Source organism: Strix aluco, chromosome 19, assembly GCF_031877795.1.
Source record: "Strix aluco isolate bStrAlu1 chromosome 19, bStrAlu1.hap1, whole genome shotgun sequence".
Taxonomy (NCBI): Eukaryota; Metazoa; Chordata; class Aves; order Strigiformes; family Strigidae; genus Strix; species Strix aluco.
Window position 1 is genome coordinate 536,770 of NC_133949.1, and position 139,667 is coordinate 676,436.

The window sequence follows — 139,667 nt, forward strand, 5'->3', positions numbered from 1 at the left end:
CTTGCAGAGCACTGGGGAAAGGCAGGCAGAGAATTCCCTGCTAGCACCTTCTCTGTGCCTGGGAAGCAGAAGTGTTCACATTGCTTCGCAAGAATCGCTTTTGTGCAGAAAACAGTAACAGTTGTTCAGAAGGAAAGAAAGCACAGAGCCCCAGATTTGCTGTTGACCTGGAGAGCTTGCAGAGCACTGGGGAAAGGCAGGCAGAGAATTCCCTGATAGCACCTTCTCTGTGCCTGTTCACATTGCTTCGCAGAATCGCTTTTGTGCAGAAAACAGTAACACTTGTTCAGAACGAAAGAAAGCACAGAGCCCCAGATTCTATGTTGTCCTGGAGAGCTTGCAGAGCACTGGGGAAAGGTAGGCAGAGAATTCCCTGCTAGCACCTTCTCTGTGCCTGGGAAGCAGAAGTGTTCACATTGCTTCGCAGAATCGCTTTTGTGCAGAAAACAGTAACACTTGTTCAGAAGGAAAGAAAGCACAGAGCCCCAGATTTTATGTTGTCCTGGAGAGCTTGCACAGCACTGGGGAAAGGCAGGCAGAGAATTCCCTGCTAGCACCTTCTCTGTGCCTGGGAAGCAGAAGTGTTCACATTGCTTCGCAGAATCGCTTTTGTGCAGAAAACAGTAACACTTGTTCAGAAGGAAAGAAAGCACAGAGCCCCAGATTTTATGTTGTCCTGGAGAGCTTGCAGAGCACTGGGGAAAGGCAGGCAGAGAATTCCCTGCTAGCACCTTCTCTGTGCCTGGGAAGCAGAAGTGTTCACATTGCTTCGCAAGAATCGCTTTTGTGCAGAAAACAGTAACACTTGTTCAGAAGGAAAGAAAGCACAGAGCCCCAGATTCTATGTTGTCCTGGAGAGCTTGCAGAGCACTGGGGAAAGGCAGGCAGAGAATTCCCTGCTAGCACCTTCTCTGTGCCTGGGAAGCAGAAGTGTTCACATTGCTTCGCAAGAATCGCTTTTGTGCAGAAAACAGTAACAGTTGTTCAGAACGAAAGAAAGCACAGAGCCCCAGATTTTATGTTGTCCTGGAGAGCTTGCAGAGCACTGGGGAAAGGCAGGCAGAGAATTCCCTGCTAGCACCTTCTCTGTGCCTGGGAAGCAGAAGTGTTCACATTGCTTCGCAAGAATCGCTTTTGTGCAGAAAACAGTAACACTTGTTCAGAACGAAAGAAAGCACAGAGCCCCAGATTTGCTGTTGTCCTGGAGAGCTTGCAGAGCACTGGGGAAAGGCAGGCAGAGAATTCCTTGCTAACACCTTCTCTGTGCCTGGGAAGCAGAAGTGTTCACATTGCTTCGCAAGAATCGCTTTTGTGCAGAAAACACTAACACTTGTTCAGAAGGAAAGAAAGCACAGAGCCCCAGATTTGCTGTTGACCTGGAGAGCTTGCAGAGCACTGGGGAAAGGCAGGCAGAGAATTCCCTGATAGCACCTTCTCTGTGCCTGGGAAGCAGAAGTGTTCACATTGCTTCGCAAGAATCGCTTTTGTGCAGAAAACACTAACACTTGTTCAGAAGGAAAGAAAGCACAGAGCCCCAGATTTTATGTTGTCCTGGAGAGCTTGCAGAGCACTGGGGAAAGGCAGGCAGAGAATTCCCTGATAGCACCTTCTCTGTGCCTGTTCACATTGCTTCGCAGAATCGCTTTTGTGCAGAAAACAGTAACACTTGTTCAGAACGAAAGAAAGCACAGAGCCCCAGATTCTATGTTGTCCTGGAGAGCTTGCAGAGCACTGGGGAAAGGCAGGCAGAGAATTCCCTGATAGCACCTTCTCTGTGCCTGGGAAGCAGAAGTGTTCACATTGCTTCGCAGAATCGCTTTTGTGCAGAAAACAGTAACACTTGTTCAGAAGGAAAGAAAGCACAGAGCCCCAGATTTTATGTTGTCCTGGAGAGCTTGCAGAGCACTGGGGAAAGGCAGGCAGAGAATTCCCTGATAGCACCTTCTCTGTGCCTGGGAAGCAGAAGTGTTCACATTGCTTCGCAGAATCGCTTTTGTGCAGAAAACAGTAACACTTGTTCAGAAGGAAAGAAAGCACAGCGCCCCAGATTCTATGTTGTCCTGGAGAGCTTGCAGAGCACTGGGGAAAGGCAGGCAGAGAATTCCCTGCTAGCACCTTCTCTGTGCCTGGGAAGCAGAAGTGTTCACATTGCTTCGCAAGAATCGCTTTTGTGCAGAAAACAGTAACAGTTGTTCAGAAGGAAAGAAAGCACAGAGCCCCAGATTCTATGTTGTCCTGGAGAGCTTGCAGAGCACTGGGGAAAGGCAGGCAGAGAATTCCCTGCTAGCACCTTCTCTGTGCCTGGGAAGCAAAAGTGTTCACATTGCTTCACAGAATCGCTTTTGTGCAGAAAACAGTAACACTTGTTCAGAAGGAAAGAAAGCACAGAGCCCCAGATTCTATGTTGTCCTGGAGAGCTTGCAGAGCACTGGGGAAAGGCAGGCAGAGAATTCCCTGCTAGCACCTTCTCTGTGCCTGGGAAGCAGAAGTGTTCACATTGCTTCGCAGAATCGCTTTTGTGCAGAAAACAGTAACACTTGTTCAGAAGGAAAGAAAGCACAGAGCCCCAGATTTTATGTTGTCCTGGAGAGCTTGCAGAGCACTGGGGAAAGGCAGGCAGAGAATTCCCTGCTAGCACCTTCTCTGTGCCTGGGAAGCAGAAGTGTTCACATTGCTTCGCAGAATCGCTTTTGTGCAGAAAACAGTAACACTTGTTCAGAAGGAAAGAAAGCACAGCGCCCCAGATTCTATGTTGTCCTGGAGAGCTTGCAGAGCACTGGGGAAAGGCAGGCAGAGAATTCCCTGCTAGCACCTTCTCTGTGCCTGGGAAGCAGAAGTGTTCACATTGCTTCGCAAGAATCGCTTTTGTGCAGAAAACAGTAACAGTTGTTCAGAACGAAAGAAAGCACAGAGCCCCAGATTTTATGTTGTCCTGGAGAGCTTGCAGAGCACTGGGGAAAGGCAGGCAGAGAATTCCCTGCTAGCACCTTCTCTGTGCCTGGGAAGCAGAAGTGTTCACATTGCTTCGCAAGAATCGCTTTTGTGCAGAAAACAGTAACACTTGTTCAGAACGAAAGAAAGCACAGAGCCCCAGATTTGCTGTTGTCCTGGAGAGCTTGCAGAGCACTGGGGAAAGGCAGGCAGAGAATTCCTTGCTAGCACCTTCTCTGTGCCTGGGAAGCAGAAGTGTTCACATTGCTTCGCAAGAATCGCTTTTGTGCAGAAAACACTAACACTTGTTCAGAAGGAAAGAAAGCACAGAGCCCCAGATTTGCTGTTGACCTGGAGAGCTTGCAGAGCACTGGGGAAAGGCAGGCAGAGAATTCCCTGATAGCACCTTCTCTGTGCCTGGGAAGCAGAAGTGTTCACATTGCTTCGCAAGAATCGCTTTTGTGCAGAAAACACTAACACTTGTTCAGAAGGAAAGAAAGCACAGAGCCCCAGATTCTATGTTGTCCTGGAGAGCTTGCAGAGCACTGGGGAAAGGCAGGCAGAGAATTCCCTGATAGCACCTTCTCTGTGCCTGTTCACATTGCTTCGCAGAATCGCTTTTGTGCAGAAAACAGTAACACTTGTTCAGAAGGAAAGAAAGCACAGAGCCCCAGATTCTATGTTGTCCTGGAGAGCTTGCAGAGCACTGGGGAAAGGCAGGCAGAGAATTCCCTGATAGCACCTTCTCTGTGCCTGGGAAGCAGAAGTGTTCACATTGCTTCGCAAGAATCGCTTTTGTGCAGAAAACAGTAACACTTGTTCAGAAGGAAAGAAAGCACAGAGCCCCAGATTTTATGTTGTCCTGGAGAGCTTGCAGAGCACTGGGGAAAGGCAGGCAGAGAATTCCCTGCTAGCACCTTCTCTGTGCCTGGGAAGCAGAAGTGTTCACATTGCTTCGCAAGAATCGCTTTTGTGCAGAAAACAGTAACACTTGTTCAGAAGGAAAGAAAGCACAGAGCCCCAGATTCTATGTTGTCCTGGAGAGCTTGCAGAGCACTGGGGAAAGGCAGGCAGAGAATTCCCTGATAGCACCTTCTCTGTGCCTGTTCACATTGCTTCGCAGAATCGCTTTTGTGCAGAAAACAGTAACACTTGTTCAGAACGAAAGAAAGCACAGAGCCCCAGATTCTATGTTGTCCTGGAGAGCTTGCAGAGCACTGGGGAAAGGCAGGCAGAGAATTCCCTGATAGCACCTTCTCTGTGCCTGTTCACATTGTTTCGCAGAATCGCTTTTGTGCAGAAAACAGTAACACTTGTTCAGAACGAAAGAAAGCACAGAGCCCCAGATTTTATGTTGTCCTGGAGAGCTTGCAGAGCACTGGGGAAAGGCAGGCAGAGAATTCCCTGATAGCACCTTCTCTGTGCCTGTTCACATTGCTTCGCAGAATCGCTTTTGTGCAGAAAACAGTAACACTTGTTCAGAACGAAAGAAAGCACAGAGCCCCAGATTCTATGTTGTCCTGGAGAGCTTGCAGAGCACTGGGGAAAGGCAGGCAGAGAATTCCCTGATAGCACCTTCTCTGTGCCTGGGAAGCAGAAGTGTTCACATTGCTTCGCAGAATCGCTTTTGTGCAGAAAACAGTAACACTTGTTCAGAAGGAAAGAAAGCACAGAGCCCCAGATTTTATGTTGTCCTGGAGAGCTTGCAGAGCACTGGGGAAAGGCAGGCAGAGAATTCCCTGATAGCACCTTCTCTGTGCCTGTTCACATTGTTTCGCAGAATCGCTTTTGTGCAGAAAACAGTAACACTTGTTCAGAACGAAAGAAAGCACAGAGCCCCAGATTTTATGTTGTCCTGGAGAGCTTGCAGAGCACTGGGGAAAGGCAGGCAGAGAATTCCCTGATAGCACCTTCTCTGTGCCTGTTCACATTGCTTCGCAGAATCGCTTTTGTGCAGAAAACAGTAACACTTGTTCAGAAGGAAAGAAAGCACAGAGCCCCAGATTCTATGTTGTCCTGGAGAGCTTGCAGAGCACTGGGGAAAGGCAGGCAGAGAATTCCCTGATAGCACCTTCTCTGTGCCTGGGAAGCAGAAGTGTTCACATTGCTTCGCAAGAATCGCTTTTGTGCAGAAAACAGTAACAGTTGTTCAGAACGAAAGAAAGCACAGAGCCCCAGATTCTATGTTGTCCTGGAGAGCTTGCAGAGCACTGGGGAAAGGCAGGCAGAGAATTCCCTGCTAGCACCTTCTCTGTGCCTGGGAAGCAGAAGTGTTCACATTGCTTCGCAGAATCGCTTTTGTGCAGAAAACAGTAACACTTGTTCAGAAGGAAAGAAAGCACAGAGCCCCAGATTCTATGTTGTCCTGGAGAGCTTGCAGAGCACTGGGGAAAGGCAGGCAGAGAATTCCCTGATAGCACCTTCTCTGTGCCTGGGAAGCAGAAGTGTTCACATTGCTTCGCAAGAATCGCTTTTGTGCAGAAAACAGTAACACTTGTTCAGAAGGAAAGAAAGCACAGAGCCCCAGATTTTATGTTGTCCTGGAGAGCTTGCAGAGCACTGGGGAAAGGCAGGCAGAGAATTCCCTGCTAGCACCTTCTCTGTGCCTGGGAAGCAGAAGTGTTCACATTGCTTCGCAAGAATCGCTTTTGTGCAGAAAACAGTAACACTTGTTCAGAAGGAAAGAAAGCACAGAGCCCCAGATTCTATGTTGTCCTGGAGAGCTTGCAGAGCACTGGGGAAAGGCAGGCAGAGAATTCCCTGATAGCACCTTCTCTGTGCCTGTTCACATTGCTTCGCAGAATCGCTTTTGTGCAGAAAACAGTAACACTTGTTCAGAACGAAAGAAAGCACAGAGCCCCAGATTCTATGTTGTCCTGGAGAGCTTGCAGAGCACTGGGGAAAGGCAGGCAGAGAATTCCCTGATAGCACCTTCTCTGTGCCTGTTCACATTGTTTCGCAGAATCGCTTTTGTGCAGAAAACAGTAACACTTGTTCAGAACGAAAGAAAGCACAGAGCCCCAGATTTTATGTTGTCCTGGAGAGCTTGCAGAGCACTGGGGAAAGGCAGGCAGAGAATTCCCTGATAGCACCTTCTCTGTGCCTGTTCACATTGCTTCGCAGAATCGCTTTTGTGCAGAAAACAGTAACACTTGTTCAGAACGAAAGAAAGCACAGAGCCCCAGATTCTATGTTGTCCTGGAGAGCTTGCAGAGCACTGGGGAAAGGCAGGCAGAGAATTCCCTGATAGCACCTTCTCTGTGCCTGGGAAGCAGAAGTGTTCACATTGCTTCGCAGAATCGCTTTTGTGCAGAAAACAGTAACACTTGTTCAGAAGGAAAGAAAGCACAGAGCCCCAGATTTTATGTTGTCCTGGAGAGCTTGCAGAGCACTGGGGAAAGGCAGGCAGAGAATTCCCTGATAGCACCTTCTCTGTGCCTGTTCACATTGTTTCGCAGAATCGCTTTTGTGCAGAAAACAGTAACACTTGTTCAGAACGAAAGAAAGCACAGAGCCCCAGATTTTATGTTGTCCTGGAGAGCTTGCAGAGCACTGGGGAAAGGCAGGCAGAGAATTCCCTGATAGCACCTTCTCTGTGCCTGTTCACATTGCTTCGCAGAATCGCTTTTGTGCAGAAAACAGTAACACTTGTTCAGAACGAAAGAAAGCACAGAGCCCCAGATTCTATGTTGTCCTGGAGAGCTTGCAGAGCACTGGGGAAAGGCAGGCAGAGAATTCCCTGATAGCACCTTCTCTGTGCCTGGGAAGCAGAAGTGTTCACATTGCTTCGCAGAATCGCTTTTGTGCAGAAAACAGTAACACTTGTTCAGAAGGAAAGAAAGCACAGAGCCCCAGATTTTATGTTGTCCTGGAGAGCTTGCAGAGCACTGGGGAAAGGCAGGCAGAGAATTCCCTGATAGCACCTTCTCTGTGCCTGTTCACATTGCTTCGCAGAATCGCTTTTGTGCAGAAAACAGTAACACTTGTTCAGAACGAAAGAAAGCACAGAGCCCCAGATTCTATGTTGTCCTGGAGAGCTTGCAGAGCACTGGGGAAAGGCAGGCAGAGAATTCCCTGATAGCACCTTCTCTGTGCCTGGGAAGCAGAAGTGTTCACATTGCTTCGCAGAATCGCTTTTGTGCAGAAAACAGTAACACTTGTTCAGAAGGAAAGAAAGCACAGAGCCCCAGATTTTATGTTGTCCTGGAGAGCTTGCAGAGCACTGGGGAAAGGCAGGCAGAGAATTCCCTGATAGCACCTTCTCTGTGCCTGGGAAGCAGAAGTGTTCACATTGCTTCGCAGAATCGCTTTTGTGCAGAAAACACTAACACTTGTTCAGAAGGAAAGAAAGCACAGCGCCCCAGATTCTATGTTGTCCTGGAGAGCTTGCAGAGCACTGGGGAAAGGCAGGCAGAGAATTCCCTGCTAGCACCTTCTCTGTGCCTGGGAAGCAGAAGTGTTCACATTGCTTCGCAAGAATCGCTTTTGTGCAGAAAACAGTAACAGTTGTTCAGAACGAAAGAAAGCACAGAGCCCCAGATTCTATGTTGTCCTGGAGAGCTTGCAGAGCACTGGGGAAAGGCAGGCAGAGAATTCCCTGCTAGCACCTTCTCTGTGCCTGGGAAGCAAAAGTGTTCACATTGCTTCACAGAATCGCTTTTGTGCAGAAAACAGTAACACTTGTTCAGAAGGAAAGAAAGCACAGAGCCCCAGATTCTATGTTGTCCTGGAGAGCTTGCAGAGCACTGGGGAAAGGCAGGCAGAGAATTCCCTGCTAGCACCTTCTCTGTGCCTGGGAAGCAGAAGTGTTCACATTGCTTCGCAGAATCGCTTTTGTGCAGAAAACAGTAACACTTGTTCAGAAGGAAAGAAAGCACAGAGCCCCAGATTTTATGTTGTCCTGGAGAGCTTGCAGAGCACTGGGGAAAGGCAGGCAGAGAATTCCCTGCTAGCACCTTCTCTGTGCCTGGGAAGCAGAAGTGTTCACATTGCTTCGCAGAATCGCTTTTGTGCAGAAAACAGTAACAGTTGTTCAGAACGAAAGAAAGCACAGAGCCCCAGATTTTATGTTGTCCTGGAGAGCTTGCAGAGCACTGGGGAAAGGCAGGCAGAGAATTCCCTGCTAGCACCTTCTCTGTGCCTGGGAAGCAGAAGTGTTCACATTGCTTCGCAAGAATCGCTTTTGTGCAGAAAACAGTAACACTTGTTCAGAAGGAAAGAAAGCACAGAGCCCCAGATTCTATGTTGTCCTGGAGAGCTTGCAGAGCACTGGGGAAAGGCAGGCAGAGAATTCCCTGATAGCACCTTCTCTGTGCCTGTTCACATTGCTTCGCAGAATGGCTTTTGTGCAGAAAACAGTAACACTTGTTCAGAACGAAAGAAAGCACAGAGCCCCAGATTCTATGTTGTCCTGGAGAGCTTGCAGAGCACTGGGGAAAGGCAGGCAGAGAATTCCCTGATAGCACCTTCTCTGTGCCTGGGAAGCAAAAGTGTTCACATTGCTTCGCAGAATCGCTTTTGTGCAGAAAACAGTAACACTTGTTCAGAAGGAAAGAAAGCACAGAGCCCCAGATTTTATGTTGTCCTGGAGAGCTTGCAGAGCACTGGGGAAAGGCAGGCAGAGAATTCCCTGATAGCACCTTCTCTGTGCCTGGGAAGCAGAAGTGTTCACATTGCTTCGCAAGAATCGCTTTTGTGCAGAAAACACTAACACTTGTTCAGAAGGAAAGAAAGCACAGAGCCCCAGATTTGCTGTTGACCTGGAGAGCTTGCAGAGCACTGGGGAAAGGCAGGCAGAGAATTCCCTGATAGCACCTTCTCTGTGCCTGTTCACATTGCTTCGCAGAATCGCTTTTGTGCAGAAAACAGTAACACTTGTTCAGAACGAAAGAAAGCACAGAGCCCCAGATTCTATGTTGTCCTGGAGAGCTTGCAGAGCACTGGGGAAAGGTAGGCAGAGAATTCCCTGCTAGCACCTTCTCTGTGCCTGGGAAGCAGAAGTGTTCACATTGCTTCGCAAGAATCGCTTTTGTGCAGAAAACAGTAACACTTGTTCAGAAGGAAAGAAAGCACAGAGCCCCAGATTTTATGTTGTCCTGGAGAGCTTGCAGAGCACTGGGGAAAGGCAGGCAGAGAATTCCCTGCTAGCACCTTCTCTGTGCCTGGGAAGCAGAAGTGTTCACATTGCTTCGCAGAATCGCTTTTGTGCAGAAAACAGTAACACTTGTTCAGAAGGAAAGAAAGCACAGAGCCCCAGATTCTATGTTGTCCTGGAGAGCTTGCAGAGCACTGGGGAAAGGCAGGCAGAGAATTCCCTGATAGCACCTTCTCTGTGCCTGGGAAGCAGAAGTGTTCACATTGCTTCGCAGAATCGCTTTTGTGCAGAAAACAGTAACACTTGTTCAGAAGGAAAGAAAGCACAGAGCCCCAGATTTTATGTTGTCCTGGAGAGCTTGCAGAGCACTGGGGAAAGGCAGGCAGAGAATTCCCTGCTAGCACCTTCTCTGTGCCTGGGAAGCAGAAGTGTTCACATTGCTTCGCAAGAATCGCTTTTGTGCAGAAAACAGTAACAGTTGTTCAGAAGGAAAGAAAGCACAGAGCCCCAGATTCTATGTTGTCCTGGAGAGCTTGCAGAGCACTGGGGAAAGGCAGGCAGAGAATTCCCTGATAGCACCTTCTCTGTGCCTGTTCACATTGCTTCGCAGAATCGCTTTTGTGCAGAAAACAGTAACACTTGTTCAGAAGGAAAGAAAGCACAGAGCCCCAGATTCTATGTTGTCCTGGAGAGCTTGCAGAGCACTGGGGAAAGGCAGGCAGAGAATTCCCTGATAGCACCTTCTCTGTGCCTGTTCACATTGTTTCGCAGAATCGCTTTTGAGCAGAAAACAGTAACACTTGTTCAGAACGAAAGAAAGCACAGAGCCCCAGATTTTATGTTGTCCTGGAGAGCTTGCAGAGCACTGGGGAAAGGCAGGCAGAGAATTCCCTGATAGCACCTTCTCTGTGCCTGTTCACATTGCTTCGCAGAATCGCTTTTGTGCAGAAAACAGTAACACTTGTTCAGAACGAAAGAAAGCACAGAGCCCCAGATTCTATGTTGTCCTGGAGAGCTTGCAGAGCACTGGGGAAAGGCAGGCAGAGAATTCCCTGATAGCACCTTCTCTGTGCCTGGGAAGCAGAAGTGTTCACATTGCTTCGCAGAATCGCTTTTGTGCAGAAAACAGTAACACTTGTTCAGAAGGAAAGAAAGCACAGAGCCCCAGATTTTATGTTGTCCTGGAGAGCTTGCAGAGCACTGGGGAAAGGCAGGCAGAGAATTCCCTGATAGCACCTTCTCTGTGCCTGGGAAGCAGAAGTGTTCACATTGCTTCGCAGAATCGCTTTTGTGCAGAAAACAGTAACACTTGTTCAGAAGGAAAGAAAGCACAGCGCCCCAGATTCTATGTTGTCCTGGAGAGCTTGCAGAGCACTGGGGAAAGGCAGGCAGAGAATTCCCTGCTAGCACCTTCTCTGTGCCTGGGAAGCAGAAGTGTTCACATTGCTTCGCAAGAATCGCTTTTGTGCAGAAAACAGTAACAGTTGTTCAGAACGAAAGAAAGCACAGAGCCCCAGATTCTATGTTGTCCTGGAGAGCTTGCAGAGCACTGGGGAAAGGCAGGCAGAGAATTCCCTGCTAGCACCTTCTCTGTGCCTGGGAAGCAAAAGTGTTCACATTGCTTCACAGAATCGCTTTTGTGCAGAAAACAGTAACACTTGTTCAGAAGGAAAGAAAGCACAGAGCCCCAGATTCTATGTTGTCCTGGAGAGCTTGCAGAGCACTGGGGAAAGGCAGGCAGAGAATTCCCTGATAGCACCTTCTCTGTGCCTGTTCACATTGCTTCGCAGAATCGCTTTTGTGCAGAAAACAGTAACACTTGTTCAGAACGAAAGAAAGCACAGAGCCCCAGATTCTATGTTGTCCTGGAGAGCTTGCAGAGCACTGGGGAAAGGCAGGCAGAGAATTCCCTGATAGCACCTTCTCTGTGCCTGTTCACATTGTTTCGCAGAATCGCTTTTGTGCAGAAAACAGTAACACTTGTTCAGAACGAAAGAAAGCACAGAGCCCCAGATTTTATGTTGTCCTGGAGAGCTTGCAGAGCACTGGGGAAAGGCAGGCAGAGAATTCCCTGCTAGCACCTTCTCTGTGCCTGTTCACATTGCTTCGCAGAATCGCTTTTGTGCAGAAAACAGTAACACTTGTTCAGAACGAAAGAAAGCACAGAGCCCCAGATTCTATGTTGTCCTGGAGAGCTTGCAGAGCACTGGGGAAAGGCAGGCAGAGAATTCCCTGATAGCACCTTCTCTGTGCCTGGGAAGCAGAAGTGTTCACATTGCTTCGCAGAATCGCTTTTGTGCAGAAAACAGTAACACTTGTTCAGAAGGAAAGAAAGCACAGAGCCCCAGATTTTATGTTGTCCTGGAGAGCTTGCAGAGCACTGGGGAAAGGCAGGCAGAGAATTCCCTGATAGCACCTTCTCTGTGCCTGGGAAGCAGAAGTGTTCACATTGCTTCGCAGAATCGCTTTTGTGCAGAAAACAGTAACACTTGTTCAGAAGGAAAGAAAGCACAGCGCCCCAGATTCTATGTTGTCCTGGAGAGCTTGCAGAGCACTGGGGAAAGGCAGGCAGAGAATTCCCTGCTAGCACCTTCTCTGTGCCTGGGAAGCAGAAGTGTTCACATTGCTTCGCAAGAATCGCTTTTGTGCAGAAAACAGTAACAGTTGTTCAGAACGAAAGAAAGCACAGAGCCCCAGATTCTATGTTGTCCTGGAGAGCTTGCAGAGCACTGGGGAAAGGCAGGCAGAGAATTCCCTGCTAGCACCTTCTCTGTGCCTGGGAAGCAAAAGTGTTCACATTGCTTCACAGAATCGCTTTTGTGCAGAAAACAGTAACACTTGTTCAGAAGGAAAGAAAGCACAGAGCCCCAGATTCTATGTTGTCCTGGAGAGCTTGCAGAGCACTGGGGAAAGGCAGGCAGAGAATTCCCTGCTAGCACCTTCTCTGTGCCTGGGAAGCAGAAGTGTTCACATTGCTTCGCAGAATCGCTTTTGTGCAGAAAACAGTAACACTTGTTCAGAAGGAAAGAAAGCACAGAGCCCCAGATTTTATGTTGTCCTGGAGAGCTTGCAGAGCACTGGGGAAAGGCAGGCAGAGAATTCCCTGCTAGCACCTTCTCTGTGCCTGGGAAGCAGAAGTGTTCACATTGCTTCGCAGAATCGCTTTTGTGCAGAAAACAGTAACACTTGTTCAGAAGGAAAGAAAGCACAGCGCCCCAGATTCTATGTTGTCCTGGAGAGCTTGCAGAGCACTGGGGAAAGGCAGGCAGAGAATTCCCTGCTAGCACCTTCTCTGTGCCTGGGAAGCAGAAGTGTTCACATTGCTTCGCAAGAATCGCTTTTGTGCAGAAAACAGTAACAGTTGTTCAGAACGAAAGAAAGCACAGAGCCCCAGATTTTATGTTGTCCTGGAGAGCTTGCAGAGCACTGGGGAAAGGCAGGCAGAGAATTCCCTGCTAGCACCTTCTCTGTGCCTGGGAAGCAGAAGTGTTCACATTGCTTCGCAAGAATCGCTTTTGTGCAGAAAACAGTAACACTTGTTCAGAAGGAAAGAAAGCACAGAGCCCCAGATTCTATGTTGTCCTGGAGAGCTTGCAGAGCACTGGGGAAAGGCAGGCAGAGAATTCCCTGATAGCACCTTCTCTGTGCCTGTTCACATTGCTTCGCAGAATCGCTTTTGTGCAGAAAACAGTAACACTTGTTCAGAACGAAAGAAAGCACAGAGCCCCAGATTCTATGTTGTCCTGGAGAGCTTGCAGAGCACTGGGGAAAGGCAGGCAGAGAATTCCCTGATAGCACCTTCTCTGTGCCTGGGAAGCAGAAGTGTTCACATTGCTTCACAGAATCGCTTTTGTGCAGAAAACAGTAACACTTGTTCAGAAGGAAAGAAAGCACAGAGCCCCAGATTTTATGTTGTCCTGGAGAGCTTGCAGAGCACTGGGGAAAGGCAGGCAGAGAATTCCCTGATAGCACCTTCTCTGTGCCTGGGAAGCAGAAGTGTTCACATTGCTTCGCAAGAATCGCTTTTGTGCAGAAAACACTAACACTTGTTCAGAAGGAAAGAAAGCACAGAGCCCCAGATTTGCTGTTGACCTGGAGAGCTTGCAGAGCACTGGGGAAAGGCAGGCAGAGAATTCCCTGATAGCACCTTCTCTGTGCCTGTTCACATTGCTTCGCAGAATCGCTTTTGTGCAGAAAACAGTAACACTTGTTCAGAACGAAAGAAAGCACAGAGCCCCAGATTCTATGTTGTCCTGGAGAGCTTGCAGAGCACTGGGGAAAGGTAGGCAGAGAATTCCCTGCTAGCACCTTCTCTGTGCCTGGGAAGCAGAAGTGTTCACATTGCTTCGCAGAATCGCTTTTGTGCAGAAAACAGTAACACTTGTTCAGAAGGAAAGAAAGCACAGAGCCCCAGATTTTATGTTGTCCTGGAGAGCTTGCAGAGCACTGGGGAAAGGCAGGCAGAGAATTCCCTGCTAGCACCTTCTCTGTGCCTGGGAAGCAGAAGTGTTCACATTGCTTCGCAGAATCGCTTTTGTGCAGAAAACAGTAACACTTGTTCAGAAGGAAAGAAAGCACAGAGCCCCAGATTCTATGTTGTCCTGGAGAGCTTGCAGAGCACTGGGGAAAGGCAGGCAGAGAATTCCCTGATAGCACCTTCTCTGTGCCTGGGAAGCAGAAGTGTTCACATTGCTTCGCAGAATCGCTTTTGTGCAGAAAACAGTAACACTTGTTCAGAAGGAAAGAAAGCACAGAGCCCCAGATTTTATGTTGTCCTGGAGAGCTTGCAGAGCACTGGGGAAAGGCAGGCAGAGAATTCCCTGCTAGCACCTTCTCTGTGCCTGGGAAGCAGAAGTGTTCACATTGCTTCGCAAGAATCGCTTTTGTGCAGAAAACAGTAACACTTGTTCAGAAGGAAAGAAAGCACAGAGCCCCAGATTCTATGTTGTCCTGGAGAGCTTGCAGAGCACTGGGGAAAGGCAGGCAGAGAATTCCCTGCTAGCACCTTCTCTGTGCCTGGGAAGCAGAAGTGTTCACATTGCTTCGCAGAATCGCTTTTGTGCAGAAAACAGTAACACTTGTTCAGAAGGAAAGAAAGCACAGAGCCCCAGATTTTATGTTGTCCTGGAGAGCTTGCAGAGCACTGGGGAAAGGCAGGCAGAGAATTCCCTGATAGCACCTTCTCTGTGCCTGGGAAGCAGAAGTGTTCACATTGCTTCGCAGAATCGCTTTTGTGCAGAAAACAGTAACACTTGTTCAGAAGGAAAGAAAGCACAGCGCCCCAGATTCTATGTTGTCCTGGAGAGCTTGCAGAGCACTGGGGAAAGGCAGGCAGAGAATTCCCTGCTAGCACCTTCTCTGTGCCTGGGAAGCAGAAGTGTTCACATTGCTTCGCAAGAATCGCTTTTGTGCAGAAAACAGTAACAGTTGTTCAGAACGAAAGAAAGCACAGAGCCCCAGATTCTATGTTGTCCTGGAGAGCTTGCAGAGCACTGGAGAAAGGCAGGCAGAGAATTCCCTGCTAGCACCTTCTCTGTGCCTGGGAAGCAAAAGTGTTCACATTGCTTCACAGAATCGCTTTTGTGCAGAAAACAGTAACACTTGTTCAGAAGGAAAGAAAGCACAGAGCCCCAGATTCTATGTTGTCCTGGAGAGCTTGCAGAGCACTGGGGAAAGGCAGGCAGAGAATTCCCTGCTAGCACCTTCTCTGTGCCTGGGAAGCAGAAGTGTTCACATTGCTTCGCAGAATCGCTTTTGTGCAGAAAACAGTAACACTTGTTCAGAAGGAAAGAAAGCACAGAGCCCCAGATTTTATGTTGTCCTGGAGAGCTTGCAGAGCACTGGGGAAAGGCAGGCAGAGAATTCCCTGCTAGCACCTTCTCTGTGCCTGGGAAGCAGAAGTGTTCACATTGCTTCGCAGAATCGCTTTTGTGCAGAAAACAGTAACACTTGTTCAGAAGGAAAGAAAGCACAGCGCCCCAGATTCTATGTTGTCCTGGAGAGCTTGCAGAGCACTGGGGAAAGGCAGGCAGAGAATTCCCTGATAGCACCTTCTCTGTGCCTGGGAAGCAGAAGTGTTCACATTGCTTCGCAAGAATCGCTTTTGTGCAGAAAACAGTAACAGTTGTTCAGAACGAAAGAAAGCACAGAGCCCCAGATTTTATGTTGTCCTGGAGAGCTTGCAGAGCACTGGGGAAAGGCAGGCAGAGAATTCCCTGCTAGCACCTTCTCTGTGCCTGGGAAGCAGAAGTGTTCACATTGCTTCGCAAGAATCGCTTTTGTGCAGAAAACAGTAACACTTGTTCAGAAGGAAAGAAAGCACAGAGCCCCAGATTCTATGTTGTCCTGGAGAGCTTGCAGAGCACTGGGGAAAGGCAGGCAGAGAATTCCCTGATAGCACCTTCTCTGTGCCTGTTCACATTGCTTCGCAGAATCGCTTTTGTGCAGAAAACAGTAACACTTGTTCAGAACGAAAGAAAGCACAGAGCCCCAGATTCTATGTTGTCCTGGAGAGCTTGCAGAGCACTGGGGAAAGGCAGGCAGAGAATTCCCTGCTAGCACCTTCTCTGTGCCTGGGAAGCAGAAGTGTTCACATTGCTTCGCAGAATCGCTTTTGTGCAGAAAACAGTAACACTTGTTCAGAAGGAAAGAAAGCACAGAGCCCCAGATTTTATGTTGTCCTGGAGAGCTTGCAGAGCACTGGGGAAAGGCAGGCAGAGAATTCCCTGATAGCACCTTCTCTGTGCCTGGGAAGCAGAAGTGTTCACATTGCTTCGCAAGAATCGCTTTTGTGCAGAAAACACTAACACTTGTTCAGAAGGAAAGAAAGCACAGAGCCCCAGATTTGCTGTTGACCTGGAGAGCTTGCAGAGCACTGGGGAAAGGCAGGCAGAGAATTCCCTGATAGCACCTTCTCTGTGCCTGTTCACATTGCTTCGCAGAATCGCTTTTGTGCAGAAAACAGTAACACTTGTTCAGAACGAAAGAAAGCACAGAGCCCCAGATTCTATGTTGTCCTGGAGAGCTTGCAGAGCACTGGGGAAAGGTAGGCAGAGAATTCCCTGCTAGCACCTTCTCTGTGCCTGGGAAGCAGAAGTGTTCACATTGCTTCGCAGAATCGCTTTTGTGCAGAAAACAGTAACACTTGTTCAGAAGGAAAGAAAGCACAGAGCCCCAGATTTTATGTTGTCCTGGAGAGCTTGCAGAGCACTGGGGAAAGGCAGGCAGAGAATTCCCTGCTAGCACCTTCTCTGTGCCTGGGAAGCAGAAGTGTTCACATTGCTTCGCAGAATCGCTTTTGTGCAGAAAACAGTAACACTTGTTCAGAAGGAAAGAAAGCACAGAGCCCCAGATTCTATGTTGTCCTGGAGAGCTTGCAGAGCACTGGGGAAAGGCAGGCAGAGAATTCCCTGATAGCACCTTCTCTGTGCCTGGGAAGCAGAAGTGTTCACATTGCTTCGCAGAATCGCTTTTGTGCAGAAAACAGTAACACTTGTTCAGAAGGAAAGAAAGCACAGAGCCCCAGATTTTATGTTGTCCTGGAGAGCTTGCAGAGCACTGGGGAAAGGCAGGCAGAGAATTCCCTGCTAGCACCTTCTCTGTGCCTGGGAAGCAGAAGTGTTCACATTGCTTCGCAAGAATCGCTTTTGTGCAGAAAACAGTAACACTTGTTCAGAAGGAAAGAAAGCACAGAGCCCCAGATTCTATGTTGTCCTGGAGAGCTTGCAGAGCACTGGGGAAAGGCAGGCAGAGAATTCCCTGATAGCACCTTCTCTGTGCCTGTTCACATTGCTTCGCAGAATCGCTTTTGTGCAGAAAACAGTAACACTTGTTCAGAACGAAAGAAAGCACAGAGCCCCAGATTCTATGTTGTCCTGGAGAGCTTGCAGAGCACTGGGGAAAGGCAGGCAGAGAATTCCCTGATAGCACCTTCTCTGTGCCTGTTCACATTGCTTCGCAGAATCGCTTTTGTGCAGAAAACAGTAACACTTGTTCAGAACGAAAGAAAGCACAGAGCCCCAGATTTTATGTTGTCCTGGAGAGCTTGCAGAGCACTGGGGAAAGGCAGGCAGAGAATTCCCTGATAGCACCTTCTCTGTGCCTGTTCACATTGCTTCGCAGAATCGCTTTTGTGCAGAAAACAGTAACACTTGTTCAGAACGAAAGAAAGCACAGAGCCCCAGATTCTATGTTGTCCTGGAGAGCTTGCAGAGCACTGGGGAAAGGCAGGCAGAGAATTCCCTGATAGCACCTTCTCTGTGCCTGGGAAGCAGAAGTGTTCACATTGCTTCGCAGAATCGCTTTTGTGCAGAAAACAGTAACACTTGTTCAGAAGGAAAGAAAGCACAGAGCCCCAGATTTTATGTTGTCCTGGAGAGCTTGCAGAGCACTGGGGAAAGGCAGGCAGAGAATTCCCTGATAGCACCTTCTCTGTGCCTGGGAAGCAGAAGTGTTCACATTGCTTCGCAGAATCGCTTTTGTGCAGAAAACAGTAACACTTGTTCAGAAGGAAAGAAAGCACAGCGCCCCAGATTCTATGTTGTCCTGGAGAGCTTGCAGAGCACTGGGGAAAGGCAGGCAGAGAATTCCCTGCTAGCACCTTCTCTGTGCCTGGGAAGCAGAAGTGTTCACATTGCTTCGCAAGAATCGCTTTTGTGCAGAAAACAGTAACAGTTGTTCAGAACGAAAGAAAGCACAGAGCCCCAGATTCTATGTTGTCCTGGAGAGCTTGCAGAGCACTGGGGAAAGGCAGGCAGAGAATTCCCTGCTAGCACCTTCTCTGTGCCTGGGAAGCAAAAGTGTTCACATTGCTTCACAGAATCGCTTTTGTGCAGAAAACAGTAACACTTGTTCAGAAGGAAAGAAAGCACAGCGCCCCAGATTCTATGTTGTCCTGGAGAGCTTGCAGAGCACTGGGGAAAGGCAGGCAGAGAATTCCCTGATAGCACCTTCTCTGTGCCTGTTCACATTGCTTCGCAGAATCGCTTTTGTGCAGAAAACAGTAACACTTGTTCAGAACGAAAGAAAGCACAGAGCCCCAGATTCTATGTTGTCCTGGAGAGCTTGCAGAGCACTGGGGAAAGGCAGGCAGAGAATTCCCTGATAGCACCTTCTCTGTGCCTGTTCACATTGTTTCGCAGAATCGCTTTTGTGCAGAAAACAGTAACACTTGTTCAGAACGAAAGAAAGCACAGAGCCCCAGATTTGCTGTTGTCCTGGAGAGCTTGCAGAGCACTGGGGAAAGGCAGGCAGAGAATTCCCTGATAGCACCTTCTCTGTGCCTGTTCACATTGCTTCGCAGAATCGCTTTTGTGCAGAAAACAGTAACACTTGTTCAGAACGAAAGAAAGCACAGAGCCCCAGATTCTATGTTGTCCTGGAGAGCTTGCAGAGCACTGGGGAAAGGCAGGCAGAGAATTCCCTGATAGCACCTTCTCTGTGCCTGGGAAGCAGAAGTGTTCACATTGCTTCGCAAGAATCGCTTTTGTGCAGAAAACAGTAACAGTTGTTCAGAACGAAGGAAAGCACAGAGCCCCAGATTCTATGTTGTCCTGGAGAGCTTGCAGAGCACTGGGGAAAGGCAGGCAGAGAATTCCCTGCTAGCACCTTCTCTGTGCCTGGGAAGCAAAAGTGTTCACATTGCTTCACAGAATCGCTTTTGTGCAGAAAACAGTAACACTTGTTCAGAAGGAAAGAAAGCACAGAGCCCCAGATTCTATGTTGTCCTGGAGAGCTTGCAGAGCACTGGGGAAAGGCAGGCAGAGAATTCCCTGCTAGCACCTTCTCTGTGCCTGGGAAGCAGAAGTGTTCACATTGCTTCGCAGAATCGCTTTTGTGCAGAAAACAGTAACAGTTGTTCAGAAGGAAAGAAAGCACAGCGCCCCAGATTCTATGTTGTCCTGGAGAGCTTGCAGAGCACTGGGGAAAGGCAGGCAGAGAATTCCCTGCTAGCACCTTCTCTGTGCCTGGGAAGCAGAAGTGTTCACATTGCTTCGCAGAATCGCTTTTGTGCAGAAAACAGTAACACTTGTTCAGAAGGAAAGAAAGCACAGCGCCCCAGATTCTATGTTGTCCTGGAGAGCTTGCAGAGCACTGGGGAAAGGCAGGCAGAGAATTCCCTGCTAGCACCTTCTCTGTGCCTGGGAAGCAGAAGTGTTCACATTGCTTCGCAAGAATCGCTTTTGTGCAGAAAACAGTAACAGTTGTTCAGAACGAAAGAAAGCACAGAGCCCCAGATTTGCTGTTGTCCTGGAGAGCTTGCAGAGCACTGGGGAAAGGCAGGCAGAGAATTCCTTGCTAGCACCTTCTCTGTGCCTGGGAAGCAGAAGTGTTCACATTGCTTCGCAAGAATCGCTTTTGTGCAGAAAACAGTAACACTTGTTCAGAAGGAAAGAAAGCACAGAGCCCCAGATTCTATGTTGTCCTGGAGAGCTTGCAGAGCACTGGGGAAAGGCAGGCAGAGAATTCCCTGATAGCACCTTCTCTGTGCCTGGGAAGCAGAAGTGTTCACATTGCTTCGCAAGAATCGCTTTTGTGCAGAAAACAGTAACACTTGTTCAGAAGGAAAGAAAGCACAGAGCCCCAGATTCTATGTTGTCCTGGAGAGCTTGCAGAGCACTGGGGAAAGGCAGGCAGAGAATTCCTTGCTAGCACCTTCTCTGTGCCTGGGAAGCAGAAGTGTTCACATTGCTTCGCAGAATCGCTTTTGTGCAGAAAACAGTAACACTTGTTCAGAAGGAAAGAAAGCACAGAGCCCCAGATTCTATGTTGTCCTGGAGAGCTTGCAGAGCACTGGGGAAAGGCAGGCAGAGAATTCCCTGATAGCACCTTCTCTGTGCCTGTTCACATTGCTTCGCAGAATCGCTTTTGTGCAGAAAACAGTAACACTTGTTCAGAAGGAAAGAAAGCACAGCGCCCCAGATTCTATGTTGTCCTGGAGAGCTTGCAGAGCACTGGGGAAAGGCAGGCAGAGAATTCCCTGATAGCACCTTCTCTGTGCCTGTTCACATTGCTTCGCAGAATCGCTTTTGTGCAGAAAACAGTAACACTTGTTCAGAAGGAAAGAAAGCACAGAGCCCCAGATTTTATGTTGTCCTGGAGAGCTTGCAGAGCACTGGGGAAAGGCAGGCAGAGAATTCCCTGCTAGCACCTTCTCTGTGCCTGGGAAGCAGAAGTGTTCACATTGCTTCACAGAATCGCTTTTGTGCAGAAAACAGTAACACTTGTTCAGAAGGAAAGAAAGCACAGAGCCCCAGATTCTATGTTGTCCTGGAGAGCTTGCAGAGCACTGGGGAAAGGCAGGCAGAGAATTCCCTGCTAGCACCTTCTCTGTGCCTGGGAAGCAGAAGTGTTCACATTGCTTCGCAAGAATCGCTTTTGTGCAGAAAACAGTAACAGTTGTTCAGAACGAAAGAAAGCACAGAGCCCCAGATTTTATGTTGTCCTGGAGAGCTTGCAGAGCACTGGGGAAAGGCAGGCAGAGAATTCCCTGATAGCACCTTCTCTGTGCCTGTTCACATTGCTTCGCAGAATCGCTTTTGTGCAGAAAACAGTAACACTTGTTCAGAAGGAAAGAAAGCACAGCGCCCCAGATTCTATGTTGTCCTGGAGAGCTTGCAGAGCACTGGGGAAAGGCAGGCAGAGAATTCCCTGCTAGCACCTTCTCTGTGCCTGGGAAGCAGAAGTGTTCACATTGCTTCGCAAGAATCGCTTTTGTGCAGAAAACAGTAACACTTGTTCAGAACGAAAGAAAGCACAGAGCCCCAGATTCTATGTTGTCCTGGAGAGCTTGCAGAGCACTGGGGAAAGGCAGGCAGAGAATTCCCTGCTAGCACCTTCTCTGTGCCTGGGAAGCAGAAGTGTTCACATTGCTTCGCAGAATCGCTTTTGTGCAGAAAACAGTAACACTTGTTCAGAAGGAAAGAAAGCACAGAGCCCCAGATTTTATGTTGTCCTGGAGAGCTTGCAGAGCACTGGGGAAAGGCAGGCAGAGAATTCCCTGCTAGCACCTTCTCTGTGCCTGGGAAGCAGAAGTGTTCACATTGCTTCGCAGAATCGCTTTTGTGCAGAAAACAGTAACACTTGTTCAGAAGGAAAGAAAGCACAGAGCCCCAGATTCTATGTTGTCCTGGAGAGCTTGCAGAGCACTGGGGAAAGGCAGGCAGAGAATTCCCTGCTAGCACCTTCTCTGTGCCTGGGAAGCAGAAGTGTTCACATTGCTTCGCAGAATCGCTTTTGTGCAGAAAACAGTAACAGTTGTTCAGAAGGAAAGAAAGCACAGCGCCCCAGATTCTATGTTGTCCTGGAGAGCTTGCAGAGCACTGGGGAAAGGCAGGCAGAGAATTCCCTGCTAGCACCTTCTCTGTGCCTGGGAAGCAGAAGTGTTCACATTGCTTCGCAGAATCGCTTTTGTGCAGAAAACAGTAACACTTGTTCAGAACGAAAGAAAGCACAGAGCCCCAGATTTTATGTTGTCCTGGAGAGCTTGCAGAGCACTGGGGAAAGGCAGGCAGAGAATTCCCTGATAGCACCTTCTCTGTGCCTGTTCACATTGCTTCGCAGAATCGCTTTTGTGCAGAAAACAGTAACACTTGTTCAGAAGTAAAGAAAGCACAGAGCCCCAGATTCTATGTTGTCCTGGAGAGCTTGCAGAGCACTGGGGAAAGGCAGGCAGAGAATTCCCTGATAGCACCTTCTCTGTGCCTGGGAAGCAGAAGTGTTCACATTGCTTCGCAGAATCGCTTTTGTGCAGAAAACAGTAACACTTGTTCAGAAGGAAAGAAAGCACAGCGCCCCAGATTCTATGTTGTCCTGGAGAGCTTGCAGAGCACTGGGGAAAGGCAGGCAGAGAATTCCCTGCTAGCACCTTCTCTGTGCCTGGGAAGCAGAAGTGTTCACATTGCCTCGCAAGAATCGCTTTTGTGCAGAAAACAGTAACACTTGTTCAGAACGAAAGAAAGCACAGAGCCCCAGATTCTATGTTGTCCTGGAGAGCTTGCAGAGCACTGGGGAAAGGCAGGCAGAGAATTCCCTGCTAGCACCTTCTCTGTGCCTGGGAAGCAGAAGTGTTCACATTGCTTCGCAGAATCGCTTTTGTGCAGAAAACAGTAACACTTGTTCAGAAGGAAAGAAAGCACAGAGCCCCAGATTTTATGTTGTCCTGGAGAGCTTGCAGAGCACTGGGGAAAGGCAGGCAGAGAATTCCCTGATAGCACCTTCTCTGTGCCTGGGAAGCAGAAGTGTTCACATTGCTTCGCAGAATCGCTTTTGTGCAGAAAACACTAACACTTGTTCAGAAGGAAAGAAAGCACAGAGCCCCAGATTTGCTGTTGACCTGGAGAGCTTGCAGAGCACTGGGGAAAGGCAGGCAGAGAATTCCCTGATAGCACCTTCTCTGTGCCTGTTCACATTGCTTCGCAGAATCGCTTTTGTGCAGAAAACAGTAACACTTGTTCAGAACGAAAGAAAGCACAGAGCCCCAGATTCTATGTTGTCCTGGAGAGCTTGCAGAGCACTGGGGAAAGGTAGGCAGAGAATTCCCTGCTAGCACCTTCTCTGTGCCTGGGAAGCAGAAGTGTTCACATTGCTTCGCAGAATCGCTTTTGTGCAGAAAACAGTAACACTTGTTCAGAAGGAAAGAAAGCACAGAGCCCCAGATTTTATGTTGTCCTGGAGAGCTTGCAGAGCACTGGGGAAAGGCAGGCAGAGAATTCCCTGCTAGCACCTTCTCTGTGCCTGGGAAGCAGAAGTGTTCACATTGCTTCGCAGAATCGCTTTTGTGCAGAAAACAGTAACACTTGTTCAGAAGGAAAGAAAGCACAGAGCCCCAGATTCTATGTTGTCCTGGAGAGCTTGCAGAGCACTGGGGAAAGGCAGGCAGAGAATTCCCTGATAGCACCTTCTCTGTGCCTGGGAAGCAGAAGTGTTCACATTGCTTCGCAGAATCGCTTTTGTGCAGAAAACAGTAACACTTGTTCAGAAGGAAAGAAAGCACAGAGCCCCAGATTTTATGTTGTCCTGGAGAGCTTGCAGAGCACTGGGGAAAGGCAGGCAGAGAATTCCCTGATAGCACCTTCTCTGTGCCTGGGAAGCAGAAGTGTTCACATTGCTTCGCAAGAATCGCTTTTGTGCAGAAAACAGTAACACTTGTTCAGAACGAAAGAAAGCACAGAGCCCCAGATTTTATGTTGTCCTGGAGAGCTTGCAGAGCACTGGGGAAAGGCAGGCAGAGAATTCCCTGATAGCACCTTCTCTGTGCCTGTTCACATTGCTTCGCAGAATCGCTTTTGTGCAGAAAACAGTAACACTTGTTCAGAACGAAAGAAAGCACAGAGCCCCAGATTCTATGTTGTCCTGGAGAGCTTGCAGAGCACTGGGGAAAGGCAGGCAGAGAATTCCCTGATAGCACCTTCTCTGTGCCTGGGAAGCAGAAGTGTTCACATTGCTTCGCAGAATCGCTTTTGTGCAGAAAACAGTAACACTTGTTCAGAAGGAAAGAAAGCACAGAGCCCCAGATTTTATGTTGTCCTGGAGAGCTTGCAGAGCACTGGGGAAAGGCAGGCAGAGAATTCCCTGATAGCACCTTCTCTGTGCCTGGGAAGCAGAAGTGTTCACATTGCTTCGCAGAATCGCTTTTGTGCAGAAAACAGTAACACTTGTTCAGAAGGAAAGAAAGCACAGCGCCCCAGATTCTATGTTGTCCTGGAGAGCTTGCAGAGCACTGGGGAAAGGCAGGCAGAGAATTCCCTGCTAGCACCTTCTCTGTGCCTGTTCACATTGCTTCGCAGAATCGCTTTTGTGCAGAAAACAGTAACACTTGTTCAGAACGAAAGAAAGCACAGAGCCCCAGATTCTATGTTGTCCTGGAGAGCTTGCAGAGCACTGGGGAAAGGCAGGCAGAGAATTCCCTGCTAGCACCTTCTCTGTGCCTGGGAAGCAGAAGTGTTCACATTGCTTCGCAAGAATCGCTTTTGTGCAGAAAACAGTAACAGTTGTTCAGAACGAAAGAAAGCACAGAGCCCCAGATTCTATGTTGTCCTGGAGAGCTTGCAGAGCACTGGGGAAAGGCAGGCAGAGAATTCCCTGCTAGCACCTTCTCTGTGCCTGGGAAGCAAAAGTGTTCACATTGCTTCACAGAATCGCTTTTGTGCAGAAAACAGTAACACTTGTTCAGAAGGAAAGAAAGCACAGAGCCCCAGATTCTATGTTGTCCTGGAGAGCTTGCAGAGCACTGGGGAAAGGCAGGCAGAGAATTCCCTGCTAGCACCTTCTCTGTGCCTGGGAAGCAGAAGTGTTCACATTGCTTCGCAGAATCGCTTTTGTGCAGAAAACAGTAACAGTTGTTCAGAAGGAAAGAAAGCACAGCGCCCCAGATTCTATGTTGTCCTGGAGAGCTTGCAGAGCACTGGGGAAAGGCAGGCAGAGAATTCCCTGCTAGCACCTTCTCTGTGCCTGGGAAGCAGAAGTGTTCACATTGCTTCGCAGAATCGCTTTTGTGCAGAAAACAGTAACACTTGTTCAGAAGGAAAGAAAGCACAGCGCCCCAGATTCTATGTTGTCCTGGAGAGCTTGCAGAGCACTGGGGAAAGGCAGGCAGAGAATTCCCTGCTAGCACCTTCTCTGTGCCTGGGAAGCAGAAGTGTTCACATTGCTTCGCAAGAATCGCTTTTGTGCAGAAAACAGTAACAGTTGTTCAGAACGAAAGAAAGCACAGAGCCCCAGATTTGCTGTTGTCCTGGAGAGCTTGCAGAGCACTGGGGAAAGGCAGGCAGAGAATTCCTTGCTAGCACCTTCTCTGTGCCTGGGAAGCAGAAGTGTTCACATTGCTTCGCAAGAATCGCTTTTGTGCAGAAAACAGTAACACTTGTTCAGAAGGAAAGAAAGCACAGAGCCCCAGATTCTATGTTGTCCTGGAGAGCTTGCAGAGCACTGGGGAAAGGCAGGCAGAGAATTCCCTGATAGCACCTTCTCTGTGCCTGGGAAGCAGAAGTGTTCACATTGCTTCGCAAGAATCGCTTTTGTGCAGAAAACACTAACACTTGTTCAGAAGGAAAGAAAGCACAGAGCCCCAGATTTGCTGTTGACCTGGAGAGCTTGCAGAGCACTGGGGAAAGGCAGGCAGAGAATTCCCTGATAGCACCTTCTCTGTGCCTGTTCACATTGCTTCGCAGAATCGCTTTTGTGCAGAAAACAGTAACACTTGTTCAGAACGAAAGAAAGCACAGAGCCCCAGATTCTATGTTGTCCTGGAGAGCTTGCAGAGCACTGGGGAAAGGTAGGCAGAGAATTCCCTGCTAGCACCTTCTCTGTGCCTGGGAAGCAGAAGTGTTCACATTGCTTCGCAGAATCGCTTTTGTGCAGAAAACAGTAACACTTGTTCAGAAGGAAAGAAAGCACAGAGCCCCAGATTTTATGTTGTCCTGGAGAGCTTGCAGAGCACTGGGGAAAGGCAGGCAGAGAATTCCCTGCTAGCACCTTCTCTGTGCCTGGGAAGCAGAAGTGTTCACATTGCTTCGCAGAATGGCTTTTGTGCAGAAAACAGTAACACTTGTTCAGAAGGAAAGAAAGCACAGAGCCCCAGATTCTATGTTGTCCTGGAGAGCTTGCAGAGCACTGGGGAAAGGCAGGCAGAGAATTCCCTGATAGCACCTTCTCTGTGCCTGGGAAGCAGAAGTGTTCACATTGCTTCGCAGAATCGCTTTTGTGCAGAAAACAGTAACACTTGTTCAGAAGGAAAGAAAGCACAGAGCCCCAGATTTTATGTTGTCCTGGAGAGCTTGCAGAGCACTGGGGAAAGGCAGGCAGAGAATTCCCTGCTAGCACCTTCTCTGTGCCTGGGAAGCAGAAGTGTTCACATTGCTTCGCAAGAATCGCTTTTGTGCAGAAAACAGTAACACTTGTTCAGAAGGAAAGAAAGCACAGAGCCCCAGATTCTATGTTGTCCTGGAGAGCTTGCAGAGCACTGGGGAAAGGCAGGCAGAGAATTCCCTGATAGCACCTTCTCTGTGCCTGTTCACATTGCTTCGCAGAATCGCTTTTGTGCAGAAAACAGTAACACTTGTTCAGAACGAAAGAAAGCACAGAGCCCCAGATTCTATGTTGTCCTGGAGAGCTTGCAGAGCACTGGGGAAAGGCAGGCAGAGAATTCCCTGATAGCACCTTCTCTGTGCCTGGGAAGCAGAAGTGTTCACATTGCTTCGCAGAATCGCTTTTGTGCAGAAAACAGTAACACTTGTTCAGAAGGAAAGAAAGCACAGAGCCCCAGATTTTATGTTGTCCTGGAGAGCTTGCAGAGCACTGGGGAAAGGCAGGCAGAGAATTCCCTGATAGCACCTTCTCTGTGCCTGGGAAGCAGAAGTGTTCACATTGCTTCGCAGAATCGCTTTTGTGCAGAAAACAGTAACACTTGTTCAGAAGGAAAGAAAGCACAGCGCCCCAGATTCTATGTTGTCCTGGAGAGCTTGCAGAGCACTGGGGAAAGGCAGGCAGAGAATTCCCTGCTAGCACCTTCTCTGTGCCTGGGAAGCAGAAGTGTTCACATTGCTTCGCAAGAATCGCTTTTGTGCAGAAAACAGTAACAGTTGTTCAGAACGAAAGAAAGCACAGAGCCCCAGATTCTATGTTGTCCTGGAGAGCTTGCAGAGCACTGGGGAAAGGCAGGCAGAGAATTCCCTGCTAGCACCTTCTCTGTGCCTGGGAAGCAGAAGTGTTCACATTGCTTCGCAGAATCGCTTTTGTGCAGAAAACAGTAACACTTGTTCAGAAGGAAAGAAAGCACAGAGCCCCAGATTTTATGTTGTCCTGGAGAGCTTGCAGAGCACTGGGGAAAGGCAGGCAGAGAATTCCTTGCTAGCACCTTCTCTGTGCCTGGGAAGCAGAAGTGTTCACATTGCTTCGCAGAATCGCTTTTGTGCAGAAAACAGTAACACTTGTTCAGAAGGAAAGAAAGCACAGAGCCCCAGATTCTATGTTGTCCTGGAGAGCTTGCAGAGCACTGGGGAAAGGCAGGCAGAGAATTCCCTGATAGCACCTTCTCTGTGCCTGTTCACATTGCTTCGCAGAATCGCTTTTGTGCAGAAAACAGTAACACTTGTTCAGAAGGAAAGAAAGCACAGCGCCCCAGATTCTATGTTGTCCTGGAGAGCTTGCAGAGCACTGGGGAAAGGCAGGCAGAGAATTCCCTGATAGCACCTTCTCTGTGCCTGTTCACATTGCTTCGCAGAATCGCTTTTGTGCAGAAAACAGTAACACTTGTTCAGAAGGAAAGAAAGCACAGAGCCCCAGATTCTATGTTGTCCTGGAGAGCTTGCAGAGCACTGGGGAAAGGTAGGCAGAGAATTCCCTGCTAGCACCTTCTCTGTGCCTGGGAAGCAGAAGTGTTCACATTGCTTCGCAGAATCGCTTTTGTGCAGAAAACAGTAACACTTGTTCAGAAGGAAAGAAAGCACAGAGCCCCAGATTTTATGTTGTCCTGGAGAGCTTGCAGAGCACTGGGGAAAGGCAGGCAGAGAATTCCCTGCTAGCACCTTCTCTGTGCCTGGGAAGCAGAAGTGTTCACATTGCTTCGCAGAATCGCTTTTGTGCAGAAAACAGTAACACTTGTTCAGAAGGAAAGAAAGCACAGAGCCCCAGATTCTATGTTGTCCTGGAGAGCTTGCAGAGCACTGGGGAAAGGCAGGCAGAGAATTCCCTGATAGCACCTTCTCTGTGCCTGGGAAGCAGAAGTGTTCACATTGCTTCGCAGAATCGCTTTTGTGCAGAAAACAGTAACACTTGTTCAGAAGGAAAGAAAGCACAGAGCCCCAGATTTTATGTTGTCCTGGAGAGCTTGCAGAGCACTGGGGAAAGGCAGGCAGAGAATTCCCTGCTAGCACCTTCTCTGTGCCTGGGAAGCAGAAGTGTTCACATTGCTTCGCAAGAATCGCTTTTGTGCAGAAAACAGTAACACTTGTTCAGAAGGAAAGAAAGCACAGAGCCCCAGATTCTATGTTGTCCTGGAGAGCTTGCAGAGCACTGGGGAAAGGCAGGCAGAGAATTCCCTGATAGCACCTTCTCTGTGCCTGTTCACATTGCTTCGCAGAATCGCTTTTGTGCAGAAAACAGTAACACTTGTTCAGAACGAAAGAAAGCACAGAGCCCCAGATTCTATGTTGTCCTGGAGAGCTTGCAGAGCACTGGGGAAAGGCAGGCAGAGAATTCCCTGATAGCACCTTCTCTGTGCCTGGGAAGCAGAAGTGTTCACATTGCTTCGCAGAATCGCTTTTGTGCAGAAAACAGTAACACTTGTTCAGAAGGAAAGAAAGCACAGAGCCCCAGATTTTATGTTGTCCTGGAGAGCTTGCAGAGCACTGGGGAAAGGCAGGCAGAGAATTCCCTGATAGCACCTTCTCTGTGCCTGGGAAGCAGAAGTGTTCACATTGCTTCGCAGAATCGCTTTTGTGCAGAAAACAGTAACACTTGTTCAGAAGGAAAGAAAGCACAGCGCCCCAGATTCTATGTTGTCCTGGAGAGCTTGCAGAGCACTGGGGAAAGGCAGGCAGAGAATTCCCTGCTAGCACCTTCTCTGTGCCTGGGAAGCAGAAGTGTTCACATTGCTTCGCAAGAATCGCTTTTGTGCAGAAAACAGTAACAGTTGTTCAGAACGAAAGAAAGCACAGAGCCCCAGATTCTATGTTGTCCTGGAGAGCTTGCAGAGCACTGGGGAAAGGCAGGCAGAGAATTCCCTGCTAGCACCTTCTCTGTGCCTGGGAAGCAGAAGTGTTCACATTGCTTCGCAGAATCGCTTTTGTGCAGAAAACAGTAACACTTGTTCAGAAGGAAAGAAAGCACAGAGCCCCAGATTTTATGTTGTCCTGGAGAGCTTGCAGAGCACTGGGGAAAGGCAGGCAGAGAATTCCTTGCTAGCACCTTCTCTGTGCCTGGGAAGCAGAAGTGTTCACATTGCTTCGCAGAATCGCTTTTGTGCAGAAAACAGTAACACTTGTTCAGAAGGAAAGAAAGCACAGAGCCCCAGATTCTATGTTGTCCTGGAGAGCTTGCAGAGCACTGGGGAAAGGCAGGCAGAGAATTCCCTGATAGCACCTTCTCTGTGCCTGTTCACATTGCTTCGCAGAATCGCTTTTGTGCAGAAAACAGTAACACTTGTTCAGAAGGAAAGAAAGCACAGCGCCCCAGATTCTATGTTGTCCTGGAGAGCTTGCAGAGCACTGGGGAAAGGCAGGCAGAGAATTCCCTGATAGCACCTTCTCTGTGCCTGTTCACATTGCTTCGCAGAATCGCTTTTGTGCAGAAAACAGTAACACTTGTTCAGAAGGAAAGAAAGCACAGAGCCCCAGATTTTATGTTGTCCTGGAGAGCTTGCAGAGCACTGGGGAAAGGCAGGCAGAGAATTCCCTGCTAGCACCTTCTCTGTGCCTGGGAAGCAGAAGTGTTCACATTGCTTCACAGAATCGCTTTTGTGCAGAAAACAGTAACACTTGTTCAGAAGGAAAGAAAGCACAGAGCCCCAGATTCTATGTTGTCCTGGAGAGCTTGCAGAGCACTGGGGAAAGGCAGGCAGAGAATTCCCTGCTAGCACCTTCTCTGTGCCTGGGAAGCAGAAGTGTTCACATTGCTTCGCAAGAATCGCTTTTGTGCAGAAAACAGTAACAGTTGTTCAGAACGAAAGAAAGCACAGAGCCCCAGATTTTATGTTGTCCTGGAGAGCTTGCAGAGCACTGGGGAAAGGCAGGCAGAGAATTCCCTGATAGCACCTTCTCTGTGCCTGTTCACATTGTTTCGCAGAATCGCTTTTGTGCAGAAAACAGTAACACTTGTTCAGAAGGAAAGAAAGCACAGAGCCCCAGATTTTATGTTGTCCTGGAGAGCTTGCAGAGCACTGGGGAAAGGCAGGCAGAGAATTCCCTGATAGCACCTTCTCTGTGCCTGTTCACATTGCTTCGCAGAATCGCTTTTGTGCAGAAAACAGTAACACTTGTTCAGAAGGAAAGAAAGCACAGCGCCCCAGATTCTATGTTGTCCTGGAGAGCTTGCAGAGCACTGGGGAAAGGCAGGCAGAGAATTCCCTGCTAGCACCTTCTCTGTGCCTGGGAAGCAGAAGTGTTCACATTGCTTCGCAAGAATCGCTTTTGTGCAGAAAACAGTAACACTTGTTCAGAACGAAAGAAAGCACAGAGCCCCAGATTCTATGTTGTCCTGGAGAGCTTGCAGAGCACTGGGGAAAGGCAGGCAGAGAATTCCCTGATAGCACCTTCTCTGTGCCTGGGAAGCAGAAGTGTTCACATTGCTTCGCAGAATCGCTTTTGTGCAGAAAACAGTAACACTTGTTCAGAAGGAAAGAAAGCACAGAGCCCCAGATTTTATGTTGTCCTGGAGAGCTTGCAGAGCACTGGGGAAAGGCAGGCAGAGAATTCCCTGCTAGCACCTTCTCTGTGCCTGGGAAGCAGAAGTGTTCACATTGCTTCGCAGAATCGCTTTTGTGCAGAAAACAGTAACACTTGTTCAGAAGGAAAGAAAGCACAGAGCCCCAGATTCTATGTTGTCCTGGAGAGCTTGCAGAGCACTGGGGAAAGGCAGGCAGAGAATTCCCTGCTAGCACCTTCTCTGTGCCTGGGAAGCAGAAGTGTTCACATTGCTTCGCAGAATCGCTTTTGTGCAGAAAACAGTAACAGTTGTTCAGAAGGAAAGAAAGCACAGCGCCCCAGATTCTATGTTGTCCTGGAGAGCTTGCAGAGCACTGGGGAAAGGCAGGCAGAGAATTCCCTGCTAGCACCTTCTCTGTGCCTGGGAAGCAGAAGTGTTCACATTGCTTCGCAGAATCGCTTTTGTGCAGAAAACAGTAACACTTGTTCAGAACGAAAGAAAGCACAGAGCCCCAGATTTTATGTTGTCCTGGAGAGCTTGCAGAGCACTGGGGAAAGGCAGGCAGAGAATTCCCTGATAGCACCTTCTCTGTGCCTGTTCACATTGCTTCGCAGAATCGCTTTTGTGCAGAAAACAGTAACACTTGTTCAGAACGAAAGAAAGCACAGAGCCCCAGATTCTATGTTGTCCTGGAGAGCTTGCAGAGCACTGGGGAAAGGCAGGCAGAGAATTCCCTGCTAGCACCTTCTCTGTGCCTGGGAAGCAGAAGTGTTCACATTGCTTCGCAGAATCGCTTTTGTGCAGAAAACAGTAACAGTTGTTCAGAACGAAAGAAAGCACAGAGCCCCAGATTCTATGTTGTCCTGGAGAGCTTGCAGAGCACTGGGGAAAGGCAGGCAGAGAATTCCCTGCTAGCACCTTCTCTGTGCCTGGGAAGCAGAAGTGTTCACATTGCTTCGCAGAATCGCTTTTGTGCAGAAAACAGTAACACTTGTTCAGAAGGAAAGAAAGCACAGAGCCCCAGATTTTATGTTGTCCTGGAGAGCTTGCAGAGCACTGGGGAAAGGCAGGCAGAGAATTCCCTGCTAGCACCTTCTCTGTGCCTGGGAAGCAGAAGTGTTCACATTGCTTCGCAGAATCGCTTTTGTGCAGAAAACAGTAACACTTGTTCAGAACGAAAGAAAGCACAGAGCCCCAGATTCTATGTTGTCCTGGAGAGCTTGCAGAGCACTGGGGAAAGGCAGGCAGAGAATTCCCTGATAGCACCTTCTCTGTGCCTGTTCACATTGCTTCGCAGAATCGCTTTTGTGCAGAAAACAGTAACACTTGTTCAGAAGGAAAGAAAGCACAGAGCCCCAGATTCTATGTTGTCCTGGAGAGCTTGCAGAGCACTGGGGAAAGGTAGGCAGAGAATTCCCTGCTAGCACCTTCTCTGTGCCTGGGAAGCAGAAGTGTTCACATTGCTTCGCAGAATCACTTTTGTGCAGAAAACAGTAACACTTGTTCAGAAGGAAAGAAAGCACAGCGCCCCAGATTCTATGTTGTCCTGGAGAGCTTGCAGAGCACTGGGGAAAGGCAGGCAGAGAATTCCCTGCTAGCACCTTCTCTGTGCCTGGGAAGCAGAAGTGTTCACATTGCTTCGCAAGAATCGCTTTTGTGCAGAAAACAGTAACAGTTGTTCAGAACGAAAGAAAGCACAGAGCCCCAGATTCTATGTTGTCCTGGAGAGCTTGCAGAGCACTGGGGAAAGGCAGGCAGAGAATTCCCTGCTAGCACCTTCTCTGTGCCTGGGAAGCAGAAGTGTTCACATTGCTTCGCAGAATTGTTTTTGTGCAGAAAACAGTAACACTTGTTCAGAAGGAAAGAAAGCACAGAGCCCCAGATTTTATGTTGTCCTGGAGAGCTTGCAGAGCACTGGGGAAAGGCAGGCAGAGAATTCCCTGCTAGCACCTTCTCTGTGCCTGGGAAGCAAAAGTGTTCACATTGCTTCACAGAATCGCTTTTGTGCAGAAAACAGTAACACTTGTTCAGAAGGAAAGAAAGCACAGAGCCCCAGATTTGCTGTTGTCCTGGAGAGCTTGCAGAGCACTGGGGAAAGGCAGGCAGAGAATTCCCTGATAGCACCTTCTCTGTGCCTGGGAAGCAGAAGTGTTCACATTGCTTCGCAAGAATCGGTTTTGTGCAGAAAACAGTAACAGTTGTTCAGAACGAAAGAAAGCACAGAGCCCCAGATTTTATGTTGTCCTGGAGAGCTTGCAGAGCACTGGGGAAAGGCAGGCAGAGAATTCCCTGATAGCACCTTCTCTGTGCCTGTTCACATTGCTTCGCAGAATCGCTTTTGTGCAGAAAACAGTAACACTTGTTCAGAAGGAAAGAAAGCACAGCGCCCCAGATTCTATGTTGTCCTGGAGAGCTTGCAGAGCACTGGGGAAAGGCAGGCAGAGAATTCCCTGCTAGCACCTTCTCTGTGCCTGGGAAGCAGAAGTGTTCACATTGCCTCGCAAGAATCGCTTTTGTGCAGAAAACAGTAACAGTTGTTCAGAACGAAAGAAAGCACAGAGCCCCAGATTTTATGTTGTCCTGGAGAGCTTGCAGAGCACTGGGGAAAGGCAGGCAGAGAATTCCCTGATAGCACCTTCTCTGTGCCTGTTCACATTGCTTCGCAGAATCGCTTTTGTGCAGAAAACAGTAACACTTGTTCAGAAGGAAAGAAAGCACAGCGCCCCAGATTCTATGTTGTCCTGGAGAGCTTGCAGAGCACTGGGGAAAGGCAGGCAGAGAATTCCCTGCTAGCACCTTCTCTGTGCCTGGGAAGCAGAAGTGTTCACATTGCTTCGCAAGAATCGCTTTTGTGCAGAAAACAGTAACACTTGTTCAGAACGAAAGAAAGCACAGAGCCCCAGATTCTATGTTGTCCTGGAGAGCTTGCAGAGCACTGGGGAAAGGCAGGCAGAGAATTCCCTGCTAGCACCTTCTCTGTGCCTGGGAAGCAGAAGTGTTCACATTGCTTCGCAGAATCGCTTTTGTGCAGAAAACACTAACACTTGTTCAGAACGAAAGAAAGCACAGAGCCCCAGATTTTATGTTGTCCTGGAGAGCTTGCAGAGCACTGGGGAAAGGCAGGCAGAGAATTCCCTGCTAGCACCTTCTCTGTGCCTGGGAAGCAGAAGTGTTCACATTGCTTCGCAGAATCGCTTTTGTGCAGAAAACAGTAACACTTGTTCAGAAGGAAAGAAAGCACAGAGCCCCAGATTCTATGTTGTCCTGGAGAGCTTGCAGAGCACTGGGGAAAGGCAGGCAGAGAATTCCCTGCTAGCACCTTCTCTGTGCCTGGGAAGCAGAAGTGTTCACATTGCTTCGCAGAATCGCTTTTGTGCAGAAAACAGTAACAGTTGTTCAGAAGGAAAGAAAGCACAGCGCCCCAGATTCTATGTTGTCCTGGAGAGCTTGCAGAGCACTGGGGAAAGGCAGGCAGAGAATTCCCTGCTAGCACCTTCTCTGTGCCTGGGAAGCAGAAGTGTTCACATTGCTTCGCAGAATCGCTTTTGTGCAGAAAACAGTAACACTTGTTCAGAACGAAAGAAAGCACAGAGCCCCAGATTTTATGTTGTCCTGGAGAGCTTGCAGAGCACTGGGGAAAGGCAGGCAGAGAATTCCCTGATAGCACCTTCTCTGTGCCTGTTCACATTGCTTCGCAGAATCGCTTTTGTGCAGAAAACAGTAACACTTGTTCAGAACGAAAGAAAGCACAGAGCCCCAGATTCTATGTTGTCCTGGAGAGCTTGCAGAGCACTGGGGAAAGGCAGGCAGAGAATTCCCTGCTAGCACCTTCTCTGTGCCTGGGAAGCAGAAGTGTTCACATTGCTTCGCAGAATCGCTTTTGTGCAGAAAACAGTAACACTTGTTCAGAAGGAAAGAAAGCACAGCGCCCCAGATTCTATGTTGTCCTGGAGAGCTTGCAGAGCACTGGGGAAAGGCAGGCAGAGAATTCCCTGCTAGCACCTTCTCTGTGCCTGGGAAGCAGAAGTGTTCACATTGCCTCGCAAGAATCGCTTTTGTGCAGAAAACAGTAACAGTTGTTCAGAACGAAAGAAAGCACAGAGCCCCAGATTCTATGTTGTCCTGGAGAGCTTGCAGAGCACTGGGGAAAGGCAGGCAGAGAATTCCCTGCTAGCACCTTCTCTGTGCCTGGGAAGCAGAAGTGTTCACATTGCTTCGCAGAATCGCTTTTGTGCAGAAAACAGTAACAGTTGTTCAGAAGGAAAGAAAGCACAGCGCCCCAGATTCTATGTTGTCCTGGAGAGCTTGCAGAGCACTGGGGAAAGGCAGGCAGAGAATTCCCTGCTAGCACCTTCTCTGTGCCTGGGAAGCAGAAGTGTTCACATTGCTTCGCAGAATCGCTTTTGTGCAGAAAACAGTAACACTTGTTCAGAACGAAAGAAAGCACAGAGCCCCAGATTTTATGTTGTCCTGGAGAGCTTGCAGAGCACTGGGGAAAGGCAGGCAGAGAATTCCCTGATAGCACCTTCTCTGTGCCTGTTCACATTGCTTCGCAGAATCGCTTTTGTGCAGAAAACAGTAACACTTGTTCAGAACGAAAGAAAGCACAGAGCCCCAGATTCTATGTTGTCCTGGAGAGCTTGCAGAGCACTGGGGAAAGGCAGGCAGAGAATTCCCTGCTAGCACCTTCTCTGTGCCTGGGAAGCAGAAGTGTTCACATTGCTTCGCAGAATCGCTTTTGTGCAGAAAACAGTAACAGTTGTTCAGAACGAAAGAAAGCACAGAGCCCCAGATTCTATGTTGTCCTGGAGAGCTTGCAGAGCACTGGGGAAAGGCAGGCAGAGAATTCCCTGCTAGCACCTTCTCTGTGCCTGGGAAGCAGAAGTGTTCACATTGCTTCGCAGAATCGCTTTTGTGCAGAAAACAGTAACACTTGTTCAGAAGGAAAGAAAGCACAGAGCCCCAGATTTTATGTTGTCCTGGAGAGCTTGCAGAGCACTGGGGAAAGGCAGGCAGAGAATTCCCTGCTAGCACCTTCTCTGTGCCTGGGAAGCAGAAGTGTTCACATTGCTTCGCAGAATCGCTTTTGTGCAGAAAACAGTAACACTTGTTCAGAACGAAAGAAAGCACAGAGCCCCAGATTCTATGTTGTCCTGGAGAGCTTGCAGAGCACTGGGGAAAGGCAGGCAGAGAATTCCCTGATAGCACCTTCTCTGTGCCTGTTCACATTGCTTCGCAGAATCGCTTTTGTGCAGAAAACAGTAACACTTGTTCAGAAGGAAAGAAAGCACAGAGCCCCAGATTCTATGTTGTCCTGGAGAGCTTGCAGAGCACTGGGGAAAGGTAGGCAGAGAATTCCCTGCTAGCACCTTCTCTGTGCCTGGGAAGCAGAAGTGTTCACATTGCTTCGCAGAATCACTTTTGTGCAGAAAACAGTAACACTTGTTCAGAAGGAAAGAAAGCACAGCGCCCCAGATTCTATGTTGTCCTGGAGAGCTTGCAGAGCACTGGGGAAAGGCAGGCAGAGAATTCCCTGCTAGCACCTTCTCTGTGCCTGGGAAGCAGAAGTGTTCACATTGCTTCGCAAGAATCGCTTTTGTGCAGAAAACAGTAACAGTTGTTCAGAACGAAAGAAAGCACAGAGCCCCAGATTCTATGTTGTCCTGGAGAGCTTGCAGAGCACTGGGGAAAGGCAGGCAGAGAATTCCCTGCTAGCACCTTCTCTGTGCCTGGGAAGCAGAAGTGTTCACATTGCTTCGCAGAATTGTTTTTGTGCAGAAAACAGTAACACTTGTTCAGAAGGAAAGAAAGCACAGAGCCCCAGATTTTATGTTGTCCTGGAGAGCTTGCAGAGCACTGGGGAAAGGCAGGCAGAGAATTCCCTGCTAGCACCTTCTCTGTGCCTGGGAAGCAAAAGTGTTCACATTGCTTCACAGAATCGCTTTTGTGCAGAAAACAGTAACACTTGTTCAGAAGGAAAGAAAGCACAGAGCCCCAGATTTGCTGTTGTCCTGGAGAGCTTGCAGAGCACTGGGGAAAGGCAGGCAGAGAATTCCCTGATAGCACCTTCTCTGTGCCTGGGAAGCAGAAGTGTTCACATTGCTTCGCAAGAATCGGTTTTGTGCAGAAAACAGTAACAGTTGTTCAGAACGAAAGAAAGCACAGAGCCCCAGATTTTATGTTGTCCTGGAGAGCTTGCAGAGCACTGGGGAAAGGCAGGCAGAGAATTCCCTGATAGCACCTTCTCTGTGCCTGTTCACATTGCTTCGCAGAATCGCTTTTGTGCAGAAAACAGTAACACTTGTTCAGAAGGAAAGAAAGCACAGCGCCCCAGATTCTATGTTGTCCTGGAGAGCTTGCAGAGCACTGGGGAAAGGCAGGCAGAGAATTCCCTGCTAGCACCTTCTCTGTGCCTGGGAAGCAGAAGTGTTCACATTGCCTCGCAAGAATCGCTTTTGTGCAGAAAACAGTAACAGTTGTTCAGAACGAAAGAAAGCACAGAGCCCCAGATTCTATGTTGTCCTGGAGAGCTTGCAGAGCACTGGGGAAAGGCAGGCAGAGAATTCCCTGATAGCACCTTCTCTGTGCCTGTTCACATTGCTTCGCAGAATCGCTTTTGTGCAGAAAACAGTAACACTTGTTCAGAAGGAAAGAAAGCACAGCGCCCCAGATTCTATGTTGTCCTGGAGAGCTTGCAGAGCACTGGGGAAAGGCAGGCAGAGAATTCCCTGCTAGCACCTTCTCTGTGCCTGGGAAGCAGAAGTGTTCACATTGCTTCGCAAGAATCGCTTTTGTGCAGAAAACAGTAACACTTGTTCAGAACGAAAGAAAGCACAGAGCCCCAGATTCTATGTTGTCCTGGAGAGCTTGCAGAGCACTGGGGAAAGGCAGGCAGAGAATTCCCTGCTAGCACCTTCTCTGTGCCTGGGAAGCAGAAGTGTTCACATTGCTTCGCAGAATCGCTTTTGTGCAGAAAACAGTAACACTTGTTCAGAAGGAAAGAAAGCACAGAGCCCCAGATTTTATGTTGTCCTGGAGAGCTTGCAGAGCACTGGGGAAAGGCAGGCAGAGAATTCCCTGCTAGCACCTTCTCTGTGCCTGGGAAGCAGAAGTGTTCACATTGCTTCGCAGAATCGCTTTTGTGCAGAAAACAGTAACACTTGTTCAGAAGGAAAGAAAGCACAGAGCCCCAGATTCTATGTTGTCCTGGAGAGCTTGCAGAGCACTGGGGAAAGGCAGGCAGAGAATTCCCTGCTAGCACCTTCTCTGTGCCTGGGAAGCAGAAGTGTTCACATTGCTTCGCAGAATCGCTTTTGTGCAGAAAACAGTAACAGTTGTTCAGAAGGAAAGAAAGCACAGCGCCCCAGATTCTATGTTGTCCTGGAGAGCTTGCAGAGCACTGGGGAAAGGCAGGCAGAGAATTCCCTGCTAGCACCTTCTCTGTGCCTGGGAAGCAGAAGTGTTCACATTGCTTCGCAGAATCGCTTTTGTGCAGAAAACAGTAACACTTGTTCAGAACGAAAGAAAGCACAGAGCCCCAGATTTTATGTTGTCCTGGAGAGCTTGCAGAGCACTGGGGAAAGGCAGGCAGAGAATTCCCTGATAGCACCTTCTCTGTGCCTGTTCACATTGCTTCGCAGAATCGCTTTTGTGCAGAAAACAGTAACACTTGTTCAGAACGAAAGAAAGCACAGAGCCCCAGATTCTATGTTGTCCTGGAGAGCTTGCAGAGCACTGGGGAAAGGCAGGCAGAGAATTCCCTGCTAGCACCTTCTCTGTGCCTGGGAAGCAGAAGTGTTCACATTGCTTCGCAGAATCGCTTTTGTGCAGAAAACAGTAACACTTGTTCAGAAGGAAAGAAAGCACAGCGCCCCAGATTCTATGTTGTCCTGGAGAGCTTGCAGAGCACTGGGGAAAGGCAGGCAGAGAATTCCCTGCTAGCACCTTCTCTGTGCCTGGGAAGCAGAAGTGTTCACATTGCCTCGCAAGAATCGCTTTTGTGCAGAAAACAGTAACAGTTGTTCAGAACGAAAGAAAGCACAGAGCCCCAGATTCTATGTTGTCCTGGAGAGCTTGCAGAGCACTGGGGAAAGGCAGGCAGAGAATTCCCTGCTAGCACCTTCTCTGTGCCTGGGAAGCAGAAGTGTTCACATTGCTTCGCAGAATCGCTTTTGTGCAGAAAACAGTAACACTTGTTCAGAAGGAAAGAAAGCACAGAGCCCCAGATTTTATGTTGTCCTGGAGAGCTTGCAGAGCACTGGGGAAAGGCAGGCAGAGAATTCCCTGCTAGCACCTTCTCTGTGCCTGGGAAGCAGAAGTGTTCACATTGCTTCGCAGAATCGCTTTTGTGCAGAAAACAGTAACACTTGTTCAGAACGAAAGAAAGCACAGAGCCCCAGATTCTATGTTGTCCTGGAGAGCTTGCAGAGCACTGGGGAAAGGCAGGCAGAGAATTCCCTGCTAGCACCTTCTCTGTGCCTGTTCACATTGCTTCGCAGAATCGCTTTTGTGCAGAAAACAGTAACACTTGTTCAGAAGGAAAGAAAGCACAGAGCCCCAGATTCTATGTTGTCCTGGAGAGCTTGCAGAGCACTGGGGAAAGGTAGGCAGAGAATTCCCTGCTAGCACCTTCTCTGTGCCTGGGAAGCAGAAGTGTTCACATTGCTTCGCAGAATCGTTTTTGTGCAGAAAACAGTAACACTTGTTCAGAAGGAAAGAAAGCACAGAGCCCCAGATTCTATGTTGTCCTGGAGAGCTTGCAGAGCACTGGGGAAAGGCAGGCAGAGAATTCCCTGCTAGCACCTTCTCTGTGCCTGGGAAGCAGAAGTGTTCACATTGCTTCGCAAGAATCGCTTTTGTGCAGAAAACAGTAACAGTTGTTCAGAACGAAAGAAAGCACAGAGCCCCAGATTTTATGTTGTCCTGGAGAGCTTGCAGAGCACTGGGGAAAGGCAGGCAGAGAATTCCCTGATAGCACCTTCTCTGTGCCTGTTCACATTGCTTCGCAGAATCGCTTTTGTGCAGAAAACAGTAACACTTGTTCAGAAGGAAAGAAAGCACAGCGCCCCAGATTCTATGTTGTCCTGGAGAGCTTGCAGAGCACTGGGGAAAGGCAGGCAGAGAATTCCCTGCTAGCACCTTCTCTGTGCCTGGGAAGCAGAAGTGTTCACATTGCTTCGCAGAATCACTTTTGTGCAGAAAACAGTAACACTTGTTCAGAAGGAAAGAAAGCACAGCGCCCCAGATTCTATGTTGTCCTGGAGAGCTTGCAGAGCACTGGGGAAAGGCAGGCAGAGAATTCCCTGCTAGCACCTTCTCTGTGCCTGGGAAGCAGAAGTGTTCACATTGCTTCGCAAGAATCGCTTTTGTGCAGAAAACAGTAACAGTTGTTCAGAACGAAAGAAAGCACAGAGCCCCAGATTCTATGTTGTCCTGGAGAGCTTGCAGAGCACTGGGGAAAGGCAGGCAGAGAATTCCCTGCTAGCACCTTCTCTGTGCCTGGGAAGCAGAAGTGTTCACATTGCTTCGCAGAATCGTTTTTGTGCAGAAAACAGTAACACTTGTTCAGAAGGAAAGAAAGCACAGAGCCCCAGATTTTATGTTGTCCTGGAGAGCTTGCAGAGCACTGGGGAAAGGCAGGCAGAGAATTCCCTGCTAGCACCTTCTCTGTGCCTGGGAAGCAAAAGTGTTCACATTGCTTCACAGAATCGCTTTTGTGCAGAAAACAGTAACACTTGTTCAGAAGGAAAGAAAGCACAGAGCCCCAGATTTGCTGTTGTCCTGGAGAGCTTGCAGAGCACTGGGGAAAGGCAGGCAGAGAATTCCCTGATAGCACCTTCTCTGTGCCTGGGAAGCAGAAGTGTTCACATTGCTTCGCAAGAATCGGTTTTGTGCAGAAAACAGTAACAGTTGTTCAGAACGAAAGAAAGCACAGAGCCCCAGATTTTATGTTGTCCTGGAGAGCTTGCAGAGCACTGGGGAAAGGCAGGCAGAGAATTCCCTGATAGCACCTTCTCTGTGCCTGTTCACATTGCTTCGCAGAATCGCTTTTGTGCAGAAAACAGTAACACTTGTTCAGAAGGAAAGAAAGCACAGCGCCCCAGATTCTATGTTGTCCTGGAGAGCTTGCAGAGCACTGGGGAAAGGCAGGCAGAGAATTCCCTGCTAGCACCTTCTCTGTGCCTGGGAAGCAGAAGTGTTCACATTGCCTCGCAAGAATCGCTTTTGTGCAGAAAACAGTAACAGTTGTTCAGAACGAAAGAAAGCACAGAGCCCCAGATTCTATGTTGTCCTGGAGAGCTTGCAGAGCACTGGGGAAAGGCAGGCAGAGAATTCCCTGCTAGCACCTTCTCTGTGCCTGGGAAGCAGAAGTGTTCACATTGCTTCGCAGAATCGCTTTTGTGCAGAAAACAGTAACACTTGTTCAGAAGGAAAGAAAGCACAGAGCCCCAGATTTTATGTTGTCCTGGAGAGCTTGCAGAGCACTGGGGAAAGGCAGGCAGAGAATTCCTTGCTAGCACCTTCTCTGTGCCTGGGAAGCAGAAGTGTTCACATTGCTTCGCAGAATCGCTTTTGTGCAGAAAACAGTAACACTTGTTCAGAACGAAAGAAAGCACAGAGCCCCAGATTCTATGTTGTCCTGGAGAGCTTGCAGAGCACTGGGGAAAGGCAGGCAGAGAATTCCCTGCTAGCACCTTCTCTGTGCCTGTTCACATTGCTTCGCAGAATCGCTTTTGTGCAGAAAACAGTAACACTTGTTCAGAAGGAAAGAAAGCACAGAGCCCCAGATTCTATGTTGTCCTGGAGAGCTTGCAGAGCACTGGGGAAAGGTAGGCAGAGAATTCCCTGCTAGCACCTTCTCTGTGCCTGGGAAGCAGAAGTGTTCACATTGCTTCGCAGAATCGTTTTTGTGCAGAAAACAGTAACACTTGTTCAGAAGGAAAGAAAGCACAGAGCCCCAGATTTTATGTTGTCCTGGAGAGCTTGCAGAGCACTGGGGAAAGGCAGGCAGAGAATTCCCTGCTAGCACCTTCTCTGTGCCTGGGAAGCAAAAGTGTTCACATTGCTTCACAGAATCGCTTTTGTGCAGAAAACAGTAACACTTGTTCAGAAGGAAAGAAAGCACAGAGCCCCAGATTTGCTGTTGTCCTGGAGAGCTTGCAGAGCACTGGGGAAAGGCAGGCAGAGAATTCCCTGCTAGCACCTTCTCTGTGCCTGGGAAGCAGAAGTGTTCACATTGCTTCGCAGAATCGCTTTTGTGCAGAAAACAGTCACACTTGTTCAGAACGAAAGAAAGCACAGAGCCCCAGATTTGCTGTTGTGCTGGAGAGCTTGCAGAGCACTGGGGAAAGGCAGGCAGAGAATTCCCTGCTAGCACCTTCTCTGTGCCTGGGAAGCAGAAGTGTTCACATTGCTTGGCAGAATCGCTTTTGTGCAGAAAACAGTCACACTTGTTCAGAACGAAAGAAAGCACAGAGCCCCAGATTTGCTGTTGTCCTGGAGAGCTTGCAGAGCACTGGGGAAAGGCAGGCAGAGAATTCCCTGATAGCACCTTCTCTGTGCCTGTTCACATTGCTTCGCAGAATCGCTTTTGTGCAGAAAACAGTAACACTTGTTCAGAAGGAAAGAAAGCACAGCGCCCCAGATTCTATGTTGTCCTGGAGAGCTTGCAGAGCACTGGGGAAAGGCAGGCAGAGAATTCCCTGCTAGCACCTTCTCTGTGCCTGGGAAGCAGAAGTGTTCACATTGCTTCACAGAATCGCTTTTGTGCAGAAAACAGTAACACTTGTTCAGAAGGAAAGAAAGCACAGCGCCCCAGATTCTATGTTGTCCTGGAGAGCTTGCAGAGCACTGGGGAAAGGCAGGCAGAGAATTCCCTGATAGCACCTTCTCTGTGCCTGGGAAGCAGAAGTGTTCACATTGCTTCGCAGAATCGCTTTTGTGCAGAAAACAGTAACACTTGTTCAGAAGGAAAGAAAGCACAGAGCCCCAGATTTTATGTTGTCCTGGAGAGCTTGCAGAGCACTGGGGAAAGGCAGGCAGAGAATTCCCTGCTAGCACCTTCTCTGTGCCTGGGAAGCAGAAGTGTTCACATTGCTTCGCAGAATCACTTTTGTGCAGAAAACAGTAACACTTGTTCAGAAGGAAAGAAAGCACAGCGCCCCAGATTCTATGTTGTCCTGGAGAGCTTGCAGAGCACTGGGGAAAGGCAGGCAGAGAATTCCCTGCTAGCACCTTCTCTGTGCCTGGGAAGCAGAAGTGTTCACATTGCTTCGCAAGAATCGCTTTTGTGCAGAAAACAGTAACACTTGTTCAGAAGGAAAGAAAGCACAGAGCCCCAGATTCTATGTTGTCCTGGAGAGCTTGCAGAGCACTGGGGAAAGGCAGGCAGAGAATTCCCTGATAGCACCTTCTCTGTGCCTGGGAAGCAGAAGTGTTCACATTGCTTCGCAGAATCGTTTTTGTGCAGAAAACAGTAACACTTGTTCAGAAGGAAAGAAAGCACAGAGCCCCAGATTTTATGTTGTCCTGGAGAGCTTGCAGAGCACTGGGGAAAGGCAGGCAGAGAATTCCCTGCTAGCACCTTCTCTGTGCCTGGGAAGCAGAAGTGTTCACATTGCTTCGCAAGAATCGGTTTTGTGCAGAAAACAGTAACAGTTGTTCAGAACGAAAGAAAGCACAGAGCCCCAGATTTTATGTTGTCCTGGAGAGCTTGCAGAGCACTGGGGAAAGGCAGGCAGAGAATTCCCTGATAGCACCTTCTCTGTGCCTGTTCACATTGCTTCGCAGAATCGCTTTTGTGCAGAAAACAGTAACACTTGTTCAGAAGGAAAGAAAGCACAGCGCCCCAGATTCTATGTTGTCCTGGAGAGCTTGCAGAGCACTGGGGAAAGGCAGGCAGAGAATTCCCTGCTAGCACCTTCTCTGTGCCTGGGAAGCAGAAGTGTTCACATTGCTTCGCAAGAATCGCTTTTGTGCAGAAAACAGTAACAGTTGTTCAGAACAAAAGAAAGCACAGAGCCCCAGATTTTATGTTGTCCTGGAGAGCTTGCAGAGCACTGGGGAAAGGCAGGCAGAGAATTCCTTGCTAGCACCTTCTCTGTGCCTGGGAAGCAGAAGTGTTCACATTGCTTCGCAGAATCGCTTTTGTGCAGAAAACAGTAACACTTGTTCAGAACGAAAGAAAGCACAGAGCCCCAGATTCTATGTTGTCCTGGAGAGCTTGCAGAGCACTGGGGAAAGGCAGGCAGAGAATTCCCTGCTAGCACCTTCTCTGTGCCTGTTCACATTGCTTCGCAGAATCGCTTTTGTGCAGAAAACAGTAACACTTGTTCAGAAGGAAAGAAAGCACAGAGCCCCAGATTCTATGTTGTCCTGGAGAGCTTGCAGAGCACTGGGGAAAGGTAGGCAGAGAATTCCCTGCTAGCACCTTCTCTGTGCCTGGGAAGCAGAAGTGTTCACATTGCTTCGCAGAATCGTTTTTGTGCAGAAAACAGTAACACTTGTTCAGAAGGAAAGAAAGCACAGAGCCCCAGATTTTATGTTGTCCTGGAGAGCTTGCAGAGCACTGGGGAAAGGCAGGCAGAGAATTCCCTGCTAGCACCTTCTCTGTGCCTGGGAAGCAAAAGTGTTCACATTGCTTCACAGAATCGCTTTTGTGCAGAAAACAGTAACACTTGTTCAGAAGGAAAGAAAGCACAGAGCCCCAGATTTGCTGTTGTCCTGGAGAGCTTGCAGAGCACTGGGGAAAGGCAGGCAGAGAATTCCCTGCTAGCACCTTCTCTGTGCCTGGGAAGCAGAAGTGTTCACATTGCTTCGCAGAATCGCTTTTGTGCAGAAAACAGTCACACTTGTTCAGAACGAAAGAAAGCACAGAGCCCCAGATTTGCTGTTGTGCTGGAGAGCTTGCAGAGCACTGGGGAAAGGCAGGCAGAGAATTCCCTGCTAGCACCTTCTCTGTGCCTGGGAAGCAGAAGTGTTCACATTGCTTGGCAGAATCGCTTTTGTGCAGAAAACAGTCACACTTGTTCAGAACGAAAGAAAGCACAGAGCCCCAGATTTGCTGTTGTCCTGGAGAGCTTGCAGAGCACTGGGGAAAGGCAGGCAGAGAATTCCCTGATAGCACCTTCTCTGTGCCTGTTCACATTGCTTCGCAGAATCGCTTTTGTGCAGAAAACAGTAACACTTGTTCAGAAGGAAAGAAAGCACAGCGCCCCAGATTCTATGTTGTCCTGGAGAGCTTGCAGAGCACTGGGGAAAGGCAGGCAGAGAATTCCCTGCTAGCACCTTCTCTGTGCCTGGGAAGCAGAAGTGTTCACATTGCTTCACAGAATCGCTTTTGTGCAGAAAACAGTAACACTTGTTCAGAAGGAAAGAAAGCACAGAGCCCCAGATTCTATGTTGTCCTGGAGAGCTTGCAGAGCACTGGGGAAAGGCAGGCAGAGAATTCCCTGCTAGCACCTTCTCTGTGCCTGGGAAGCAGAAGTGTTCACATTGCTTCGCAGAATCGCTTTTGTGCAGAAAACAGTAACACTTGTTCAGAAGGAAAGAAAGCACAGAGCCCCAGATTTTATGTTGTCCTGGAGAGCTTGCAGAGCACTGGGGAAAGGCAGGCAGAGAATTCCCTGCTAGCACCTTCTCTGTGCCTGGGAAGCAGAAGTGTTCACATTGCTTCGCAGAATCACTTTTGTGCAGAAAACAGTAACACTTGTTCAGAAGGAAAGAAAGCACAGCGCCCCAGATTCTATGTTGTCCTGGAGAGCTTGCAGAGCACTGGGGAAAGGCAGGCAGAGAATTCCCTGCTAGCACCTTCTCTGTGCCTGGGAAGCAGAAGTGTTCACATTGCTTCGCAAGAATCGCTTTTGTGCAGAAAACAGTAACACTTGTTCAGAAGGAAAGAAAGCACAGAGCCCCAGATTCTATGTTGTCCTGGAGAGCTTGCAGAGCACTGGGGAAAGGCAGGCAGAGAATTCCCTGATAGCACCTTCTCTGTGCCTGGGAAGCAGAAGTGTTCACATTGCTTCGCAGAATCGTTTTTGTGCAGAAAACAGTAACACTTGTTCAGAAGGAAAGAAAGCACAGAGCCCCAGATTTTATGTTGTCCTGGAGAGCTTGCAGAGCACTGGGGAAAGGCAGGCAGAGAATTCCCTGCTAGCACCTTCTCTGTGCCTGGGAAGCAGAAGTGTTCACATTGCTTCGCAAGAATCGCTTTTGTGCAGAAAACAGTAACAGTTGTTCAGAACGAAAGAAAGCACAGAGCCCCAGATTTTATGTTGTCCTGGAGAGCTTGCAGAGCACTGGGGAAAGGCAGGCAGAGAATTCCCTGATAGCACCTTCTCTGTGCCTGTTCACATTGCTTCGCAGAATCGCTTTTGTGCAGAAAACAGTAACACTTGTTCAGAAGGAAAGAAAGCACAGCGCCCCAGATTCTATGTTGTCCTGGAGAGCTTGCAGAGCACTGGGGAAAGGCAGGCAGAGAATTCCCTGCTAGCACCTTCTCTGTGCCTGGGAAGCAGAAGTGTTCACATTGCTTCGCAAGAATCGCTTTTGTGCAGAAAACAGTAACAGTTGTTCAGAACAAAAGAAAGCACAGAGCCCCAGATTCTATGTTGTCCTGGAGAGCTTGCAGAGCACTGGGGAAAGGCAGGCAGAGAATTCCCTGCTAGCACCTTCTCTGTGCCTGGGAAGCAAAAGTGTTCACATTGCTTCACAGAATCGCTTTTGTGCAGAAAACAGTAACACTTGTTCAGAAGGAAAGAAAGCACAGAGCCCCAGATTCTATGTTGTCCTGGAGAGCTTGCAGAGCACTGGGGAAAGGCAGGCAGAGAATTCCCTGCTAGCACCTTCTCTGTGCCTGGGAAGCAGAAGTGTTCACATTGCTTCGCAGAATCGCTTTTGTGCAGAAAACAGTAACACTTGTTCAGAAGGAAAGAAAGCACAGCGCCCCAGATTCTATGTTGTCCTGGAGAGCTTGCAGAGCACTGGGGAAAGGCAGGCAGAGAATTCCCTGCTAGCACCTTCTCTGTGCCTGGGAAGCAGAAGTGTTCACATTGCTTCGCAAGAATCGCTTTTGTGCAGAAAACAGTAACAGTTGTTCAGAACGAAAGAAAGCACAGAGCCCCAGATTCTATGTTGTCCTGGAGAGCTTGCAGAGCACTGGGGAAAGGCAGGCAGAGAATTCCCTGCTAGCACCTTCTCTGTGCCTGGGAAGCAGAAGTGTTCACATTGCTTCGCAGAATCGCTTTTGTGCAGAAAACAGTAACACTTGTTCAGAAGGAAAGAAAGCACAGAGCCCCAGATTTTATGTTGTCCTGGAGAGCTTGCAGAGCACTGGGGAAAGGCAGGCAGAGAATTCCCTGCTAGCACCTTCTCTGTGCCTGGGAAGCAGAAGTGTTCACATTGCTTCGCAGAATCGCTTTTGTGCAGAAAACAGTAACACTTGTTCAGAAGGAAAGAAAGCACAGAGCCCCAGATTCTATGTTGTCCTGGAGAGCTTGCAGAGCACTGGGGAAAGGCAGGCAGAGAATTCCCTGATAGCACCTTCTCTGTGCCTGGGAAGCAGAAGTGTTCACATTGCTTCGCAGAATCGCTTTTGTGCAGAAAACAGTAACACTTGTTCAGAACGAAAGAAAGCACAGAGCCCCAGATTTTATGTTGTCCTGGAGAGCTTGCAGAGCACTGGGGAAAGGCAGGCAGAGAATTCCCTGCTAGCACCTTCTCTGTGCCTGGGAAGCAGAAGTGTTCACATTGCTTCGCAAGAATCGCTTTTGTGCAGAAAACAGTAACACTTGTTCAGAACGAAAGAAAGCACAGAGCCCCAGATTTTATGTTGTCCTGGAGAGCTTGCAGAGCACTGGGGAAAGGCAGGCAGAGAATTCCCTGCTAGCACCTTCTCTGTGCCTGGGAAGCAGAAGTGTTCACATTGCTTCGCAAGAATCGCTTTTGTGCAGAAAACAGTAACACTTGTTCAGAACGAAAGAAAGCACAGAGCCCCAGATTTTATGTTGTCCTGGAGATCTTGCAGAGCACTGGGGAAAGGCAGGCAGAGAATTCCTTGCTAGCACCTTCTCTGTGCCTGGGAAGCAGAAGTGTTCACATTGCTTCGCAGAATCGCTTTTGTGCAGAAAACAGTAACACTTGTTCAGAAGGAAAGAAAGCACAGAGCCCCAGATTCTATGTTGTCCTGGAGAGCTTGCAGAGCACTGGGGAAAGGCAGGCAGAGAATTCCCTGCTAGCACCTTCTCTGTGCCTGTTCACATTGCTTCGCAGAATCGCTTTTGTGCAGAAAACAGTAACACTTGTTCAGAAGGAAAGAAAGCACAGAGCCCCAGATTCTATGTTGGCCTGGAGAGCTTGCAGAGCACTGGGGAAAGGCAGGCAGAGAATTCCCTGCTAGCACCTTCTCTGTGCCTGGGAAGCAGAAGTGTTCACATTGCTTCGCAAGAATCGCTTTTGTGCAGAAAACAGTAACACTTGTTCAGAAGGAAAGAAAGCACAGAGCCCCAGATTTTATGTTGTCCTGGAGAGCTTGCAGAGCACTGGGGAAAGGCAGGCAGAGAATTCCCTGATAGCACCTTCTCTGTGCCTGTTCACATTGTTTCGCAGAATCGCTTTTGTGCAGAAAACACTAACACTTGTTCAGAAGGAAAGAAAGCACAGAGCCCCAGATTTGCTGTTGACCTGGAGAGCTTGCAGAGCACTGGGGAAAGGCAGGCAGAGAATTCCCTGATAGCACCTTCTCTGTGCCTGTTCACATTGCTTCGCAGAATCGCTTTTGTGCAGAAAACAGTAACACTTGTTCAGAACGAAAGAAAGCACAGAGCCCCAGATTCTATGTTGTCCTGGAGAGCTTGCAGAGCACTGGGGAAAGGTAGGCAGAGAATTCCCTGCTAGCACCTTCTCTGTGCCTGGGAAGCAGAAGTGTTCACATTGCTTCGCAAGAATCGCTTTTGTGCAGAAAACAGTAACACTTGTTCAGAAGGAAAGAAAGCACAGAGCCCCAGATTTTATGTTGTCCTGGAGAGCTTGCAGAGCACTGGGGAAAGGCAGGCAGAGAATTCCCTGCTAGCACCTTCTCTGTGCCTGTTCACATTGCTTCGCAGAAACGCTTTTGTGCAGAAAACAGTAACACTTGTTCAGAACGAAAGAAAGCACAGAGCCCCAGATTCTATGTTGTCCTGGAGAGCTTGCAGAGCACTGGGGAAAGGTAGGCAGAGAATTCCCTGCTAGCACCTTCTCTGTGCCTGGGAAGCAGAAGTGTTCACATTGCTTCGCAGAATCGTTTTTGTGCAGAAAACAGTAACACTTGTTCAGAACGAAAGAAAGCACAGAGCCCCAGATTTTATGTTGTCCTGGAGAGCTTGCAGAGCACTGGGGAAAGGCAGGCAGAGAATTCCCTGCTAGCACCTTCTCTGTGCCTGGGAAGCAGAAGTGTTCACATTGCTTCGCAGAATCGCTTTTGTGCAGAAAACAGTAACACTTGTTCAGAAGGAAAGAAAGCACAGAGCCCCAGATTTTATGTTGTCCTGGAGAGCTTGCAGAGCACTGGGGAAAGGCAGGCAGAGAATTCCTTGCTAGCACCTTCTCTGTGCCTGGGAAGCAGAAGTGTTCACATTGCTTCGCAGAATCGCTTTTGTGCAGAAAACAGTAACACTTGTTCAGAAGGAAAGAAAGCACAGAGCCCCAGATTCTATGTTGTCCTGGAGAGCTTGCAGAGCACTGGGGAAAGGCAGGCAGAGAATTCCCTGATAGCACCTTCTCTGTGCCTGTTCACATTGCTTCGCAGAATCGCTTTTGTGCAGAAAACAGTAACACTTGTTCAGAAGGAAAGAAAGCACAGAGCCCCAGATTCTATGTTGGCCTGGAGAGCTTGCAGAGCACTGGGGAAAGGCAGGCAGAGAATTCCCTGCTAGCACCTTCTCTGTGCCTGTTCACATTGCTTCGCAGAATCGCTTTTGTGCAGAAAACAGTAACACTTGTTCAGAAGGAAAGAAAGCACAGAGCCCCAGATTTTATGTTGTCCTGGAGAGCTTGCAGAGCACTGGGGAAAGGCAGGCAGAGAATTCCTTGCTAGCACCTTCTCTGTGCCTGGGAAGCAGAAGTGTTCACATTGCTTCGCAGAATCGCTTTTGTGCAGAAAACAGTAACACTTGTTCAGAAGGAAAGAAAGCACAGAGCCCCAGATTCTATGTTGTCCTGGAGAGCTTGCAGAGCACTGGGGAAAGGCAGGCAGAGAATTCCCTGATAGCACCTTCTCTGTGCCTGTTCACATTGCTTCGCAGAATCGCTTTTGTGCAGAAAACAGTAACACTTGTTCAGAAGGAAAGAAAGCACAGAGCCCCAGATTCTATGTTGGCCTGGAGAGCTTGCAGAGCACTGGGGAAAGGCAGGCAGAGAATTCCTTGCTAGCACCTTCTCTGTGCCTGGGAAGCAGAAGTGTTCACATTGCTTCGCAGAATCGCTTTTGTGCAGAAAACAGTAACACTTGTTCAGAAGGAAAGAAAGCACAGAGCCCCAGATTCTATGTTGTCCTGGAGAGCTTGCAGAGCACTGGGGAAAGGCAGGCAGAGAATTCCCTGATAGCACCTTCTCTGTGCCTGTTCACATTGCTTCGCAGAATCGCTTTTGTGCAGAAAACAGTAACACTTGTTCAGAACGAAAGAAAGCACAGAGCCCCAGATTCTATGTTGGCCTGGAGAGCTTGCAGAGCACTGGGGAAAGGCAGGCAGAGAATTCCCTGCTAGCACCTTCTCTGTGCCTGGGAAGCAGAAGTGTTCACATTGCTTCGCAAGAATCGCTTTTGTGCAGAAAACAGTAACACTTGTTCAGAAGGAAAGAAAGCACAGAGCCCCAGATTTTATGTTGTCCTGGAGAGCTTGCAGAGCACTGGGGAAAGGCAGGCAGAGAATTCCCTGCTAGCACCTTCTCTGTGCCTGTTCACATTGTTTCGCAGAATCGCTTTTGTGCAGAAAACAGTAACACTTGTTCAGAAGGAAAGAAAGCACAGAGCCCCAGATTTTATGTTGTCCTGGAGAGCTTGCAGAGCACTGGGGAAAGGCAGGCAGAGAATTCCCTGCTAGCACCTTCTCTGTGCCTGTTCACATTGCTTCGCAGAATCTCTTTTGTGCAGAAAACAGTAACACTTGTTCAGAACGAAAGAAAGCACAGAGCCCCAGATTCTATGTTGTCCTGGAGAGCTTGCAGAGCACTGGGGAAAGGTAGGCAGAGAATTCCCTGCTAGCACCTTCTCTGTGCCTGGGAAGCAGAAGTGTTCACATTGCTTCGCAGAATCGTTTTTGTGCAGAAAACAGTAACACTTGTTCAGAAGGAAAGAAAGCACAGAGCCCCAGATTTTATGTTGTCCTGGAGAGCTTGCAGAGCACTGGGGAAAGGCAGGCAGAGAATTCCCTGCTAGCACCTTCTCTGTGCCTGGGAAGCAGAAGTGTTCACATTGCTTCGCAGAATCGCTTTTGTGCAGAAAACAGTAACACTTGTTCAGAAGGAAAGAAAGCACAGAGCCCCAGATTTTATGTTGTCCTGGAGAGCTTGCAGAGCACTGGGGAAAGGCAGGCAGAGAATTCCCTGCTAGCACCTTCTCTGTGCCTGGGAAGCAGAAGTGTTCACATTGCTTCGCAGAATCGCTTTTGTGCAGAAAACAGTAACACTTGTTCAGAAGGAAAGAAAGCACAGCGCCCCAGATTCTATGTTGTCCTGGAGAGCTTGCAGAGCACTGGGGAAAGGCAGGCAGAGAATTCCCTGATAGCATCTTCTCTGTGCCTGTTCACATTGTTTCGCAGAATCGCTTTTGTGCAGAAAACAGTAACACTTGTTCAGAAGGAAAGAAAGCACAGAGCCCCAGATTTTATGTTGTCCTGGAGAGCTTGCAGAGCACTGGGGAAAGGCAGGCAGAGAATTCCCTGATAGCACCTTCTCTGTGCCTGTTCACATTGCTTCGCAGAATCGCTTTTGTGCAGAAAACAGTAACACTTGTTCAGAAGGAAAGAAAGCAAAGCGCCCCAGATTCTATGTTGTCCTGGAGAGCTTGCAGAGCACTGGGGAAAGGCAGGCAGAGAATTCCCTGCTAGCACCTTCTCTGTGCCTGGGAAGCAGAAGTGTTCACATTGCTTCGCAAGAATCGCTTTTGTGCAGAAAACAGTAACAGTTGTTCAGAACGAAAGAAAGCACAGAGCCCCAGATTCTATGTTGTCCTGGAGAGCTTGCAGAGCACTGGGGAAAGGCAGGCAGAGAATTCCCTGATAGCACCTTCTCTGTGCGTGGGAAGCAGAAGTGTTCACATTGCTTCGCAGAATCGCTTTTGTGCAGAAAACAGTAACACTTGTTCAGAAGGAAAGAAAGCACAGAGCCCCAGATTTTATGTTGTCCTGGAGAGCTTGCAGAGCACTGGGGAAAGGCAGGCAGAGAATTCCTTGCTAGCACCTTCTCTGTGCCTGGGAAGCAGAAGTGTTCACATTGCTTCGCAGAATCGCTTTTGTGCAGAAAACAGTAACACTTGTTCAGAACGAAAGAAAGCACAGAGCCCCAGATTCTATGTTGTCCTGGAGAGCTTGCAGAGCACTGGGGAAAGGCAGGCAGAGAATTCCCTGATAGCACCTTCTCTGTGCCTGTTCACATTGCTTCGCAGAATCGCTTTTGTGCAGAAAACAGTAACACTTGTTCAGAAGGAAAGAAAGCACAGCGCCCCAGATTCTATGTTGTCCTGGAGAGCTTGCAGAGCACTGGGGAAAGGCAGGCAGAGAATTCCCTGATAGCACCTTCTCTGTGCCTGTTCACATTGCTTCGCAGAATCGCTTTTGTGCAGAAAACAGTCACACTTGTTCAGAAGGAAAGAAAGCACAGAGCCCCAGATTTTATGTTGTCCTGGAGAGCTTGCAGAGCACTGGGGAAAGGCAGGCAGAGAATTCCCTGCTAGCACCTTCTCTGTGCCTGGGAAGCAAAAGTGTTCACATTGCTTCACAGAATCGCTTTTGTGCAGAAAACAGTAACACTTGTTCAGAAGGAAAGAAAGCACAGAGCCCCAGATTCTATGTTGTCCTGGAGAGCTTGCAGAGCACTGGGGAAAGGCAGGCAGAGAATTCCCTGCTAGCACCTTCTCTGTGCCTGGGAAGCAGAAGTGTTCACATTGCTTCGCAAGAATCGCTTTTGTGCAGAAAACAGTAACAGTTGTTCAGAACGAAAGAAAGCACAGAGCCCCAGATTTTATGTTGTCCTGGAGAGCTTGCAGAGCACTGGGGAAAGGCAGGCAGAGAATTCCCTGATAGCACCTTCTCTGTGCCTGTTCACATTGTTTCGCAGAATCGCTTTTGTGCAGAAAACAGTAACACTTGTTCAGAAGGAAAGAAAGCACAGAGCCCCAGATTTTATGTTGTCCTGGAGAGCTTGCAGAGCACTGGGGAAAGGCAGGCAGAGAATTCCCTGATAGCACCTTCTCTGTGCCTGTTCACATTGCTTCGCAGAATCGCTTTTGTGCAGAAAACAGTAACACTTGTTCAGAAGGAAAGAAAGCACAGAGCCCCAGATTCTATGTTGTCCTGGAGAGCTTGCAGAGCACTGGGGAAAGGCAGGCAGAGAATTCCCTGCTAGCACCTTCTCTGTGCCTGGGAAGCAGAAGTGTTCACATTGCTTCGCAAGAATCGCTTTTGTGCAGAAAACAGTAACAGTTGTTCAGAACAAAAGAAAGCACAGAGCCCCAGATTCTATGTTGTCCTGGAGAGCTTGCAGAGCACTGGGGAAAGGCAGGCAGAGAATTCCCTGCTAGCACCTTCTCTGTGCCTGGGAAGCAAAAGTGTTCACATTGCTTCGCAGAATCGCTTTTGTGCAGAAAACAGTAACACTTGTTCAGAACGAAAGAAAGCACAGAGCCCCAGATTCTATGTTGTCCTGGAGAGCTTGCAGAGCACTGGGGAAAGGCAGGCAGAGAATTCCCTGCTAGCACCTTCTCTGTGCCTGGGAAGCAGAAGTGTTCACATTGCTTCGCAGAATCGCTTTTGTGCAGAAAACAGTAACACTTGTTCAGAAGGAAAGAAAGCACAGAGCCCCAGATTTTATGTTGTCCTGGAGAGCTTGCAGAGCACTGGGGAAAGGCAGGCAGAGAATTCCCTGCTAGCACCTTCTCTGTGCCTGGGAAGCAGAAGTGTTCACATTGCTTCGCAGAATCGCTTTTGTGCAGAAAACAGTAACACTTGTTCAGAAGGAAAGAAAGCACAGAGCCCCAGATTCTATGTTGTCCTGGAGAGCTTGCAGAGCACTGGGGAAAGGCAGGCAGAGAATTCCCTGCTAGCACCTTCTCTGTGCCTGGGAAGCAGAAGTGTTCACATTGCTTCGCAGAATCGCTTTTGTGCAGAAAACAGTAACAGTTGTTCAGAAGGAAAGAAAGCACAGAGCCCCAGATTTTATGTTGTCCTGGAGAGCTTGCAGAGCACTGGGGAAAGGCAGGCAGAGAATTCCCTGATAGCACCTTCTCTGTGCCTGTTCACATTGCTTCGCAGAATCGCTTTTGTGCAGAAAACAGTAACACTTGTTCAGAAGGAAAGAAAGCACAGAGCCCCAGATTCTATGTTGTCCTGGAGAGCTTGCAGAGCACTGGGGAAAGGTAGGCAGAGAATTCCCTGCTAGCACCTTCTCTGTGCCTGGGAAGCAGAAGTGTTCACATTGCTTCGCAGAATCGCTTTTGTGCAGAAAACAGTAACACTTGTTCAGAAGGAAAGAAAGCACAGCGCCCCAGATTCTATGTTGTCCTGGAGAGCTTGCAGAGCACTGGGGAAAGGCAGGCAGAGAATTCCCTGATAGCACCTTCTCTGTGCCTGGGAAGCAGAAGTGTTCACATTGCCTCGCAAGAATCGCTTTTGTGCAGAAAACAGTAACAGTTGTTCAGAACGAAAGAAAGCACAGAGCCCCAGATTCTATGTTGTCCTGGAGAGCTTGCAGAGCACTGGGGAAAGGCAGGCAGAGAATTCCCTGCTAGCACCTTCTCTGTGCCTGGGAAGCAGAAGTGTTCACATTGCTTCGCAGAATCGCTTTTGTGCAGAAAACAGTAACACTTGTTCAGAAGGAAAGAAAGCACAGAGCCCCAGATTTTATGTTGTCCTGGAGAGCTTGCAGAGCACTGGGGAAAGGCAGGCAGAGAATTCCTTGCTAGCACCTTCTCTGTGCCTGGGAAGCAGAAGTGTTCACATTGCTTCGCAGAATCGCTTTTGTGCAGAAAACAGTAACACTTGTTCAGAAGGAAAGAAAGCACAGAGCCCCAGATTCTATGTTGTCCTGGAGAGCTTGCAGAGCACTGGGGAAAGGCAGGCAGAGAATTCCCTGCTAGCACCTTCTCTGTGCCTGTTCACATTGCTTCGCAGAATCGCTTTTGTGCAGAAAACAGTAACACTTGTTCAGAAGGAAAGAAAGCACAGAGCCCCAGATTCTATGTTGTCCTGGAGAGCTTGCAGAGCACTGGGGAAAGGTAGGCAGAGAATTCCCTGCTAGCACCTTCTCTGTGCCTGGGAAGCAGAAGTGTTCACATTGCTTCGCAGAATCGCTTTTGTGCAGAAAACAGTAACACTTGTTCAGAAGGAAAGAAAGCACAGAGCCCCAGATTTGCTGTTGTCCTGGAGAGCTTGCAGAGCACTGGGGAAAGGCAGGCAGAGAATTCCCTGATAGCACCTTCTCTGTGCCTGTTCACATTGCTTCGCAGAATCGCTTTTGTGCAGAAAACATTAACAGTTGTTCAGAAGGAAAGAAAGCACAGCGCCCCAGATTCTATGTTGTCCTGGAGAGCTTGCAGAGCACTGGGGAAAGGCAGGCAGAGAATTCCCTGCTAGCACCTTCTCTGTGCCTGGGAAGCAGAAGTGTTCACATTGCTTCGCAGAATCGCTTTTGTGCAGAAAACAGTAACACTTGTTCAGAAGGAAAGAAAGCACAGAGCCCCAGATTCTATGTTGTCCTGGAGAGCTTGCAGAGCACTGGGGAAAGGCAGGCAGAGAATTCCCTGCTAGCACCTTCTCTGTGCCTGTTCACATTGCTTCGCAGAATCGCTTTTGTGCAGAAAACAGTAACACTTGTTCAGAAGGAAAGAAAGCACAGAGCCCCAGATTCTATGTTGTCCTGGAGAGCTTGCAGAGCACTGGGGAAAGGCAGGCAGAGAATTCCCTGCTAGCACCTTCTCTGTGCCTGGGAAGCAGAAGTGTTCACATTGCTTCGCAGAATCGCTTTTGTGCAGAAAACAGTAACACTTGTTCAGAAGGAAAGAAAGCACAGCGCCCCAGATTCTATGTTGTCCTGGAGAGCTTGCAGAGCACTGGGGAAAGGCAGGCAGAGAATTCCCTGCTAGCACCTTCTCTGTGCCTGGGAAGCAGAAGTGTTCACATTGCCTCGCAAGAATCGCTTTTGTGCAGAAAACAGTAACAGTTGTTCAGAACGAAAGAAAGCACAGAGCCCCAGATTCTATGTTGTCCTGGAGAGCTTGCAGAGCACTGGGGAAAGGCAGGCAGAGAATTCCCTGCTAGCACCTTCTCTGTGCCTGGGAAGCAGAAGTGTTCACATTGCTTCGCAGAATCGCTTTTGTGCAGAAAACAGTAACACTTGTTCAGAAGGAAAGAAAGCACAGAGCCCCAGATTTTATGTTGTCCTGGAGAGCTTGCAGAGCACTGGGGAAAGGCAGGCAGAGAATTCCCTGCTAGCACCTTCTCTGTGCCTGTTCACATTGCTTCGCAGAATCGCTTTTGTGCAGAAAACAGTAACACTTGTTCAGAAGGAAAGAAAGCACAGAGCCCCAGATTCTATGTTGTCCTGGAGAGCTTGCAGAGCACTGGGGAAAGGTAGGCAGAGAATTCCCTGCTAGCACCTTCTCTGTGCCTGGGAAGCAGAAGTGTTCACATTGCTTCGCAGAATCGTTTTTGTGCAGAAAACAGTAACACTTGTTCAGAAGGAAAGAAAGCACAGAGCCCCAGATTTTATGTTGTCCTGGAGAGCTTGCAGAGCACTGGGGAAAGGCAGGCAGAGAATTCCCTGCTAGCACCTTCTCTGTGCCTGGGAAGCAAAAGTGTTCACATTGCTTCACAGAATCGCTTTTGTGCAGAAAACAGTAACACTTGTTCAGAAGGAAAGAAAGCACAGAGCCCCAGATTTGCTGTTGTCCTGGAGAGCTTGCAGAGCACTGGGGAAAGGCAGGCAGAGAATTCCCTGATAGCACCTTCTCTGTGCCTGGGAAGCAGAAGTGTTCACATTGCTTCGCAAGAATCGCTTTTGTGCAGAAAACAGTAACAGTTGTTCAGAACGAAAGAAAGCACAGAGCCCCAGATTTTATGTTGTCCTGGAGAGCTTGCAGAGCACTGGGGAAAGGCAGGCAGAGAATTCCCTGATAGCACCTTCTCTGTGCCTGTTCACATTGCTTCGCAGAATCGCTTTTGTGCAGAAAACAGTAACACTTGTTCAGAAGGAAAGAAAGCACAGCGCCCCAGATTCTATGTTGTCCTGGAGAGCTTGCAGAGCACTGGGGAAAGGCAGGCAGAGAATTCCCTGATAGCACCTTCTCTGTGCCTGGGAAGCAGAAGTGTTCACATTGCTTCGCAAGAATCGCTTTTGTGCAGAAAACAGTAACAGTTGTTCAGAACAAAAGAAAGCACAGAGCCCCAGATTCTATGTTGTCCTGGAGAGCTTGCAGAGCACTGGGGAAAGGCAGGCAGAGAATTCCCTGCTAGCACCTTCTCTGTGCCTGGGAAGCAAAAGTGTTCACATTGCTTCACAGAATCGCTTTTGTGCAGAAAACAGTAACACTTGTTCAGAAGGAAAGAAAGCACAGAGCCCCAGATTCTATGTTGCCCTGGAGAGCTTGCAGAGCACTGGGGAAAGGCAGGCAGAGAATTCCCTGCTAGCACCTTCTCTGTGCCTGGGAAGCAGAAGTGTTCACATTGCTTCGCAGAATCGCTTTTGTGCAGAAAACAGTAACACTTGTTCAGAAGGAAAGAAAGCACAGAGCCCCAGATTTTATGTTGTCCTGGAGAGCTTGCAGAGCACTGGGGAAAGGCAGGCAGAGAATTCCCTGCTAGCACCTTCTCTGTGCCTGGGAAGCAGAAGTGTTCACATTGCTTCGCAGAATCACTTTTGTGCAGAAAACAGTAACACTTGTTCAGAAGGAAAGAAAGCACAGCGCCCCAGATTCTATGTTGTCCTGGAGAGCTTGCAGAGCACTGGGGAAAGGCAGGCAGAGAATTCCCTGCTAGCACCTTCTCTGTGCCTGGGAAGCAGAAGTGTTCACATTGCCTCGCAAGAATCGCTTTTGTGCAGAAAACAGTAACAGTTGTTCAGAACGAAAGAAAGCACAGAGCCCCAGATTCTATGTTGTCCTGGAGAGCTTGCAGAGCACTGGGGAAAGGCAGGCAGAGAATTCCCTGCTAGCACCTTCTCTGTGCCTGTTCACATTGCTTCGCAGAATCGCTTTTGTGCAGAAAACAGTAACAGTTGTTCAGAACGAAAGAAAGCACAGAGCCCCAGATTCTATGTTGTCCTGGAGAGCTTGCAGAGCACTGGGGAAAGGTAGGCAGAGAATTCCCTGCTAGCACCTTCTCTGTGCCTGGGAAGCAGAAGTGTTCACATTGCTTCGCAGAATCGTTTTTGTGCAGAAAACAGTAACACTTGTTCAGAAGGAAAGAAAGCACAGAGCCCCAGATTTTATGTTGTCCTGGAGAGCTTGCAGAGCACTGGGGAAAGGCAGGCAGAGAATTCCCTGCTAGCACCTTCTCTGTGCCTGGGAAGCAAAAGTGTTCACATTGCTTCACAGAATCGCTTTTGTGCAGAAAACAGTAACACTTGTTCAGAAGGAAAGAAAGCACAGAGCCCCAGATTTGCTGTTGTCCTGGAGAGCTTGCAGAGCACTGGGGAAAGGCAGGCAGAGAATTCCCTGATAGCACCTTCTCTGTGCCTGGGAAGCAGAAGTGTTCACATTGCTTCGCAAGAATCGCTTTTGTGCAGAAAACAGTAACAGTTGTTCAGAACGAAAGAAAGCACAGAGCCCCAGATTTTATGTTGTCCTGGAGAGCTTGCAGAGCACTGGGGAAAGGCAGGCAGAGAATTCCCTGATAGCACCTTCTCTGTGCCTGTTCACATTGCTTCGCAGAATCGCTTTTGTGCAGAAAACAGTAACACTTGTTCAGAAGGAAAGAAAGCACAGAGCCCCAGATTCTATGTTGTCCTGGAGAGCTTGCAGAGCACTGGGGAAAGGCAGGCAGAGAATTCCCTGCTAGCACCTTCTCTGTGCCTGGGAAGCAGAAGTGTTCACATTGCTTCGCAAGAATCGCTTTTGTGCAGAAAACAGTAACAGTTGTTCAGAACAAAAGAAAGCACAGAGCCCCAGATTCTATGTTGTCCTGGAGAGCTTGCAGAGCACTGGGGAAAGGCAGGCAGAGAATTCCCTGCTAGCACCTTCTCTGTGCCTGGGAAGCAAAAGTGTTCACATTGCTTCACAGAATCGCTTTTGTGCAGAAAACAGTAACACTTGTTCAGAAGGAAAGAAAGCACAGAGCCCCAGATTCTATGTTGCCCTGGAGAGCTTGCAGAGCACTGGGGAAAGGCAGGCAGAGAATTCCCTGCTAGCACCTTCTCTGTGCCTGGGAAGCAGAAGTGTTCACATTGCTTCGCAGAATCGCTTTTGTGCAGAAAACAGTAACACTTGTTCAGAAGGAAAGAAAGCACAGAGCCCCAGATTTTATGTTGTCCTGGAGAGCTTGCAGAGCACTGGGGAAAGGCAGGCAGAGAATTCCCTGCTAGCACCTTCTCTGTGCCTGGGAAGCAGAAGTGTTCACATTGCTTCGCAGAATCACTTTTGTGCAGAAAACAGTAACACTTGTTCAGAAGGAAAGAAAGCACAGCGCCCCAGATTCTATGTTGTCCTGGAGAGCTTGCAGAGCACTGGGGAAAGGCAGGCAGAGAATTCCCTGCTAGCACCTTCTCTGTGCCTGGGAAGCAGAAGTGTTCACATTGCCTCGCAAGAATCGGTTTTGTGCAGAAAACAGTAACAGTTGTTCAGAACGAAAGAAAGCACAGAGCCCCAGATTCTATGTTGTCCTGGAGAGCTTGCAGAGCACTGGGGAAAGGCAGGCAGAGAATTCCCTGCTAGCACCTTCTCTGTGCCTGGGAAGCAGAAGTGTTCACATTGCTTCGCAGAATCGCTTTTGTGCAGAAAACAGTAACACTTGTTCAGAAGGAAAGAAAGCACAGAGCCCCAGATTTTATGTTGTCCTGGAGAGCTTGCAGAGCACTGGGGAAAGGCAGGCAGAGAATTCCTTGCTAGCACCTTCTCTGTGCCTGGGAAGCAGAAGTGTTCACATTGCTTCGCAGAATCGCTTTTGTGCAGAAAACAGTAACACTTGTTCAGAAGGAAAGAAAGCACAGAGCCCCAGATTCTATGTTGTCCTGGAGAGCTTGCAGAGCACTGGGGAAAGGCAGGCAGAGAATTCCCTGCTAGCACCTTCTCTGTGCCTGTTCACATTGCTTCGCAGAATCGCTTTTGTGCAGAAAACAGCAACACTTGTTCAGAAGGAAAGAAAGCACAGAGCCCCAGATTCTATGTTGTCCTGGAGAGCTTGCAGAGCACTGGGGAAAGGTAGGCAGAGAATTCCCTGCTAGCACCTTCTCTGTGCCTGGGAAGCAGAAGTGTTCACATTGCTTCGCAGAATCGCTTTTGTGCAGAAAACAGTAACACTTGTTCAGAAGGAAAGAAAGCACAGAGCCCCAGATTTGCTGTTGTCCTGGAGAGCTTGCAGAGCACTGGGGAAAGGCAGGCAGAGAATTCCCTGATAGCACCTTCTCTGTGCCTGGGAAGCAGAAGTGTTCACATTGCTTCGCAAGAATCGCTTTTGTGCAGAAAACAGTAACAGTTGTTCAGAACGAAAGAAAGCACAGAGCCCCAGATTTTATGTTGTCCTGGAGAGCTTGCAGAGCACTGGGGAAAGGCAGGCAGAGAATTCCCTGATAGCACCTTCTCTGTGCCTGTTCACATTGCTTCGCAGAATCGCTTTTGTGCAGAAAACAGTAACAGTTGTTCAGAAGGAAAGAAAGCACAGCGCCCCAGATTCTATGTTGTCCTGGAGAGCTTGCAGAGCACTGGGGAAAGGCAGGCAGAGAATTCCCTGCTAGCACCTTCTCTGTGCCTGGGAAGCAGAAGTGTTCACATTGCTTCGCAGAATCGCTTTTGTGCAGAAAACACTAACACTTGTTCAGAACGAAAGAAAGCACAGAGCCCCAGATTTTATGTTGTCCTGGAGAGCTTGCAGAGCACTGGGGAAAGGCAGGCAGAGAATTCCCTGATAGCACCTTCTCTGTGCCTGTTCACATTGCTTCGCAGAATCGCTTTTGTGCAGAAAACAGTAACACTTGTTCAGAAGGAAAGAAAGCACAGAGCCCCAGATTCTATGTTGTCCTGGAGAGCTTGCAGAGCACTGGGGAAAGGCAGGCAGAGAATTCCCTGCTAGCACCTTCTCTGTGCCTGGGAAGCAGAAGTGTTCACATTGCTTCGCAGAATCGCTTTTGTGCAGAAAACAGTAACACTTGTTCAGAAGGAAAGAAAGCACAGCGCCCCAGATTCTATGTTGTCCTGGAGAGCTTGCAGAGCACTGGGGAAAGGCAGGCAGAGAATTCCCTGCTAGCACCTTCTCTGTGCCTGGGAAGCAGAAGTGTTCACATTGCCTCGCAAGAATCGCTTTTGTGCAGAAAACAGTAACAGTTGTTCAGAACGAAAGAAAGCACAGAGCCCCAGATTCTATGTTGTCCTGGAGAGCTTGCAGAGCACTGGGGAAAGGCAGGCAGAGAATTCCCTGCTAGCACCTTCTCTGTGCCTGGGAAGCAGAAGTGTTCACATTGCTTCGCAGAATCGCTTTTGTGCAGAAAACAGTAACACTTGTTCAGAAGGAAAGAAAGCACAGAGCCCCAGATTTTATGTTGTCCTGGAGAGCTTGCAGAGCACTGGGGAAAGGCAGGCAGAGAATTCCCTGCTAGCACCTTCTCTGTGCCTGGGAAGCAGAAGTGTTCACATTGCTTCGCAGAATCGCTTTTGTGCAGAAAACAGTAACACTTGTTCAGAACGAAAGAAAGCACAGAGCCCCAGATTCTATGTTGTCCTGGAGAGCTTGCAGAGCACTGGGGAAAGGCAGGCAGAGAATTCCCTGCTAGCACCTTCTCTGTGCCTGTTCACATTGCTTCGCAGAATCGCTTTTGTGCAGAAAACAGTAACACTTGTTCAGAAGGAAAGAAAGCACAGAGCCCCAGATTCTATGCTGTCCTGGAGAGCTTGCAGAGCACTGGGGAAAGGTAGGCAGAGAATTCCCTGCTAGCACCTTCTCTGTGCCTGGGAAGCAGAAGTGTTCACATTGCTTCGCAGAATCGTTTTTGTGCAGAAAACAGTAACACTTGTTCAGAAGGAAAGAAAGCACAGAGCCCCAGATTTTATGTTGTCCTGGAGAGCTTGCAGAGCACTGGGGAAAGGCAGGCAGAGAATTCCCTGCTAGCACCTTCTCTGTGCCTGGGAAGCAAAAGTGTTCACATTGCTTCACAGAATCGCTTTTGTGCAGAAAACAGTAACACTTGTTCAGAAGGAAAGAAAGCACAGAGCCCCAGATTTGCTGTTGTCCTGGAGAGCTTGCAGAGCACTGGGGAAAGGCAGGCAGAGAATTCCCTGATAGCACCTTCTCTGTGCCTGGGAAGCAGAAGTGTTCACATTGCTTCGCAAGAATCGCTTTTGTGCAGAAAACAGTAACAGTTGTTCAGAACGAAAGAAAGCACAGAGCCCCAGATTTTATGTTGTCCTGGAGAGCTTGCAGAGCACTGGGGAAAGGCAGGCAGAGAATTCCCTGATAGCACCTTCTCTGTGCCTGTTCACATTGCTTCGCAGAATCGCTTTTGTGCAGAAAACAGTAACACTTGTTCAGAAGGAAAGAAAGCACAGAGCCCCAGATTTTATGTTGTCCTGGAGAGCTTGCAGAGCACTGGGGAAAGGCAGGCAGAGAATTCCCTGCTAGCACCTTCTCTGTGCCTGGGAAGCAGAAGTGTTCACATTGCTTCGCAAGAATCGCTTTTGTGCAGAAAACAGTAACAGTTGTTCAGAACAAAAGAAAGCACAGAGCCCCAGATTCTATGTTGTCCTGGAGAGCTTGCAGAGCACTGGGGAAAGGCAGGCAGAGAATTCCCTGCTAGCACCTTCTCTGTGCCTGGGAAGCAAAAGTGTTCACATTGCTTCACAGAATCGCTTTTGTGCAGAAAACAGTAACACTTGTTCAGAAGGAAAGAAAGCACAGAGCCCCAGATTTTATGTTGTCCTGGAGAGCTTGCAGAGCACTGGGGAAAGGCAGGCAGAGAATTCCCTGCAAGCACCTTCTCTGTGCCTGGGAAGCAGAAGTGTTCACATTGCTTCGCAGAATCACTTTTGTGCAGAAAACAGTAACACTTGTTCAGAAGGAAAGAAAGCACAGCGCCCCAGATTCTATGTTGTCCTGGAGAGCTTGCAGAGCACTGGGGAAAGGCAGGCAGAGAATTCCCTGCTAGCACCTTCTCTGTGCCTGGGAAGCAGAAGTGTTCACATTGCTTCGCAAGAATCGCTTTTGTGCAGAAAACAGTAACAGTTGTTCAGAACGAAAGAAAGCACAGAGCCCCAGATTCTATGTTGTCCTGGAGAGCTTGCAGAGCACTGGGGAAAGGCAGGCAGAGAATTCCCTGCTAGCACCTTCTCTGTGCCTGGGAAGCAGAAGTGTTCACATTGCTTCGCAGAATCGTTTTTGTGCAGAAAACAGTAACACTTGTTCAGAAGGAAAGAAAGCACAGAGCCCCAGATTTTATGTTGTCCTGGAGAGCTTGCAGAGCACTGGGGAAAGGCAGGCAGAGAATTCCCTGCTAGCACCTTCTCTGTGCCTGGGAAGCAAAAGTGTTCACATTGCTTCACAGAATCGCTTTTGTGCAGAAAACAGTAACACTTGTTCAGAAGGAAAGAAAGCACAGAGCCCCAGATTTGCTGTTGTCCTGGAGAGCTTGCAGAGCACTGGGGAAAGGCAGGCAGAGAATTCCCTGATAGCACCTTCTCTGTGCCTGGGAAGCAGAAGTGTTCACATTGCTTCGCAAGAATCGCTTTTGTGCAGAAAACAGTAACAGTTGTTCAGAACGAAAGAAAGCACAGAGCCCCAGATTTTATGTTGTCCTGGAGAGCTTGCAGAGCACTGGGGAAAGGCAGGCAGAGAATTCCCTGATAGCACCTTCTCTGTGCCTGTTCACATTGCTTCGCAGAATCGCTTTTGTGCAGAAAACAGTAACACTTGTTCAGAAGGAAAGAAAGCACAGCGCCCCAGATTCTATGTTGTCCTGGAGAGCTTGCAGAGCACTGGGGAAAGGCAGGCAGAGAATTCCCTGCTAGCACCTTCTCTGTGCCTGGGAAGCAGAAGTGTTCACATTGCCTCGCAAGAATCGCTTTTGTGCAGAAAACAGTAACAGTTGTTCAGAACGAAAGAAAGCACAGAGCCCCAGATTCTATGTTGTCCTGGAGAGCTTGCAGAGCACTGGGGAAAGGCAGGCAGAGAATTCCCTGCTAGCACCTTCTCTGTGCCTGGGAAGCAGAAGTGTTCACATTGCTTCGCAGAATCGCTTTTGTGCAGAAAACAGTAACACTTGTTCAGAAGGAAAGAAAGCACAGAGCCCCAGATTTTATGTTGTCCTGGAGAGCTTGCAGAGCACTGGGGAAAGGCAGGCAGAGAATTCCTTGCTAGCACCTTCTCTGTGCCTGGGAAGCAGAAGTGTTCACATTGCTTCGCAGAATCGCTTTTGTGCAGAAAACAGTAACACTTGTTCAGAACGAAAGAAAGCACAGAGCCCCAGATTCTATGTTGTCCTGGAGAGCTTGCAGAGCACTGGGGAAAGGCAGGCAGAGAATTCCCTGCTAGCACCTTCTCTGTGCCTGTTCACATTGCTTCGCAGAATCGCTTTTGTGCAGAAAACAGTAACACTTGTTCAGAAGGAAAGAAAGCACAGAGCCCCAGATTCTATGTTGTCCTGGAGAGCTTGCAGAGCACTGGGGAAAGGCAGGCAGAGAATTCCCTGATAGCACCTTCTCTGTGCCTGGGAAGCAGAAGTGTTCACATTGCTTCGCAGAATCGTTTTTGTGCAGAAAACAGTAACACTTGTTCAGAAGGAAAGAAAGCACAGAGCCCCAGATTTTATGTTGTCCTGGAGAGCTTGCAGAGCACTGGGGAAAGGCAGGCAGAGAATTCCCTGCTAGCACCTTCTCTGTGCCTGGGAAGCAAAAGTGTTCACATTGCTTCGCAGAATCGCTTTTGTGCAGAAAACAGTAACACTTGTTCAGAAGGAAAGAAAGCACAGAGCCCCAGATTTGCTGTTGTCCTGGAGAGCTTGCAGAGCACTGGGGAAAGGCAGGCAGAGAATTCCCTGCTAGCACCTTCTCTGTGCCTGGGAAGCAGAAGTGTTCACATTGCTTCGCAGAATCGCTTTTGTGCAGAAAACAGTCACACTTGTTCAGAACGAAAGAAAGCACAGAGCCCCAGATTTGCTGTTGTGCTGGAGAGCTTGCAGAGCACTGGGGAAAGGCAGGCAGAGAATTCCCTGCTAGCACCTTCTCTGTGCCTGGGAAGCAGAAGTGTTCACATTGCTTGGCAGAATCGCTTTTGTGCAGAAAACAGTCACACTTGTTCAGAACGAAAGAAAGCACAGAGCCCCAGATTTGCTGTTGTCCTGGAGAGCTTGCAGAGCACTGGGGAAAGGCAGGCAGAGAATTCCCTGCTAGCACCTTCTCTGTGCCTGGGAAGCAGAAGTGTTCACATTGCTTCGCAGAATCGCTTTTGTGCAGAAAACAGTCACACTTGTTCAGAACGAAAGAAAGCACAGAGCCCCAGATTCTATGTTGTCCTGGAGAGCTTGCAGAGCACTGGGGAAAGGCAGGCAGAGAATTCCCTGCTAGCACCTTCTCTGTGCCTGGGAAGCAGAAGTGTTCACATTGCTTGGCAGAATCGCTTTTGTGCAGAAAACAGTCACACTTGTTCAGAACGAAAGAAAGCACAGAGCCCCAGATTTTATGTTGTCCTGGAGAGCTTGCAGAGCACTGGGGAAAGGCAGGCAGAGAATTCCCTGATAGCACCTTCTCTGTGCCTGTTCACATTGCTTCGCAGAATCGCTTTTGTGCAGAAAACAGTAACACTTGTTCAGAAGGAAAGAAAGCACAGCGCCCCAGATTCTATGTTGTCCTGGAGAGCTTGCAGAGCACTGGGGAAAGGTAGGCAGAGAATTCCCTGCTAGCACCTTCTCTGTGCCTGGGAAGCAGAAGTGTTCACATTGCTTCACAGAATCGCTTTTGTGCAGAAAACAGTAACACTTGTTCAGAAGGAAAGAAAGCACAGAGCCCCAGATTCTATGTTGTCCTGGAGAGCTTGCAGAGCACTGGGGAAAGGCAGGCAGAGAATTCCCTGCTAGCACCTTCTCTGTGCCTGGGAAGCAGAAGTGTTCACATTGCTTCGCAGAATCGCTTTTGTGCAGAAAACAGTAACACTTGTTCAGAACGAAAGAAAGCACAGAGCCCCAGATTTTATGTTGTCCTGGAGAGCTTGCAGAGCACTGGGGAAAGGCAGGCAGAGAATTCCCTGCTAGCACCTTCTCTGTGCCTGGGAAGCAGAAGTGTTCACATTGCTTCGCAGAATCACTTTTGTGCAGAAAACAGTAACACTTGTTCAGAAGGAAAGAAAGCACAGCGCCCCAGATTCTATGTTGTCCTGGAGAGCTTGCAGAGCACTGGGGAAAGGCAGGCAGAGAATTCCCTGCTAGCACCTTCTCTGTGCCTGGGAAGCAGAAGTGTTCACATTGCCTCGCAAGAATCGCTTTTGTGCAGAAAACAGTAACACTTGTTCAGAAGGAAAGAAAGCACAGAGCCCCAGATTTTATGTTGTCCTGGAGAGCTTGCAGAGCACTGGGGAAAGGCAGGCAGAGAATTCCCTGATAGCACCTTCTCTGTGCCTGTTCACATTGCTTCGCAGAATCGCTTTTGTGCAGAAAACAGTAACACTTGTTCAGAAGGAAAGAAAGCACAGAGCCCCAGATTCTATGTTGTCCTGGAGAGCTTGCAGAGCACTGGGGAAAGGCAGGCAGAGAATTCCCTGCTAGCACCTTCTCTGTGCCTGGGAAGCAGAAGTGTTCACATTGCTTCGCAGAATCGTTTTTGTGCAGAAAACAGTAACACTTGTTCAGAAGGAAAGAAAGCACAGAGCCCCAGATTTTATGTTGTCCTGGAGAGCTTGCAGAGCACTGGGGAAAGGCAGGCAGAGAATTCCCTGCTAGCACCTTCTCTGTGCCTGGGAAGCAAAAGTGTTCACATTGCTTCACAGAATCGCTTTTGTGCAGAAAACAGTAACACTTGTTCAGAAGGAAAGAAAGCACAGAGCCCCAGATTTGCTGTTGTCCTGGAGAGCTTGCAGAGCACTGGGGAAAGGCAGGCAGAGAATTCCCTGCTAGCACCTTCTCTGTGCCTGGGAAGCAGAAGTGTTCACATTGCTTCGCAGAATCGCTTTTGTGCAGAAAACAGTCACACTTGTTCAGAACGAAAGAAAGCACAGAGCCCCAGATTTGCTGTTGTGCTGGAGAGCTTGCAGAGCACTGGGGAAAGGCAGGCAGAGAATTCCCTGCTAGCACCTTCTCTGTGCCTGGGAAGCAGAAGTGTTCACATTGCTTGGCAGAATCGCTTTTGTGCAGAAAACAGTCACACTTGTTCAGAACGAAAGAAAGCACAGAGCCCCAGATTTGCTGTTGTCCTGGAGAGCTTGCAGAGCACTGGGGAAAGGCAGGCAGAGAATTCCCTGCTAGCACCTTCTCTGTGCCTGGGAAGCAGAAGTGTTCACATTGCTTCGCAGAATCGCTTTTGTGCAGAAAACAGTCACACTTGTTCAGAACGAAAGAAAGCACAGAGCCCCAGATTCTATGTTGTCCTGGAGAGCTTGCAGAGCACTGGGGAAAGGCAGGCAGAGAATTCCCTGCTAGCACCTTCTCTGTGCCTGGGAAGCAGAAGTGTTCACATTGCTTGGCAGAATCGCTTTTGTGCAGAAAACAGTCACACTTGTTCAGAACGAAAGAAAGCACAGAGCCCCAGATTTTATGTTGTCCTGGAGAGCTTGCAGAGCACTGGGGAAAGGCAGGCAGAGAATTCCCTGATAGCACCTTCTCTGTGCCTGTTCACATTGCTTCGCAGAATCGCTTTTGTGCAGAAAACAGTAACACTTGTTCAGAAGGAAAGAAAGCACAGAGCCCCAGATTCTATGTTGTCCTGGAGAGCTTGCAGAGCACTGGGGAAAGGCAGGCAGAGAATTCCCTGCTAGCACCTTCTCTGTGCCTGGGAAGCAGAAGTGTTCACATTGCTTCGCAGAATCGCTTTTGTGCAGAAAACAGTAACACTTGTTCAGAAGGAAAGAAAGCACAGAGCCCCAGATTTTATGTTGTCCTGGAGAGCTTGCAGAGCACTGGGGAAAGGCAGGCAGAGAATTCCCTGCTAGCACCTTCTCTGTGCCTGGGAAGCAGAAGTGTTCACATTGCTTCGCAGAATAACTTTTGTGCAGAAAACAGTAACACTTGTTCAGAAGGAAAGAAAGCACAGCGCCCCAGATTCTATGTTGTCCTGGAGAGCTTGCAGAGCACTGGGGAAAGGCAGGCAGAGAATTCCCTGCTAGCACCTTCTCTGTGCCTGGGAAGCAGAAGTGTTCACATTGCTTCGCAAGAATCGCTTTTGTGCAGAAAACATTAACAGTTGTTCAGAACGAAAGAAAGCACAGAGCCCCAGATTCTATGTTGTCCTGGAGAGCTTGCAGAGCACTGGGGAAAGGCAGGCAGAGAATTCCCTGCTAGCACCTTCTCTGTGCCTGGGAAGCAGAAGTGTTCACATTGCTTCGCAGAATCGTTTTTGTGCAGAAAACAGTAACACTTGTTCAGAAGGAAAGAAAGCACAGAGCCCCAGATTTTATGTTGTCCTGGAGAGCTTGCAGAGCACTGGGGAAAGGCAGGCAGAGAATTCCCTGCTAGCACCTTCTCTGTGCCTGGGAAGCAAAAGTGTTCACATTGCTTCACAGAATCGCTTTTGTGCAGAAAACAGTAACACTTGTTCAGAAGGAAAGAAAGCACAGAGCCCCAGATTTGCTGTTGTCCTGGAGAGCTTGCAGAGCACTGGGGAAAGGCAGGCAGAGAATTCCCTGCTAGCACCTTCTCTGTGCCTGGGAAGCAGAAGTGTTCACATTGCTTCGCAAGAATCGCTTTTGTGCAGAAAACAGTAACAGTTGTTCAGAACGAAAGAAAGCACAGAGCCCCAGATTTTATGTTGTCCTGGAGAGCTTGCAGAGCACTGGGGAAAGGCAGGCAGAGAATTCCCTGATAGCACCTTCTCTGTGCCTGTTCACATTGCTTCGCAGAATCGCTTTTGTGCAGAAAACAGTAACACTTGTTCAGAAGGAAAGAAAGCACAGCGCCCCAGATTCTATGTTGTCCTGGAGAGCTTGCAGAGCACTGGGGAAAGGCAGGCAGAGAATTCCCTGCTAGCACCTTCTCTGTGCCTGGGAAGCAGAAGTGTTCACATTGCTTCGCAAGAATCGCTTTTGTGCAGAAAACAGTAACAGTTGTTCAGAACAAAAGAAAGCACAGAGCCCCAGATTCTATGTTGTCCTGGAGAGCTTGCAGAGCACTGGGGAAAGGCAGGCAGAGAATTCCCTGATAGCACCTTCTCTGTGCCTGGGAAGCAAAAGTGTTCACATTGCTTCACAGAATCGCTTTTGTGCAGAAAACAGTAACACTTGTTCAGAAGGAAAGAAAGCACAGAGCCCCAGATTCTATGTTGTCCTGGAGAGCTTGCAGAGCACTGGGGAAAGGCAGGCAGAGAATTCCCTGCTAGCACCTTCTCTGTGCCTGGGAAGCAGAAGTGTTCACATTGCTTCGCAGAATCGCTTTTGTGCAGAAAACAGTAACACTTGTTCAGAAGGAAAGAAAGCACAGCGCCCCAGATTCTATGTTGTCCTGGAGAGCTTGCAGAGCACTGGGGAAAGGCAGGCAGAGAATTCCCTGCTAGCACCTTCTCTGTGCCTGGGAAGCAGAAGTGTTCACATTGCTTCGCAAGAATCGCTTTTGTGCAGAAAACAGTAACAGTTGTTCAGAACGAAAGAAAGCACAGAGCCCCAGATTCTATGTTGTCCTGGAGAGCTTGCAGAGCACTGGGGAAAGGCAGGCAGAGAATTCCCTGCTAGCACCTTCTATGTGCCTGGGAAGCAGAAGTGTTCACATTGCTTCGCAGAATCGCTTTTGTGCAGAAAACAGTAACACTTGTTCAGAAGGAAAGAAAGCACAGAGCCCCAGATTTTATGTTGTCCTGGAGAGCTTGCAGAGCACTGGGGAAAGGCAGGCAGAGAATTCCCTGCTAGCACCTTCTCTGTGCCTGGGAAGCAGAAGTGTTCACATTGCTTCGCAGAATCGCTTTTGTGCAGAAAACAGTAACACTTGTTCAGAAGGAAAGAAAGCACAGAGCCCCAGATTCTATGTTGTCCTGGAGAGCTTGCAGAGCACTGGGGAAAGGCAGGCAGAGAATTCCCTGATAGCACCTTCTCTGTGCCTGTTCACATTACTTCGCAGAATCGCTTTTGTGCAGAAAACAGTAACACTTGTTCAGAAGGAAAGAAAGCACAGAGCCCCAGATTCTATGTTGTCCTGGAGAGCTTGCAGAGCACTGGGGAAAGGCAGGCAGAGAATTCCCTGATAGCACCTTCTCTGTGCCTGTTCACATTGCTTCGCAGAATCGCTTTTGTGCAGAAAACAGTAACACTTGTTCAGAAGGAAAGAAAGCACAGAGCCCCAGATTCTATGTTGTCCTGGAGAGCTTGCAGAGCACTGGGGAAAGGCAGGCAGAGAATTCCCTGATAGCACCTTCTCTGTGCCTGGGAAGCAGAAGTGTTCACATTGCTTCGCAGAATCGCTTTTGTGCAGAAAACAGTAACACTTGTTCAGAAGGAAAGAAAGCACAGAGCCCCAGATTTTATGTTGTCCTGGAGAGCTTGCAGAGCACTGGGGAAAGGCAGGCAGAGAATTCCCTGATAGCACCTTCTCTGTGCCTGGGAAGCAGAAGTGTTCACATTGCTTCGCAAGAATCGCTTTTGTGCAGAAAACAGTAACAGTTGTTCAGAACGAAAGAAAGCACAGAGTCCCAGATTCTATGTTGTCCTGGAGAGCTTGCAGAGCACTGGGGAAAGGCAGGCAGAGAATTCCCTGCTAGCACCTTCTCTGTGCCTGGGAAGCAGAAGTGTTCACATTGCTTCGCAAGAATCGCTTTTGTGCAGAAAACAGTAACACTTGTTCAGAAGGAAAGAAAGCACAGAGCCCCAGATTTTATGTTGTCCTGGAGAGCTTGCAGAGCACTGGGGAAAGGCAGGCAGAGAATTCCCTGCTAGCACCTTCTCTGTGCCTGGGAAGCAGAAGTGTTCACATTGCTTCGCAAGAATCGCTTTTGTGCAGAAAACAGTAACACTTGTTCAGAACGAAAGAAAGCACAGAGCCCCAGATTTTATGTTGTCCTGGAGAGCTTGCAGAGCACTGGGGAAAGGCAGGTAGAGAATTCCTTGCTAGCACATTCTCTGTGCCTGGGAAGCAGAAGTGTTCACATTGCTTCGCAGAATCGCTTTTGTGCAGAAAACAGTAACACTTGTTCAGAAGGAAAGAAAGCACAGAGCCCCAGATTCTATGTTGTCCTGGAGAGCTTGCAGAGCACTGGGGAAAGGCAGGCAGAGAATTCCCTGATAGCACCTTCTCTGTGCCTGTTCACATTGCTTCGCAGAATCGCTTTTGTGCAGAAAACAGTAACACTTGTTCAGAAGGAAAGAAAGCACAGAGCCCCAGATTCTATGTTGGCCTGGAGAGCTTGCAGAGCACTGGGGAAAGGCAGGCAGAGAATTCCCTGCTAGCACCTTCTCTGTGCCTGGAAAGCAGAAGTGTTCACATTGCTTCGCAAGAATCGCTTTTGTGCAGAAAACAGTAACACTTGTTCAGAAGGAAAGAAAGCACAGAGCCCCAGATTTTATGTTGTCCTGGAGAGCTTGCAGAGCACTGGGGAAAGGCAGGCAGAGAATTCCCTGATAGCACCTTCTCTGTGCCTGTTCACATTGTTTCGCAGAATCGCTTTTGTGCAGAAAACAGTAACACTTGTTCAGAAGGAAAGAAAGCACAGAGCCCCAGATTTTATGTTGTCCTGGAGAGCTTGCAGAGCACTGGGGAAAGGCAGGCAGAGAATTCCCTGCTAGCACCTTCTCTGTGCCTGTTCACATTGCTTCGCAGAATCGCTTTTGTGCAGAAAACAGTAACACTTGTTCAGAACGAAAGAAAGCACAGAGCCCCAGATTCTATGTTGTCCTGGAGAGCTTGCAGAGCACTGGGGAAAGGTAGGCAGAGAATTCCCTGCTAGCACCTTCTCTGTGCCTGGGAAGCAGAAGTGTTCACATTGCTTCGCAGAATCGTTTTTGTGCAGAAAACAGTAACACTTGTTCAGAAGGAAAGAAAGCACAGAGCCCCAGATTTTATGTTGTCCTTGAGAGCTTGCAGAGCACTGGGGAAAGGCAGGCAGAGAATTCCCTGCTAGCACCTTCTCTGTGCCTGGGAAGCAGAAGTGTTCACATTGCTTCGCAGAATCGCTTTTGTGCAGAAAACAGTAACACTTGTTCAGAAGGAAAGAAAGCACAGAGCCCCAGATTTTATGTTGTCCTGGAGAGCTTGCAGAGCACTGGGGAAAGGCAGGCAGAGAATTCCTTGCTAGCACCTTCTCTGTGCCTGGGAAGCAGAAGTGTTCACATTGCTTCGCAGAATCGCTTTTGTGCAGAAAACAGTAACACTTGTTCAGAAGGAAAGAAAGCACAGAGCCCCAGATTCTATGTTGTCCTGGAGAGCTTGCAGAGCACTGGGGAAAGGCAGGCAGAGAATTCCCTGATAGCACCTTCTCTGTGCCTGTTCACATTGCTTCGCAGAATCGCTTTTGTGCAGAAAACAGTAACACTTGTTCAGAAGGAAAGAAAGCACAGAGCCCCAGATTCTATGTTGGCCTGGAGAGCTTGCAGAGCACTGGGGAAAGGCAGGCAGAGAATTCCTTGCTAGCACCTTCTCTGTGCCTGGGAAGCAGAAGTGTTCACATTGCTTCGCAGAATCGCTTTTGTGCAGAAAACAGTAACACTTGTTCAGAAGGAAAGAAAGCACAGAGCCCCAGATTCTATGTTGTCCTGGAGAGCTTGCAGAGCACTGGGGAAAGGCAGGCAGAGAATTCCCTGATAGCACCTTCTCTGTGCCTGTTCACATTGTTTCGCAGAATCGCTTTTGTGCAGAAAACAGTAACACTTGTTCAGAACGAAAGAAAGCACAGAGCCCCAGATTCTATGTTGGCCTGGAGAGCTTGCAGAGCACTGGGGAAAGGCAGGCAGAGAATTCCCTGCTAGCACCTTCTCTGTGCCTGGGAAGCAGAAGTGTTCACATTGCTTCGCAAGAATCGCTTTTGTGCAGAAAACAGTAACACTTGTTCAGAAGGAAAGAAAGCACAGAGCCCCAGATTTTATGTTGTCCTGGAGAGCTTGCAGAGAACTGGGGAAAGGCAGGCAGAGAATTCCCTGCTAGCACCTTCTCTGTGCCTGTTCACATTGCTTCGCAGAATCGCTTTTGTGCAGAAAACAGTAACACTTGTTCAGAACGAAAGAAAGCACAGAGCCCCAGATTCTATGTTGTCCTGGAGAGCTTGCAGAGCACTGGGGAAAGGTAGGCAGAGAATTCCCTGCTAGCACCTTCTCTGTGCCTGGGAAGCAGAAGTGTTCACATTGCTTCGCAGAATAGTTTTTGTGCAGAAAACAGTAACACTTGTTCAGAAGGAAAGAAAGCACAGAGCCCCAGATTTTATGTTGTCCTGGAGAGCTTGCAGAGCACTGGGGAAAGGCAGGCAGAGAATTCCCTGCTAGCACCTTCTCTGTGCCTGGGAAGCAGAAGTGTTCACATTGCTTCGCAGAATCGCTTTTGTGCAGAAAACAGTAACACTTGTTCAGAAGGAAAGAAAGCACAGAGCCCCAGATTTTATGTTGTCCTGGAGAGCTTGCAGAGCACTGGGGAAAGGCAGGCAGAGAATTCCCTGCTAGCACCTTCTCTGTGCCTGGGAAGCAGAAGTGTTCACATTGCTTCGCAGAATCGCTTTTGTGCAGAAAACAGTAACACTTGTTCAGAAGGAAAGAAAGCACAGAGCCCCAGATTCTATGTTGTCCTGGAGAGCTTGCAGAGCACTGGGGAAAGGCAGGCAGAGAATTCCCTGATAGCATCTTCTCTGTGCCTGTTCACATTGTTTCGCAGAATCGCTTTTGTGCAGAAAACAGTAACACTTGTTCAGAAGGAAAGAAAGCACAGAGCCCCAGATTTTATGTTGTCCTGGAGAGCTTGCAGAGCACTGGGGAAAGGCAGGCAGAGAATTCCCTGATAGCACCTTCTCTGTGCCTGTTCACATTGCTTCGCAGAATCGCTTTTGTGCAGAAAACAGTAACACTTGTTCAGAAGGAAAGAAAGCAAAGCGCCCCAGATTCTATGTTGTCCTGGAGAGCTTGCAGAGCACTGGGGAAAGGCAGGCAGAGAATTCCCTGCTAGCACCTTCTCTGTGCCTGGGAAGCAGAAGTGTTCACATTGCTTCGCAAGAATCGCTTTTGTGCAGAAAACAGTAACAGTTGTTCAGAACGAAAGAAAGCACAGAGCCCCAGATTCTATGTTGTCCTGGAGAGCTTGCAGAGCACTGGGGAAAGGCAGGCAGAGAATTCCCTGATAGCACCTTCTCTGTGCGTGGGAAGCAGAAGTGTTCACATTGCTTCGCAGAATCGCTTTTGTGCAGAAAACAGTAACACTTGTTCAGAAGGAAAGAAAGCACAGAGCCCCAGATTTTATGTTGTCCTGGAGAGCTTGCAGAGCACTGGGGAAAGGCAGGCAGAGAATTCCTTGCTAGCACCTTCTCTGTGCCTGGGAAGCAGAAGTGTTCACATTGCTTCGCAGAATCGCTTTTGTGCAGAAAACAGTAACACTTGTTCAGAAGGAAAGAAAGCACAGAGCCCCAGATTCTATGTTGTCCTGGAGAGCTTGCAGAGCACTGGGGAAAGGCAGGCAGAGAATTCCCTGCTAGCACCTTCTCTGTGCCTGGGAAGCAAAAGTGTTCACATTGCTTCACAGAATCGCTTTTGTGCAGAAAACAGTAACACTTGTTCAGAAGGAAAGAAAGCACAGAGCCCCAGATTCTATGTTGTCCTGGAGAGCTTGCAGAGCACTGGGGAAAGGCAGGCAGAGAATTCCCTGCTAGCACCTTCTCTGTGCCTGGGAAGCAGAAGTGTTCACATTGCTTCGCAAGAATCGCTTTTGTGCAGAAAACAGTAACAGTTGTTCAGAACGAAAGAAAGCACAGAGCCCCAGATTTTATGTTGTCCTGGAGAGCTTGCAGAGCACTGGGGAAAGGCAGGCAGAGAATTCCCTGATAGCACCTTCTCTGTGCCTGTTCACATTGTTTCGCAGAATCGCTTTTGTGCAGAAAACAGTAACACTTGTTCAGAAGGAAAGAAAGCACAGAGCCCCAGATTTTATGTTGTCCTGGAGAGCTTGCAGAGCACTGGGGAAAGGCAGGCAGAGAATTCCCTGATAGCACCTTCTCTGTGCCTGTTCACATTGCTTCGCAGAATCGCTTTTGTGCAGAAAACAGTAACACTTGTTCAGAACGAAAGAAAGCACAGAGCCCCAGATTCTATGTTGTCCTGGAGAGCTTGCAGAGCACTGGGGAAAGGCAGGCAGAGAATTCCCTGCTAGCACCTTCTCTGTGCCTGGGAAGCAGAAGTGTTCACATTGCTTCGCAAGAATCGCTTTTGTGCAGAAAACAGTAACACTTGTTCAGAAGGAAAGAAAGCACAGAGCCCCAGATTTTATGTTGTCCTGGAGAGCTTGCAGAGCACTGGGGAAAGGCAGGCAGAGAATTCCCTGCTAGCACCTTCTCTGTGCCTGGGAAGCAGAAGTGTTCACATTGCTTCGCAAGAATCGCTTTTGTGCAGAAAACAGTAACACTTGTTCAGAAGGAAAGAAAGCACAGAGCCCCAGATTCTATGTTGTCCTGGAGAGCTTGCAGAGCACTGGGGAAAGGCAGGTAGAGAATTCCCTGCTAGCACCTTCTCTGTGCCTGGGAAGCAGAAGTGTTCACATTGCTTCGCAGAATCGCTTTTGTGCAGAAAACAGTAACAGTTGTTCAGAAGGAAAGAAAGCACAGCGCCCCAGATTCTATGTTGTCCTGGAGAGCTTGCAGAGCACTGGGGAAAGGCAGGCAGAGAATTCCTTGCTAGCACCTTCTCTGTGCCTGGGAAGCAGAAGTGTTCACATTGCTTCGCAGAATCGCTTTTGTGCAGAAAACAGTAACACTTGTTCAGAAGGAAAGAAAGCACAGAGCCCCAGATTTTATGTTGTCCTGGAGAGCTTGCAGAGCACTGGGGAAAGGCAGGCAGAGAATTCCTTGCTAGCACCTTCTCTGTGCCTGGGAAGCAGAAGTGTTCACATTGCTTCGCAGAATCGCTTTTGTGCAGAAAACAGTAACACTTGTTCAGAAGGAAAGAAAGCACAGAGCCCCAGATTCTATGTTGTCCTGGAGAGCTTGCAGAGCACTGGGGAAAGGCAGGCAGAGAATTCCCTGATAGCACCTTCTCTGTGCCTGTTCACATTGCTTCGCAGAATCGCTTTTGTGCAGAAAACAGTAACACTTGTTCAGAAGGAAAGAAAGCACAGAGCCCCAGATTCTATGTTGGCCTGGAGAGCTTGCAGAGCACTGGGGAAAGGCAGGCAGAGAATTCCCTGCTAGCACCTTCTCTGTGCCTGGGAAGCAGAAGTGTTCACATTGCTTCGCAGAATCGCTTTTGTGCAGAAAACAGTAACACTTGTTCAGAAGGAAAGAAAGCACAGAGCCCCAGATTCTATGTTGTCCTGGAGAGCTTGCAGAGCACTGGGGAAAGGCAGGCAGAGAATTCCCTGATAGCACCTTCTCTGTGCCTGTTCACATTGTTTCGCAGAATCGCTTTTGTGCAGAAAACAGTAACACTTGTTCAGAAGGAAAGAAAGCACAGAGCCCCAGATTCTATGTTGGCCTGGAGAGCTTGCAGAGCACTGGGGAAAGGCAGGCAGAGAATTCCCTGCTAGCACCTTCTCTGTGCCTGGGAAGCAGAAGTGTTCACATTGCTTCGCAAGAATCGCTTTTGTGCAGAAAACAGTAACACTTGTTCAGAAGGAAAGAAAGCACAGAGCCCCAGATTCTATGTTGTCCTGGAGAGCTTGCAGAGCACTGGGGAAAGGTAGGCAGAGAATTCCCTGCTAGCACCTTCTCTGTGCCTGGGAAGCAGAAGTGTTCACATTGCTTCGCAGAATCGTTTTTGTGCAGAAAACAGTAACACTTGTTCAGAAGGAAAGAAAGCACAGAGCCCCAGATTTTATGTTGTCCTGGAGAGCTTGCAGAGCACTGGGGAAAGGCAGGCAGAGAATTCCCTGCTAGCACCTTCTCTGTGCCTGGGAAGCAGACGTGTTCACATTGCTTCGCAGAATCGCTTTTGTGCAGAAAACAGTAACACTTGTTCAGAAGGAAAGAAAGCACAGAGCCCCAGATTTTATGTTGTCCTGGAGAGCTTGCAGAGCACTGGGGAAAGGCAGGCAGAGAATTCCCTGATAGCACCTTCTCTGTGCCTGGGAAGCAGAAGTGTTCACATTGCTTCGCAGAATCGCTTTTGTGCAGAAAACAGTAACACTTGTTCAGAAGGAAAGAAAGCACAGCGCCCCAGATTCTATGTTGTCCTGGAGAGCTTGCAGAGCACTGGGGAAAGGCAGGCAGAGAATTCCCTGATAGCATCTTCTCTGTGCCTGTTCACATTGTTTCGCAGAATCGCTTTTGTGCAGAAAACAGTAACACTTGTTCAGAAGGAAAGAAAGCACAGAGCCCCAGATTTTATGTTGTCCTGGAGAGCTTGCAGAGCACTGGGGAAAGGCAGGCAGAGAATTCCCTGCTAGCACCTTCTCTGTGCCTGGGAAGCAGAAGTGTTCACATTGCTTCGCAAGAATCGCTTTTGTGCAGAAAACAGTAACAGTTGTTCAGAACGAAAGAAAGCACAGAGCCCCAGATTCTATGTTGTCCTGGAGAGCTTGCAGAGCACTGGGGAAAGGCAGGCAGAGAATTCCCTGATAGCACCTTCTCTGTGCGTGGGAAGCAGAAGTGTTCACATTGCTTCGCAGAATCGCTTTTGTGCAGAAAACAGTAACACTTGTTCAGAAGGAAAGAAAGCACAGAGCCCCAGATTTTATGTTGTCCTGGAGAGCTTGCAGAGCACTGGGGAAAGGCAGGCAGAGAATTCCCTGCTAGCACCTTCTCTGTGCCTGGGAAGCAGAAGTGTTCACATTGCTTCGCAAGAATCGCTTTTGTGCAGAAAACAGTAACACTTGTTCAGAAGGAAAGAAAGCACAGAGCCCCAGATTCTATGTTGTCCTGGAGAGCTTGCAGAGCACTGGGGAAAGGCAGGCAGAGAATTCCCTGCTAGCACCTTCTCTGTGCCTGGGAAGCAGAAGTGTTCACATTGCTTCGCAGAATCGCTTTTGTGCAGAAAACAGTAACAGTTGTTCAGAAGGAAAGAAAGCACAGCGCCCCAGATTCTATGTTGTCCTGGAGAGCTTGCAGAGCACTGGGGAAAGGCAGGCAGAGAATTCCTTGCTAGCACCTTCTCTGTGCCTGGGAAGCAGAAGTGTTCACATTGCTTCGCAGAATCGCTTTTGTGCAGAAAACAGTAACACTTGTTCAGAAGGAAAGAAAGCACAGAGCCCCAGATTTTATGTTGTCCTGGAGAGCTTGCAGAGCACTGGGGAAAGGCAGGCAGAGAATTCCTTGCTAGCACCTTCTCTGTGCCTGGGAAGCAGAAGTGTTCACATTGCTTCGCAGAATCGCTTTTGTGCAGAAAACAGTAACACTTGTTCAGAAGGAAAGAAAGCACAGAGCCCCAGATTCTATGTTGTCCTGGAGAGCTTGCAGAGCACTGGGGAAAGGCAGGCAGAGAATTCCCTGATAGCACCTTCTCTGTGCCTGTTCACATTGCTTCGCAGAATCGCTTTTGTGCAGAAAACAGTAACACTTGTTCAGAAGGAAAGAAAGCACAGAGCCCCAGATTCTATGTTGGCCTGGAGAGCTTGCAGAGCACTGGGGAAAGGCAGGCAGAGAATTCCCTGCTAGCACCTTCTCTGTGCCTGGGAAGCAGAAGTGTTCACATTGCTTCGCAGAATCGCTTTTGTGCAGAAAACAGTAACACTTGTTCAGAAGGAAAGAAAGCACAGAGCCCCAGATTCTATGTTGTCCTGGAGAGCTTGCAGAGCACTGGGGAAAGGCAGGCAGAGAATTCCCTGATAGCACCTTCTCTGTGCCTGTTCACATTGTTTCGCAGAATCGCTTTTGTGCAGAAAACAGTAACACTTGTTCAGAAGGAAAGAAAGCACAGAGCCCCAGATTCTATGTTGGCCTGGAGAGCTTGCAGAGCACTGGGGAAAGGCAGGCAGAGAATTCCCTGCTAGCACCTTCTCTGTGCCTGGGAAGCAGAAGTGTTCACATTGCTTCGCAAGAATCGCTTTTGTGCAGAAAACAGTAACACTTGTTCAGAAGGAAAGAAAGCACAGAGCCCCAGATTCTATGTTGTCCTGGAGAGCTTGCAGAGCACTGGGGAAAGGTAGGCAGAGAATTCCCTGCTAGCACCTTCTCTGTGCCTGGGAAGCAGACGTGTTCACATTGCTTCGCAGAATCGCTTTTGTGCAGAAAACAGTAACACTTGTTCAGAAGGAAAGAAAGCACAGAGCCCCAGATTTTATGTTGTCCTGGAGAGCTTGCAGAGCACTGGGGAAAGGCAGGCAGAGAATTCCCTGATAGCACCTTCTCTGTGCCTGGGAAGCAGAAGTGTTCACATTGCTTCGCAGAATCGCTTTTGTGCAGAAAACAGTAACACTTGTTCAGAAGGAAAGAAAGCACAGCGCCCCAGATTCTATGTTGTCCTGGAGAGCTTGCAGAGCACTGGGGAAAGGCAGGCAAAGAATTCCCTGATAGCATCTTCTCTGTGCCTGTTCACATTGTTTCGCAGAATCGCTTTTGTGCAGAAAACAGTAACACTTGTTCAGAAGGAAAGAAAGCACAGAGCCCCAGATTTTATGTTGTCCTGGAGAGCTTGCAGAGCACTGGGGAAAGGCAGGCAGAGAATTCCTTGCTAGCACCTTCTCTGTGCCTGGGAAGCAGAAGTGTTCACATTGCTTCGCAGAATCGCTTTTGTGCAGAAAACAGTAACACTTGTTCAGAAGGAAAGAAAGCACAGAGCCCCAGATTCTATGTTGTCCTGGAGAGCTTGCAGAGCACTGGGGAAAGGCAGGCAGAGAATTCCCTGATAGCACCTTCTCTGTGCCTGTTCACATTGCTTCGCAGAATCGCTTTTGTGCAGAAAACAGTAACACTTGTTCAGAAGGAAAGAAAGCACAGCGCCCCAGATTCTATGTTGTCCTGGAGAGCTTGCAGAGCACTGGGGAAAGGCAGGCAGAGAATTCCCTGATAGCACCTTCTCTGTGCCTGTTCACATTGCTTCGCAGAATCGCTTTTGTGCAGAAAACAGTAACACTTGTTCAGAAGGAAAGAAAGCACAGAGCCCCAGATTCTATGTTGTCCTGGAGAGCTTGCAGAGCACTGGGGAAAGGCAGGCAGAGAATTCCCTGCTAGCACCTTCTCTGTGCCTGGGAAGCAAAAGTGTTCACATTGCTTCACAGAATCGCTTTTGTGCAGAAAACAGTAACACTTGTTCAGAACGAAAGAAAGCACAGAGCCCCAGATTCTATGTTGTCCTGGAGAGCTTGCAGAGCACTGGGGAAAGGCAGGCAGAGAATTCCCTGCTAGCACCTTCTCTGTGCCTGGGAAGCAGAAGTGTTCACATTGCTTCGCAAGAATCGCTTTTGTGCAGAAAACAGTAACAGTTGTTCAGAACGAAAGAAAGCACAGAGCCCCAGATTTTATGTTGTCCTGGAGAGCTTGCAGAGCACTGGGGAAAGGCAGGCAGAGAATTCCCTGATAGCACCTTCTCTGTGCCTGTTCACATTGTTTCGCAGAATCGCTTTTGTGCAGAAAACAGTAACACTTGTTCAGAAGGAAAGAAAGCACAGAGCCCCAGATTTTATGTTGTCCTGGAGAGCTTGCAGAGCACTGGGGAAAGGCAGGCAGAGAATTCCCTGATAGCACCTTCTCTGTGCCTGTTCACATTGCTTCGCAGAATCGCTTTTGTGCAGAAAACAGTAACACTTGTTCAGAACGAAAGAAAGCACAGAGCCCCAGATTCTATGTTGTCCTGGAGAGCTTGCAGAGCACTGGGGAAAGGCAGGCAGAGAATTCCCTGCTAGCACCTTCTCTGTGCCTGGGAAGCAGAAGTGTTCACATTGCTTCGCAAGAATCGCTTTTGTGCAGAAAACAGTAACAGTTGTTCAGAACAAAAGAAAGCACAGAGCCCCAGATTCTATGTTGTCCTGGAGAGCTTGCAGAGCACTGGGGAAAGGCAGGCAGAGAATTCCCTGCTAGCACCTTCTCTGTGCCTGGGAAGCAAAAGTGTTCACATTGCTTCGCAGAATCGCTTTTGTGCAGAAAACAGTAACACTTGTTCAGAAGGAAAGAAAGCACAGAGCCCCAGATTCTATGTTGTCCTGGAGAGCTTGCAGAGCACTGGGGAAAGGCAGGCAGAGAATTCCCTGCTAGCACCTTCTCTGTGCCTGGGAAGCAGAAGTGTTCACATTGCTTCGCAAGAATCGCTTTTGTGCAGAAAACAGTAACACTTGTTCAGAAGGAAAGAAAGCACAGAGCCCCAGATTTTATGTTGTCCTGGAGAGCTTGCAGAGCACTGGGGAAAGGCAGGCAGAGAATTCCCTGCTAGCACCTTCTCTGTGCCTGGGAAGCAGAAGTGTTCACATTGCTTCGCAAGAATCGCTTTTGTGCAGAAAACAGTAACACTTGTTCAGAAGGAAAGAAAGCACAGAGCCCCAGATTCTATGTTGTCCTGGAGAGCTTGCAGAGCACTGGGGAAAGGCAGGCAGAGAATTCCCTGCTAGCACCTTCTCTGTGCCTGGGAAGCAGAAGTGTTCACATTGCTTCGCAGAATCGCTTTTGTGCAGAAAACAGTAACACTTGTTCAGAAGGAAAGAAAGCACAGCGCCCCAGATTCTATGTTGTCCTGGAGAGCTTGCAGAGCACTGGGGAAAGGCAGGCAGAGAATTCCCTGCTAGCACCTTCTCTGTGCCTGGGAAGCAGAAGTGTTCACATTGCTTCGCAGAATCGCTTTTGTGCAGAAAACAGTAACACTTGTTCAGAAGGAAAGAAAGCACAGAGCCCCAGATTCTATGTTGTCCTGGAGAGCTTGCAGAGCACTGGGGAAAGGCAGGCAGAGAATTCCCTGCTAGCACCTTCTCTGTGCCTGGGAAGCAGAAGTGTTCACATTGCTTCGCAAGAATCGCTTTTGTGCAGAAAACAGTAACAGTTGTTCAGAACGAAAGAAAGCACAGAGCCCCAGATTCTATGTTGTCCTGGAGAGCTTGCAGAGCACTGGGGAAAGGCAGGCAGAGAATTCCCTGCTAGCACCTTCTCTGTGCCTGTTCACATTGCTTCGCAAGAATCGCTTTTGTGCAGAAAACAGTAACACTTGTTCAGAACTAAAGAAAGCACAGAGCCCCAGATTCTATGTTGTCCTGGAGAGCTTGCAGAGCACTGGGGAAAGGCAGGCAGAGAATTCCCTGCTAGCACCTTCTCTGTGCCTGGGAAGCAGAAGTGTTCACATTGCTTCGCAAGAATCGCTTTTGTGCAGAAAACAGTAACAGTTGTTCAGAACGAAAGAAAGCACAGAGCCCCAGATTTTATGTTGTCCTGGAGAGCTTGCAGAGCACTGGGGAAAGGCAGGCAGAGAATTCCTTGCTAGCACCTTCTCTGTGCCTGTTCACATTGCTTCGCAGAATCGCTTTTGTGCAGAAAACAGTAACACTTGTTCAGAAGGAAAGAAAGCACAGAGCCCCAGATTTTATGTTGTCCTGGAGAGCTTGCAGAGCACTGGGGAAAGGCAGGCAGAGAATTCCCTGCTAGCACCTTCTCTGTGCCTGGGAAGCAGAAGTGTTCACATTGCTTCGCAGAATCGCTTTTGTGCAGAAAACAGTAACACTTGTTCAGAAGGAAAGAAAGCACAGAGCCCCAGATTTTATGTTGTCCTGGAGAGCTTGCAGAGCACTGGGGAAAGGCAGGCAGAGAATTCCCTGCTAGCACCTTCTCTGTGCCTGGGAAGCAGAAGTGTTCACATTGCTTCGCAAGAATCGCTTTTGTGCAGAAAACACTAACACTTGTTCAGAAGGAAAGAAAGCACAGAGCCCCAGATTCTATGTTGTCCTGGAGAGCTTGCAGAGCACTGGGGAAAGGCAGGAAGAGAATTCCTTGCTAGCACCTTCTCTGTGCCTGGGAAGCAGAAGTGTTCACATTGCTTCGCAAGAATCGCTTTTGTGCAGAAAACAGTAACACTTGTTCAGAACGAAAGAAATCACAGAGCCCCAGATTCTATGTTGTCCTGGAGAGCTTGCAGAGCACTGGGGAAAGGCAGGCAGAGAATTCCCTGCTAGCACCTTCTCTGTGCCTGTTCACATTGCTTTGCAGAATCGCTTTTGTGCAGAAAACACTAACACTTGTTCAGAACGAAAGAAAGCACAGAGCCCCAGATTTTATGTTGCCCTGGAGAGCTTGCAGAGCACTGGGGAAAGGCAGGAAGAGAATTCCTTGCTAGCACCTTCTCTGTGCCTGGGAAGCAGAAGTGTTCACATTGCTTCGCAAGAATCGCTTTTGTGCAGAAAACAGTAACACTTGTTCAGAAGGAAAGAAAGCACAGAGCCCCAGATTTTATGTTGTCCTGGAGAGCTTGCAGAGCACTGGGGAAAGGCAGGCAGAGAATTCCTTGCTAGCACCTTCTCTGTGCCTGGGAAGCAGAAGTGTTCACATTGCTTCGCAGAATCGCTTTTGTGCAGAAAACAGTAACACTTGTTCAGAAGGAAAGAAAGCACAGAGCCCCAGATTTTATGTTGTCCTGGAGAGATTGCAGAGCACTGGGGAAAGGCAGGCAGAGAATTCCCTGATAGCACCTTCTCTGTGCCTGTTCACATTGCTTCGCAGAATCGCTTTTGTGCAGAAAACAGTAACACTTGTTCAGAAGGAAAGAAAGCACAGAGCCCCAGATTTTATGTTGTCCTGGAGAGCTTGCAGAGCACTGGGGAAAGGCAGGCAGAGAATTCCTTGCTAGCACCTTCTCTGTGCCTGGGAAGCAGAAGTGTTCACATTGCTTCGCAGAATCGCTTTTGTGCAGAAAACAGTAACACTTGTTCAGAAGGAAAGAAAGCACAGAGCCCCAGATTTTATGCTGTCCTGGAGAGCTTGCAGAGCACTGGGGAAAGGCAGGCAGAGAATTCCCTGCTAGCACCTTCTCTGTGCCTGGGAAGCAGAAGTGTTCACATTGCTTCGCAGAATCGCTTTTGTGCAGAAAAGACTAACACTTGTTCAGAAGGAAAGAAAGCACAGAGCCCCAGATTCTATGTTGTCCTGGAGAGCTTGCAGAGCACTGGGGAAAGGCAGGCAGAGAATTCCCTGATAGCACCTTCTCTGTGCCTGGGAAGCAGAAGTGTTCACATTGCTTCGCAGAATCGCTTTTGTGCAGAAAACAGTAACACTTGTTCAGAAGGAAAGAAAGCACAGCGCCCCAGATTCTATGTTGTCCTGGAGAGCTTGCAGAGCACTGGGGAAAGGCAGGCAGAGAATTCCCTGATAGCATCTTCTCTGTGCCTGTTCACATTGTTTCGCAGAATCGCTTTTGTGCAGAAAACAGTAACACTTGTTCAGAAGGAAAGAAAGCACAGAGCCCCAGATTTTATGTTGTCCTGGAGAGCTTGCAGAGCACTGGGGAAAGGCAGGCAGAGAATTCCCTGCTAGCACCTTCTCTGTGCCTGGGAAGCAGAAGTGTTCACATTGCTTCGCAAGAATCGCTTTTGTGCAGAAAACAGTAACAGTTGTTCAGAACGAAAGAAAGCACAGAGCCCCAGATTCTATGTTGTCCTGGAGAGCTTGCAGAGCACTGGGGAAAGGCAGGCAGAGAATTCCCTGATAGCACCTTCTCTGTGCGTGGGAAGCAGAAGTGTTCACATTGCTTCGCAGAATCGCTTTTGTGCAGAAAACAGTAACACTTGTTCAGAAGGAAAGAAAGCACAGAGCCCCAGATTTTATGTTGTCCTGGAGAGCTTGCAGAGCACTGGGGAAAGGCAGGCAGAGAATTCCCTGCTAGCACCTTCTCTGTGCCTGGGAAGCAGAAGTGTTCACATTGCTTCGCAAGAATCGCTTTTGTGCAGAAAACAGTAACACTTGTTCAGAAGGAAAGAAAGCACAGAGCCCCAGATTCTATGTTGTCCTGGAGAGCTTGCAGAGCACTGGGGAAAGGCAGGCAGAGAATTCCCTGCTAGCACCTTCTCTGTGCCTGGGAAGCAGAAGTGTTCACATTGCTTCGCAGAATCGCTTTTGTGCAGAAAACAGTAACAGTTGTTCAGAAGGAAAGAAAGCACAGCGCCCCAGATTCTATGTTGTCCTGGAGAGCTTGCAGAGCACTGGGGAAAGGCAGGCAGAGAATTCCTTGCTAGCACCTTCTCTGTGCCTGGGAAGCAGAAGTGTTCACATTGCTTCGCAGAATCGCTTTTGTGCAGAAAACAGTAACACTTGTTCAGAAGGAAAGAAAGCACAGAGCCCCAGATTTTATGTTGTCCTGGAGAGCTTGCAGAGCACTGGGGAAAGGCAGGCAGAGAATTCCTTGCTAGCACCTTCTCTGTGCCTGGGAAGCAGAAGTGTTCACATTGCTTCGCAGAATCGCTTTTGTGCAGAAAACAGTAACACTTGTTCAGAAGGAAAGAAAGCACAGAGCCCCAGATTCTATGTTGTCCTGGAGAGCTTGCAGAGCACTGGGGAAAGGCAGGCAGAGAATTCCCTGATAGCACCTTCTCTGTGCCTGTTCACATTGCTTCGCAGAATCGCTTTTGTGCAGAAAACAGTAACACTTGTTCAGAAGGAAAGAAAGCACAGAGCCCCAGATTCTATGTTGGCCTGGAGAGCTTGCAGAGCACTGGGGAAAGGCAGGCAGAGAATTCCTTGCTAGCACCTTCTCTGTGCCTGGGAAGCAGAAGTGTTCACATTGCTTCGCAGAATCGCTTTTGTGCAGAAAACAGTAACACTTGTTCAGAAGGAAAGAAAGCACAGAGCCCCAGATTCTATGTTGTCCTGGAGAGCTTGCAGAGCACTGGGGAAAGGCAGGCAGAGAATTCCCTGATAGCACCTTCTCTGTGCCTGTTCACATTGTTTCGCAGAATCGCTTTTGTGCAGAAAACAGTAACACTTGTTCAGAAGGAAAGAAAGCACAGAGCCCCAGATTCTATGTTGGCCTGGAGAGCTTGCAGAGCACTGGGGAAAGGCAGGCAGAGAATTCCCTGCTAGCACCTTCTCTGTGCCTGGGAAGCAGAAGTGTTCACATTGCTTCGCAAGAATCGCTTTTGTGCAGAAAACAGTAACACTTGTTCAGAAGGAAAGAAAGCACAGAGCCCCAGATTCTATGTTGTCCTGGAGAGCTTGCAGAGCACTGGGGAAAGGTAGGCAGAGAATTCCCTGCTAGCACCTTCTCTGTGCCTGGGAAGCAGAAGTGTTCACATTGCTTCGCAGAATCGTTTTTGTGCAGAAAACAGTAACACTTGTTCAGAAGGAAAGAAAGCACAGAGCCCCAGATTTTATGTTGTCCTGGAGAGCTTGCAGAGCACTGGGGAAAGGCAGGCAGAGAATTCCCTGCTAGCACCTTCTCTGTGCCTGGGAAGCAGACGTGTTCACATTGCTTCGCAGAATCGCTTTTGTGCAGAAAACAGTAACACTTGTTCAGAAGGAAAGAAAGCACAGAGCCCCAGATTTTATGTTGTCCTGGAGAGCTTGCAGAGCACTGGGGAAAGGCAGGCAGAGAATTCCCTGATAGCACCTTCTCTGTGCCTGGGAAGCAGAAGTGTTCACATTGCTTCGCAGAATCGCTTTTGTGCAGAAAACAGTAACACTTGTTCAGAAGGAAAGAAAGCACAGCGCCCCAGATTCTATGTTGTCCTGGAGAGCTTGCAGAGCACTGGGGAAAGGCAGGCAGAGAATTCCCTGATAGCATCTTCTCTGTGCCTGTTCACATTGTTTCGCAGAATCGCTTTTGTGCAGAAAACAGTAACACTTGTTCAGAAGGAAAGAAAGCACAGAGCCCCAGATTTTATGTTGTCCTGGAGAGCTTGCAGAGCACTGGGGAAAGGCAGGCAGAGAATTCCTTGCTAGCACCTTCTCTGTGCCTGGGAAGCAGAAGTGTTCACATTGCTTCGCAGAATCGCTTTTGTGCAGAAAACAGTAACACTTGTTCAGAAGGAAAGAAAGCACAGAGCCCCAGATTCTATGTTGTCCTGGAGAGCTTGCAGAGCACTGGGGAAAGGCAGGCAGAGAATTCCCTGATAGCACCTTCTCTGTGCCTGTTCACATTGCTTCGCAGAATCGCTTTTGTGCAGAAAACAGTAACACTTGTTCAGAAGGAAAGAAAGCACAGCGCCCCAGATTCTATGTTGTCCTGGAGAGCTTGCAGAGCACTGGGGAAAGGCAGGCAGAGAATTCCCTGATAGCACCTTCTCTGTGCCTGTTCACATTGCTTCGCAGAATCGCTTTTGTGCAGAAAACAGTAACACTTGTTCAGAAGGAAAGAAAGCACAGAGCCCCAGATTCTATGTTGTCCTGGAGAGCTTGCAGAGCACTGGGGAAAGGCAGGCAGAGAATTCCCTGCTAGCACCTTCTCTGTGCCTGGGAAGCAAAAGTGTTCACATTGCTTCACAGAATCGCTTTTGTGCAGAAAACAGTAACACTTGTTCAGAACGAAAGAAAGCACAGAGCCCCAGATTCTATGTTGTCCTGGAGAGCTTGCAGAGCACTGGGGAAAGGCAGGCAGAGAATTCCCTGCTAGCACCTTCTCTGTGCCTGGGAAGCAGAAGTGTTCACATTGCTTCGCAAGAATCGCTTTTGTGCAGAAAACAGTAACAGTTGTTCAGAACGAAAGAAAGCACAGAGCCCCAGATTTTATGTTGTCCTGGAGAGCTTGCAGAGCACTGGGGAAAGGCAGGCAGAGAATTCCCTGATAGCACCTTCTCTGTGCCTGTTCACATTGTTTCGCAGAATCGCTTTTGTGCAGAAAACAGTAACACTTGTTCAGAAGGAAAGAAAGCACAGAGCCCCAGATTTTATGTTGTCCTGGAGAGCTTGCAGAGCACTGGGGAAAGGCAGGCAGAGAATTCCCTGATAGCACCTTCTCTGTGCCTGTTCACATTGCTTCGCAGAATCGCTTTTGTGCAGAAAACAGTAACACTTGTTCAGAACGAAAGAAAGCACAGAGCCCCAGATTCTATGTTGTCCTGGAGAGCTTGCAGAGCACTGGGGAAAGGCAGGCAGAGAATTCCCTGCTAGCACCTTCTCTGTGCCTGGGAAGCAGAAGTGTTCACATTGCTTCGCAAGAATCGCTTTTGTGCAGAAAACAGTAACAGTTGTTCAGAACAAAAGAAAGCACAGAGCCCCAGATTCTATGTTGTCCTGGAGAGCTTGCAGAGCACTGGGGAAAGGCAGGCAGAGAATTCCCTGCTAGCACCTTCTCTGTGCCTGGGAAGCAAAAGTGTTCACATTGCTTCGCAGAATCGCTTTTGTGCAGAAAACAGTAACACTTGTTCAGAACGAAAGAAAGCACAGAGCCCCAGATTCTATGTTGTCCTGGAGAGCTTGCAGAGCACTGGGGAAAGGCAGGCAGAGAATTCCCTGCTAGCACCTTCTCTGTGCCTGGGAAGCAGAAGTGTTCACATTGCTTCGCAAGAATCGCTTTTGTGCAGAAAACAGTAACACTTGTTCAGAAGGAAAGAAAGCACAGAGCCCCAGATTTTATGTTGTCCTGGAGAGCTTGCAGAGCACTGGGGAAAGGCAGGCAGAGAATTCCCTGCTAGCACCTTCTCTGTGCCTGGGAAGCAGAAGTGTTCACATTGCTTCGCAAGAATCGCTTTTGTGCAGAAAACAGTAACACTTGTTCAGAAGGAAAGAAAGCACAGAGCCCCAGATTCTATGTTGTCCTGGAGAGCTTGCAGAGCACTGGGGAAAGGCAGGCAGAGAATTCCCTGCTAGCACCTTCTCTGTGCCTGGGAAGCAGAAGTGTTCACATTGCTTCGCAGAATCGCTTTTGTGCAGAAAACAGTAACAGTTGTTCAGAAGGAAAGAAAGCACAGCGCCCCAGATTCTATGTTGTCCTGGAGAGCTTGCAGAGCACTGGGGAAAGGCAGGCAGAGAATTCCCTGCTAGCACCTTCTCTGTGCCTGGGAAGCAGAAGTGTTCACATTGCTTCGCAGAATCGCTTTTGTGCAGAAAACAGTAACACTTGTTCAGAAGGAAAGAAAGCACAGAGCCCCAGATTCTATGTTGTCCTGGAGAGCTTGCAGAGCACTGGGGAAAGGCAGGCAGAGAATTCCCTGCTAGCACCTTCTCTGTGCCTGGGAAGCAGAAGTGTTCACATTGCTTCGCAAGAATCGCTTTTGTGCAGAAAACAGTAACAGTTGTTCAGAACGAAAGAAAGCACAGAGCCCCAGATTCTATGTTGTCCTGGAGAGCTTGCAGAGCACTGGGGAAAGGCAGGCAGAGAATTCCCTGCTAGCACCTTCTCTGTGCCTGTTCACATTGCTTCGCAAGAATCGCTTTTGTGCAGAAAACAGTAACACTTGTTCAGAACTAAAGAAAGCACAGAGCCCCAGATTCTATGTTGTCCTGGAGAGCTTGCAGAGCACTGGGGAAAGGCAGGCAGAGAATTCCCTGCTAGCACCTTCTCTGTGCCTGGGAAGCAGAAGTGTTCACATTGCTTCGCAAGAATCGCTTTTGTGCAGAAAACAGTAACAGTTGTTCAGAACGAAAGAAAGCACAGAGCCCCAGATTTTATGTTGTCCTGGAGAGCTTGCAGAGCACTGGGGAAAGGCAGGCAGAGAATTCCTTGCTAGCACCTTCTCTGTGCCTGTTCACATTGCTTCGCAGAATCGCTTTTGTGCAGAAAACAGTAACACTTGTTCAGAAGGAAAGAAAGCACAGAGCCCCAGATTTTATGTTGTCCTGGAGAGCTTGCAGAGCACTGGGGAAAGGCAGGCAGAGAATTCCCTGCTAGCACCTTCTCTGTGCCTGGGAAGCAGAAGTGTTCACATTGCTTCGCAGAATCGCTTTTGTGCAGAAAACAGTAACACTTGTTCAGAAGGAAAGAAAGCACAGAGCCCCAGATTTTATGTTGTCCTGGAGAGCTTGCAGAGCACTGGGGAAAGGCAGGCAGAGAATTCCCTGCTAGCACCTTCTCTGTGCCTGGGAAGCAGAAGTGTTCACATTGCTTCGCAAGAATCGCTTTTGTGCAGAAAACACTAACACTTGTTCAGAAGGAAAGAAAGCACAGAGCCCCAGATTCTATGTTGTCCTGGAGAGCTTGCAGAGCACTGGGGAAAGGCAGGAAGAGAATTCCTTGCTAGCACCTTCTCTGTGCCTGGGAAGCAGAAGTGTTCACATTGCTTCGCAAGAATCGCTTTTGTGCAGAAAACAGTAACACTTGTTCAGAACGAAAGAAATCACAGAGCCCCAGATTCTATGTTGTCCTGGAGAGCTTGCAGAGCACTGGGGAAAGGCAGGCAGAGAATTCCCTGCTAGCACCTTCTCTGTGCCTGTTCACATTGCTTTGCAGAATCGCTTTTGTGCAGAAAACACTAACACTTGTTCAGAACGAAAGAAAGCACAGAGCCCCAGATTTTATGTTGCCCTGGAGAGCTTGCAGAGCACTGGGGAAAGGCAGGAAGAGAATTCCTTGCTAGCACCTTCTCTGTGCCTGGGAAGCAGAAGTGTTCACATTGCTTCGCAAGAATCGCTTTTGTGCAGAAAACAGTAACACTTGTTCAGAAGGAAAGAAAGCACAGAGCCCCAGATTTTATGTTGTCCTGGAGAGCTTGCAGAGCACTGGGGAAAGGCAGGCAGAGAATTCCTTGCTAGCACCTTCTCTGTGCCTGGGAAGCAGAAGTGTTCACATTGCTTCGCAGAATCGCTTTTGTGCAGAAAACAGTAACACTTGTTCAGAAGGAAAGAAAGCACAGAGCCCCAGATTTTATGTTGTCCTGGAGAGATTGCAGAGCACTGGGGAAAGGCAGGCAGAGAATTCCCTGATAGCACCTTCTCTGTGCCTGTTCACATTGCTTCGCAGAATCGCTTTTGTGCAGAAAACAGTAACACTTGTTCAGAAGGAAAGAAAGCACAGAGCCCCAGATTTTATGTTGTCCTGGAGAGCTTGCAGAGCACTGGGGAAAGGCAGGCAGAGAATTCCTTGCTAGCACCTTCTCTGTGCCTGGGAAGCAGAAGTGTTCACATTGCTTCGCAGAATCGCTTTTGTGCAGAAAACAGTAACACTTGTTCAGAAGGAAAGAAAGCACAGAGCCCCAGATTTTATGCTGTCCTGGAGAGCTTGCAGAGCACTGGGGAAAGGCAGGCAGAGAATTCCCTGCTAGCACCTTCTCTGTGCCTGGGAAGCAGAAGTGTTCACATTGCTTCGCAGAATCGCTTTTGTGCAGAAAAGACTAACACTTGTTCAGAAGGAAAGAAAGCACAGAGCCCCAGATTCTATGTTGTCCTGGAGAGCTTGCAGAGCACTGGGGAAAGGCAGGCAGAGAATTCCCTGATAGCACCTTCTCTGTGCCTGTTCACATTGCTTCGCAAGAATCGCTTTTGTGCAGAAAACAGTAACACTTGTTCAGAAGGAAAGAAAGCACAGAGCCCCAGATTCTATGTTGTCCTGGAGAGCTTGCAGAGCACTGGGGAAAGGCAGGCAGAGAATTCCCTGCTAGCACCTTCTCTGTGCCTGGGAAGCAGAAGTGTTCACATTGCTTCGCAAGAATCGCTTTTGTGCAGAAAACAGTAACAGTTGTTCAGAACGAAAGAAAGCACAGAGCCCCAGATTCTATGTTGTCCTGGAGAGCTTGCAGAGCACTGGGGAAACGCAGGCAGAGAATTCCCTGATAGCACCTTCTCTGTGCCTGTTCACATTGCTTCGCAGAATCGCTTTTGTGCAGAAAACAGTAACACTTGTTCAGAACGAAAGAAAGCACAGAGCCCCAGATTCTATGTTGTCCTGGAGAGCTTGCAGAGCACTGGGGAAAGGCAGGCAGAGAATTCCCTGCTAGCACCTTCTCTGTGCCTGGGAAGCAGAAGTGTTCACATTGCTTCGCAGAATCGCTTTTGTGCAGAAAACAGTAACACTTGTTCAGAAGGAAAGAAAGCACAGAGCCCCAGATTTTATGTTGTCCTGGAGAGCTTGCAGAGCACTGGGGAAAGGCAGGCAGAGAATTCCCTGATAGCACCTTCTCTGTGCCTGTTCACATTGCTTCGCAGAATCGCTTTTGTGCAGAAAACAGTAACACTTGTTCAGAAGGAAAGAAAGCACAGAGCCCCAGATTTTATGTTGTCCTGGAGAGCTTGCAGAGCACTGGGGAAAGGCAGGCAGAGAATTCCCTGCTAGCACCTTCTCTGTGCCTGGGAAGCAGAAGTGTTCACATTGCTTCGCAGAATCGCTTTTGTGCAGAAAACAGTAACACTTGTTCAGAAGGAAAGAAAGCACAGAGCCCCAGATTCTATGTTGTCCTGGAGAGCTTGCAGAGCACTGGGGAAAGGCAGGAAGAGAATTCCTTGCTAGCACCTTCTCTGTGCCTGGGAAGCAGAAGTGTTCACATTGCTTCGCAAGAATCGCTTTTGTGCAGAAAACAGTAACACTTGTTCAGAAGGAAAGAAAGCACAGAGCCCCAGATTCTATGTTGTCCTGGAGAGCTTGCAGAGCACTGGGGAAAGGCAGGCAGAGAATTCCCTGCTAGCACCTTCTCTGTGCCTGTTCACATTGCTTCGCAAAAATCGCTTTTGTGCAGAAAACAGTAACAGTTGTTCAGAACGAAAGAAAGCACAGAGCCCCAGATTCTATGTTGTCCTGGAGAGCTTGCAGAGCACTGGGGAAAGGCAGGCAGAGAATTCCCTGATAGCACCTTCTCTGTGCCTGGGAAGCAGAAGTGTTCACATTGCTTCGCAGAATCGCTTTTGTGCAGAAAACAGTAACACTTGTTCAGAAGGAAAGAAAGCACAGAGCCCCAGATTCTATGTTGTCCTGGAGAGCTTGCAGAGCACTGGGGAAAGGCAGGCAGAGAATTCCCTGATAGCACCTTCTCTGTGCCTGTTCACATTGCTTCGCAGAATCGCTTTTGTGCAGAAAACAGTAACACTTGTTCAGAAGGAAAGAAAGCACAGAGCCCCAGATTTTATGTTGTCCTGGAGAGCTTGCAGAGCACTGGGGAAAGGCAGGCAGAGAATTCCCTGATAGCACCTTCTCTGTGCCTGGGAAGCAGAAGTGTTCACATTGCTTCGCAGAATCGCTTTTGTGCAGAAAACAGTAACACTTGTTCAGAAGGAAAGAAAGCACAGCGCCCCAGATTCTATGTTGTCCTGGAGAGCTTGCAGAGCACTGGGGAAAGGCAGGCAGAGAATTCCCTGATAGCATCTTCTCTGTGCCTGTTCACATTGTTTCGCAGAATCGCTTTTGTGCAGAAAACAGTAACACTTGTTCAGAAGGAAAGAAAGCACAGAGCCCCAGATTTTATGTTGTCCTGGAGAGCTTGCAGAGCACTGGGGAAAGGCAGGCAGAGAATTCCCTGCTAGCACCTTCTCTGTGCCTGGGAAGCAGAAGTGTTCACATTGCTTCGCAAGAATCGCTTTTGTGCAGAAAACAGTAACAGTTGTTCAGAACGAAAGAAAGCACAGAGCCCCAGATTCTATGTTGTCCTGGAGAGCTTGCAGAGCACTGGGGAAAGGCAGGCAGAGAATTCCCTGATAGCACCTTCTCTGTGCGTGGGAAGCAGAAGTGTTCACATTGCTTCGCAGAATCGCTTTTGTGCAGAAAACAGTAACACTTGTTCAGAAGGAAAGAAAGCACAGAGCCCCAGATTTTATGTTGTCCTGGAGAGCTTGCAGAGCACTGGGGAAAGGCAGGCAGAGAATTCCTTGCTAGCACCTTCTCTGTGCCTGGGAAGCAGAAGTGTTCACATTGCTTCGCAGAATCGCTTTTGTGCAGAAAACAGTAACACTTGTTCAGAAGGAAAGAAAGCACAGAGCCCCAGATTCTATGTTGTCCTGGAGAGCTTGCAGAGCACTGGGGAAAGGCAGGCAGAGAATTCCCTGATAGCACCTTCTCTGTGCCTGTTCACATTGCTTCGCAGAATCGCTTTTGTGCAGAAAACAGTAACACTTGTTCAGAAGGAAAGAAAGCACAGCGCCCCAGATTCTATGTTGTCCTGGAGAGCTTGCAGAGCACTGGGGAAAGGCAGGCAGAGAATTCCCTGATAGCACCTTCTCTGTGCCTGTTCACATTGCTTCGCAGAATCGCTTTTGTGCAGAAAACAGTAACACTTGTTCAGAAGGAAAGAAAGCACAGAGCCCCAGATTCTATGTTGTCCTGGAGAGCTTGCAGAGCACTGGGGAAAGGCAGGCAGAGAATTCCCTGCTAGCACCTTCTCTGTGCCTGGGAAGCAAAAGTGTTCACATTGCTTCACAGAATCGCTTTTGTGCAGAAAACAGTAACACTTGTTCAGAACGAAAGAAAGCACAGAGCCCCAGATTCTATGTTGTCCTGGAGAGCTTGCAGAGCACTGGGGAAAGGCAGGCAGAGAATTCCCTGCTAGCACCTTCTCTGTGCCTGGGAAGCAGAAGTGTTCACATTGCTTCGCAAGAATCGCTTTTGTGCAGAAAACAGTAACAGTTGTTCAGAACGAAAGAAAGCACAGAGCCCCAGATTTTATGTTGTCCTGGAGAGCTTGCAGAGCACTGGGGAAAGGCAGGCAGAGAATTCCCTGCTAGCACCTTCTCTGTGCCTGGGAAGCAAAAGTGTTCACATTGCTTCGCAGAATCGCTTTTGTGCAGAAAACAGTAACACTTGTTCAGAACGAAAGAAAGCACAGAGCCCCAGATTCTATGTTGTCCTGGAGAGCTTGCAGAGCACTGGGGAAAGGCAGGCAGAGAATTCCCTGCTAGCACCTTCTCTGTGCCTGGGAAGCAGAAGTGTTCACATTGCTTCGCAAGAATCGCTTTTGTGCAGAAAACAGTAACACTTGTTCAGAAGGAAAGAAAGCACAGAGCCCCAGATTTTATGTTGTCCTGGAGAGCTTGCAGAGCACTGGGGAAAGGCAGGCAGAGAATTCCCTGCTAGCACCTTCTCTGTGCCTGGGAAGCAGAAGTGTTCACATTGCTTCGCAAGAATCGCTTTTGTGCAGAAAACAGTAACACTTGTTCAGAAGGAAAGAAAGCACAGAGCCCCAGATTCTATGTTGTCCTGGAGAGCTTGCAGAGCACTGGGGAAAGGCAGGCAGAGAATTCCCTGCTAGCACCTTCTCTGTGCCTGGGAAGCAGAAGTGTTCACATTGCTTCGCAGAATCGCTTTTGTGCAGAAAACAGTAACAGTTGTTCAGAAGGAAAGAAAGCACAGCGCCCCAGATTCTATGTTGTCCTGGAGAGCTTGCAGAGCACTGGGGAAAGGCAGGCAGAGAATTCCCTGCTAGCACCTTCTCTGTGCCTGGGAAGCAGAAGTGTTCACATTGCTTCGCAGAATCGCTTTTGTGCAGAAAACAGTAACACTTGTTCAGAAGGAAAGAAAGCACAGAGCCCCAGATTCTATGTTGTCCTGGAGAGCTTGCAGAGCACTGGGGAAAGGCAGGCAGAGAATTCCCTGCTAGCACCTTCTCTGTGCCTGGGAAGCAGAAGTGTTCACATTGCTTCGCAAGAATCGCTTTTGTGCAGAAAACAGTAACAGTTGTTCAGAACGAAAGAAAGCACAGAGCCCCAGATTCTATGTTGTCCTGGAGAGCTTGCAGAGCACTGGGGAAAGGCAGGCAGAGAATTCCCTGCTAGCACCTTCTCTGTGCCTGTTCACATTGCTTCGCAAGAATCGCTTTTGTGCAGAAAACAGTAACACTTGTTCAGAACTAAAGAAAGCACAGAGCCCCAGATTCTATGTTGTCCTGGAGAGCTTGCAGAGCACTGGGGAAAGGCAGGCAGAGAATTCCCTGCTAGCACCTTCTCTGTGCCTGGGAAGCAGAAGTGTTCACATTGCTTCGCAAGAATCGCTTTTGTGCAGAAAACAGTAACAGTTGTTCAGAACGAAAGAAAGCACAGAGCCCCAGATTTTATGTTGTCCTGGAGAGCTTGCAGAGCACTGGGGAAAGGCAGGCAGAGAATTCCTTGCTAGCACCTTCTCTGTGCCTGTTCACATTGCTTCGCAGAATCGCTTTTGTGCAGAAAACAGTAACACTTGTTCAGAAGGAAAGAAAGCACAGAGCCCCAGATTTTATGTTGTCCTGGAGAGCTTGCAGAGCACTGGGGAAAGGCAGGCAGAGAATTCCTTGCTAGCACCTTCTCTGTGCCTGGGAAGCAGAAGTGTTCACATTGCTTCGCAGAATCGCTTTTGTGCAGAAAACAGTAACACTTGTTCAGAAGGAAAGAAAGCACAGAGCCCCAGATTTTATGTTGTCCTGGAGAGATTGCAGAGCACTGGGGAAAGGCAGGCAGAGAATTCCCTGATAGCACCTTCTCTGTGCCTGTTCACATTGCTTCGCAGAATCGCTTTTGTGCAGAAAACAGTAACACTTGTTCAGAAGGAAAGAAAGCACAGAGCCCCAGATTTTATGTTGTCCTGGAGAGCTTGCAGAGCACTGGGGAAAGGCAGGCAGAGAATTCCTTGCTAGCACCTTCTCTGTGCCTGGGAAGCAGAAGTGTTCACATTGCTTCGCAGAATCGCTTTTGTGCAGAAAACAGTAACACTTGTTCAGAAGGAAAGAAAGCACAGAGCCCCAGATTTTATGCTGTCCTGGAGAGCTTGCAGAGCACTGGGGAAAGGCAGGCAGAGAATTCCCTGCTAGCACCTTCTCTGTGCCTGGGAAGCAGAAGTGTTCACATTGCTTCGCAGAATCGCTTTTGTGCAGAAAAGACTAACACTTGTTCAGAAGGAAAGAAAGCACAGAGCCCCAGATTCTATGTTGTCCTGGAGAGCTTGCAGAGCACTGGGGAAAGGCAGGCAGAGAATTCCCTGATAGCACCTTCTCTGTGCCTGTTCACATTGCTTCGCAAGAATCGCTTTTGTGCAGAAAACAGTAACACTTGTTCAGAAGGAAAGAAAGCACAGAGCCCCAGATTCTATGTTGTCCTGGAGAGCTTGCAGAGCACTGGGGAAAGGCAGGCAGAGAATTCCCTGCTAGCACCTTCTCTGTGCCTGGGAAGCAGAAGTGTTCACATTGCTTCGCAAGAATCGCTTTTGTGCAGAAAACAGTAACAGTTGTTCAGAACGAAAGAAAGCACAGAGCCCCAGATTCTATGTTGTCCTGGAGAGCTTGCAGAGCACTGGGGAAACGCAGGCAGAGAATTCCCTGATAGCACCTTCTCTGTGCCTGTTCACATTGCTTCGCAGAATCGCTTTTGTGCAGAAAACAGTAACACTTGTTCAGAACGAAAGAAAGCACAGAGCCCCAGATTCTATGTTGTCCTGGAGAGCTTGCAGAGCACTGGGGAAAGGCAGGCAGAGAATTCCCTGCTAGCACCTTCTCTGTGCCTGGGAAGCAGAAGTGTTCACATTGCTTCGCAGAATCGCTTTTGTGCAGAAAACAGTAACACTTGTTCAGAAGGAAAGAAAGCACAGAGCCCCAGATTTTATGTTGTCCTGGAGAGCTTGCAGAGCACTGGGGAAAGGCAGGCAGAGAATTCCCTGATAGCACCTTCTCTGTGCCTGTTCACATTGCTTCGCAGAATCGCTTTTGTGCAGAAAACAGTAACACTTGTTCAGAAGGAAAGAAAGCACAGAGCCCCAGATTTTATGTTGTCCTGGAGAGCTTGCAGAGCACTGGGGAAAGGCAGGCAGAGAATTCCCTGCTAGCACCTTCTCTGTGCCTGGGAAGCAGAAGTGTTCACATTGCTTCGCAGAATCGCTTTTGTGCAGAAAACAGTAACACTTGTTCAGAAGGAAAGAAAGCACAGAGCCCCAGATTCTATGTTGTCCTGGAGAGCTTGCAGAGCACTGGGGAAAGGCAGGAAGAGAATTCCTTGCTAGCACCTTCTCTGTGCCTGGGAAGCAGAAGTGTTCACATTGCTTCGCAAGAATCGCTTTTGTGCAGAAAACAGTAACACTTGTTCAGAAGGAAAGAAAGCACAGAGCCCCAGATTCTATGTTGTCCTGGAGAGCTTGCAGAGCACTGGGGAAAGGCAGGCAGAGAATTCCCTGCTAGCACCTTCTCTGTGCCTGTTCACATTGCTTCGCAAAAATCGCTTTTGTGCAGAAAACAGTAACAGTTGTTCAGAACGAAAGAAAGCACAGAGCCCCAGATTCTATGTTGTCCTGGAGAGCTTGCAGAGCACTGGGGAAAGGCAGGCAGAGAATTCCCTGATAGCACCTTCTCTGTGCCTGGGAAGCAGAAGTGTTCACATTGCTTCGCAGAATCGCTTTTGTGCAGAAAACAGTAACACTTGTTCAGAAGGAAAGAAAGCACAGAGCCCCAGATTCTATGTTGTCCTGGAGAGCTTGCAGAGCACTGGGGAAAGGCAGGCAGAGAATTCCCTGATAGCACCTTCTCTGTGCCTGTTCACATTGCTTCGCAGAATCGCTTTTGTGCAGAAAACAGTAACACTTGTTCAGAAGGAAAGAAAGCACAGAGCCCCAGATTTTATGTTGTCCTGGAGAGCTTGCAGAGCACTGGGGAAAGGCAGGCAGAGAATTCCCTGATAGCACCTTCTCTGTGCCTGGGAAGCAGAAGTGTTCACATTGCTTCGCAGAATCGCTTTTGTGCAGAAAACAGTAACACTTGTTCAGAAGGAAAGAAAGCACAGCGCCCCAGATTCTATGTTGTCCTGGAGAGCTTGCAGAGCACTGGGGAAAGGCAGGCAGAGAATTCCCTGATAGCATCTTCTCTGTGCCTGTTCACATTGTTTCGCAGAATCGCTTTTGTGCAGAAAACAGTAACACTTGTTCAGAAGGAAAGAAAGCACAGAGCCCCAGATTTTATGTTGTCCTGGAGAGCTTGCAGAGCACTGGGGAAAGGCAGGCAGAGAATTCCCTGCTAGCACCTTCTCTGTGCCTGGGAAGCAGAAGTGTTCACATTGCTTCGCAAGAATCGCTTTTGTGCAGAAAACAGTAACAGTTGTTCAGAACGAAAGAAAGCACAGAGCCCCAGATTCTATGTTGTCCTGGAGAGCTTGCAGAGCACTGGGGAAAGGCAGGCAGAGAATTCCCTGATAGCACCTTCTCTGTGCGTGGGAAGCAGAAGTGTTCACATTGCTTCGCAGAATCGCTTTTGTGCAGAAAACAGTAACACTTGTTCAGAAGGAAAGAAAGCACAGAGCCCCAGATTTTATGTTGTCCTGGAGAGCTTGCAGAGCACTGGGGAAAGGCAGGCAGAGAATTCCTTGCTAGCACCTTCTCTGTGCCTGGGAAGCAGAAGTGTTCACATTGCTTCGCAGAATCGCTTTTGTGCAGAAAACAGTAACACTTGTTCAGAAGGAAAGAAAGCACAGAGCCCCAGATTCTATGTTGTCCTGGAGAGCTTGCAGAGCACTGGGGAAAGGCAGGCAGAGAATTCCCTGATAGCACCTTCTCTGTGCCTGTTCACATTGCTTCGCAGAATCGCTTTTGTGCAGAAAACAGTAACACTTGTTCAGAAGGAAAGAAAGCACAGCGCCCCAGATTCTATGTTGTCCTGGAGAGCTTGCAGAGCACTGGGGAAAGGCAGGCAGAGAATTCCCTGATAGCACCTTCTCTGTGCCTGTTCACATTGCTTCGCAGAATCGCTTTTGTGCAGAAAACAGTAACACTTGTTCAGAAGGAAAGAAAGCACAGAGCCCCAGATTCTATGTTGTCCTGGAGAGCTTGCAGAGCACTGGGGAAAGGCAGGCAGAGAATTCCCTGCTAGCACCTTCTCTGTGCCTGGGAAGCAAAAGTGTTCACATTGCTTCACAGAATCGCTTTTGTGCAGAAAACAGTAACACTTGTTCAGAACGAAAGAAAGCACAGAGCCCCAGATTCTATGTTGTCCTGGAGAGCTTGCAGAGCACTGGGGAAAGGCAGGCAGAGAATTCCCTGCTAGCACCTTCTCTGTGCCTGGGAAGCAGAAGTGTTCACATTGCTTCGCAAGAATCGCTTTTGTGCAGAAAACAGTAACAGTTGTTCAGAACGAAAGAAAGCACAGAGCCCCAGATTTTATGTTGTCCTGGAGAGCTTGCAGAGCACTGGGGAAAGGCAGGCAGAGAATTCCCTGCTAGCACCTTCTCTGTGCCTGGGAAGCAAAAGTGTTCACATTGCTTCGCAGAATCGCTTTTGTGCAGAAAACAGTAACACTTGTTCAGAACGAAAGAAAGCACAGAGCCCCAGATTCTATGTTGTCCTGGAGAGCTTGCAGAGCACTGGGGAAAGGCAGGCAGAGAATTCCCTGCTAGCACCTTCTCTGTGCCTGGGAAGCAGAAGTGTTCACATTGCTTCGCAAGAATCGCTTTTGTGCAGAAAACAGTAACACTTGTTCAGAAGGAAAGAAAGCACAGAGCCCCAGATTTTATGTTGTCCTGGAGAGCTTGCAGAGCACTGGGGAAAGGCAGGCAGAGAATTCCCTGCTAGCACCTTCTCTGTGCCTGGGAAGCAGAAGTGTTCACATTGCTTCGCAAGAATCGCTTTTGTGCAGAAAACAGTAACACTTGTTCAGAAGGAAAGAAAGCACAGAGCCCCAGATTCTATGTTGTCCTGGAGAGCTTGCAGAGCACTGGGGAAAGGCAGGCAGAGAATTCCCTGCTAGCACCTTCTCTGTGCCTGGGAAGCAGAAGTGTTCACATTGCTTCGCAGAATCGCTTTTGTGCAGAAAACAGTAACAGTTGTTCAGAAGGAAAGAAAGCACAGCGCCCCAGATTCTATGTTGTCCTGGAGAGCTTGCAGAGCACTGGGGAAAGGCAGGCAGAGAATTCCCTGCTAGCACCTTCTCTGTGCCTGGGAAGCAGAAGTGTTCACATTGCTTCGCAGAATCGCTTTTGTGCAGAAAACAGTAACACTTGTTCAGAAGGAAAGAAAGCACAGAGCCCCAGATTCTATGTTGTCCTGGAGAGCTTGCAGAGCACTGGGGAAAGGCAGGCAGAGAATTCCCTGCTAGCACCTTCTCTGTGCCTGGGAAGCAGAAGTGTTCACATTGCTTCGCAAGAATCGCTTTTGTGCAGAAAACAGTAACAGTTGTTCAGAACGAAAGAAAGCACAGAGCCCCAGATTCTATGTTGTCCTGGAGAGCTTGCAGAGCACTGGGGAAAGGCAGGCAGAGAATTCCCTGCTAGCACCTTCTCTGTGCCTGTTCACATTGCTTCGCAAGAATCGCTTTTGTGCAGAAAACAGTAACACTTGTTCAGAACTAAAGAAAGCACAGAGCCCCAGATTCTATGTTGTCCTGGAGAGCTTGCAGAGCACTGGGGAAAGGCAGGCAGAGAATTCCCTGCTAGCACCTTCTCTGTGCCTGGGAAGCAGAAGTGTTCACATTGCTTCGCAAGAATCGCTTTTGTGCAGAAAACAGTAACAGTTGTTCAGAACGAAAGAAAGCACAGAGCCCCAGATTTTATGTTGTCCTGGAGAGCTTGCAGAGCACTGGGGAAAGGCAGGCAGAGAATTCCTTGCTAGCACCTTCTCTGTGCCTGTTCACATTGCTTCGCAGAATCGCTTTTGTGCAGAAAACAGTAACACTTGTTCAGAAGGAAAGAAAGCACAGAGCCCCAGATTTTATGTTGTCCTGCAGAGCTTGCAGAGCACTGGGGAAAGGCAGGCAGAGAATTCCCTGCTAGCACCTTCTCTGTGCCTGGGAAGCAGAAGTGTTCACATTGCTTCGCAGAATCGCTTTTGTGCAGAAAACAGTAACACTTGTTCAGAAGGAAAGAAAGCACAGAGCCCCAGATTTTATGTTGTCCTGGAGAGCTTGCAGAGCACTGGGGAAAGGCAGGCAGAGAATTCCCTGCTAGCACCTTCTCTGTGCCTGGGAAGCAGAAGTGTTCACATTGCTTCGCAAGAATCGCTTTTGTGCAGAAAACACTAACACTTGTTCAGAAGGAAAGAAAGCACAGAGCCCCAGATTCTATGTTGTCCTGGAGAGCTTGCAGAGCACTGGGGAAAGGCAGGAAGAGAATTCCTTGCTAGCACCTTCTCTGTGCCTGGGAAGCAGAAGTGTTCACATTGCTTCGCAAGAATCGCTTTTGTGCAGAAAACAGTAACACTTGTTCAGAACGAAAGAAATCACAGAGCCCCAGATTCTATGTTGTCCTGGAGAGCTTGCAGAGCACTGGGGAAAGGCAGGCAGAGAATTCCCTGCTAGCACCTTCTCTGTGCCTGTTCACATTGCTTTGCAGAATCGCTTTTGTGCAGAAAACACTAACACTTGTTCAGAACGAAAGAAAGCACAGAGCCCCAGATTTTATGTTGCCCTGGAGAGCTTGCAGAGCACTGGGGAAAGGCAGGAAGAGAATTCCTTGCTAGCACCTTCTCTGTGCCTGGGAAGCAGAAGTGTTCACATTGCTTCGCAAGAATCGCTTTTGTGCAGAAAACAGTAACACTTGTTCAGAAGGAAAGAAAGCACAGAGCCCCAGATTTTATGTTGTCCTGGAGAGCTTGCAGAGCACTGGGGAAAGGCAGGCAGAGAATTCCTTGCTAGCACCTTCTCTGTGCCTGGGAAGCAGAAGTGTTCACATTGCTTCGCAGAATCGCTTTTGTGCAGAAAACAGTAACACTTGTTCAGAAGGAAAGAAAGCACAGAGCCCCAGATTTTATGTTGTCCTGGAGAGATTGCAGAGCACTGGGGAAAGGCAGGCAGAGAATTCCCTGATAGCACCTTCTCTGTGCCTGTTCACATTGCTTCGCAGAATCGCTTTTGTGCAGAAAACAGTAACACTTGTTCAGAAGGAAAGAAAGCACAGAGCCCCAGATTTTATGTTGTCCTGGAGAGCTTGCAGAGCACTGGGGAAAGGCAGGCAGAGAATTCCTTGCTAGCACCTTCTCTGTGCCTGGGAAGCAGAAGTGTTCACATTGCTTCGCAGAATCGCTTTTGTGCAGAAAACAGTAACACTTGTTCAGAAGGAAAGAAAGCACAGAGCCCCAGATTTTATGCTGTCCTGGAGAGCTTGCAGAGCACTGGGGAAAGGCAGGCAGAGAATTCCCTGCTAGCACCTTCTCTGTGCCTGGGAAGCAGAAGTGTTCACATTGCTTCGCAGAATCGCTTTTGTGCAGAAAAGACTAACACTTGTTCAGAAGGAAAGAAAGCACAGAGCCCCAGATTCTATGTTGTCCTGGAGAGCTTGCAGAGCACTGGGGAAAGGCAGGCAGAGAATTCCCTGATAGCACCTTCTCTGTGCCTGTTCACATTGCTTCGCAAGAATCGCTTTTGTGCAGAAAACAGTAACACTTGTTCAGAAGGAAAGAAAGCACAGAGCCCCAGATTCTATGTTGTCCTGGAGAGCTTGCAGAGCACTGGGGAAAGGCAGGCAGAGAATTCCCTGCTAGCACCTTCTCTGTGCCTGGGAAGCAGAAGTGTTCACATTGCTTCGCAAGAATCGCTTTTGTGCAGAAAACAGTAACAGTTGTTCAGAACGAAAGAAAGCACAGAGCCCCAGATTCTATGTTGTCCTGGAGAGCTTGCAGAGCACTGGGGAAACGCAGGCAGAGAATTCCCTGATAGCACCTTCTCTGTGCCTGTTCACATTGCTTCGCAGAATCGCTTTTGTGCAGAAAACAGTAACACTTGTTCAGAACGAAAGAAAGCACAGAGCCCCAGATTCTATGTTGTCCTGGAGAGCTTGCAGAGCACTGGGGAAAGGCAGGCAGAGAATTCCCTGCTAGCACCTTCTCTGTGCCTGGGAAGCAGAAGTGTTCACATTGCTTCGCAGAATCGCTTTTGTGCAGAAAACAGTAACACTTGTTCAGAAGGAAAGAAAGCACAGAGCCCCAGATTTTATGTTGTCCTGGAGAGCTTGCAGAGCACTGGGGAAAGGCAGGCAGAGAATTCCCTGATAGCACCTTCTCTGTGCCTGTTCACATTGCTTCGCAGAATCGCTTTTGTGCAGAAAACAGTAACACTTGTTCAGAAGGAAAGAAAGCACAGAGCCCCAGATTTTATGTTGTCCTGGAGAGCTTGCAGAGCACTGGGGAAAGGCAGGCAGAGAATTCCCTGCTAGCACCTTCTCTGTGCCTGGGAAGCAGAAGTGTTCACATTGCTTCGCAGAATCGCTTTTGTGCAGAAAACAGTAACACTTGTTCAGAAGGAAAGAAAGCACAGAGCCCCAGATTCTATGTTGTCCTGGAGAGCTTGCAGAGCACTGGGGAAAGGCAGGAAGAGAATTCCTTGCTAGCACCTTCTCTGTGCCTGGGAAGCAGAAGTGTTCACATTGCTTCGCAAGAATCGCTTTTGTGCAGAAAACAGTAACACTTGTTCAGAAGGAAAGAAAGCACAGAGCCCCAGATTCTATGTTGTCCTGGAGAGCTTGCAGAGCACTGGGGAAAGGCAGGCAGAGAATTCCCTGCTAGCACCTTCTCTGTGCCTGTTCACATTGCTTCGCAAAAATCGCTTTTGTGCAGAAAACAGTAACAGTTGTTCAGAACGAAAGAAAGCACAGAGCCCCAGATTCTATGTTGTCCTGGAGAGCTTGCAGAGCACTGGGGAAAGGCAGGCAGAGAATTCCCTGATAGCACCTTCTCTGTGCCTGGGAAGCAGAAGTGTTCACATTGCTTCGCAGAATCGCTTTTGTGCAGAAAACAGTAACACTTGTTCAGAAGGAAAGAAAGCACAGAGCCCCAGATTCTATGTTGTCCTGGAGAGCTTGCAGAGCACTGGGGAAAGGCAGGCAGAGAATTCCCTGATAGCACCTTCTCTGTGCCTGTTCACATTGCTTCGCAGAATCGCTTTTGTGCAGAAAACAGTAACACTTGTTCAGAAGGAAAGAAAGCACAGAGCCCCAGATTTTATGTTGTCCTGGAGAGCTTGCAGAGCACTGGGGAAAGGCAGGCAGAGAATTCCCTGATAGCACCTTCTCTGTGCCTGGGAAGCAGAAGTGTTCACATTGCTTCGCAGAATCGCTTTTGTGCAGAAAACAGTAACACTTGTTCAGAAGGAAAGAAAGCACAGCGCCCCAGATTCTATGTTGTCCTGGAGAGCTTGCAGAGCACTGGGGAAAGGCAGGCAGAGAATTCCCTGATAGCATCTTCTCTGTGCCTGTTCACATTGTTTCGCAGAATCGCTTTTGTGCAGAAAACAGTAACACTTGTTCAGAAGGAAAGAAAGCACAGAGCCCCAGATTTTATGTTGTCCTGGAGAGCTTGCAGAGCACTGGGGAAAGGCAGGCAGAGAATTCCCTGCTAGCACCTTCTCTGTGCCTGGGAAGCAGAAGTGTTCACATTGCTTCGCAAGAATCGCTTTTGTGCAGAAAACAGTAACAGTTGTTCAGAACGAAAGAAAGCACAGAGCCCCAGATTCTATGTTGTCCTGGAGAGCTTGCAGAGCACTGGGGAAAGGCAGGCAGAGAATTCCCTGATAGCACCTTCTCTGTGCGTGGGAAGCAGAAGTGTTCACATTGCTTCGCAGAATCGCTTTTGTGCAGAAAACAGTAACACTTGTTCAGAAGGAAAGAAAGCACAGAGCCCCAGATTTTATGTTGTCCTGGAGAGCTTGCAGAGCACTGGGGAAAGGCAGGCAGAGAATTCCTTGCTAGCACCTTCTCTGTGCCTGGGAAGCAGAAGTGTTCACATTGCTTCGCAGAATCGCTTTTGTGCAGAAAACAGTAACACTTGTTCAGAAGGAAAGAAAGCACAGAGCCCCAGATTCTATGTTGTCCTGGAGAGCTTGCAGAGCACTGGGGAAAGGCAGGCAGAGAATTCCCTGATAGCACCTTCTCTGTGCCTGTTCACATTGCTTCGCAGAATCGCTTTTGTGCAGAAAACAGTAACACTTGTTCAGAAGGAAAGAAAGCACAGCGCCCCAGATTCTATGTTGTCCTGGAGAGCTTGCAGAGCACTGGGGAAAGGCAGGCAGAGAATTCCCTGATAGCACCTTCTCTGTGCCTGTTCACATTGCTTCGCAGAATCGCTTTTGTGCAGAAAACAGTAACACTTGTTCAGAAGGAAAGAAAGCACAGAGCCCCAGATTCTATGTTGTCCTGGAGAGCTTGCAGAGCACTGGGGAAAGGCAGGCAGAGAATTCCCTGCTAGCACCTTCTCTGTGCCTGGGAAGCAAAAGTGTTCACATTGCTTCACAGAATCGCTTTTGTGCAGAAAACAGTAACACTTGTTCAGAACGAAAGAAAGCACAGAGCCCCAGATTCTATGTTGTCCTGGAGAGCTTGCAGAGCACTGGGGAAAGGCAGGCAGAGAATTCCCTGCTAGCACCTTCTCTGTGCCTGGGAAGCAGAAGTGTTCACATTGCTTCGCAAGAATCGCTTTTGTGCAGAAAACAGTAACAGTTGTTCAGAACGAAAGAAAGCACAGAGCCCCAGATTTTATGTTGTCCTGGAGAGCTTGCAGAGCACTGGGGAAAGGCAGGCAGAGAATTCCCTGATAGCACCTTCTCTGTGCCTGTTCACATTGTTTCGCAGAATCGCTTTTGTGCAGAAAACAGTAACACTTGTTCAGAAGGAAAGAAAGCACAGAGCCCCAGATTTTATGTTGTCCTGGAGAGCTTGCAGAGCACTGGGGAAAGGCAGGCAGAGAATTCCCTGATAGCACCTTCTCTGTGCCTGTTCACATTGCTTCGCAGAATCGCTTTTGTGCAGAAAACAGTAACACTTGTTCAGAAGGAAAGAAAGCACAGAGCCCCAGATTCTATGTTGTCCTGGAGAGCTTGCAGAGCACTGGGGAAAGGCAGGCAGAGAATTCCCTGCTAGCACCTTCTCTGTGCCTGGGAAGCAGAAGTGTTCACATTGCTTCGCAAGAATCGCTTTTGTGCAGAAAACAGTAACAGTTGTTCAGAACAAAAGAAAGCACAGAGCCCCAGATTCTATGTTGTCCTGGAGAGCTTGCAGAGCACTGGGGAAAGGCAGGCAGAGAATTCCCTGCTAGCACCTTCTCTGTGCCTGGGAAGCAAAAGTGTTCACATTGCTTCGCAGAATCGCTTTTGTGCAGAAAACAGTAACACTTGTTCAGAACGAAAGAAAGCACAGAGCCCCAGATTCTATGTTGTCCTGGAGAGCTTGCAGAGCACTGGGGAAAGGCAGGCAGAGAATTCCCTGCTAGCACCTTCTCTGTGCCTGGGAAGCAGAAGTGTTCACATTGCTTCGCAAGAATCGCTTTTGTGCAGAAAACAGTAACACTTGTTCAGAAGGAAAGAAAGCACAGAGCCCCAGATTTTATGTTGTCCTGGAGAGCTTGCAGAGCACTGGGGAAAGGCAGGCAGAGAATTCCCTGCTAGCACCTTCTCTGTGCCTGGGAAGCAGAAGTGTTCACATTGCTTCGCAAGAATCGCTTTTGTGCAGAAAACAGTAACACTTGTTCAGAAGGAAAGAAAGCACAGAGCCCCAGATTCTATGTTGTCCTGGAGAGCTTGCAGAGCACTGGGGAAAGGCAGGCAGAGAATTCCCTGCTAGCACCTTCTCTGTGCCTGGGAAGCAGAAGTGTTCACATTGCTTCGCAGAATCGCTTTTGTGCAGAAAACAGTAACAGTTGTTCAGAAGGAAAGAAAGCACAGCGCCCCAGATTCTATGTTGTCCTGGAGAGCTTGCAGAGCACTGGGGAAAGGCAGGCAGAGAATTCCCTGCTAGCACCTTCTCTGTGCCTGGGAAGCAGAAGTGTTCACATTGCTTCGCAGAATCGCTTTTGTGCAGAAAACAGTAACACTTGTTCAGAAGGAAAGAAAGCACAGAGCCCCAGATTCTATGTTGTCCTGGAGAGCTTGCAGAGCACTGGGGAAAGGCAGGCAGAGAATTCCCTGCTAGCACCTTCTCTGTGCCTGGGAAGCAGAAGTGTTCACATTGCTTCGCAAGAATCGCTTTTGTGCAGAAAACAGTAACAGTTGTTCAGAACGAAAGAAAGCACAGAGCCCCAGATTCTATGTTGTCCTGGAGAGCTTGCAGAGCACTGGGGAAAGGCAGGCAGAGAATTCCCTGCTAGCACCTTCTCTGTGCCTGTTCACATTGCTTCGCAAGAATCGCTTTTGTGCAGAAAACAGTAACACTTGTTCAGAACTAAAGAAAGCACAGAGCCCCAGATTCTATGTTGTCCTGGAGAGCTTGCAGAGCACTGGGGAAAGGCAGGCAGAGAATTCCCTGCTAGCACCTTCTCTGTGCCTGGGAAGCAGAAGTGTTCACATTGCTTCGCAAGAATCGCTTTTGTGCAGAAAACAGTAACAGTTGTTCAGAACGAAAGAAAGCACAGAGCCCCAGATTTTATGTTGTCCTGGAGAGCTTGCAGAGCACTGGGGAAAGGCAGGCAGAGAATTCCCTGCTAGCACCTTCTCTGTGCCTGTTCACATTGCTTTGCAGAATCGCTTTTGTGCAGAAAACACTAACACTTGTTCAGAACGAAAGAAAGCACAGAGCCCCAGATTTTATGTTGCCCTGGAGAGCTTGCAGAGCACTGGGGAAAGGCAGGAAGAGAATTCCTTGCTAGCACCTTCTCTGTGCCTGGGAAGCAGAAGTGTTCACATTGCTTCGCAAGAATCGCTTTTGTGCAGAAAACACTAACACTTGTTCAGAAGGAAAGAAAGCACAGAGCCCCAGATTTTATGTTGTCCTGGAGAGCTTGCAGAGCACTGGGGAAAGGCAGGCAGAGAATTCCTTGCTAGCACCTTCTCTGTGCCTGGGAAGCAGAAGTGTTCACATTGCTTCGCAGAATCGCTTTTGTGCAGAAAACAGTAACACTTGTTCAGAAGGAAAGAAAGCACAGAGCCCCAGATTTTATGTTGTCCTGGAGAGATTGCAGAGCACTGGGGAAAGGCAGGCAGAGAATTCCCTGATAGCACCTTCTCTGTGCCTGTTCACATTGCTTCGCAGAATCGCTTTTGTGCAGAAAACAGTAACACTTGTTCAGAAGGAAAGAAAGCACAGAGCCCCAGATTTTATGTTGTCCTGGAGAGCTTGCAGAGCACTGGGGAAAGGCAGGCAGAGAATTCCTTGCTAGCACCTTCTCTGTGCCTGGGAAGCAGAAGTGTTCACATTGCTTCGCAGAATCGCTTTTGTGCAGAAAACAGTAACACTTGTTCAGAAGGAAAGAAAGCACAGAGCCCCAGATTTTATGCTGTCCTGGAGAGCTTGCAGAGCACTGGGGAAAGGCAGGCAGAGAATTCCCTGCTAGCACCTTCTCTGTGCCTGGGAAGCAGAAGTGTTCACATTGCTTCGCAGAATCGCTTTTGTGCAGAAAAGACTAACACTTGTTCAGAAGGAAAGAAAGCACAGAGCCCCAGATTCTATGTTGTCCTGGAGAGCTTGCAGAGCACTGGGGAAAGGCAGGCAGAGAATTCCCTGATAGCACCTTCTCTGTGCCTGTTCACATTGCTTCGCAAGAATCGCTTTTGTGCAGAAAACAGTAACACTTGTTCAGAAGGAAAGAAAGCACAGAGCCCCAGATTCTATGTTGTCCTGGAGAGCTTGCAGAGCACTGGGGAAAGGCAGGCAGAGAATTCCCTGCTAGCACCTTCTCTGTGCCTGGGAAGCAGAAGTGTTCACATTGCTTCGCAAGAATCGCTTTTGTGCAGAAAACAGTAACAGTTGTTCAGAACGAAAGAAAGCACAGAGCCCCAGATTCTATGTTGTCCTGGAGAGCTTGCAGAGCACTGGGGAAAGGCAGGCAGAGAATTCCCTGATAGCACCTTCTCTGTGCCTGTTCACATTGCTTCGCAGAATCGCTTTTGTGCAGAAAACAGTAACACTTGTTCAGAACGAAAGAAAGCACAGAGCCCCAGATTCTATGTTGTCCTGGAGAGCTTGCAGAGCACTGGGGAAAGGCAGGCAGAGAATTCCCTGCTAGCACCTTCTCTGTGCCTGGGAAGCAGAAGTGTTCACATTGCTTCGCAGAATCGCTTTTGTGCAGAAAACAGTAACACTTGTTCAGAAGGAAAGAAAGCACAGAGCCCCAGATTTTATGTTGTCCTGGAGAGCTTGCAGAGCACTGGGGAAAGGCAGGCAGAGAATTCCCTGCTAGCACCTTCTCTGTGCCTGTTCACATTGCTTTGCAGAATCGCTTTTGTGCAGAAAACACTAACACTTGTTCAGAACGAAAGAAAGCACAGAGCCCCAGATTTTATGTTGCCCTGGAGAGCTTGCAGAGCACTGGGGAAAGGCAGGAAGAGAATTCCTTGCTAGCACCTTCTCTGTGCCTGGGAAGCAGAAGTGTTCACATTGCTTCGCAAGAATCGCTTTTGTGCAGAAAACAGTAACACTTGTTCAGAAGGAAAGAAAGCACAGAGCCCCAGATTTTATGTTGTCCTGGAGAGCTTGCAGAGCACTGGGGAAAGGCAGGCAGAGAATTCCTTGCTAGCACCTTCTCTGTGCCTGGGAAGCAGAAGTGTTCACATTGCTTCGCAGAATCGCTTTTGTGCAGAAAACAGTAACACTTGTTCAGAAGGAAAGAAAGCACAGAGCCCCAGATTTTATGTTGTCCTGGAGAGATTGCAGAGCACTGGGGAAAGGCAGGCAGAGAATTCCCTGATAGCACCTTCTCTGTGCCTGTTCACATTGCTTCGCAGAATCGCTTTTGTGCAGAAAACAGTAACACTTGTTCAGAAGGAAAGAAAGCACAGAGCCCCAGATTTTATGTTGTCCTGGAGAGCTTGCAGAGCACTGGGGAAAGGCAGGCAGAGAATTCCTTGCTAGCACCTTCTCTGTGCCTGGGAAGCAGAAGTGTTCACATTGCTTCGCAGAATCGCTTTTGTGCAGAAAACAGTAACACTTGTTCAGAAGGAAAGAAAGCACAGAGCCCCAGATTTTATGCTGTCCTGGAGAGCTTGCAGAGCACTGGGGAAAGGCAGGCAGAGAATTCCCTGCTAGCACCTTCTCTGTGCCTGGGAAGCAGAAGTGTTCACATTGCTTCGCAGAATCGCTTTTGTGCAGAAAAGACTAACACTTGTTCAGAAGGAAAGAAAGCACAGAGCCCCAGATTCTATGTTGTCCTGGAGAGCTTGCAGAGCACTGGGGAAAGGCAGGCAGAGAATTCCCTGATAGCACCTTCTCTGTGCCTGTTCACATTGCTTCGCAAGAATCGCTTTTGTGCAGAAAACAGTAACACTTGTTCAGAAGGAAAGAAAGCACAGAGCCCCAGATTCTATGTTGTCCTGGAGAGCTTGCAGAGCACTGGGGAAAGGCAGGCAGAGAATTCCCTGCTAGCACCTTCTCTGTGCCTGGGAAGCAGAAGTGTTCACATTGCTTCGCAAGAATCGCTTTTGTGCAGAAAACAGTAACAGTTGTTCAGAACGAAAGAAAGCACAGAGCCCCAGATTCTATGTTGTCCTGGAGAGCTTGCAGAGCACTGGGGAAAGGCAGGCAGAGAATTCCCTGATAGCACCTTCTCTGTGCCTGTTCACATTGCTTCGCAGAATCGCTTTTGTGCAGAAAACAGTAACACTTGTTCAGAACGAAAGAAAGCACAGAGCCCCAGATTCTATGTTGTCCTGGAGAGCTTGCAGAGCACTGGGGAAAGGCAGGCAGAGAATTCCCTGCTAGCACCTTCTCTGTGCCTGGGAAGCAGAAGTGTTCACATTGCTTCGCAGAATCGCTTTTGTGCAGAAAACAGTAACACTTGTTCAGAAGGAAAGAAAGCACAGAGCCCCAGATTTTATGTTGTCCTGGAGAGCTTGCAGAGCACTGGGGAAAGGCAGGCAGAGAATTCCCTGATAGCACCTTCTCTGTGCCTGTTCACATTGCTTCGCAGAATCGCTTTTGTGCAGAAAACAGTAACACTTGTTCAGAAGGAAAGAAAGCACAGAGCCCCAGATTTTATGTTGTCCTGGAGAGCTTGCAGAGCACTGGGGAAAGGCAGGCAGAGAATTCCCTGCTAGCACCTTCTCTGTGCCTGGGAAGCAGAAGAGTTCACATTGCTTCGCAGAATCGCTTTTGTGCAGAAAACAGTAACACTTGTTCAGAAGGAAAGAAAGCACAGAGCCCCAGATTCTATGTTGTCCTGGAGAGCTTGCAGAGCACTGGGGAAAGGCAGGAAGAGAATTCCTTGCTAGCACCTTCTCTGTGCCTGGGAAGCAGAAGTGTTCACATTGCTTCGCAAGAATCGCTTTTGTGCAGAAAACAGTAACACTTGTTCAGAAGGAAAGAAAGCACAGAGCCCCAGATTCTATGTTGTCCTGGAGAGCTTGCAGAGCACTGGGGAAAGGCAGGCAGAGAATTCCCTGCTAGCACCTTCTCTGTGCCTGTTCACATTGCTTCGCAAAAATCGCTTTTGTGCAGAAAACAGTAACAGTTGTTCAGAACGAAAGAAAGCACAGAGCCCCAGATTCTATGTTGTCCTGGAGAGCTTGCAGAGCACTGGGGAAAGGCAGGCAGAGAATTCCCTGATAGCACCTTCTCTGTGCCTGGGAAGCAGAAGTGTTCACATTGCTTCGCAGAATCGCTTTTGTGCAGAAAACAGTAACACTTGTTCAGAAGGAAAGAAAGCACAGAGCCCCAGATTCTATGTTGTCCTGGAGAGATTGCAGAGCACTGGGGAAAGGCAGGCAGAGAATTCCCTGATAGCACCTTCTCTGTGCCTGTTCACATTGCTTCGCAGAATCGCTTTTGTGCAGAAAACAGTAACACTTGTTCAGAAGGAAAGAAAGCACAGAGCCCCAGACTTTATGTTGTCCTGGAGAGCTTGCAGAGCACTGGGGAAAGGCAGGCAGAGAATTCCTTGCTAGCACCTTCTCTGTGCCTGGGAAGCAGAAGTGTTCACATTGCTTCGCAGAATCGCTTTTGTGCAGAAAACAGTAACACTTGTTCAGAACGAAAGAAAGCACAGAGCCCCAGATTTTATGTTGTCCTGGAGAGCTTGCAGAGCACTGGGGAAACGCAGGCAGAGAATTCCCTGATAGCACCTTCTCTGTGCCTGTTCACATTGCTTCGCAAGAATCGCTTTTGTGCAGAAAACAGTAACACTTGTTCAGAACTAAAGAAAGCACAGAGCCCCAGATTCTATGTTGTCCTGGAGAGCTTGCAGAGCACTGGGGAAAGGCAGGCAGAGAATTCCCTGCTAGCACCTTCTCTGTGCCTGGGAAGCAGAAGTGTTCACATTGCTTCGCAGAATCGCTTTTGTGCAGAAAACAGTAACACTTGTTCAGAACGAAAGAAAGCACAGAGCCCCAGATTCTATGTTGTCCTGGAGAGCTTGCAGAGCACTGGGGAAAGGCAGGCAGAGAATTCCTTGCTAGCACCTTCTCTGTCCCTGGGAAGCAGAAGTGTTCACATTGCTTCGCAGAATCGCTTTTGTGCAGAAAACACTAACACTTGTTCAGAACGAAAGAAAGCACAGAGCCCCAGATTCTATGTTGTCCTGGAGAGATTGCAGAGCACTGGGGAAAGGCAGGCAGAGAATTCCCTGATAGCACCTTTTCTGTGCCTGTTCACATTGCTTCGCAAGAATCGCTTTTGTGCAGAAAACAGTAACACTTGTTCAGAACTAAAGAAAGCACAGAGCCCCAGATTCTATGTTGTCCTGGAGAGCTTGCAGAGCACTGGGGAAAGGCAGGCAGAGAATTCCCTGCTAGCACCTTCTCTGTGCCTGGGAAGCAGAAGTGTTCACATTGCTTCGCAAGAATCGCTTTTGTGCAGAAAACACTAACACTTGTTCAGAAGGAAAGAAAGCACAGAGCCCCAGATTTTATGTTGTCCTGGAGAGCTTGCAGAGCACTGGGGAAAGGCAGGCAGAGAATTCCCTGCTAGCACCTTCTCTGTGCCTGGGAAGCAGAAGTGTTCACATTGCTTCGCAGAATCGCTTTTGTGCAGAAAACACTAACACTTGTTCAGAAGGAAAGAAAGCACAGAGCCCCAGATTCTATGTTGTCCTGGAGAGCTTGCAGAGCACTGGGGAAAGGCAGGCAGAGAATTCCCTGATAGCACCTTCTCTGTGCCTGTTCACATTGCTTCGCAAGAATCGCTTTTGTGCAGAAAACATTAACACTTGTTCAGAACTAAAGAAAGCACAGAGCCCCAGATTCTATGTTGTCCTGGAGAGCTTGCAGAGCACTGGGGAAAGGCAGGCAGAGAATTCCCTGCTAGCACCTTCTCTGTGCCTGGGAAGAAGAAGTGTTCACATTGCTTCGCAAGAATCGCTTTTGTGCAGAAAACAGTAACAGTTGTTCAGAACGAAAGAAAGCACAGAGCCCCAGATTTTATGTTGTCCTGGAGAGCTTGCAGAGCACTGGGGAAAGGCAGACAGAGAATTCCTTGCTAGCACCTTCTCTGTGCCTGTTCACATTTCTTCGCAAGAATCGCTTTTGTGCAGAAAACAGTAACAGTTGTTCAGAACGAAAGAAAGCACAGAGCCCCAGATTCTATGTTGTCCTGGAGAGCTTGCAGAGCACTGGGGAAAGGCAGGCAGAGAATTCCCTGCTAGCACCTTCTCTGTGCCTGGGAAGCAGAAGTGTTCACATTGCTTCGCAGAATCACTTTTGTGCAGAAAACAGTAACACTTGTTCAGAAGGAAAGAAAGCACAGAGCCCCAGATTCTATGTTGTCCTGGAGAGCTTGCAGAGCACTGGGGAAAGGCAGGAAGAGAATTCCTTGCTAGCACCTTCTCTGTGCCTGGGAAGCAGAAGTGTTCACATTGCTTCGCAAGAATCGCTTTTGTGCAGAAAACAGTAACACTTGTTCAGAACGAAAGAAAGCACAGAGCCCCAGATTTTATGTTGCCCTGGAGAGCTTGCAGAGCACTGGGGAAAGGCAGGCAGAGAATTCCCTGCTAGCACCTTCTCTGTGCCTGTTCACATTGCTTCGCAGAATCGCTTTTGTGCAGAAAACAGTAACACTTGTTCAGAACGAAAGAAAGCACAGAGCCCCAGATTCTGTGTTGTCCTGGAGAGCTTGCAGAGCACTGGGGAAAGGCAGGCAGAGAATTCCCTGCTAGCACCTTCTCTGTGCCTGGGAAGCAGAAGTGTTCACATTGCTTCGCAAGAATCGCTTTTGTGCAGAAAACAGTAACAGTTGTTCAGAACGAAAGAAAGCACAGAGCCCCAGATTCTATGTTGTCCTGGAGAGCTTGCAGAGCACTGGGGAAAGGCAGGCAGAGAATTCCCTGATAGCACCTTCTCTGTGCCTGTTCACATTGCTTCGCAGAATCGCTTTTGTGCAGAAAACAGTAACACTTGTTCAGAAGGAAAGAAAGCACAGAGCCCCAGATTCTATGTTGTCCTGGAGAGCTTGCAGAGCACTGGGGAAAGGCAGGCAGAGAATTCCTTGCTAGCACCTTCTCTGTGCCTGGGAAGCAGAAGTGTTCACATTGCTTCGCAGAATCGCTTTTGTGCAGAAAACAGTAACACTTGTTCAGAAGGAAAGAAAGCACAGAGCCCCAGATTTTATGTTGTCCTGGAGAGCTTGCAGAGCACTGGGGAAAGGCAGGCAGAGAATTCCCTGATAGCACCTTCTCTGTGCCTGTTCACATTGCTTCGCAGAATCGCTTTTGTGCAGAAAACAGTAACACTTGTTCAGAACGAAAGAAAGCACAGAGCCCCAGATTTTATGTTGTCCTGGAGAGCTTGCAGAGCACTGGGGAAAGGCAGGCAGAGAATTCCCTGATAGCACCTTCTCTGTGCCTGGGAAGCAGAAGTGTTCACATTGCTTCGCAGAATCGCTTTTGTGCAGAAAACAGTAACACTTGTTCAGAAGGAAAGAAAGCACAGAGCCCCAGATTTTATGTTGTCCTGGAGAGCTTGCAGAGCACTGGGGAAAGGCAGGCAGAGAATTCCCTGCTAGCTCCTTCTCTGTGCCTGTTCACATTGCTTCGCAGAATCGCTTTTGTGCAGAAAACACTAACACTTGTTCAGAACGAAAGAAAGCACAGAGCCCCAGATTCTATGTTGTCCTGGAGAGCTTGCAGAGCACTGGGGAAAGGCAGGCAGAGAATTCCTTGCTAGCACCTTCTCTGTGCCTGGGAAGCAGAAGTGTTCACATTGCTTCGCAGAATCGCTTTTGTGCAGAAAACAGTAACACTTGTTCAGAAGGAAAGAAAGCACAGAGCCCCAGATTTTATGTTGCCCTGGAGAGCTTGCAGAGCACTGGGGAAAGGCAGGCAGAGAATTCCCTGATAGCACCTTCTCTGTGCCTGGGAAGCAGAAGTGTTCACATTGCTTCGCAGAATCGCTTTTGTGCAGAAAACAGTAACACTTGTTCAGAAGGAAAGAAAGCACAGAGCCCCAGATTCTATGTTGTCCTGGAGAGCTTGCAGAGCACTGGGGAAAGGCAGGCAGAGAATTCCCTGCTAGCACCTTCTCTGTGCCTGTTCACATTGCTTCGCAAGAATCGCTTTTGTGCAGAAAACAATAACACTTGTTCAGAAGGAAAGAAAGCACAGAGCCCCAGATTTTATGTTGTCCTGGAGAGCTTGCAGAGCACTGGGGAAAGGCAGGCAGAGAATTCCTTGCTAGCACCTTCTCTGTGCCTGGGAAGCAGAAGTGTTCACATTGCTTCGCAGAATCACTTTTGTGCAGAAAACAGTAACACTTGTTCAGAAGGAAAGAAAGCACAGAGCCCCAGATTTTATGTTGCCCTGGAGAGCTTGCAGAGCACTGGGGAAAGGCAGGCAGAGAATTCCCTGCAAGCACCTTCTCTGTGCCTGGGAAGCAGAAGTGTTCACATTGCTTCGCAGAATCGCTTTTGTGCAGAAAACAGTAACACTTGTTCAGAAGGAAAGAAAGCACAGAGCCCCAGATTCTATGTTGTCCTGGAGAGCTTGCAGAGCACTGGGGAAAGGCAGGCAGAGAATTCCCTGATAGCACCTTCTCTGTGCCTGTTCACATTGCTTCGCAGAATCGCTTTTGTGCAGAAAACATTAACACTTATTCAGAACTAAAGAAAGCACAGAGCCCCAGATTGTATGTTGTCCTGGAGAGCTTGCAGAGCACTGGGGAAAGGCAGGCAGAGAATTCCTTGCTAGCACCTTCTCTGTGCCTGGGAAGCAGAAGTGTTCACATTGCTTCGCAAGAATCGCTTTTGTGCAGAAAACAGTAACACTTGTTCAGAAGGAAAGAAAGCACAGAGCCCCAGATTTTATGTTGTCCTGGAGAGCTTGCAGAGCACTGGGGAAAGGCAGGCAGAGAATTCCCTGATAGCACCTTCTCTGTGCCTGTTCACATTGCTTCGCAGAATCGCTTTTGTGCAGAAAACAGTAACACTTGTTCAGAAGGAAAGAAAGCACAGAGCCCCAGCTTTGCTGTTGTCCTGGAGAGCTTGCAGAGCACTGGGGAAAGGCAGGCAGAGAATTCCCTGCAAGCACCTTCTCTGTGCCTGGGAAGCAGAAGTGTTCACATTGCTTCGCAGAATCGCTTTTGTGCAGAAAACAGTAACAGTTGTTCAGAACGAAAGAAAGCACAGAGCCCCAGATTTTATGTTGTCCTGGAGAGCTTGCAGAGCACTGGGGAAAGGCAGGCAGAGAATTCCCTGATAGCACCTTCTCTGTGCCTGTTCACATTGCTTCGCAAGAATCGCTTTTGTGCAGAAAACAGTAACACTTGTTCAGAACGAAAGAAAGCACAGAGCCCCAGATTTATGTTGTCCTGGAGAGCTTGCAGAGCACTGGGGAAAGGCAGGCAGAGAATTCCTTGCTAGCACCTTCTCTGTGCCTGGGAAGCAGAAGTGTTCACCTTGCTTCGCAGAATCGCTTTTGTGCAGAAAACAGTAACACTTGTTCAGAAGGAAAGAAAGCACAGAGCCCCAGATTTTATGTTGTCCTGGAGAGCTTGCAGAGCACTGGGGAAAGGCAGGCAGAGAATTCCCTGCTAGCACCTTCTCTGTGCCTGGGAAGAAGAAGTGTTCACATTGCTTCGCAAGAATCGCTTTTGTGCAGAAAACAGTAACAGTTGTTCAGAACGAAAGAAAGCACAGAGCCCCAGATTCTATGTTGTCCTGGAGAGCTTGCAGAGCACTGGGGAAAGGCAGGCAGAGAATTCCCTGATAGCACCTTCTCTGTGCCTGTTCACATTGCTTCGCAGAATCGCTTTTGTGCAGAAAACAGTAACACTTGTTCAGAAGGAAAGAAAGCACAGAGCCCCAGATTCTATGTTGTCCTGGAGAGCTTGCAGAGCACTGGGGAAAGGCAGGCAGAGAATTCCCTGCTAGCACCTTTTCTGTGCCTGGGAAGGAGAAGTGTTCACATTGCTTCGCAGAATCACTTTTGTGCAGAAAACAGTAACACTTGTTCAGAAGGAAAGAAAGCACAGAGCCCCAGATTCTATGTTGTCCTGGAGAGCTTGCAGAGCACTGGGGAAAGGCAGGCAGAGAATTCCCTGCTAGTACCTTCTCTGTGCCTGGGAAGCAGAAGTGTTCACATTGCTTCGCAGAATCGCTTTTGTGCAGAAAACAGTAACACTTGTTCAGAAGGAAAGAAAGCACAGAGCCCCAGATTTTATGTTGTCCTGGAGAGCTTGCAGAGCACTGGGGAAAGGCAGGCAGAGAATTCCCTGATAGCACCTTCTCTGTGCCTGTTCACATTGCTTCGCAGAATCGCTTTTGTGCAGAAAACAGTAACACTTGTTCAGAAGGAAAGAAAGCACAGAGCCCCAGATTTTATGTTGTCCTGGAGAGCTTGCAGAGCACTGGGGAAAGGCAGGCAGAGAATTCCCTGCAAGCACCTTCTCTGTGCCTGGGAAGCAGAAGTGTTCACATTGCTTCGCAGAATCGCTTTTGTGCAGAAAACAGTAACACTTGTTCAGAAGGAAAGAAAGCACAGAGCCCCAGATTTTATGTTGTCCTGGAGAGCTTGCAGAGCACTGGGGAAAGGCAGGCAGAGAATTCCTTGCTAGCACCTTCTCTGTGCCTGGGAAGCAGAAGTGTTCACCTTGCTTCGCAGAATCGCTTTTGTGCAGAAAACAGTAACACTTGTTCAGAACGAAAGAAAGCACAGAGCCCCAGATTCTATGTTGTCCTGGAGATCTTGCAGAGCACTGGGGAAAGGCAGGCAGAGAATTCCCTGCTAGCACCTTCTCTGTGCCTGGGAAGCAGAAGTGTTCACATTGCTTCGCAAGAATCGCTTTTGTGCAGAAAACACTAACACTTGTTCAGAAGGAAAGAAAGCACAGAGCCCCAGATTCTATGTTGTCCTGGAGAGCTTGCAGAGCACTGGGGAAAGGCAGGCAGAGAATTCCCTGCTAGCACCTTCTCTGTGCCTGTTCACATTGCTTCGCAGAATCGCTTTTGTGCAGAAAACAGTAACACTTGTTCAGAACGAAAGAAAGCACAGAGCCCCAGATTCTATGTTGTCCTGGAGAGCTTGCAGAGCACTGGGGAAAGGCAGGCAGAGAATTCCCTGCTAGCACCTTCTCTGTGCCTGGGAAGCAGAAGTGTTCACATTGCTTCGCAAGAATCGCTTTTGTGCAGAAAACACTAACACTTGTTCAGAACGAAAGAAAGCACAGAGCCCCAGATTCTATGTTGTCCTGGAGAGCTTGCAGAGCACTGGGGAAAGGCAGGCAGAGAATTCCCTGATAGCACCTTCTCTGTGCCTGTTCACATTGCTTCGCAGAATCGCTTTTGTGCAGAAAACAGTAACACTTGTTCAGAAGGAAAGAAAGCACAGAGCCCCAGATTTTATGTTGTCCTGGAGAGCTTGCAGAGCACTGGGGAAAGGCAGGCAGAGAATTCCCTGATAGCACCTTCTCTGTGCCTGGGAAGCAGAAGTGTTCACATTGCTTCGCAGAATCGCTTTTGTGCAGAAAACAGTAACACTTGTTCAGAAGGAAAGAAAGCACAGAGCCCCAGATTTTATGTTGTCCTGGAGAGCTTGCAGAGCACTGGGGAAAGGCAGGAAGAGAATTCCTTGCTAGCACCTTCTCTGTGCCTGGGAAGCAGAAGTGTTCACATTGCTTCGCAGAATCGCTTTTGTGCAGAAAACACTAACACTTGTTCAGAACGAAAGAAAGCACAGAGCCCCAGATTCTATGTTGTCCTGGAGAGCTTGCAGAGCACTGGGGAAAGGCAGGCAGAGAATTCCCTGCTAGCACCTTCTCTGTGCCTGGGAAGCAGAAGTGTTCACATTGCTTCGCAAGAATCGCTTTTGTGCAGAAAACACTAACACTTGTTCAGAACGAAAGAAAGCACAGAGCCCCAGATTCTATGTTGTCCTGGAGAGCTTGCAGAGCACTGGGGAAAGGCAGGCAGAGAATTCCCTGATAGCACCTTCTCTGTGCCTGTTCACATTGTTTCGCAGAATCGCTTTTGTGCAGAAAACAGTAACACTTGTTCAGAACGAAAGAAAGCACAGAGCCCCAGATTTTATGTTGTCCTGGAGAGCTTGCAGAGCACTGGGGAAAGGCAGGCAGAGAATTCCTTGCTAGCACCTTCTCTGTGCCTGGGAAGCAGAAGTGTTCACATTGCTTCGCAGAATCGCTTTTGTGCAGAAAACACTAACACTTGTTCAGAACGAAAGAAAGCACAGAGCCCCAGATTCTATGTTGTCCTGGAGAGCTTGCAGAGCACTGGGGAAAGGCAGGCAGAGAATTCCCTGATAGCACCTTCTCTGTGCCTGTTCACATTGCTTCGCAGAATTGCTTTTGTGCAGAAAACAGTAACACTTGTTCAGAAGGAAAGAAAGCACAGAGCCCCAGATTCTATGTTGTCCTGGAGAGCTTGCAGAGCACTGGGGAAAGGCAGGCAGAGAATTCCCTGCTAGTACCTTCTCTGTGCCTGGGAAGCAGAAGTGTTCACATTGCTTCGCAAGAATCGCTTTTGTGCAGAAAACACTAACACTTGTTCAGAAGGAAAGAAAGCACAGAGCCCCAGATTCTATGTTGTCCTGGAGAGCTTGCAGAGCACTGGGGAAAGGCAGGCAGAGAATTCCCTGATAGCACCTTCTCTGTGCCTGTTCACATTGCTTCGCAGAATCGCTTTTGTGCAGAAAACAGTAACACTTGTTCAGAACGAAAGAAAGCACAGAGCCCCAGATTCTATGTTGTCCTGGAGAGCTTGCAGAGCACTGGGGAAAGGCAGGCAGAGAATTCCCTGATAGCACCTTCTCTGTGCCTGGGAAGCAGAAGTGTTCACATTGCTTCGCAGAATCGCTTTTGTGCAGAAAACAGTAACACTTGTTCAGAACGAAAGAAAGCACAGAGCCCCAGATTCTATGTTGTCCTGGAGAGCTTGCAGAGCACTGGGGAAAGGCAGGCAGAGAATTCCCTGCTAGCACCTTCTCTGTGCCTGGGAAGAAGAAGTGTTCACATTGCTTCGCAAGAATCGCTTTTGTGCAGAAAACAGTAACAGTTGTTCAGAACGAAAGAAAGCACAGAGCCCCAGATTCTATGTTGTCCTGGAGAGCTTGCAGAGCACTGGGGAAAGGCAGGCAGAGAATTCCCTGATAGCACCTTCTCTGTGCCTGTTCACATTGCTTCGCAGAATCGCTTTTGTGCAGAAAACAGTAACACTTGTTCAGAACGAAAGAAAGCACAGAGCCCCAGATTCTATGTTGTCCTGGAGAGCTTGCAGAGCACTGGGGAAAGGCAGGCAGAGAATTCCCTGCTAGCACCTTTTCTGTGCCTGGGAAGGAGAAGTGTTCACATTGCTTCGCAGAATCACTTTTGTGCAGAAAACAGTAACACTTGTTCAGAAGGAAAGAAAGCACAGAGCCCCAGATTCTATGTTGTCCTGGAGAGCTTGCAGAGCACTGGGGAAAGGCAGGCAGAGAATTCCCTGCTAGCACCTTCTCTGTGCCTGGGAAGCAGAAGTGTTCACATTGCTTCGCAGAATCGCTTTTGTGCAGAAAACAGTAACACTTGTTCAGAAGGAAAGAAAGCACAGAGCCCCAGATTTTATGTTGTCCTGGAGAGCTTGCAGAGCACTGGGGAAAGGCAGGCAGAGAATTCCCTGATAGCACCTTCTCTGTGCCTGTTCACATTGCTTCGCAGAATCGCTTTTGTGCAGAAAACAGTAACACTTGTTCAGAAGGAAAGAAAGCACAGAGCCCCAGATTTTATGTTGTCCTGGAGAGCTTGCAGAGCACTGGGGAAAGGCAGGCAGAGAATTCCCTGCAAGCACCTTCTCTGTGCCTGGGAAGCAGAAGTGTTCACATTGCTTCGCAGAATCGCTTTTGTGCAGAAAACAGTAACACTTGTTCAGAAGGAAAGAAAGCACAGAGCCCCAGATTTTATGTTGTCCTGGAGAGCTTGCAGAGCACTGGGGAAAGGCAGGCAGAGAATTCCTTGCTAGCACCTTCTCTGTGCCTGGGAAGCAGAAGTGTTCACCTTGCTTCGCAGAATCGCTTTTGTGCAGAAAACAGTAACACTTGTTCAGAACGAAAGAAAGCACAGAGCCCCAGATTTTATGTTGTCCTGGAGATCTTGCAGAGCACTGGGGAAAGGCAGGCAGAGAATTCCCTGCTAGCACCTTCTCTGTGCCTGGGAAGCAGAAGTGTTCACATTGCTTCGCAAGAATCGCTTTTGTGCAGAAAACACTAACACTTGTTCAGAAGGAAAGAAAGCACAGAGCCCCAGATTCTATGTTGTCCTGGAGAGCTTGCAGAGCACTGGGGAAAGGCAGGCAGAGAATTCCCTGCTAGCACCTTCTCTGTGCCTGTTCACATTGCTTCGCAGAATCGCTTTTGTGCAGAAAACAGTAACACTTGTTCAGAACGAAAGAAAGCACAGAGCCCCAGATTCTATGTTGTCCTGGAGAGCTTGCAGAGCACTGGGGAAAGGCAGGCAGAGAATTCCCTGCTAGCACCTTCTCTGTGCCTGGGAAGCAGAAGTGTTCACATTGCTTCGCAAGAATCGCTTTTGTGCAGAAAACACTAACACTTGTTCAGAACGAAAGAAAGCACAGAGCCCCAGATTCTATGTTGTCCTGGAGAGCTTGCAGAGCACTGGGGAAAGGCAGGCAGAGAATTCCCTGATAGCACCTTCTCTGTGCCTGTTCACATTGCTTCGCAGAATCGCTTTTGTGCAGAAAACAGTAACACTTGTTCAGAAGGAAAGAAAGCACAGAGCCCCAGATTTTATGTTGTCCTGGAGAGCTTGCAGAGCACTGGGGAAAGGCAGGCAGAGAATTCCCTGATAGCACCTTCTCTGTGCCTGGGAAGCAGAAGTGTTCACATTGCTTCGCAGAATCGCTTTTGTGCAGAAAACAGTAACACTTGTTCAGAAGGAAAGAAAGCACAGAGCCCCAGATTTTATGTTGTCCTGGAGAGCTTGCAGAGCACTGGGGAAAGGCAGGAAGAGAATTCCTTGCTAGCACCTTCTCTGTGCCTGGGAAGCAGAAGTGTTCACATTGCTTCGCAAGAATCGCTTTTGTGCAGAAAACAGTAACACTTGTTCAGAAGGAAAGAAAGCACAGAGCCCCAGATTTTATGTTGTCCTGGAGAGCTTGCAGAGCACTGGGGAAAGGCAGGCAGAGAATTCCCTGCTAGCACCTTCTCTGTGCCTGGGAAGCAGAAGTGTTCACATTGCTTCGCAGAATCGCTTTTGTGCAGAAAACACTAACACTTGTTCAGAACGAAAGAAAGCACAGAGCCCCAGATTCTATGTTGTCCTGGAGAGCTTGCAGAGCACTGGGGAAAGGCAGGCAGAGAATTCCCTGCTAGCACCTTCTCTGTGCCTGGGAAGCAGAAGTGTTCACATTGCTTCGCAAGAATCGCTTTTGTGCAGAAAACACTAACACTTGTTCAGAACGAAAGAAAGCACAGAGCCCCAGATTCTATGTTGTCCTGGAGAGCTTGCAGAGCACTGGGGAAAGGCAGGCAGAGAATTCCCTGATAGCACCTTCTCTGTGCCTGTTCACATTGTTTCGCAGAATCGCTTTTGTGCAGAAAACAGTAACACTTGTTCAGAACGAAAGAAAGCACAGAGCCCCAGATTTTATGTTGTCCTGGAGAGCTTGCAGAGCACTGGGGAAAGGCAGGCAGAGAATTCCTTGCTAGCACCTTCTCTGTGCCTGGGAAGCAGAAGTGTTCACATTGCTTCGCAGAATCGCTTTTGTGCAGAAAACAGTAACACTTGTTCAGAAGGAAAGAAAGCACAGAGCCCCAGATTTTATGTTGTCCTGGAGAGCTTGCAGAGCACTGGGGAAAGGCAGGCAGAGAATTCCCTGATAGCACCTTCTCTGTGCCTGTTCACATTGCTTCGCAGAATTGCTTTTGTGCAGAAAACAGTAACACTTGTTCAGAAGGAAAGAAAGCACAGAGCCCCAGATTCTATGTTGTCCTGGAGAGCTTGCAGAGCACTGGGGAAAGGCAGGCAGAGAATTCCCTGCTAGTACCTTCTCTGTGCCTGGGAAGCAGAAGTGTTCACATTGCTTCGCAAGAATCGCTTTTGTGCAGAAAACACTAACACTTGTTCAGAAGGAAAGAAAGCACAGAGCCCCAGATTCTATGTTGTCCTGGAGAGCTTGCAGAGCACTGGGGAAAGGCAGGCAGAGAATTCCCTGATAGCACCTTCTCTGTGCCTGTTCACATTGCTTCGCAGAATCGCTTTTGTGCAGAAAACAGTAACACTTGTTCAGAACGAAAGAAAGCACAGCGCCCCAGATTCTATGTTGTCCTGGAGAGCTTGCAGAGCACTGGGGAAAGGCAGGCAGAGAATTCCCTGCTAGCACCTTCTCTGTGCCTGGGAAGCAGAAGTGTTCACATTGCTTCGCAGAATCGCTTTTGTGCAGAAAACAGTAACACTTGTTCAGAAGGAAAGAAAGCACAGAGCCCCAGATTCTATGTTGTCCTGGAGAGCTTGCAGAGCACTGGGGAAAGGCAGGCAGAGAATTCCCTGATAGCACCTTCTCTGTGCCTGGGAAGCAGAAGTGTTCACATTGCTTCGCAAGAATCGCTTTTGTGCAGAAAACATTAACAGTTGTTCAGAACGAAAGAAAGCACAGAGCCCCAGATTTTATGTTGTCCTGGAGAGCTTGCAGAGCACTGGGGAAAGGCAGGCAGAGAATTCCCTGCTAGCTCCTTCTCTGTGCCTGTTCACATTGCTTCGCAGAATCGCTTTTGTGCAGAAAACACTAACACTTGTTCAGAACGAAAGAAAGCACAGAGCCCCAGATTCTATGTTGTCCTGGAGAGCTTGCAGAGCACTGGGGAAAGGCAGGCAGAGAATTCCTTGCTAGCACCTTCTCTGTGCCTGGGAAGCAGAAGTGTTCACATTGCTTCGCAGAATCGCTTTTGTGCAGAAAACAGTAACACTTGTTCAGAAGGAAAGAAAGCACAGAGCCCCAGATTTTATGTTGTCCTGGAGAGCTTGCAGAGCACTGGGGAAAGGCAGGCAGAGAATTCCCTGATAGCACCTTCTCTGTGCCTGTTCACATTGCTTCGCAGAATCGTTTTTGTGCAGAAAACATTAACACTTGTTCAGAACGAAAGAAAGCACAGAGCCCCAGATTTTATGTTGTCCTGGAGAGCTTGCAGAGCACTGGGGAAAGGCAGGCAGAGAATTCCCTGCTAGCACCTTCTCTGTGCCTGTTCACATTGCTTCGCAAGAATCGCTTTTGTGCAGAAAACAATAACACTTGTTCAGAAGGAAAGAAAGCACAGAGCCCCAGATTTTATGTTGTCCTGGAGAGCTTGCAGAGCACTGGGGAAAGGCAGGCAGAGAATTCCTTGCTAGCACCTTCTCTGTGCCTGGGAAGCAGAAGTGTTCACATTGCTTCGCAGAATCACTTTTGTGCAGAAAACAGTAACACTTGTTCAGAAGGAAAGAAAGCACAGAGCCCCAGATTTTATGTTGTCCTGGAGAGCTTGCAGAGCACTGGGGAAAGGCAGGCAGAGAATTCCCTGCAAGCACCTTCTCTGTGCCTGTTCACATTGCTTCGCAAGAATCGCTTTTGTGCAGAAAACAGTAACACTTGTTCAGAACGAAAGAAAGCACAGAGCCCCAGATTCTATGTTGTCCTGGAGAGCTTGCAGAGCACTGGGGAAAGGCAGGCAGAGAATTCCCTGCTAGCACCTTTTCTGTGCCTGGGAAGGAGAAGTGTTCACATTGCTTCGCAGAATCACTTTTGTGCAGAAAACAGTAACACTTGTTCAGAAGGAAAGAAAGCACAGAGCCCCAGATTCTATGTTGTCCTGGAGAGCTTGCAGAGCACTGGGGAAAGGCAGGCAGAGAATTCCCTGCTAGCACCTTCTCTGTGCCTGGGAAGCAGAAGTGTTCACATTGCTTCGCAGAATCGCTTTTGTGCAGAAAACAGTAACACTTGTTCAGAAGGAAAGAAAGCACAGAGCCCCAGATTTTATGTTGTCCTGGAGAGCTTGCAGAGCACTGGGGAAAGGCAGGCAGAGAATTCCCTGATAGCACCTTCTCTGTGCCTGTTCACATTGCTTCGCAGAATCGCTTTTGTGCAGAAAACAGTAACACTTGTTCAGAAGGAAAGAAAGCACAGAGCCCCAGATTTTATGTTGTCCTGGAGAGCTTGCAGAGCACTGGGGAAAGGCAGGCAGAGAATTCCCTGCAAGCACCTTCTCTGTGCCTGGGAAGCAGAAGTGTTCACATTGCTTCGCAGAATCGCTTTTGTGCAGAAAACAGTAACACTTGTTCAGAAGGAAAGAAAGCACAGAGCCCCAGATTTTATGTTGTCCTGGAGAGCTTGCAGAGCACTGGGGAAAGGCAGGCAGAGAATTCCTTGCTAGCACCTTCTCTGTGCCTGGGAAGCAGAAGTGTTCACCTTGCTTCGCAGAATCGCTTTTGTGCAGAAAACAGTAACACTTGTTCAGAACGAAAGAAAGCACAGAGCCCCAGATTTTATGTTGTCCTGGAGATCTTGCAGAGCACTGGGGAAAGGCAGGCAGAGAATTCCCTGCTAGCACCTTCTCTGTGCCTGGGAAGCAGAAGTGTTCACATTGCTTCGCAAGAATCGCTTTTGTGCAGAAAACACTAACACTTGTTCAGAAGGAAAGAAAGCACAGAGCCCCAGATTCTATGTTGTCCTGGAGAGCTTGCAGAGCACTGGGGAAAGGCAGGCAGAGAATTCCCTGCTAGCACCTTCTCTGTGCCTGTTCACATTGCTTCGCAGAATCGCTTTTGTGCAGAAAACAGTAACACTTGTTCAGAACGAAAGAAAGCACAGAGCCCCAGATTCTATGTTGTCCTGGAGAGCTTGCAGAGCACTGGGGAAAGGCAGGCAGAGAATTCCCTGCTAGCACCTTCTCTGTGCCTGGGAAGCAGAAGTGTTCACATTGCTTCGCAAGAATCGCTTTTGTGCAGAAAACACTAACACTTGTTCAGAACGAAAGAAAGCACAGAGCCCCAGATTCTATGTTGTCCTGGAGAGCTTGCAGAGCACTGGGGAAAGGCAGGCAGAGAATTCCCTGATAGCACCTTCTCTGTGCCTGTTCACATTGCTTCGCAGAATCGCTTTTGTGCAGAAAACAGTAACACTTGTTCAGAAGGAAAGAAAGCACAGAGCCCCAGATTTTATGTTGTCCTGGAGAGCTTGCAGAGCACTGGGGAAAGGCAGGCAGAGAATTCCCTGATAGCACCTTCTCTGTGCCTGGGAAGCAGAAGTGTTCACATTGCTTCGCAGAATCGCTTTTGTGCAGAAAACAGTAACACTTGTTCAGAAGGAAAGAAAGCACAGAGCCCCAGATTTTATGTTGTCCTGGAGAGCTTGCAGAGCACTGGGGAAAGGCAGGAAGAGAATTCCTTGCTAGCACCTTCTCTGTGCCTGGGAAGCAGAAGTGTTCACATTGCTTCGCAAGAATCGCTTTTGTGCAGAAAACAGTAACACTTGTTCAGAAGGAAAGAAAGCACAGAGCCCCAGATTTTATGTTGTCCTGGAGAGCTTGCAGAGCACTGGGGAAAGGCAGGCAGAGAATTCCCTGCTAGCACCTTCTCTGTGCCTGGGAAGCAGAAGTGTTCACATTGCTTCGCAGAATCGCTTTTGTGCAGAAAACACTAACACTTGTTCAGAACGAAAGAAAGCACAGAGCCCCAGATTCTATGTTGTCCTGGAGAGCTTGCAGAGCACTGGGGAAAGGCAGGCAGAGAATTCCCTGCTAGCACCTTCTCTGTGCCTGGGAAGCAGAAGTGTTCACATTGCTTCGCAAGAATCGCTTTTGTGCAGAAAACACTAACACTTGTTCAGAACGAAAGAAAGCACAGAGCCCCAGATTCTATGTTGTCCTGGAGAGCTTGCAGAGCACTGGGGAAAGGCAGGCAGAGAATTCCCTGATAGCACCTTCTCTGTGCCTGTTCACATTGTTTCGCAGAATCGCTTTTGTGCAGAAAACAGTAACACTTGTTCAGAACGAAAGAAAGCACAGAGCCCCAGATTTTATGTTGTCCTGGAGAGCTTGCAGAGCACTGGGGAAAGGCAGGCAGAGAATTCCTTGCTAGCACCTTCTCTGTGCCTGGGAAGCAGAAGTGTTCACATTGCTTCGCAGAATCGCTTTTGTGCAGAAAACAGTAACACTTGTTCAGAAGGAAAGAAAGCACAGAGCCCCAGATTTTATGTTGTCCTGGAGAGCTTGCAGAGCACTGGGGAAAGGCAGGCAGAGAATTCCCTGATAGCACCTTCTCTGTGCCTGTTCACATTGCTTCGCAGAATTGCTTTTGTGCAGAAAACAGTAACACTTGTTCAGAAGGAAAGAAAGCACAGAGCCCCAGATTCTATGTTGTCCTGGAGAGCTTGCAGAGCACTGGGGAAAGGCAGGCAGAGAATTCCCTGCTAGTACCTTCTCTGTGCCTGGGAAGCAGAAGTGTTCACATTGCTTCGCAAGAATCGCTTTTGTGCAGAAAACACTAACACTTGTTCAGAAGGAAAGAAAGCACAGAGCCCCAGATTCTATGTTGTCCTGGAGAGCTTGCAGAGCACTGGGGAAAGGCAGGCAGAGAATTCCCTGATAGCACCTTCTCTGTGCCTGTTCACATTGCTTCGCAGAATCGCTTTTGTGCAGAAAACAGTAACACTTGTTCAGAACGAAAGAAAGCACAGCGCCCCAGATTCTATGTTGTCCTGGAGAGCTTGCAGAGCACTGGGGAAAGGCAGGCAGAGAATTCCCTGCTAGCACCTTCTCTGTGCCTGGGAAGCAGAAGTGTTCACATTGCTTCGCAGAATCGCTTTTGTGCAGAAAACAGTAACACTTGTTCAGAACGAAAGAAAGCACAGAGCCCCAGATTCTATGTTGTCCTGGAGAGCTTGCAGAGCACTGGGGAAAGGCAGGCAGAGAATTCCCTGATAGCACCTTCTCTGTGCCTGGGAAGCAGAAGTGTTCACATTGCTTCGCAAGAATCGCTTTTGTGCAGAAAACATTAACAGTTGTTCAGAACGAAAGAAAGCACAGAGCCCCAGATTTTATGTTGTCCTGGAGAGCTTGCAGAGCACTGGGGAAAGGCAGGCAGAGAATTCCCTGCTAGCTCCTTCTCTGTGCCTGTTCACATTGCTTCGCAGAATCGCTTTTGTGCAGAAAACACTAACACTTGTTCAGAACGAAAGAAAGCACAGAGCCCCAGATTCTATGTTGTCCTGGAGAGCTTGCAGAGCACTGGGGAAAGGCAGGCAGAGAATTCCTTGCTAGCACCTTCTCTGTGCCTGGGAAGCAGAAGTGTTCACATTGCTTCGCAGAATCGCTTTTGTGCAGAAAACAGTAACACTTGTTCAGAAGGAAAGAAAGCACAGAGCCCCAGATTTTATGTTGTCCTGGAGAGCTTGCAGAGCACTGGGGAAAGGCAGGCAGAGAATTCCCTGATAGCACCTTCTCTGTGCCTGTTCACATTGCTTCGCAGAATCGTTTTTGTGCAGAAAACATTAACACTTGTTCAGAACGAAAGAAAGCACAGAGCCCCAGATTTTATGTTGTCCTGGAGAGCTTGCAGAGCACTGGGGAAAGGCAGGCAGAGAATTCCCTGCTAGCACCTTCTCTGTGCCTGTTCACATTGCTTCGCAAGAATCGCTTTTGTGCAGAAAACAATAACACTTGTTCAGAAGGAAAGAAAGCACAGAGCCCCAGATTTTATGTTGTCCTGGAGAGCTTGCAGAGCACTGGGGAAAGGCAGGCAGAGAATTCCTTGCTAGCACCTTCTCTGTGCCTGGGAAGCAGAAGTGTTCACATTGCTTCGCAGAATCACTTTTGTGCAGAAAACAGTAACACTTGTTCAGAAGGAAAGAAAGCACAGAGCCCCAGATTTTATGTTGTCCTGGAGAGCTTGCAGAGCACTGGGGAAAGGCAGGCAGAGAATTCCCTGCAAGCACCTTCTCTGTGCCTGTTCACATTGCTTCGCAAGAATCGCTTTTGTGCAGAAAACAGTAACACTTGTTCAGAACGAAAGAAAGCACAGAGCCCCAGATTTTATGTTGTCCTGGAGAGCTTGCAGAGCACTGGGGAAAGGCAGGCAGAGAATTCCTTGCTAGCACCTTCTCTGTGCCTGGGAAGCAGAAGTGTTCACCTTGCTTCGCAGAATCGCTTTTGTGCAGAAAACAGTAACACTTGTTCAGAACGAAAGAAAGCACAGAGCCCCAGATTCTATGTTGTCCTGGAGATCTTGCAGAGCACTGGGGAAAGGCAGGCAGAGAATTCCCTGCTAGCACCTTCTCTGTGCCTGGGAAGCAGAAGTGTTCACATTGCTTCGCAAGAATCGCTTTTGTGCAGAAAACACTAACACTTGTTCAGAAGGAAAGAAAGCACAGAGCCCCAGATTCTATGTTGTCCTGGAGAGCTTGCAGAGCACTGGGGAAAGGCAGGCAGAGAATTCCCTGCTAGCACCTTCTCTGTGCCTGTTCACATTGCTTCACAGAATCGCTTTTGTGCAGAAAACAGTAACACTTGTTCAGAACGAAAGAAAGCACAGAGCCCCAGATTCTATGTTGTCCTGGAGAGCTTGCAGAGCACTGGGGAAAGGCAGGCAGAGAATTCCCTGATAGCACCTTCTCTGTGCCTGGGAAGCAGAAGTGTTCACATTGCTTCGCAAGAATTGCTTTTGTGCATAAAACACTAACACTTGTTCAGAACGAAAGAAAGCACAGAGCCCCAGATTCTATGTTGTCCTGGAGAGCTTGCAGAGCACTGGGGAAAGGCAGGCAGAGAATTCCCTGATAGCACCTTCTCTGTGCCTGTTCACATTGCTTCGCAGAATCGCTTTTGTGCAGAAAACAGTAACACTTGTTCAGAACGAAAGAAAGCACAGAGCCCCAGATTCTATGTTGTCCTGGAGAGCTTGCAGAGCACTGGGGAAAGGCAGGCAGAGAATTCCCTGCTAGCACCTTTTCTGTGCCTGGGAAGGAGAAGTGTTCACATTGCTTCGCAGAATCACTTTTGTGCAGAAAACAGTAACAGTTGTTCAGAACGAAAGAAAGCACAGAGCCCCAGATTCTATGTTGTCCTGGAGAGCTTGCAGAGCACTGGGGAAAGGCAGGCAGAGAATTCCCTGATAGCACCTTCTCTGTGCCTGTTCACATTGTTTCGCAGAATCGCTTTTGTGCAGAAAACAGTAACACTTGTTCAGAACGAAAGAAAGCACAGAGCCCCAGATTTTATGTTGTCCTGGAGAGCTTGCAGAGCACTGGGGAAAGGCAGGCAGAGAATTCCTTGCTAGCACCTTCTCTGTGCCTGGGAAGCAGAAGTGTTCACATTGCTTCGCAGAATCGCTTTTGTGCAGAAAACAGTAACACTTGTTCAGAAGGAAAGAAAGCACAGAGCCCCAGATTTTATGTTGTCCTGGAGAGCTTGCAGAGCACTGGGGAAAGGCAGGCAGAGAATTCCCTGATAGCACCTTCTCTGTGCCTGTTCACATTGCTTCGCAGAATTGCTTTTGTGCAGAAAACAGTAACACTTGTTCAGAAGGAAAGAAAGCACAGAGCCCCAGATTCTATGTTGTCCTGGAGAGCTTGCAGAGCACTGGGGAAAGGCAGGCAGAGAATTCCCTGCTAGTACCTTCTCTGTGCCTGGGAAGCAGAAGTGTTCACATTGCTTCGCAAGAATCGCTTTTGTGCAGAAAACACTAACACTTGTTCAGAAGGAAAGAAAGCACAGAGCCCCAGATTCTATGTTGTCCTGGAGAGCTTGCAGAGCACTGGGGAAAGGCAGGCAGAGAATTCCCTGATAGCACCTTCTCTGTGCCTGTTCACATTGCTTCGCAGAATCGCTTTTGTGCAGAAAACAGTAACACTTGTTCAGAACGAAAGAAAGCACAGAGCCCCAGATTCTATGTTGTCCTGGAGAGCTTGCAGAGCACTGGGGAAAGGCAGGCAGAGAATTCCCTGATAGCACCTTCTCTGTGCCTGGGAAGCAGAAGTGTTCACATTGCTTCGCAGAATCGCTTTTGTGCAGAAAACAGTAACACTTGTTCAGAACGAAAGAAAGCACAGAGCCCCAGATTCTATGTTGTCCTGGAGAGCTTGCAGAGCACTGGGGAAAGGCAGGCAGAGAATTCCCTGATAGCACCTTCTCTGTGCCTGGGAAGCAGAAGTGTTCACATTGCTTCGCAAGAATCGCTTTTGTGCAGAAAACATTAACAGTTGTTCAGAACGAAAGAAAGCACAGAGCCCCAGATTTTATGTTGTCCTGGAGAGCTTGCAGAGCACTGGGGAAAGGCAGGCAGAGAATTCCCTGCTAGCTCCTTCTCTGTGCCTGTTCACATTGCTTCGCAGAATCGCTTTTGTGCAGAAAACACTAACACTTGTTCAGAACGAAAGAAAGCACAGAGCCCCAGATTCTATGTTGTCCTGGAGAGCTTGCAGAGCACTGGGGAAAGGCAGGCAGAGAATTCCTTGCTAGCACCTTCTCTGTGCCTGGGAAGCAGAAGTGTTCACATTGCTTCGCAGAATCGCTTTTGTGCAGAAAACAGTAACACTTGTTCAGAAGGAAAGAAAGCACAGAGCCCCAGATTTTATGTTGTCCTGGAGAGCTTGCAGAGCACTGGGGAAAGGCAGGCAGAGAATTCCCTGATAGCACCTTCTCTGTGCCTGTTCACATTGCTTCGCAGAATCGTTTTTGTGCAGAAAACATTAACACTTGTTCAGAACGAAAGAAAGCACAGAGCCCCAGATTTTATGTTGTCCTGGAGAGCTTGCAGAGCACTGGGGAAAGGCAGGCAGAGAATTCCCTGATAGCACCTTCTCTGTGCCTGTTCACATTGCTTCGCAGAATCGCTTTTGTGCAGAAAACAGTAACACTTGTTCAGAAGGAAAGAAAGCACAGAGCCCCAGATTTTATGTTGTCCTGGAGAGCTTGCAGAGCACTGGGGAAAGGCAGGCAGAGAATTCCCTGCAAGCACCTTCTCTGTGCCTGGGAAGCAGAAGTGTTCACATTGCTTCGCAGAATCGCTTTTGTGCAGAAAACAGTAACACTTGTTCAGAAGGAAAGAAAGCACAGAGCCCCAGATTTTATGTTGTCCTGGAGAGCTTGCAGAGCACTGGGGAAAGGCAGGCAGAGAATTCCTTGCTAGCACCTTCTCTGTGCCTGGGAAGCAGAAGTGTTCACCTTGCTTCGCAGAATCGCTTTTGTGCAGAAAACAGTAACACTTGTTCAGAACGAAAGAAAGCACAGAGCCCCAGATTTTATGTTGTCCTGGAGATCTTGCAGAGCACTGGGGAAAGGCAGGCAGAGAATTCCCTGCTAGCACCTTCTCTGTGCCTGGGAAGCAGAAGTGTTCACATTGCTTCGCAAGAATCGCTTTTGTGCAGAAAACACTAACACTTGTTCAGAAGGAAAGAAAGCACAGAGCCCCAGATTCTATGTTGTCCTGGAGAGCTTGCAGAGCACTGGGGAAAGGCAGGCAGAGAATTCCCTGCTAGCACCTTCTCTGTGCCTGTTCACATTGCTTCGCAGAATCGCTTTTGTGCAGAAAACAGTAACACTTGTTCAGAACGAAAGAAAGCACAGAGCCCCAGATTCTATGTTGTCCTGGAGAGCTTGCAGAGCACTGGGGAAAGGCAGGCAGAGAATTCCCTGCTAGCACCTTCTCTGTGCCTGGGAAGCAGAAGTGTTCACATTGCTTCGCAAGAATCGCTTTTGTGCAGAAAACACTAACACTTGTTCAGAACGAAAGAAAGCACAGAGCCCCAGATTCTATGTTGTCCTGGAGAGCTTGCAGAGCACTGGGGAAAGGCAGGCAGAGAATTCCCTGATAGCACCTTCTCTGTGCCTGTTCACATTGCTTCGCAGAATCGCTTTTGTGCAGAAAACAGTAACACTTGTTCAGAAGGAAAGAAAGCACAGAGCCCCAGATTTTATGTTGTCCTGGAGAGCTTGCAGAGCACTGGGGAAAGGCAGGCAGAGAATTCCCTGATAGCACCTTCTCTGTGCCTGGGAAGCAGAAGTGTTCACATTGCTTCGCAGAATCGCTTTTGTGCAGAAAACAGTAACACTTGTTCAGAAGGAAAGAAAGCACAGAGCCCCAGATTTTATGTTGTCCTGGAGAGCTTGCAGAGCACTGGGGAAAGGCAGGAAGAGAATTCCTTGCTAGCACCTTCTCTGTGCCTGGGAAGCAGAAGTGTTCACATTGCTTCGCAAGAATCGCTTTTGTGCAGAAAACAGTAACACTTGTTCAGAAGGAAAGAAAGCACAGAGCCCCAGATTTTATGTTGTCCTGGAGAGCTTGCAGAGCACTGGGGAAAGGCAGGCAGAGAATTCCCTGCTAGCACCTTCTCTGTGCCTGGGAAGCAGAAGTGTTCACATTGCTTCGCAGAATCGCTTTTGTGCAGAAAACACTAACACTTGTTCAGAACGAAAGAAAGCACAGAGCCCCAGATTCTATGTTGTCCTGGAGAGCTTGCAGAGCACTGGGGAAAGGCAGGCAGAGAATTCCCTGCTAGCACCTTCTCTGTGCCTGGGAAGCAGAAGTGTTCACATTGCTTCGCAAGAATCGCTTTTGTGCAGAAAACACTAACACTTGTTCAGAACGAAAGAAAGCACAGAGCCCCAGATTCTATGTTGTCCTGGAGAGCTTGCAGAGCACTGGGGAAAGGCAGGCAGAGAATTCCCTGATAGCACCTTCTCTGTGCCTGTTCACATTGTTTCGCAGAATCGCTTTTGTGCAGAAAACAGTAACACTTGTTCAGAACGAAAGAAAGCACAGAGCCCCAGATTTTATGTTGTCCTGGAGAGCTTGCAGAGCACTGGGGAAAGGCAGGCAGAGAATTCCTTGCTAGCACCTTCTCTGTGCCTGGGAAGCAGAAGTGTTCACATTGCTTCGCAGAATCGCTTTTGTGCAGAAAACAGTAACACTTGTTCAGAAGGAAAGAAAGCACAGAGCCCCAGATTTTATGTTGTCCTGGAGAGCTTGCAGAGCACTGGGGAAAGGCAGGCAGAGAATTCCCTGATAGCACCTTCTCTGTGCCTGTTCACATTGCTTCGCAGAATTGCTTTTGTGCAGAAAACAGTAACACTTGTTCAGAAGGAAAGAAAGCACAGAGCCCCAGATTCTATGTTGTCCTGGAGAGCTTGCAGAGCACTGGGGAAAGGCAGGCAGAGAATTCCCTGCTAGTACCTTCTCTGTGCCTGGGAAGCAGAAGTGTTCACATTGCTTCGCAAGAATCGCTTTTGTGCAGAAAACACTAACACTTGTTCAGAAGGAAAGAAAGCACAGAGCCCCAGATTCTATGTTGTCCTGGAGAGCTTGCAGAGCACTGGGGAAAGGCAGGCAGAGAATTCCCTGATAGCACCTTCTCTGTGCCTGTTCACATTGCTTCGCAGAATCGCTTTTGTGCAGAAAACAGTAACACTTGTTCAGAACGAAAGAAAGCACAGCGCCCCAGATTCTATGTTGTCCTGGAGAGCTTGCAGAGCACTGGGGAAAGGCAGGCAGAGAATTCCCTGCTAGCACCTTCTCTGTGCCTGGGAAGCAGAAGTGTTCACATTGCTTCGCAGAATCGCTTTTGTGCAGAAAACAGTAACACTTGTTCAGAACGAAAGAAAGCACAGAGCCCCAGATTCTATGTTGTCCTGGAGAGCTTGCAGAGCACTGGGGAAAGGCAGGCAGAGAATTCCCTGATAGCACCTTCTCTGTGCCTGGGAAGCAGAAGTGTTCACATTGCTTCGCAAGAATCGCTTTTGTGCAGAAAACATTAACAGTTGTTCAGAACGAAAGAAAGCACAGAGCCCCAGATTTTATGTTGTCCTGGAGAGCTTGCAGAGCACTGGGGAAAGGCAGGCAGAGAATTCCCTGCTAGCTCCTTCTCTGTGCCTGTTCACATTGCTTCGCAGAATCGCTTTTGTGCAGAAAACACTAACACTTGTTCAGAACGAAAGAAAGCACAGAGCCCCAGATTCTATGTTGTCCTGGAGAGCTTGCAGAGCACTGGGGAAAGGCAGGCAGAGAATTCCTTGCTAGCACCTTCTCTGTGCCTGGGAAGCAGAAGTGTTCACATTGCTTCGCAGAATCGCTTTTGTGCAGAAAACAGTAACACTTGTTCAGAAGGAAAGAAAGCACAGAGCCCCAGATTTTATGTTGTCCTGGAGAGCTTGCAGAGCACTGGGGAAAGGCAGGAAGAGAATTCCTTGCTAGCACCTTCTCTGTGCCTGGGAAGCAGAAGTGTTCACATTGCTTCGCAAGAATCGCTTTTGTGCAGAAAACAGTAACACTTGTTCAGAAGGAAAGAAAGCACAGAGCCCCAGATTTTATGTTGTCCTGGAGAGCTTGCAGAGCACTGGGGAAAGGCAGGCAGAGAATTCCCTGCTAGCACCTTCTCTGTGCCTGGGAAGCAGAAGTGTTCACATTGCTTCGCAGAATCGCTTTTGTGCAGAAAACACTAACACTTGTTCAGAACGAAAGAAAGCACAGAGCCCCAGATTCTATGTTGTCCTGGAGAGCTTGCAGAGCACTGGGGAAAGGCAGGCAGAGAATTCCCTGCTAGCACCTTCTCTGTGCCTGGGAAGCAGAAGTGTTCACATTGCTTCGCAAGAATCGCTTTTGTGCAGAAAACACTAACACTTGTTCAGAACGAAAGAAAGCACAGAGCCCCAGATTCTATGTTGTCCTGGAGAGCTTGCAGAGCACTGGGGAAAGGCAGGCAGAGAATTCCCTGATAGCACCTTCTCTGTGCCTGTTCACATTGTTTCGCAGAATCGCTTTTGTGCAGAAAACAGTAACACTTGTTCAGAACGAAAGAAAGCACAGAGCCCCAGATTTTATGTTGTCCTGGAGAGCTTGCAGAGCACTGGGGAAAGGCAGGCAGAGAATTCCTTGCTAGCACCTTCTCTGTGCCTGGGAAGCAGAAGTGTTCACATTGCTTCGCAGAATCGCTTTTGTGCAGAAAACAGTAACACTTGTTCAGAAGGAAAGAAAGCACAGAGCCCCAGATTTTATGTTGTCCTGGAGAGCTTGCAGAGCACTGGGGAAAGGCAGGCAGAGAATTCCCTGATAGCACCTTCTCTGTGCCTGTTCACATTGCTTCGCAGAATTGCTTTTGTGCAGAAAACAGTAACACTTGTTCAGAAGGAAAGAAAGCACAGAGCCCCAGATTCTATGTTGTCCTGGAGAGCTTGCAGAGCACTGGGGAAAGGCAGGCAGAGAATTCCCTGCTAGTACCTTCTCTGTGCCTGGGAAGCAGAAGTGTTCACATTGCTTCGCAAGAATCGCTTTTGTGCAGAAAACACTAACACTTGTTCAGAAGGAAAGAAAGCACAGAGCCCCAGATTCTATGTTGTCCTGGAGAGCTTGCAGAGCACTGGGGAAAGGCAGGCAGAGAATTCCCTGATAGCACCTTCTCTGTGCCTGTTCACATTGCTTCGCAGAATCGCTTTTGTGCAGAAAACAGTAACACTTGTTCAGAACGAAAGAAAGCACAGCGCCCCAGATTCTATGTTGTCCTGGAGAGCTTGCAGAGCACTGGGGAAAGGCAGGCAGAGAATTCCCTGCTAGCACCTTCTCTGTGCCTGGGAAGCAGAAGTGTTCACATTGCTTCGCAGAATCGCTTTTGTGCAGAAAACAGTAACACTTGTTCAGAACGAAAGAAAGCACAGAGCCCCAGATTCTATGTTGTCCTGGAGAGCTTGCAGAGCACTGGGGAAAGGCAGGCAGAGAATTCCCTGATAGCACCTTCTCTGTGCCTGGGAAGCAGAAGTGTTCACATTGCTTCGCAAGAATCGCTTTTGTGCAGAAAACATTAACAGTTGTTCAGAACGAAAGAAAGCACAGAGCCCCAGATTTTATGTTGTCCTGGAGAGCTTGCAGAGCACTGGGGAAAGGCAGGCAGAGAATTCCCTGCTAGCTCCTTCTCTGTGCCTGTTCACATTGCTTCGCAGAATCGCTTTTGTGCAGAAAACACTAACACTTGTTCAGAACGAAAGAAAGCACAGAGCCCCAGATTCTATGTTGTCCTGGAGAGCTTGCAGAGCACTGGGGAAAGGCAGGCAGAGAATTCCTTGCTAGCACCTTCTCTGTGCCTGGGAAGCAGAAGTGTTCACATTGCTTCGCAGAATCGCTTTTGTGCAGAAAACAGTAACACTTGTTCAGAAGGAAAGAAAGCACAGAGCCCCAGATTTTATGTTGTCCTGGAGAGCTTGCAGAGCACTGGGGAAAGGCAGGCAGAGAATTCCCTGATAGCACCTTCTCTGTGCCTGTTCACATTGCTTCGCAGAATCGTTTTTGTGCAGAAAACATTAACACTTGTTCAGAACGAAAGAAAGCACAGAGCCCCAGATTTTATGTTGTCCTGGAGAGCTTGCAGAGCACTGGGGAAAGGCAGGCAGAGAATTCCCTGCTAGCACCTTCTCTGTGCCTGTTCACATTGCTTCGCAAGAATCGCTTTTGTGCAGAAAACAATAACACTTGTTCAGAAGGAAAGAAAGCACAGAGCCCCAAATTTTATGTTGTCCTGGAGAGCTTGCAGAGCACTGGGGAAAGGCAGGCAGAGAATTCCTTGCTAGCACCTTCTCTGTGCCTGGGAAGCAGAAGTGTTCACATTGCTTCGCAGAATCACTTTTGTGCAGAAAACAGTAACACTTGTTCAGAAGGAAAGAAAGCACAGAGCCCCAGATTTTATGTTGTCCTGGAGAGCTTGCAGAGCACTGGGGAAAGGCAGGCAGAGAATTCCCTGCAAGCACCTTCTCTGTGCCTGTTCACATTGCTTCGCAAGAATCGCTTTTGTGCAGAAAACAGTAACACTTGTTCAGAACGAAAGAAAGCACAGAGCCCCAGATTTTATGTTGTCCTGGAGAGCTTGCAGAGCACTGGGGAAAGGCAGGCAGAGAATTCCTTGCTAGCACCTTCTCTGTGCCTGGGAAGCAGAAGTGTTCACCTTGCTTCGCAGAATCGCTTTTGTGCAGAAAACAGTAACACTTGTTCAGAACGAAAGAAAGCACAGAGCCCCAGATTCTATGTTGTCCTGGAGATCTTGCAGAGCACTGGGGAAAGGCAGGCAGAGAATTCCCTGCTAGCACCTTCTCTGTGCCTGGGAAGCAGAAGTGTTCACATTGCTTCGCAAGAATCGCTTTTGTGCAGAAAACACTAACACTTGTTCAGAAGGAAAGAAAGCACAGAGCCCCAGATTCTATGTTGTCCTGGAGAGCTTGCAGAGCACTGGGGAAAGGCAGGCAGAGAATTCCCTGCTAGCACCTTCTCTGTGCCTGTTCACATTGCTTCACAGAATCGCTTTTGTGCAGAAAACAGTAACACTTGTTCAGAACGAAAGAAAGCACAGAGCCCCAGATTCTATGTTGTCCTGGAGAGCTTGCAGAGCACTGGGGAAAGGCAGGCAGAGAATTCCCTGATAGCACCTTCTCTGTGCCTGGGAAGCAGAAGTGTTCACATTGCTTCGCAAGAATTGCTTTTGTGCATAAAACACTAACACTTGTTCAGAACGAAAGAAAGCACAGAGCCCCAGATTCTATGTTGTCCTGGAGAGCTTGCAGAGCACTGGGGAAAGGCAGGCAGAGAATTCCCTGATAGCACCTTCTCTGTGCCTGTTCACATTGCTTCGCAGAATCGCTTTTGTGCAGAAAACAGTAACACTTGTTCAGAACGAAAGAAAGCACAGAGCCCCAGA